Source organism: Ictidomys tridecemlineatus, chromosome 7 (genome assembly GCF_052094955.1).
Source record: "Ictidomys tridecemlineatus isolate mIctTri1 chromosome 7, mIctTri1.hap1, whole genome shotgun sequence".
Taxonomy (NCBI): domain Eukaryota; kingdom Metazoa; phylum Chordata; class Mammalia; order Rodentia; family Sciuridae; genus Ictidomys; species Ictidomys tridecemlineatus.
This window is the reverse complement of record NC_135483.1, coordinates 99,839,499-99,983,677: the sequence shown is the minus strand read 5'-3', so window position 1 is coordinate 99,983,677 and position 144,179 is coordinate 99,839,499.

The following is a 144,179-nucleotide window of genomic DNA, read 5'->3' as shown; positions in this document are numbered from 1 at the left end:
ATACATTTGCTGTGTGTTCAAAGCAGACACACCCTGGATGACTGAGTGCTGTTCTGGGCCAGGCACTGGGTTGGAGGGAGTCCAGAAATTCTCCTGGATCTCACAAATCCATAAAGAGAAAGAAAAAGAGCTAATCAGAGAGGTGTGCCAGGAAGTCAAAGAAGAAGCCCTTTGCAGGTTCTGCAGACTCTTGAACAGCATCATAAGTCCCCCATATGAGCAAGTGCCACCCAGACCCAGGTAGGACAGGTATTGCAGGTAGCAGGGAGAACATGGGCAAATGGCCCCCGGAAACAGCATACTGGATGCAAGCCAATACAATCTACCTCGCTTGGCCATTTACCCGAAGGATGATCTTCCCTTAGCCACATTTGAAACCAAACACCATTAGAACAAAATCACTGCAGGAAAGGGATGCAGATATTGCCCTGGGCTGACCCCTGGTCACTCGTCCTTGGTCCTTCACCCACTTCTTAACAGAGAAATGCAAAACAGCAGAAAGTTTGGTCTTAGTGTTTCCAATTCTCCACACTGAGTTCTAATTTGCAACTTGTTTCAAGGTCTCTGCTTCCACTTAAATTAAATTTTTACCAAAAAAAATAAATAATTATCTGGTAATTTTCCAGTGAAGGAACAAAACAACAAACCACATTCACCCTGTGCCTTTGCTGACCCTTAGAGTCCAAGACTGGGACTGTGCCTGTCCAGGTGGTCTTGGTCAAGGACAGGGCAGAGCTGACTTGGAAAGCAGCCTGAATGGAAATATTCCTCCTGGGTGTCAGGAGTCCAGCAAGAGAGTAAGGAGGAGGAGAGGGTTCCAGATAGAACAGATGAGGGGTAGGAGCAGGGGTCACCAAAAACTCAAGCAGGACCATTGGGAGACCATTATCCATCCTTCAGTCACAACTAATGCTGGGCTCATTTCCTGAATTACACCAGGATCATTTATTTCCATCAAGAACTATAGGTCTAGCTTCTGCATACACATCCAGCTTTAGTGGACCAAGTGGACAACCCCTAGTATGGCTTCCCCTCTGACCACTGACCTGCCTTGATATTTAATTGCACATGAATACAGAGGCCTCCAGGTGGGGTAAGGCACCTGTGAGCAGGTTTTGCTGATTCAAGATGGAAAGGAGGAGGAGCTGGCTCTAGGGAAGAATCATGCTGGAAAATGGCTTGACTTCTCTACGCCTCAGTCTCCTTTCTATCAATGAGGGAGAGTAGCAATGTTTTCCTTTGCTGATTAAAAAAAAAAAAAGAACCAACAGACAAACATGGCAGTATTACTTCCCCCACACTCTGTTTCACAAATGTGATGACAGCAGCCCTTCTGTGTCCATAAGGAAAAAAAAAAAAGAACAAGACAACACATCTTCATCTGTTCTGACCTTTTGTTGTTGTTGTTGATTTTGTTTTTTAAATACATGGCAGCGGAATGCATTACAATTCTTATTACACATATAGAGCACAGTTTTTCATATCTCTGCTTGTATATAAAGTATGATCACATCAATTCATGTCTTCACACATGTACTTGGATAGGGATGTCTATCACATTCCACCATCATTGCTAACCCCCACCCCCTCCCATCCCCTCCTCTGTCCTGACATTTTTGGAGTCACTAAATCAAAGCCAGCGAACAACTGTTTCCAGATTTCTTGTTTTATGAGAAAAATATATCCTATTGACTTAAACCACAGTCAAATTCAAGGCTAATTGAGGGAAGGCTGTTAAAATTATCTAATACAACACTGTAGAGACATTGTCAGCACAATACTTAGGAAATAGCAGGAGCTAAGCATTGTCAGAACTTCCTACCCAGGCACAGTGGCACACACCTATAATTCCAGTGTCTCAAGAGGCTGAGGCAGGAGGATCACAAGTTCAAAGCCAGCCTCAGCAACAGTGAGGTGCTAAGCAACTCAGTGAGACCCCCGTCTCTAATAATAATACAAAATAGGGCTGGGGATGTGGCTTAGTGATTGAGTGTCCCTGAGTTCAATCCCTGATACAAAAAAAAGAAAAGAATTTCCTCTCATTGGTCTCCTCTTTGAAAATTAGCTCCCCTGCCTTTAAAGCACCATCACAGGAGTGAAGGTCAAGGTGATATTTACAAGGTAGAATCTCAAGGTTCCTAAGGACCACACATATCACACCCTTGTCTTACAGATGAGGGGATTGGAGTCCAGAGAAGAAAAGTGGCCTGCCAAGGTCATCCACAGAGTGAGAGGCAGAGACAATGGGCCGTTCCCTAGTCCCAACAGGCATCTGCAGACCTGGGGTAGGGAGGGTTCATACTTTGGAGAGGTGAAGCTGGATTCTGCAACATGACTGTCCTAGAGAGCAGCCCTCCCCAGGCCCTGCGCTCCTTTCCTGCCATTCCTCATCCTGTGGGCCCAGCTCCCCTCTTGAGCAGTCACTTCACCTCACCTCCACCACATTCACCCTCCTCTACCCTGCAAGTGGACCACACAGTACATTCCATCCGTCACTGCTGCCCTCTGCGGAGACGAAATAACAACTCGGAGGAGGAATGATTTACTTGGGCTCATGGTTTCCGAGGATGCAGTCCATGCTCAGCTGACTCCTTTGCAGAAACATCATGGTGGAGGAGAGGGAAGGGAAGGGTCTGGGAGAAGATAAACCCTTCCAGGGCATGCCCCCCAACTTGGTCCCACCTCCCAGAAGTCCATCCAGCCATCAAGTCTCCATGATCCAGTCATTGCCTAAAAGCCTCACCTCTGAACTTTGCTGCAATGGGACCATGCTTTCATCACACGAGGTGTGGGGGGAACATACCACCTCCAAACCATACCAGCTGCGTCTGAGCAGTACTGGGATCTGAGCAGTACTGGGATCTGACGCCAGCAAGGTCACTCCACATCCCCTACAGGCTCCATCTGTATCCACCAGATAGCCCTTCACCACCTTCCCTATCTGAGCCACGTATCTTCCACTGTTTTTGTGTGTGTATGTGTGATGCTGAGGATGCAACCCGGGCATCATGCATGCTAGACAAGCCCTCTGCCATGGAAATGCATTCCCAGCCTCATCCCTTTCTTAAACACCAATTTCTCCTCCAAACTGCAGCAGAACTTACTTTCTGCACCAGCCACGCTGGCCTTTGGCATCCATGACTCTGGGCTTTTGTTGAACCCTTTGGTCCATAAATGGTCCAATCCTGTTACTCAGGTTGCAAGCTCTTTGGGAGCAAATACTATCTTGTCTGTATGCAGCATGGGAAAGAGCCCAGAGCAGAGTCGGGACCCAGTGGCCATAGCCAAAGCATCCTACTTCCGGTAGAGACAGAGTCCTGGTCACCACCAAAGCAGACTGAGAACTTGCAGCTGGCCAGTGTGTCAGCAAGGAGGCCAGCAGGAAACAAGGGTATCTTGAAGAAAACTAAGAGCCTATCGACAGGTTACACGGGCTTATATGCAGAGGTAAGGAGACCAGAAAGGAGTGACAAGTATCTGCTGACCTTGTGGTAGGGAGAGTCCATACAAGGGATAGGAGAAGCTTGTGGGATTTGGCAGCACAACAGGACTACAAGGAAAAGGACAGGATCGTGCTGCCTGGGGGACCTTGAGCTATGAGGAAGGACCCAGACACAGAACCTGTAGGTGCAGCTGTGGCTGAAAGGGACCCTATCAGCACAGCTGGCCCCAAAGTATGTTCCTATCTTATTTCCCATCTCTCATCTCCTGCTAGTGCTATCCCAAACTCAACAGCAAACCAGAGGGCAAAGAAATTTAAATATTGGAGTCCTTAGAGTTATCTCTGCTCTCACTACCACCCCACAGGACCCAAAGTAAGGTAAAGAACAATGCATGATGTGGGAGGGGACAGGACAGGTGCAGAGATGGACAAATGGAGAATCACCAGGACAGGCAGGCACTGGGTAAGCAGTTTACCAGCATCGTCTCACTTAAGCCTTGGCAATAATCCCATGAGAAAGTGATTTTCAAATGAGGAAACTGAGGCACAGGGAGATTCATTAACTTGCCCAAAGCTACAGAGTTAAAAAGGTGGCTGAGCCAGGATCCGTACACACACAGTCTGATGCAGGAGCCTGAGTGCTTAAACAATATCCAAAATGCCTTTTGGAATAAACAAAGGAATAAACAAAGGTGCAATTCGTGAACACAGGGGCTCTTTATCTCTTCTGCACCAATCCTCATGCAGAATCTTCATAATTTTCACTTTGGGTGAATTTCTCTCCCAATCCCACCCCTCAGCAGAAAGCACAACCATCATCTAGAACCATTCTCAAGTCCCTTGACCTTGTGGCCCCTTGACTCTCCAAACGTCTTGAGAGCGCGTTTGTTTATGTGCGTTCCCTCTGTCAATCCTTGTCAAATTAGAAAATCACACAGAAGTTTTTTAAAACACAAAAGTGCATGACGCCATCACATATCATCGAGCTTCGGGAAACTCAGGAGGGAAAGAGAATAGAAGGAGCAGCCAACAGCTTAGCAGGGTAATGAAAATGCTTTTGACTTCTGAGGATGTCCTTGGAGAGGTCATGCAGACCAGCCAGCGGTCTTCCAACCACAGCTTGAGAGTCATCCACCTAGAAGATGTCTTTATTTCGTTAAAGACATTTATTTCATTATTTTCATATAAGCCGCAGCTGTACCCGTTATCCACTTGCACGGGGGTAGTGACTTAAGCCTCCCTTCTTTTCCTGCCTCCCTTCTTTTTCTGCCTCCCTGTTTAATCCCATTTACTCCAGAGTGCAAGAGGCCCCTAGGAAGCCCTCTCACAGCACCAGAGCCTGTGGAAGGGATTGGGGGGGGGGGCGTGCTGTTGTGAGCCAGGTTTTCCAGGTGCCATATCAGGGAGCAGGAGGCAAAGTACAAAGCAGGAAGCAGAGCAGATTTCTGCACAGAGAAACCCATCACCTGGCGGCAAGCTGAGGGTCAGTGTGGGCAAACACAGCAAGGGGCCCCCCAAACCTAGCAAAGGGAAAAAAGGAAGTGCCCAGGGGTGGGCTGGCTCTGGAGGAGGCTGAGGAGTGCATGCCCCAGACACTCTATGCATTTTTCAAAGCTTGAGTTGCACCCTGGGGCATCACAGCAAGACAGGAGGAGGGAGGGAGGTCCCTTCCTCCTGTCTGCCTTTGAAGCTGGCCTTCTGGCTCACTGATAACCCAGGTTCCAATAAATTCTGAAAGGCAGTCAGAAAAATGGTGGATGAGATGCTGTGTGGATTCACTCAATATAAAATGGTGTCCTTTTTTTAATCTGGCTTTGTACTTTATCTCTCTTTTATGCCACCTTTAAGCTATTTGATTTCGTCCACCTACTTTCTAGCCTTCCGTGAGTATATTTATACTCGGCAATGAAAGGAAAGATTTCGTATCCTAGCCTCTAACAGGAAGCTCTTCCATGGGAAATGTATGTGACCCCAGCTCATCTCCCTTCTCCTCAGGAAGAAATGAATTCCTCTTTGGAAGTCCTCTCTATCAGCACAGTTTGGGCAGCATTCATCCCCACCCGAGAATCAATACCCTGGGAGACAGACGCAGCCTCATCATCCTCAAAATTGTTTCCATTTTTCAGTCATCCACGTGCTGATCACTGAGACACAGGCCATACATGGGTTTTTTTTCTAATTTTTATAACAGTTTCACTAAAAGAGTGCCATCGCCTCTGTGTTATAAATGAAGAAACTGAGGCTCAAGGAAAAATTGTGCCTTATCCAGTTGGTGAGGAACAGGTCAACACCTGTTAACCCAATTTCCATGTTGCTTCTCAGCTATGATTTTTGTTCTAATGCAGTATTATACCCTCATGCATCACAAACTCTGTCCACTGTCGCATCAGCTGCCCAGGGCCCCTGGTGTGACGATACCTTGACTAAGATTTCATTAAGTCTTGTTTTTGCAGTACTGGAGATGGAACTCAGGGGTGCTCTACCACCTGTTATTTTGCCTCACTAAGTTGCTGAGTTGGACCTCAAACTTGCCATCTTCCTGCCTCAGTCTCCTGGAATGCTTCTGTTTCGGGTGTGCACCACTGCACCAAGCTCTAAGAAGTTTCTGATAACCACACAGAAGGCACCTTTACTAACTCTCAGACCTTCAGCTGACAATTGGCTGCTGGTCCTGGAAGTGAAACCATTGCATTCTTTCCCTTTCCCAGAGGTGACCTGTTCATGCTTTGCTTACTACCTCCAGGCGCAGTTCTAATCCCTTGTTTAAAAACAAACGAGTTCAAGCTCCTTCTTGCTCACTCAGTGCATTTTCTTTCTTTATCCTGGGAGGGATGGATTCTCAGTGGGCTTTTGAAAAAAGTGCATAGTAGTTGAAAATGTCCAGTTTAATACAACTGGAGAAAAGGGTTCCAACCAAATGCTTTACTGTCCCCAAATATCAGCATTTCAAAAGCTCCTGCATCCATTCATTTTACTGAGTCCTAACAGGATAATGTAGCAGGACAAATACTTCAGTTTTCTAACTCAGAAGAGTGTCCTAACACTGGCTCTGGGCTTGAGCACTCCCGTGTGTGTGCTTGCATGCGTGTGTGTCGAGATATGATCTGTGGACATGAATGAAGAGTGTATGATGACATGTGGATACTCTAAATCTACTCCCAGTGCACACAAACTCATGAGGTCCTCAGAAAATGTAGGGAATGAAAGACTAGAGTTCAAGCTGTGGATTTGCTGCTGACCCCAGCATAACGAAAAGTGAGCTAGCAGCAGCTCAAAGATGTGAGCTTTTACAAAAGTATTTGGGCTAGACACGGTGGTGCACGCCTGTAAACCCAGCAGCTCAGGAGGCTGAGGCAGGAGGATCACTAGTTTAAAGCCAATCTCAGCAATTTAGCAAAGCCCTAAGCAATTTAGGGAGACATTGTTTCAAAATAAAAAATATAAAAAGGGCTGGGGATATGGCTTAGTGAGAAAGTGCCCCTTAACCGGTACCTGCCCCCAAACCCTGCACTCAAAGTCACCTACATTGTTTAATAAACAGAGCCCCTTAGCAGTGCCGGCAGACTCTTAATTGGGAGGTGTCCTTCCTGGGTACATCCATAGAAACCTGCAAGTCAGAACCTGCAAGTCAGGAATTAGGACTCATCCCTTTCTAATTTCCTGTGACCAGAGTTAGAGTTCCTATCCCAGACAAAGAGCAAAGTCCCCAGCTCTGAACATCGCCACTGTACCAGCCACATCTTAATCACACAAGAGGAAGAAAGATGGTTTCAAATGGGCAGTGTTGGAATTGGAGCGGAAACGTGCTATAGGGGGAAAAAAAATTCAAAAGTTTGGAGGTCAAGTGCAATTGGGAGGGAGTTCCACAGAGAGTGGTTCCCTCCGGTGGTTCACAGAGTGTGTTAGCCTACAAAAGCATTTTGCAGAGTCCTTTAATAGAGAAATCTGCTTAACTGGGTTCAACCCAAATTTATTTGGCCACAGAGCCATCTTTTCTGTGTAATAACTTCACTTAGACTTCCGTGGAACTAATGTTCCCCTGAGCAGTTTGGAGGAAATGCTATTCTAAGATGCAGGAGGTACAGGCTGCCTCTGTCAAAAAATTTTTTTCAAAAAGCAGCCATTTAAAGAACAGGAGAGAGGGGGAGTCAGAGAGGGTGGGAGGAAGTATCTCAGGCGGGTGGTTTGGTACTCCTCCTAGGGGACAATCTCATTTTTCTTTGGAGATCTCTCTCTCTCTCTCTCTCTCTCTCTCTCTCTCTCTTATTTTAACTTTCTAAAATATTCTTTTAGATGTTGATGGATCTTTATTCTATTCATTTATTTATATGTGGCGCTGAGAATTGAACCCAGTGCCTCACACATGCTAGGCAAGTGCTCTACCACTGAGCCACTTTTTTAAAACCTTCAACAAAATTCTGTTCTAATTTTTGGTGGGCTAACATCTGTGAGATGCGTGAGGCAGTTCCCAGAAATTAAGGGTTCCCCTCAAAGAAGGAAAACAAGGATTTAAATTCTCCCCAAAAGACCACAGCCCCTGCGGCACCTCGCCAGGGTTGAAAATGATGCCAACTGAGCTTTCAAACCGTGCATTCAAAATTAGAATTAAAGTGCAATATCTTGGGAGCATTTTTCCCTCTTACAGCTAACTAGCTTAGGAGCAGATGAAAGCCAAGCATCTAGGAAGAGGAGTCTTGCTTCACGCTCCACAGAGATTCCAAGGCTAGCCTTATTCTTTTGGGGGACTCGTGCTGTGGAATTGTGATGATGGGATTTGATGCTGGATCCCTCTGAACCTCGCCTTTGTCACTCCTGAGAGAAAAAACTCTCCCTGGCAAAGACAGCCAGGAAACCAGCTCAACAGGTCTGCTTTGAATCAGAAAAGATCCATGGCTGTGTCCCTGTGGTAAATGTTCTGAATTGCATAGCATCAGCATCGAAAAGGTAGAAATATGTGAACAGGAAAGGAACTCTGGTGTCAGAGCATCTACAAGAGACAGGCACTCCGCCATGCACCACACACATCTAGATGTCACATTCCCATCAGGGAAGAGTTGGAATCCCAATGGACATAGGGAGCAAGACTTAAGGCACTCAATGTTTTATGCAGCTTCACTCTGTGGGTGAGCAGATCCAACATCCATGGGATTTCTCAGTCTATATTCCTCACTGAACCAGGGAATTCCTTCATATGTTGACCTTGAGATTCTAACATCCATGGACTTTGACCTTGAGCCACAGCAACAAATCAAGGTGCTCAGCTCCAGAGATGAACTTATATGCCAGTTACTAGGGTATTCTTCCTGCTGCACTCTGAATATTGTGTCCCCCCCAAAAAAAAAAAAAATTTTATGTTAAAACCTAACCACTAAGGTGATGGTACATTAAGAGGCAGAACCTTGGGAGACAATTGGGTCATGAGGGAGAATCCTTGTGAATGGGATTTTCACCCTTATAAAAGAAGCCCCAGAGAGCTCCCTTCTTCCTTTCACCATGCAGACAGTTACCATCTATGAACCAGGAACCTTCAGCAGATACCAGATCTGCCAGATCCTTGGCTAGTACATCTCAGCTTCCAAAACTGTGAGAAATGCATTGCTGATGTTTATAATATACCAGTTTTATTTCAGTCTTGTGATAACATCCCAACAGACTGTATCTCTCAAAATCCACCTTCTATTCTCTGCTTGGGGATTCTAGAATAGGAACTCTGCAAACTGCATTTCTCCTCTGTCAGATGGCACCTACCCGTAGAGGCCACTAGAGGGAGACTGTAAGATAGGACTCTGAGGAGCAAAGAGGTCTTTTTGCTTTGTTCTGCCTCTTTTGCACCTAGTTTCAGCAGCCAAAATGGATTCTAGTCCCCACTTATTTTGACCAACTTTGTTTTGACCCCTCCAGGTACCTATAGCTGCCAGGTAATGTTCTGCCTTGAGACATCTGATCTTCCCTGAGCCTCTTCTCTGAGCTTCCAAGGTTCCAAAGCATTGGTTGTACCTGGGGAGCACCTGGCCCTGCAGAGACCCCATCTCTGCTCCTGGGTTAACAGCTCCAGCCGGGGAGCCCTGACTCTGTGGGGCGTCTTCTCTGGGCTACTCCATTCTCTCCCTCGTTCCCATAGTCTGTAGTGAGCACGCACCTTCCTGTTCCCTGGTGTTATTTTTTTTTTTCACTTCTTTTCAGCCTTCTAATTCCTGTGCTTCCAAATGCCCCTAGGAAATTCCCTTTGTAAACATAGTCCCTAGTATTGTCTCAACATGAGACAATAGTATTTGCGACCTCATAAAAGAATTGACTCCTGCCATCCTCTATGCAAAACTGACCCCAAAAGTGCAATCAAAGCTGCAAACTCCTGAGAGGAGAGCCTGCCGTGTTTGCTCCTGCCCAGCATGCTATTTCCAGGTGATGCTGAAGCTTTCATTCCACCTGTCAGTGACTCCTTCAAGGCCCTGGAAGCTCAGGCCACCCGATGCTCCTGCCCAATCCTTCTCTCAGCTCCATTAAGCTGCCAGCCTCAGGCCTCGCCTAGAGCTCCCTGGGAACAATTTCTCCAATTTCTAACTCCTCTTGGCAGCTCAAGAGCCTCCCTTCGCCTGACCTTGACCCACTGGTGAAAAGGACTGAGATATTCTGAGCCTGAGCAGCAGGCAGGGTTGTAGGTAAGTCAGCCACGAGCAGCCCTTAGAGGAATATGTGTAGAGCATCATCAGGCCTGGTGAGGACAGATGACAAGAAATGCTCTTGCCCTTCCCCAAGCTTTAGAATACTCTTCCCACATGATATCACAGTGTCTCCCCTCCCACTCCTTCGTACCCCTCATTCAGCCACATTTCTTCTTCCATCCATAGGGCCTAAGAGGTGCTTTATCATCGTCTCTCATCATACAAATTAAGAAATTAATGAGGATATTCTGTCAAAGAGCTTCCAAACCAATAAGTTTGAGAGAAAGAGTGAGGTCAAACTTCCACGTAGAGACTATTATGGGCTAAAATGTATCCCTCCAAAACTCACAAATCCCTATTGGTTCAGGACATAAATGTAACTGGAAAGAAGCCTTTAAAGATATGATCAAGGTAAAATGAGAATATAGAGGTAGGCCTTCATCCAATATGACCGGTGTCTTTATAAGAGAAAGACATTAGGACACAGGCACACACAGAAAAGAGATTGTGTGAAGACACAGGAAAAAAGATGGCCAAGGAGGGAGGCCCAGGAAAAACCAACACTGCTGACACCTTGTTCTCAAACTTCTAGCCTCCAGAGCTGGGAGAACATCAGTTTCCACTGTTTAAGCCAACCTGTCTGTGGCACTTTGTTATGGCACCCTGGGCACACTAACTCAGAGGCCATACAGTTAAATTAACTTCACAACCCAAGTGGATTCATGTCCAATTAAGAACAGAAGTACTGGGTAGGCTTGAAGAAAGGTCATCCGTGGAAATCCTTTAGAAACCTCATGAACCGAGTTGTTTTCAGAGAGATAAAAGGGGTGCCTAAATTTTGTCCACCATCATCATCTCTGAGACTGAATGGAAAACAACTGAACTCTCCCCAGTAGGAAGAGATGATCAGAAGCATGACCTGTGACAGAGTCCCCAAAGCTTAGGATTCCTCTGCTCCCTCATGGTCTCTTTTACCCACCCCCAAATCTCAAAAGTCTGCAAACTCTTCCTCCGTCTCTCAGCTTTAACTTCTTTAAGCTTCCAATCATTCTTCTGCACTTGATCTTAGCCAAAAGGCCAAGAAACGATGCCAATCATTCTTCTGTAAAATCAGGATAAAAATCTGCCTCACGAGGTGATTGTTTCAATTATATTTGAAAACATGATGGAGCACAATGCCCAAGAAAAAAAGCCAGTATTTACATGATTACCTTTCCCTTTCCTTGCAAGAATGTAGCAAATTCCTGTTGCTTATCCCTTTTCACATGTCACATGGACAGTCATCCTCAAAAAGAATTGTCATACTTTGGGATTCCCCAGAAGCACAGCCTGAGAGGAGTATTTGAGTGCAAAGTGTTTTGTGGGAAGTGACCCCAGAACAATTCAGCCCCTGCTGAGTAAGAAAACAGACAAGTCATAGGACATGCCCAATAAAAGGTGTATTGAGAGGGAATCATTGAGAGTGACTGGAACTTGACCCTGCAGAGCAAGCAGCACGCACACAGCATGGATCACCCCCTGTGCAGAGGCTATTCACGGGCCAACCCTCTTCACCCATTGGTTGAGAGCTGCTAACACCAGTGAAGAGAGTCCTAATTCTGATATTTATAACAGGCAAAGCTGACTCTGGTCACCCAAGAGAGACCTCAGGCAATAGTGTTAGCAGAATGAAATCAACCTGGATGCACTGTCATAATAAGGCCCCCGGGGCTGTGAACAACCATCCACCTTAGGAATCATGCTTAGCAACTAGTTGCTCAAATTGAATTTGATGTGATTTCTGAAACATGAGGAAATGTTCCATTCCTTGCAAATGTTCCATTCATTCCAGTTCTTACATCACACAGGTTAGGCATGCTTCTGCTTTGAACTTCCCTAGATGGGCCTGTTATTCCTACACTTCTTGAGTTTAATTTCCTTGAATCCTGTTATGATTTTGGTATGGAATATCCCCCCTCAAAAAAATAAAAATTCCTGCATTGAAAGTTTGGTCCCCAATGCAGCAATGTGCAGAGTAGGACTTAAAAGTGATTGGGGCATGAGGGATCTAGTTCCGTGTTAATGGCTTTATAACTTAATGCACAAATGGGAGGTGGGAATTGTGGGAGGTGGGATCCAATTAAAGGAAGTTTGTCACTGGAGATATGTCATTGAAGGGCATATTTTGTCACTGGCCCCTTTCTTTCTCACTCTTCTGTCCAGCCCTCTCTTTCTCCCTCTCTGACTTTTCTAATTATTCTGCCATGTCCATCAGCCATGATGTACTGCTGCACTACAGGCCCAGAAACAATGCAGCCAGCCAACCATGGACTGAAACCTCTGAAACTGTGAAATAAAATCAATCTTTCTCCTTTCAGTTGGTTTTTTTTTCAGGCATTTTGTCATAGCATCAGAATACTGGCTAATACAAATCTTATTGGAAAACTGAGCTCTTTCTCTTATGGGTCACTGTCTTCACTGAACTATGGAATGTTGTTTAAAGACTCATTCCTGTGGGTCATACAACCACAGGCAAATGCCATACATATGTAGCAAACCCTACCAATGCAATTTTTGTCACAGTTATCAGGATGGGACAGGATTTGCTGTAGTAACAAATAACCATCAAGTCTCCTTATTTAACACAACAGAAGTCTTCCTCTTGCTCAGTCACATGTGGGTCTGGGTGACTTTCAGAGACTGTGGTGATCCAGCATGCTTTGTTCATATAGATTCACATTTTCTGTCAATGAGCTTCCAACCCAATTAGGCTGGTAGAAAAAGCTTGTGCACACTAAATCAGAGTCCATATATTACAAATTAAATCCAGGACCCAAGTGTAAGAGGATGGGTATAAAAATAAGGGCAAAAATACTCACTGCAAGAGGGGAGGAGAGAGAGTAAGAGAGTCCCATGTGGATTTGTCCCTGCCTCGGCCCATATTGACACATGCCCAGAAATAGGCACAATCTAAGGGAAAGTTTGCTATGCACATGTGCACAAAGGAAGGGGAAACAGACACTGGTGCACAGCAGTAATGTGCACCAGTCACTCCCAAGGAGGTCTTGGAGAGCCCAATAACACTGAGATGGCTCTGTGAGGGCACGGGACCCTCGCCCAGAACCTCGAAGGTACAGTCAGAGAAAGTGGAGTTAGATTTGATCTGGGACTAATGAAGTTACAGACATTCGCTCTACAAAACTGGGTCATTCAGTAGAGTCCCTTGACACCAAGTCCCTTTGTCTGCGATCTGTTTGGCTTTTCACTAAGCGGATGTATAAGCTGTCATTCAGATTATTTATGTGAGATGGCATTGGGGTACTCAGTGCCAGGATGTCAGCGTGAATACCCCAAGCTGCCATGAGCTCACTAGTAGAAGATGGGAGGGGAATTCCCAGGATAAACATGTGACAAGGGACAATCACAGGCAGGCAGACTCCAACTGGCAGACTTCCCCGCTTTGTGCTGATGACAGAGCAGACCTGACCATGAGAGAGGACCATGCTTGGGAGATGTCCATGATCCCACTTAGCAGCCAGACTAGAGAATCAATGGCCAAGACCAGGGAAGCTCAGGCGGACACCAATATATCAATGAAATCCCCTGAGAATTATAAAGATAATGGGTTCTTCGTTTTCTATTAAGTTATCATAAGACACCCCCCTCCCCCATAAGGAGGTCCTGGCATTGTGCAAAATTATTTGTAGCTGCACTTTAAGAACTAAAGATCAATGTCATGGTTCTTATAACAAATGCTGAGAAAATGAATGAAGGTGTTGAACCACTGCTTTGGTTTCTAATGATTTAATCCCGATTCTTTTCCTGCCTGGGAAATATTTACTTTTATAAATATACAGGCTTAGAAATGTCTAAGTCTTTCACCTTCAACGTTAAAGATATGATCTTTGTCAAAATAAGCATATCTGTTACTTCCAGATGCTTCCAATGCAGCTGACCATGAACACCTCAGCCCACCTGCCCCTGCAGCCTGTTCCCAGCCCAGGAAACCACATGCATCAAATGCAGGAAGGAGTCCAGGAGTCTATGAGGACGGTCAACGGTCTTGCCCCAAAGCGGAGAGTGGAGACAGCCACACAGCCCAGAAAGGTGCTTTGCGGAGAGTAGAGACAGCTGCCCAGAAAGAGGCGGCTGTTTCAGGTAGGCAAAGATGGTCATAGGCCCAGCCCCATTAATCCATCCTTATACTCGGCAGCCACAGCTTTCCTCGGGAGAGAACCTGTCAGTCAAATATCAGGATGCAACCCATCTAATTCCCTGAAAAGGCAATTTCAACCTATTGGTGATCAAGATGCCTCTGGATGCCAGGAGGGCAGCTTTGAGGTTGATATGCAGCCATTTAAAAGAAAATGTCTTGCATTTATAGAAGGCACTTAGAAACATCAATTTATATCCAGTAATAAAATTTTAATTAACACTCTACCATATAAACCCTGCACGTTGTGTGAAATAGAACATAAACCCAAAGTGATCATTCTTTCAGGATGAGAGAATTACCCGCTTGGTTAAAACAATGAACTGACCCATCTAATGGCTTTATTCAGCCGGAGTGCATGCCTTCTGGGTTCTGGAGGGAATGGGTTTTCTTGGTGTGTGATTGCATGATTCACTCTCCCCTGCATCTCCTGAGTGGCTGTGTTGAGTCTGGCAGAATCCGCAGGAGAACCCTGTGTGTCCTGTTGTTCTTGGTAGGGCAGGGCACCAGGGAGGCCATGTCTGAATGCAGGCATTCTGGTCCCCTTGTTCCCATGTGCTGAGGAGGCACCGAAGTGATAATGGAAATGCACAGGGAAGTTGGGACAGAGCCAGCTTTGAACCCAGACTCCTGTTGCTCACGCCTGTCCTTCCTCCCTCACATCCTGCTGAGCTGAGCATCTTAAAGGCAGTGAGCATTTCCTGCTGCTGCTTCCTTTTCCACCATTCTCCTGTTGCATTCTATTTGGGCGTGACCAACAGCACCACTGAAAATAGGGGAAGAAAGAAAAACAATCAGAGCATCAATAATCGTGTCAAGAGCTGACTTATTTCAAACCCGTGGCATAGGTCTGAGAATGAACTAATCAATACGGGCAGCTTCCCTCCCGGAGGTAGAGCAACAATCTCACACCATTCCTGAGTTATAGGGAACTCCAGTCATCTTCTAGTCATTCAGGGAGCTCTACGTTTTGCTTTTACTGATATACACCTCAACGCTCACATAGAAAACCACTCGAGCAGCCCATTCTTTAAACATGAGAGTGATATATGATTCTTGGTATGGTCAGGACACAATTGTGAAAATTCTCCAATTTATTGAGAAGTTGCCCCTAAAAACTACGTGGATATCCCAAGGCAAATTCACAATGACTTGAGGTCTGTCCTCCACTCCTGCCAGCCCTCCAATTTACTGAGAGGTTGCCCCTAAAAACACTACAAACAGATTCATTACCCTCAATAAATCTACTCCCATTGACACATGAGAGGCTTAGAAAACGGATTCAAAAGGTAGAATTTTCTTATGAATTCTATTGGGATGGATAGAAGCATGGTGTATTTTTTTCCTAGAATCAAAGTAAGACTGAGGTATCCTTTCAATTTTCAGACATCAAGCAAACAAACATCTCCTGTGTATATTCCTACGCTATACGCTGTACTACCTTAGCATCCACAGGAGATTGTATCCCAGGATCACCAATGGATACAAAAATCTGCAGATACTCAAGTCGCTTATATAAAATAGTGCTGTGTCGCCCAGTACAGTGGTGCACACCTATAATACCAGCTACCCAGGAGGATGAGGCAAGAGAAGTTAAAGTCCAAAGCCAACTATACCTGGGCAATGTAGTGACATCCTGCCTCAAAATTTTGAAAAATAAAAAAGGGCTGGAGGTGTACCTGAGTGGTAGAACACCCCTGAGTTCAATCATCAATGTCACACACACACACACACACACAATAGTACTGTCTACATATAACATCCAATCCTTCTGTATATTTTAAATCATCTCTAGATTGCTTACAGAGCTCTAGATTGTTAACTAATACAATGTAAGTTCTACATAAATCATTATTATACCATCTACTACAGTCCCTGGGGAATAATGGCAAGAAGAAAAATCTGCACGTGCTGAGTACAGACACGATTTTTCCCCCATATTTTTTTTTCCATCTGAAATTGATGGAACTCATGGATATACAACTTGAGAAGGTGGAGGACAGACTGTAATTAGAAAAGCCCCAGGAATTCCTGACACCTCTCAAATATACTTCCCTGAAAGATGTCTAAAATCCAGCCCTTAGCAAGGCTTCCTTCCAGTTAAGCTTTGTCATTTGCTTCCCCCTTCTAAAAGGAAGTCATCCTGAGAGCCATCAAACGGTTCCCTAACACCGATGCTTATTTTAGGACTCATACTAGGTGCCTGTTCTGTCCAAGTGCTGGAGGGAAAAGATGAGTTAACCACGGGGCCACCCCTTGAGATGATGAGAGTGGAGAGACAGCTTCTGCATGGGTTGTCACCCACCCTGTAACACAGGCAGCGATTCGTTGTACAAAGCCAGCGGCCACATCCTCTTCGGGCGGGGAGGGGGAGAGCTTCAAAGTAGAAATGAAAAGCAACCAGGATATTTTTATAAGTTCAGCAGCTGGACAAGGTGAGAAAACACTTCAGAGAGGTTGAACAGCAGGCGTCATGATCAGACATGCAAATCCACAGAGAGCACTGAGAAACCACATTCTGTTCGACTACGGGGCTTCAAGGATGGGTTTGGCAGAACCCGTTCTTCCCAGCCTGGATGGGATGTAGCAGCACTGGTGCAGGAGCTGGGTAGGAGGAAACTCCTGGGAGAGGGAGAAGAGCCCAGCACCAGGGGCGAGACGCAAAGACAAACGCCGTGCTAGCTCCCCAACAGCACCAACTGTTGAGTGTGCGCTGCATTACACAGTGCAAGCAGGCAGGCGAGGGATCACGGAAGCTGATCAAGTCAGGGACCAGAAGGGGGTGTAGTGCAGATCTTTCCCCAGCGGCACCACATGCCTGTCTCTGAGGCACTGAGCCCACCAGGGCCACGTAGTTATGACAGCCAAGCCAGAAGCTGAGCCATGCTTCTGAATTACCTGCCAAGAGCCCAGCTCACTGTGTACTCAGCCACCCCCCTGGGCCTTTTCTCAGAGTACAAAGCTGGAAGTCAGTGGAAGCAAGGGCTGTCATACAATGCCTGTCCTCCAGGTTGAAACAGCAGAGAATGTCCCAGAAACTGCCCGTAAGGAGGACTCCTAGAAAGAGGACCTATATTAAGATGAAGAGATTGATATATTTCACTTTTACTTCTCCCCAGTATCTGCAGCAGCTCTGACACTTAGAGTTGATCAGGAACCACCTCACCCAGAGAAGGGAGCCCAGGGCCACCTGGACAGCACTGAGCACCGCTTGAACTCCCCAGATCTCCAGCCAGTATGGATATCTGATGTCTCTGGTTCTTTCTGATTATGGACACTCAAGGTCACTCCCCACTGGACCAAACCTCTGATCCCAGGGATCTCTGCCAGGCTAGCCCCAGGTCCCTGGAAGGCACAGGACACAGGTCAATTGCAGCCTTAACATTGGACTTTATCTCTTAGATTGTGCTGTCCAATACAGTAGCCACTGGCCACGTGTGACTACTGAACGCTTGAAACATGGCTGATCCAAACAAGTGAAAATACATAAAAGCTTCAAGACAGAACCAAAAAAAAATTACAAAATATATTTTTGTAATTTTATATCAATTACATGTTTAAAAAAATAACATTTTGCTATAGTGGATGAAATAAAATATACTATTACCATTAATTTTACCAGTTCCTTTTTTACTTTTTTTTACATGTAGCTGCTGGAAGCTTTCAGAGACACAGGCAGCCCATACTGATTTCCTTTGATGATGCTTCCCTGAGGCATCCAATCCTGACTTCCCCAGCTGGTGCTCAGCTCCCCAAAATCTGTCTGAGCCCTGACCCAGGACATGGCCTGATGCTCAGCTGTGCTGGAAACCTGGAGCTAAAGTGCACAAATAAGCAGATGGCTGTGCATGTGAGCTGCACACGCTTCACAGGCAGCAGAATCCCTGCCACTCCCCTGGGAATTCTGACATACTCACTGCATAGGGTGGTCAGCAGAGTCCTTCTTGGACCCAGCCAGGCCCTGGGGCCCTTCTCCTGCCTTTCTGGAAAGGGGCTCAGCCTGCATTTCTTTGCCCCTTGAAGCTGCTACTGCCCTTAGAGTCTTCTACATCCAAGACCAGCTAAAGACTAGACCTCCCTTCTTGCTGTCCTTCAAACATCTAAGTCTGAAGGAGGCGGAAGTATATGGGCAAAGAACAAAATGCTGGCTTCAGAGGCCAAAGACACAGGCTCCAGTCCTGGCTGCCTCCATTTTTGCTGGGCAGCCTTGTCAAAGTTCACCATCTCTGAGCTTCTGTTTGCTCAGCTGTCCAGGTGAACTGGGTGGAGCTGGGAAGGCATCGCCCTCACCCGGGGGGCCAGGATCTGTACAACCTGCTATGGAGCTGAACTCTCAGGAGCCCCTTCCCTAGGGCCTTCCCTCCAGATCTCTCCCAAGAAGATGCTTCGGATCTGTTCTCCAACAACCAGAAGAACATGAAAGTCTGGCACAGAAGGACCCCTGTGAAGCCTCTGAGTGAGGCTGAGAGTGAGTCTTTGCCATCACTCGTTTGCCCAAACCAACCCGGGTGTGCACCAAGGGTGGAAACCAAACCCCCCACTGCCCCGGGAGTCAAGCAAGTCAAGAGGGGAGGAGGGGAGAGAGCATGAATCAGAAAGGCCAGGACAGGCAAGGTGGGAAGGAATCAAAGAGAGTACTTTTTGCCTAAGGCTGGCCCTTGACGTCACAACTCTAAAAGCAAACCTGCTAATGGAAGCCCAGAAGGACAGCAGCTCGATTCCATCTATAAAACCAACTCACTGATCACGCGGGACTCACAGGAAATCATCAGAAACCAAGTGCTATTTTGGCCTCCTACTGTTTTCAAATGCATTCACGGAGGGCAGTCCTTCTCCTGCCCTGGATGACGGCTGAGACTCTCTAATGAAGAATCTGGTCTCTCTTTTAGGTAATGAGATGGTGTAGGACGGTGAAGGCTCCAACACAGTCACACGCATCAGTCAGAAGGCCCATGTACTACCCAAATCAGGAACATGGGTGAATGTCAGCTCTTCCCCTGCCCCAGAGAGGTGGGTCCACCCTGCTTTTCCCTTACAGCCCAGGCACAGAGCCCTCTCCCTCCTTTCAAGGTGGAGAGGACAGACAGGTAAGCAGAAAAGGAGGGACATCCATGTTGTCACTTTGCCCCTCTGGTCCAGCAGTGCTGAAAGCTGATTCCTCATCTGTGGGAGCTGTATGACTTCTCCATAGACCTCCCTGGAAATGGGTCCTGGCATCCTGACAGTGCCCTGCCCTTCACCTGGCCAAGCCCATCCTGGTATCTAGATGCCCATGGACCCCCTACATTGATTCTCTCTAGTGGGACCCATTACTCTCCCAGGTGGTTCTTGTGGATAGAATACAAAGTGACTCTGGGCAGCCTTATCTCCAGAGGTTCATTTCCTTTGACTCCATGAGAAATATCCTCTGTGCTGGATGATTGGGAAAGCAGGGTGAGCTGGCTGCAGAATCCCTCTTTTGGCCCCAGATAGAGGCTGACAGCTGCTCAGGCCTATCTCTGCAGTGGAAGAGTAGGGCTTCACAGCACCCCCAGCTGCTGGAACACAGACCAAACTCACTCTGGCTCCAAGGAGGTCCTTCTTCTTCTTCTTCTTCTTCTTCTTCTTCTTCTTCTTCTTCTTCTTCTTCCTTCTTCCTTCTTCCTTCTTCTTTCTTCTTCTTCTTCCTCTTCCTCTTCCTCTTCCTCTTCCTCTTCCTCTTCTTCTTCTTCTTCTTCTTCTTCCGGGACGAGTGCTGGGGATTAAACCCAGGAATATTTTATCACTGAGCTACAACCTCAGCCCTTTTTAACTTTTTACTTTGAGACTGGGTCTTGCTAAGTTGCTGAGTCTGACCCCAAACTTTCCACCTTCCAGTCTCAGCCTCCCCAGGAGTCTCTGGGATTACAAACCTGTGGCACCATGCCTCACACCCATTTTCTCTTGGCTTAAAGTGAAGTGGGAAGTACAGTTCCCTGTCACTATGGCAAAAGAAAGCAGAACAGAAAGACTCTTCTTCTGCAACCTTTCACTGTTTACTTTCTAGTCACTTTTTACTTTCAAGTCGCCAATTCTTTGCCACATACTTTGAAATTTTTGCATGATATTTTTGAAATGTATCATTTATTGCCCTCATGGCTCAAAAGGAAATTGATATTGAAAGGGATTCATCTTATATCCTTAAGTTTGTACTTATATATTCCCCAAAAAACTTCCATGAGGGATTATGTGGCAACTTACTATATGTTCAAATTCAGTAAAACAGCATAGGAATATATTTTTTTAAAAAAAATCAAGAAAAGAATTAATAGAATAGTACCAACAATAACAAGAGAAAAATAGCTTGTTGCCATTGGAACCATTAAATTCAGTCTTCAAATTTTGGCACTGAGTTTTCCAGTAGTCAAAGCAAGAAGGTTTCATGTAATGTCCATAGGAGAAATTTTTATCCGATGTTTGAATCAAAAATAAAGCAAAGAATGTTTTTTCAGATTCTAGGGTCAGAAGGAGTACCTCCCCCCAGCTCTTTTTCACCCTGGCCACTTAGTGGGAAATTGGAAATATCTGGGACAACTTCTCTACAATTAATACAAACTTCATTCATCTTAGTGTAAGCAAATCTTAGGAGGACACATAAATGCGCTCAATCCTGAGGATCTTATCTTAATAATTTCAGACACACAGGTTCTCTTAGCCCATCTGGGCTCCTAGACCACCCTTCTATAAGGTAGGTGGCTTATGGCAATGGAAATTGAGTTCTCACAGTTCTGGAGACTGCACTGTCCAAGATGAGGCTGGGGAGAGTTTGGTGTCTGGTGAGGGTCTCCGTCTTGGTTCCTAGGGCTGTTTTTTCACTGTGTTCTCCCATGGAGGAAAGAGCAAGGTCTCTTACGAGGGCACTAATCCCACTCACAAGGTCTCTGATCACTTTCCAGCACCCTCACCTCTTAATGCCATCGCCTTGGGGATTAGGTTTCAACGTATGAGTTTTGAGAAGGACCCAAGCATTCAGTCCTTCATATGTGCCAAACAGACAGAGGTCCTGCAATTGAGGAACACACTGGCTCTGGCTGAAGCAGAGCCCACCTCAAGCTCTGATCATGATAGTGTGCACCTCAGAACGTGCATCTGAGAAGGAGGCTGGCAGCAGTTTGGGGAGGAGGGTTAGTGAATGAACATGGCTTGCTGGATAATGCAGTGACAGGGCCAGGCTTCCTCATCCATGAAGGGAACAGCAAGTGACTTGCTAGTATTTGTTCCTGGCAGCCCCCTCAAGAGGAGATGATTGTGTCTAACCTCCTCTCAAAAAAGCAGAAAGGAAAAAGTCAAATCCAACCACAAAACATCACCAGGAGCCAGAAGTAGCAGCTGCCTCAGTGGGCGCTGAGGTGGCGAGGGGCCAGTGGACTTTCCTGCTTGACCTACCATGTGGACAGGGCTCAGCCCTAGAGGCTGGGCTGATACTCAGTGACAGGTGTCTGGACCTACTCCTCAGACCTCTGCTTCCTTCCCTGGCACATGCCCCATGGTGCCCACCTGCTGGGGTGGCACATTTCCTGTGATGGGCAGAGAAATTGCATCCACTTGGTCCTGACAATTAAATCTGGACTTAATAGAAAGAGGCAGAAAGTACAGCCCCTGCCATGTAAATGGATGGCTCAGCAGCCAGAACCCAGCTGAGACTCGCAGCAAAGAAGCAGCCGCATATCCTGCAGGATATCCTCTCAGGCGTCCTCCCCAACTTTTACCAAAGGACATTCTAACTTCAGCGCTTTCTGGAGAAGGCATTCATTCCATCCATGGTAGTGGCACCCAAGAGTAGTACAGCCAGGTTCAAAGGCCGAACCAAACCTGGCCTGAAAGCAAGTTGGGGGAGCAGGACCTTGCATTTAATAGATGCTAAAGGTTTTGGCTGATTGACTCTATCCACCTGTCAGGGCTATTGTGAACAAGATTAAATCAAAGGAGTCATGGGAAGCCCTGGGCATGATTCCGACTAAGGTAGGGGCTGAATATAGGCCCCTATGACCAGTGTGCTAAACAAGCAGAATTACAGGATGTTTTCATGCAGTTCAGTTGCATATAACCCAAAACTTGTTATATGCTCAGACATACTACTGGCAATGACAGAGACATAAAGGGAGTATAAGGAGGTGAGTGGATCTCCCTCAGTCCCTTTTGTGAACTCCATTCACTTGGTAGTAAGGTTCCTGACCTATTCAGTGTTGGAGCTCAGGAAAAAGAAGGATGCGTGGGGAGGAGAGGAAAGTTCTCGTTCAACTCATCCTCTCCCGACAGCTCAGCCTCAGAGCTCTCTGACTTTGACAGGGCTTTGAGCCTATTCTATGGGATCCTGCATGAATTCCTCAGAGTTCCCAGTCCCTGGGGAAATTTGCATATCTGAAGTTCTCTTGACTCAGAAAAAAAGAGAAGAAAAAGAAAAAAAAAACTTCTCAGCACCAAGAACCTTTTCTGAAGGGCCCTTCCCCAATGGCACCATCTTGAATGACATCATGGGGGTAGGGCAGCACTTTAAGCCATGTCCCTACACCCTCCAAGTGCAGGACGCCCCAACCCCAGTGCAACAATTCCATGAAACTCCACATTAGCATTTTTTTCCTACTTATATGTCTTTTTATAACATTAAGGTGAGAGTTCTCAGATGGACTGAATAACTGCAGTGAATTAAGTCCTTTCACATAGCATCAACTGAATAGTTGGCACCATGTAAGTTCTACTTAAGCACTGCATTCATTTCTCAACACAACCAGCGGGAATGTGAAAAACCCAGTCAAGCCCCTTGGAAAACTGCCATAACAGGTAAAAGCAAATAATTCGTTTTATGGAATTAAATTGGTACCCATTTATGGCTGTTTGGTTGCCTCTGTGGCTGAATTTACTCAAATCCTTTTGCATGTAGACAGGACTATTTTGAAGGACACCAGTCCAAAGAGGTCAACCACGTACCCCCAGTGAAGGAATGCACTCCCTGGGGAGACAGAGCGTCCCCTGGTGGAACTGAGATGTCTCCAGGCAGAACTCACTGCACAGTTTGCAAAATGAAAACAGAAGGTCCCTCACTCCCTAAACTTCAAGACCACCACCACAAAGCATTACCCAGCATAGGGCTCGGAGCCACTGGGCAGATTGCAGGCCACAGTGCTGGCTGGCTGAGGAGAGGGAAGGAAATGGCAGTTCATGAACACCTGGGCTTGAAGTGCCCTTCAGGCGCTCGTCCAGGGTAGCCCCCAATGATGTCAAGGAGGGAGCGGCCACTGTCCTGAGGAGGAAAGGGAAGCTGGGAGAAGCTGCTGCTTGTTCAGGGCATCTGGCTGGATACCAGATCCAGGGATCCATTCCTGCCTTCATGGACTCTGCAGCCTCCCTTCTCCTCGGCCTTTCCTCTCCTCTTGCTGCCCACCCTGAACCCCACTGGGAGGAGAGCCAAGACCTGACCCACTGGGGGGGGGGGTCTTTGGTATGGCTGCTCAAGGTCCCTGGAGAATTTGCTTTCAAATTATATTTCCTGATGGAATGAAATGCTTATTCCCTCTGAAAGCAATTTCCCCCATAGTGGAGGTAAAGGAGCTAAACTTTAGGGACTGGGCCAACATCTGAGGATTTACTAGGCCAGTAATCACAAGTACTAGGAGTCTGATCCTGACTGCTGTCGGTCACCAATGCAAAGTAGCCATGTTTTCCTGTTCCTACCGGAAGCTCCAAGAACTCAGGGAAATACAAAAAAAAAAAAAAAAAAAAATCCAAAATTCTTGTAAAAGAATAATTACAGCTTTAAGTTGAGTAGAAAACATTAACTTGCCTTTTTATAATTCTTCCTCAAATATAAACCTTCTAATTGGAAAACAATATACTGCTCAATATGGGATTGAGTGCTTCACTTGAGCTCATCTTCCTAACCTAATCTTAGATTATATTAATCACTAATTAATACTTATTTTTGCTTTTTATTCATGCAGAAAGAATCAATTCTTTAATTACAGACTGCTTAATAATATTCCTTTATCTGTCCTTTAATGGCGCCGCCACTTTATTTAGATGCAAACATCTAAAGGTTTTTATATCCCTGGGAGCAATTTCTCTTTTAAATGCTCTCAGTGATACAGTTGCTTTAAAGTAATAAGCAAGCCAAGGAGATGTAGCATGAAATTACATTCCATCTCCCGAGCTTTTGTAATTAAATAAAAATGTGTCACTTACAAGCTTATAATTCTCAACCAGTGGTTTTTCTGGAGATTGGTGACTTTATTAATTAATGGCATCGATATGATGTTCTTTAGGAATCACCAGGTTGGAGAGAGACTGGGAATTCTTCTTCACCTAAATCACTCTGGTCATTCCACTTTAAGGGGGGAGGCAGCGTTGGGGCAAAGACTCATGGTCGTTAGAGCCAGAGAAACCTGGGGTTGACTGTCAGCTGGCATCTCCCACCTGGCTGACCTTGAGCCCTTTACTCAATCTCCCTGAGTCTCAGTGATCTCTTTTGTAAAATAAGGATAATGACAGCCCATAAGCTTTTATAGGGATTAAATGGGTTTGCACAAAGCCTAGCATGTTCGCGTTTCTGTGATTATGATCAGTGACACCAGAGAAAGATAGGACACTTGAATTTCTCTTAAAGACAGTTCCTAACATGTTTATCCTGAGGGAAATTATAGAGATTACTATGGCCCTGGACCTCAGGAGTTCCACTGAATAACTAAACACAGGTTTTTGCAACATCAAATCTTGCAATTTTCCAGGATATGGTGAATATACTTTTTTTTATCTTCTTTTCAGTGTAAACCATTTTTCGTGACAGAGAGAAAAGCATCCAGGAGAAAAACCATTTAAAAATGCGTCCTTTTTGCCTAAAGGAGAGGAAGGATGAGAAACAGAGGCAACAGAGCCCGTGGCTAAGGCTCTCTGCTTCCAGATCCCCTGACTCGAGAGATGCAGGGCCCTTTGCCAAGAGCGAGAGAAATGTTTCGTGTTTTTATTTTTTGTTTTCTTTCTGTGATTTTATGAGACGTTCTTTTACTCATGGGGGAGAGGCTCATTTTTAAAAAATATTAAACAATTGAATGTGATTCCCCGAACCATGCTTCTTGGTGACAATGGCAAATTCAATAGGACCGTCACAATCAGACAGTATGGTTCTCTGACTGGTTTGGTGCTGTCCTAAGTCAGGCACTGCTTGACACTTTGTAAGGATGAGAGCTTCTCCCTATCAAAGAAATAGGATAGGGAAATGAGCAGGTAAGTGTTAACTCAAGCCTCCCTCTTGGGTCTATGCTAGCTATAGACAAGTCTCCTATAAAAGTATGTGTGGTTATCCCTCTGGATTCTGCTGGTCAAGCAGGATGAGTCTGGATGGCCTTGGGGTGCCAGGAAGGACACAGGGGTCAGATGGAGGTAAGAGACCAGGTCACCTAAGAACCTAGACCAGGACCTAAATGTGAACTCCTTGTGTTACAGCTCTGCCCATTATTAACTACTACATATGATGGTTAAGCTAAACTCTCCTGGCTCCACCCCAGCCAGCTAGTTAGGCTAGGTTCCTGACTTTCCGTTTCCAAGCCTACCTTTCCAATTGGATGTCTTCATTGCCTCCCTCATCCATCACTACACCTCACCTGCACCTACCTCCACCTGGGCACGGAGGTTTCCACAGATGGGGACACTCTCACCCTCTTCCCAGGACACTCAAGTTCCCATTGTCCTTTGAAATCCATTAAGCCCATCTATTCCAGGAACCACAAAGCTTGCTGCGATTGACAGAACTCCTTCCCTCTGCCAACACTCAGAGCTCCCACCTGGGTGCTCCACGTCCTGTTCAGCAAGTCCGTCTCTTATAGTGGCTTCCCTGTCTCTATGCATGGGGTGGAATCTGGAATCATATCCTAGAACTTTTTGGGACCTGACAGATTTCACATGTTTTTGTCAGATTCAGTGTTTAAATAAATGCATCTGCTATTTCAGGAACTAGGCTGAAGGGTCTAGCTTGGGTCCAAGAAAGAGGGCAGTCCCCTCCAGTTGCCCCTGCCCTGCTGAGAGGCAGGACAATGTAGCTCATGGGCTTCATGCAGGGATCTAGAGTCTAACTGCCTGGTCTAGCAGCCAATGTCAGCCCCACCACTCATTAGCTCTGTGACTTAGGCAAGTGCTGTTATGTGTATCTGGAACGTTCTCCAAACATTTGTGTGGTAAAGATTTGGTCCCCAGTTTGGAGCTATTAGGAGGTAGTGAAATTTGTAGGAGGTGGGCCTAACGTCCTTGAAGGGGACCGTGGGACCGCAGCCCTTGCTTTTTGTATGTTTTGCTTCCCATCTGGGAGGAGGTGGTTTGTCATATACTTTGATCATGACGTGCTGCTTCCTCACACTCCCAAAGCAATGGGGTCAACTGACCATGGACCAGAACCTCCAAAACTGTGAGCTAAAATAAGGCTTTTTTCCCTGTATATGTTGATTATCTCAGGTGATTTTTACAGTGACACAAAGCTAACCCAGTAGGTTTCAATTGAGTTTCAAGACTATGAACTGACATAATTGGACATTAGATGAAAGAAACTCTGCACACCATAAGAAGAAGACAACTCAGAGTTAGGCTCACTGATTCTGAGTGAGCAGGAACAAACAGCACAGGAAACATTAGACATTGGTTTTGTTGAACTCAGTGACTTGCGACACTATCATGTTCTTATCATACAGAATGGGACAAAGGCCATTCCCATAAAATGGGTCTCTACTTCAAAGAAAATTGATGTCGTCATCTAGAATCCTTTTGGGGAAGTAAGAGCTTGCCATTTGAAAATCGAAGGGAGATAAAAACCTGTCAATTTTCCCTTTAGAATTTACTTCCTAAATTTAAAAAGATAAATATTACTCAGAGGCCTCCAAAGCATCCCTCCAACCTGTCTTTACTTCCCATTTCACAAACCTGCCATTTCCACTAAAATTCTCTCTCATAAAAAAAACAGTTTTAAAAGCAGATCAACAAGAGCCACACTGGTGATAGATGGTGACGTTTTCTGCAGCCGAAGCCATTTCTGTTGATGCTGCTATCAGCAACCACAAGTGAAACCATAAAATCAGCCATGTCCCCTGTGTTCCATTCATGCCAGACACCTGGGGACTTTCCTAATCCCCTCCGTGCCCATCTGCTGACAAGGGCTGGCCCTGTGTATAATTCAATCACCAGCACACAGACCTGGAAGTCTGTGTGGAGCCTGGGGTGTGCCCAGATCTGTGCTGAGAAGAGGGGGATGCCGAAGGCCTCTTCATCCATCCCAAGTATCCACAGAGGACCACAGTCTCTGACACCAACCACTGCAGACACTAGGGGGCAATAAATGTAAATGTAACCAGCAGGTTACAATCTAGTGGGGAGCCAGGTGACAAACGAATAAGCAATCAATCATGAGATCATTTTAGATGGTGGGTAAGTGCCATGGAAAAAATACAGCAAGACATTCACACGGCAACTGGGGGTGAGGGTGGGTTGCTTAATGGAGAAGGTAGGATAAGAGCCCATCCTTGCCCGCAGGGAGTTCATGAGGAAATTTGACTTCACAATAGGGGAGTCCAAAGCAGCATTGCAGCCTAGTGTGGCTGAGACCATCAGGGCTGTATGGCTTCAGAGGAGGGGAGAGGAGACAAGAGGAGGTGGCATCACTGAGGACACATCACAGAGTGGGAGCAGTTGGAGCCAGGCTTGAAATATTCATAACTCAGGGAGTTTTGCACTCAGCACCTCCTTTGAGCCAGGACTAACTATACCAACTTACAGACAAGGAAACCGAGACTCACATGCCCATGATTTTAGCCACATACAAATCTGGTGTCATTGAGCCCCAGATGAACACTCAGCAGCTAAGCATTTGAGAATGTTAAGTGTTGTCTTTCTGTGTTTCAGAGGCAGGTGACCAAGAGGAGTGCTCTTGGAAAAGCAGAGTCTTTTCCTAACATCTCCAACTCCAGCCCTCGCGGTCTGCTTGCCTCCCCCTGGTCTCCCCCTTGTCTCTTGATTCCAAAGATAGAGCTATGGCTATCAGTCTAAAACAGCAGCAGAAAGAGCTTTAGGCAATCAATCGATCAATCAATCAATCAGATTTCATCAAGAACTCCCAACGCCACTGCCATCCCTAAACACACACATCACTTTCCATCTGCCTCATAGCCCAGCTCCCAATTATCAAGAAAGGTCATGGCCAGAGAAAATATCAGCCAATGGAGGTGAAGAGGTCACCTGAGCAAGGCAGGGTGTGAGACTTCAGGTGTTCAGGGTTTGGAGTATGATTTTTCTACTCTGGCTTTTAAAATCAACTTGATCGACTTACCACTCACATACAATAAAGTGCATCTATTTTAAACCTGCAGTTCAATGAGTTTTGACAAATATACACACCCGTGTATTCAGAGACGTGAGTGGTTCTATCCGGCCCATTTATAAATGGCCAGGCAAACTAACAGGGATTTCTCTGCTTGCATGGGATCCCTGTCTTAGATGGTCTTTGGGAGCCCAGCACTTCAATACTGTCAAACCTGACAGTATATGAACTGGATCATAAGGACCCCCATAGAACTATGCAGCCCAAGGTCTCCATTCTTTCACCAATGGATAGCGAAGACCCTCTGGAGCCCTGGCTGTTTAAGATGCAGCACCATGAAGTGGAGAAATGTGCTGCATCTGAACTGGACAGACTCCAGCTCATCCCTTGCCAGTGCCACAGTCTCCCTTCCCTGTAAGGAAAGTCTTAACAGCACCTATCTCAGAGGCATGTCGTGAGATCCCAAGGAGGGTGTGAGGGGCTATTAGTGTGTTATAAGGCAAGTCAGTGTTATATAAGTACTGGGTCATGTGTGGCCCCAGGAAAGGAGAGGGGTGTCAAATGGTTACCCAGACCTAAAGAAAGAAGGAAAAAACATTAGAGCAGGAGAGAATGGTTGCCTTAATATGCCTTTCAAGTTACTCTTCTTCAGAAGAGAAAACCTGAGTTATTCACTTGGATTTTGGTGTCCGGTATGAAGGCCGGTCAGGTGGGGGATGAGGCAGCTACCAGAGATGGGGCCTTACCTGTTGGTGGCGACACTTGAATTGGATTTCTATGAACCCCAATTAAAAGGTTAGTGTCTTTTGGTAATTTTTTTGTCTTGGAATCCAGACAACAAGGCTGAGTTTTATTTCTCTGACAATCACACAGAAGAGAAAACCCTGAGCCCACATCTAGCAAGCAAGTTTGAGGAGGAAAGCACAGGCTATTCTAGACTGTATGGATGCCCCCATAGCTTAACCCATTAAGTCCCAAGTTTTCCATTCTGTGAATATTTCAACAAAATTGACACAGGTGCATTAAAATAGATTGGAAACCATAACCTATTGGAAAACATATCTTTTATTACCCTTAAGAACAAAAACATAGGTTGTCTTATAAATAAGTCACTGGACAATATATTGTCTTTTGCATAAATAAGCCATTCTTTAAATATTACGCTGAGCAAATGTGGACATCTGAGACCATTGGACAAAATGGGTTAAATGTAAACATGACACAGGAACACCATTACCCTGGACAGCTACACAGAGAAGGAATGAAGAGTGAGCTCTAGGGTCTAGGGGAGGAAGCCCTAAACAGGGAACCCTCCATGTGACCAACAGTTGCCTCTCCAAGCAAGGTGAGCTTTCAGCCCACAGATACTGAAATTCTATGCTTCGTGGACCAATCATCATTGCTGACACCTCCATGTGCTTGTCTATCCTGACCATGAGTTCAGGGTAGGGGGAAACATGTCCTTCTGCATCTCTCACATCCAGAGCAATACCTGACACATAGCAGGCACAGAAAATGTTTGTGGAAAAAAAATGAAATGAGAGAAGGGCTAAATTAGGATGTTCCTAACCATTCTGTTATGTCAGAAAAGTCAATGATGCAGGCTACTACACCACCAAAACATGTCTATGTTGCAGACACGATTAACTGCCTCAAATCAATCCAGATTAGCAAGTGTTTCTCTCCCTACAAAGGGTCCAGTTCTTAAATTTTGCTGTGGTTGGAGACGATGGCTGGGAATTTGATTGAAAGCAAAGTGTTGTTAAAAGTTGAACATGTATAGCTCGGCTTTCCATCATCCCTTTTGCTGCCAAAGTAGGCTAAACTCACCAGTCCTACAGCAGTAACAGAGAAGGACTATACGCACCAGCCCTCTTGGTAAAGTGTGTACCATATCTTAGAGACATTAGAAAGCATTTTAACATACTGTCTGCTCTTTGCCTTGGCTATAGGAAGCTCGGCATCAATATGCACTCTACAGAATTTGAAATTCTCTATTTCCCTCTGCATGTGTGTCTGTGTGCTAACCTTCTGAATATTTATTTACTTTGTTCCCCTAGTTTTATCACTTTTCTGACTTCCTCACCTTGTTACTTTTTGTATTTTTCTTCCTCAAATCTTTTTTGAAGATAGCTAATAAGTAGATGAAGAGAAAAACAAACCTTATATATGTACGTGTATCTATTTTTAATGTTGGCATAGATATCATAATCCTCTGAAAACTAATTAAACTTGGCCTGAAGCCCTCATGGTATGGCTTATAAAACTCCAAAGCTCTCCCCATAATTTCACCAATTCCTGAGAAAAGTTCCTCTGGTCCCTTTTGCTGATTTCCACAGGAAACCCAACTCCCTCCAGCTTTGGTGAGTGTAGTCAGCTTGTAGTCAGCTCCCAGTGAAGTTCCACCCCAAGCTGGGGATGCCCCAGGCTCACAGGTGCCATAGTTTCTCCATCTTCTTCCTCTGCCAGGAGCTCTTCTCTGCCTCTTCTTTCTTACTTCTGCCTGTTGGTTCAGCTACAACATTTTGGGAGTCAGTCATGAATTCTCACTATATGTCTCAAAAGAATTTCTGAGTACCTCCAAAGGAATACAGCTCTCCCTGACTGTGTGTACACCTGCCTGTGCCTGCCAACATCTCCTCAGATACATCCTCTTACTTCCTGTTGGACAAAAGTCTGTCCTAGGAAGGCCCAGGGAGCACTCAGTGGAGCCCTAACCTGTGCCACAGGTCTGAGGACACCCACAAGAGAAGATGAGGGGTGGGGGCCAGACACACAGGCTGTCTCCCAGGATCAAGTGATGTGACCAGGTGAGAGCCCATCAGCAACATGCAAAGCTTGCTTAAAAATCTGCTGGTTTTTTTCCCCAGAATCTACTTGTGGATCTAACAGCACTGTGGATACAGGCATTTCTAGGGTGTGCAGTGATAGGAATAGGCAGAAAATGTGGATTAGCCAAACAATAGGCCATGCTGGGCATGCTGGAAATTGTTCTCAGGAAATTGCTCTCATCTTTCCACAGATAAGTAAAGAAACAGATATCATCAGCTTTATCCAACCTATTGCAAGTAATACTGGGAGAAACAATCGAGTCTAACTATAGCTGGCCATGGCTAACATCACACATGGTGACATTGATACCTGGAAAACGTGACCAAGAAAGTTGAACATTGTGGAATTACTGACTACAGAAGGAAACCCACAAAGGCAGAAACCTCAATCAGTCCAATTTCATAGTAATAAGAAAAGTGGCCAACAAACTAAAGCTCCAGAGCAAGAATTATATGAAAAGAATTGATTGCGACAAAAAATAATCTCAAGAAAGTCAAAGTGAAACAATTGCCATTTAACTGCAGTCCATAGAAAATTGAGTAAAAAATTAAATTTGGATAATAGAATTTCCACTAAAAAATACATATTCAATGAACATTACAGTGAATATCATATATTCATATTATATATATTCATATTATATATTATGTTATATATTAATATTTCAATGAATATTATATTTATTCAAAACACAGTGAGAGGACTGAGTAAAGAGGAAGGAGAATCAAATCTTGGGGCCAAGGGCAAAGTCGATGTTTTGTATTGGTGAACGGGCCCAAAACAACTCTCTCCATTCAGTTAAGAGTTATAGAACGATTTCTTTATTGATCTAAGAAAGCAGGTATCTCTGCCTCTCTGGTTTGTTTTGTCGATAGACTTTCTTCCAGAGCATCCTTCCGGGTACACATTCATCTCTCAATCTCTTTTTTTTTTCTTCCTGGTCCAGGCAGAACACAGCAGAGACCACCAACATCAAGACACCTGGACCCCAGAGTCTTCCCCACACATAAGAATGCCCCGTTCAGAACAGAAGGCTAACATCTGTCCACCAGGATTTCTCTTGAACATAAATATAAATGACTAGAATTTGGAAGAGGAGTGAGGGGGCAACTAATGTGAAGCACCCCCAAATCACTTAATTCTTATGATAGGAATAGGTGGACAATATGTATTAGCCAAACAATAGACCATGATGAGCACACTTGGACTTGTGCACAGGGAATTGCTATTGTCTTCTCATAGATGGGTAAAGAGATGAATATAAAAAGTTTTTTCTCCAATCTATAGTGAGTAATGCTGATGGGAACAACCATCTCAAACAAACTGGCAATGGCTAGCATTCCAAATGCTTTGCAGGTTTGCAATTGTATAAATTTATTTTTTTAACAAAAAAGAGGAAATCAGTGCTTTTGTGTTATTTATACAGACAACAGAATCTCAAAAATAATCCGATATTATTTGTTTATATGTCTGTGTCCTCTCTCAAGGACAAGGAGTCCCTCAAAGCATTGGAAGGGTGTCCAGCCTAGAGCCATGTCTAGAATATAATAAAACATTCATCCCCTCTTCATGCGATTAATGACCTCCAACAAATTGAAAAAAAGTAAACAGACTCAAATTTCCCTTAGAAATTTATTTATTTTCATCCAAAATAGAAAATCTATCCACATAAAAAACAAGCAGAAAATGTGGAGCTGAATCACACATTGACAGCATTGCACATTGTGTCACCCAGCCATAACCCCTTGGCCACTTGAAAGCTGACAGTATCAACAGCCACCTTCGCTGCTGCTTGTCCATATGGGTGAATCTGTGCTAAGTCCAGAACACGTTTGGTCTGACCAAAAGGCTGGAGCTCGCTCTGCAGCTACCCATTTCACAGAAAACCAACTGATCCTCAAAAAAGTAAGACACAGCAGGGCACAGTGGCTCATGCTTGTCATCCCAAAAGCTCAGGAAGCTGAGACAGGAAGATCGCAAGTTCAAAACCAGCCTTAGCAAGCACAAGGCACTAAGCAACTCAGTGAGACCCTGTCTCCAAATAAAATACAAAATAGGGCTGGGGATGTGGCTCAGTGGTCGAGTGCCACTGAGTTCAATCCCTAGTACCCCCGCCCCGAAAAAAAGGCTAGACACAAAAATAAATCTAACTCCTGATCATCAGTCATAATCATACTTAATACAGGTACTCAGGCCCCATCCCAATGAAGGCAGTAATCCAGTAAGGCCAGGGACATCAGGGCTGTGCACTGATCAGTAAGCTGCCTAGTGAATCCACTGCTCATAGGGTGGCATGTTAGTGTCACCTGGGGAGATGTTTTAAATGCCAATACCTAGGCTCTGCCCTGACCAATCCAACAGAACCTTCAGAGGGGAACAGAACCTGGACATTTTTAACAGCCAGATCGTGACCCCTGGAAACCATGGCCTGCACTTTTATCCCTCTTTCTATCCTTCCATATCTCTAATATAAGAAGCAATGTCATTTGCTCACCAGGAAGAGTCATTTGTGGTGAGTGAACCACAGTGATTTAGTAAATCCAGCCTTTAGCAGCATCTGCTGCTGCCTGTGGATGCTGTTGAAGGGGAATCTGGAGATTCTAACCCACCCGAGGGCAGGAACCACGTCTTAGGTGTTTCTGTGGCCCTGGCACCTAGACTGGAGCTGAGGAAGTTCAGTATTCTCAACTCCATCACCCACAGCAGACAATTGTTTAGTTAGCTTTTTCATGGCTGTGAAAAAGATCTCACAAGAACAATGTTAGAGGAGGAAAAGTTTATTCAGGGGCTCATGGATTCCGAGGTCTCAGTCCATTAAAGGCTGGCTCCATTCCTCAGGGCTGGAGGTGAGGCAGAACATCATACAAAGGAGTGTATCAAGGGAAGTGGCTCACATGACAATCAGAAAACAGAGACTCCACTCACCAGATGCAAAATATACCCCAAAGTCAAACCCCAGTGCCCACCTTCCCCAGCCGCACCCCACTTGTCCTCAGTTACCACTCAGTTAATCCTATCAGGGGATTAATTCACTGATTGGGATAAGGCTTTCACAACCCAATCGTTTCATCTATAAATCTTCTGGCACTGTCTCACACGTGAGGTTTTGGGGGACACCTCACATCCAAACCATAACACATTTCATCCAAATGCTACAGGGAGCATGGCTGGAAAGCCAGGTCAGTCCTAAGGATGGCTGCAGGAACACCAGGCCCTGCAGATCCTAAGGACAGACCACCTCCAGTATCCTCATGCAGCTGTTGGAGGTCCTGGATCAAATCTCCATGTGAAACATGGACCAACTGTGGAGCAGTGCCCGGAGGTTGAGCTGACCCCTCTGAGGGCCAGCATCTGCGGAGCACACCACATAGAGAAGCTCAGTGCTGGGTGTTCTGCCAGCCCCTGCCCAGAGGCAATAAGAAAATTCTGGATCCACCCAAATGCACAGTGGAGGCCTAACACAGAACAGATGGCTAATGGCCCAGCTGGGCCCTGGAGCCCCAAGCTAGCATCGTGCTCAGGTTTCCCAAACTCTTTCCTAAGTCAGGTTCTCTGCCTTCCTGGCCTCCTTTAGAGCAGGATAGAAAGTTTGTGAATGTCAACAGAGATGTAATGAACCAGGCATGCTTTCTGAGGGCTATCCCCCTTGTCCTGACTGATGATGAGTAACTAGACATTTGCAGCATCGGAAGAACTTGGGGTTGGTCATTGCCAGGTACAAACAAAGTTAGGAGAAACAATCCCCGGCCCATGCCTCTGTTGGGAATGTAGTGCAGTGAGTGGTATGCACGCTGGTCATGACGCTGGCACACCCCCAGTTCTGCATCCCTGTTTCTTCCTTTTAGAAATGAAATCCCAACACCACCTCCCAGCCTTACGGTAACAATTGATGGAAATAGGTAAGAGCACACAGTAGGTGTTCAGTAAGCAATAATTGTCATCATTACCCATGGTAACAATTGATGGAAATAGGTAAGAGCACACAGTAGGTGCTCAGTAAGCAATAATTGTCATCATTACCCTGAGATGCTCTGTGCTCAGTCCCTCCTTACTAAATAATCATGAAACACTTGTAAGCAAATTAAGAAAAAGGAACTTTATAAGGAGGCCATTTCTAGGTCAGAGCAAAGACTCTTAACCCAGTTTCTAAACAGAAGTCAAAATCTATGACTTCAAAATCACTACCACCATCACTTTCTCAGCAATGATGATCTGTGAGGCTCGGAGAGCTGTAGCATCCTCCCCAATGGTTCAATAGTCTGCATGGTAGACATTATTTATCAGGCCATCAGATGAAGAAACTGAAGCTCAGAGATGTTCCTATCATCTTTCATCCCCTTCCCTAATTTTATATGCTCCATCAAGCACAGGCTTACAGAGCTTGGTGGGGATATCAGTGCCCCCATCATCCCTGTTAATATTCTAAAAGCCTGGCTTACCTACTACAGGTATGTTATCATAATAATATATATGCATAATATATATTGTTATAATATAGACATATTCTTCAACACAGTCTGGATTACTGAATGATGGCATATTATTCACCTAGCACATCATCGACACTCAACCACCAGCAAACAGCAATTAGTTGGGTCACAGATAAAGGGTTCATTTACTCACAGTCATTAATACATCTTGGATTTATATAGCATGACAGGCAGTATTTTTTACACCGAAAACATACCAGTTAACAAAGCAGACCAACTGCTTGATGTCGTGGAGTTACATTTGAACAGGAGACAGGTCATAAGCAAGTAAATAAGTCTAAAATGTACGAGAGTACTGATGTTTGCCATTTTAAAAGATGGCACGTTGGGGAGACGGAATGACGAAGCAGCAGAGCTTGGGCCCATGCCTGGTTAACCAGGGCCTCACTAGTAAAGTAGGATTGGAACTGATATCAGCACAAGGACTTGGGGGTGGGGAGGGAGAGATGCTTGGATTGTCCTTTAGGGAGCAGGGGCCATTGGGGTCCGGAGGAAAGAGCAAGAGGCTGGAATGGACGAATCTAAATGGAAGATTTGGGTGGGCCCCTCTGCCTGCTCTTTTGCCAACAGACTATTTTGGCCAATCAACAAGCTATCACCTGGAACCATGATCAGAATTTGAAAGTATTCGTTTCCACAGTCCTCACAATAGCACCATGAGGGGGCTACTATTATTAACCTCATTTACAAGTGAGGACGGCTAGGTATGGAGAGTGTCAGCTTTTTGTCACCGTGACCGTGACACTCAACAAGAACAACCTAGAGGAGGAAAGATCTATTTGGGCTCATGGTTTCAGAAGATCCAAGGCAGGAGCATCACGGCAGAAGAGTGTGGCAGAGGGAAGCTCTTCGCTACTCAGCTTGTGGCAGCTGGGAAGTGAGGGGGGCAGGGACAGGGCATGCCCCCAGAAACCTACCTCTTCCAGCTAGGTCCCGCCTCCTGGGAGTCCATGCAGCTTTTAATGGGTTAATCCATGAAATTAACCCAATGATGAGAGTAGATCCCTCATGATCCACTCTTTGCCTAAAAGCCCCACCTCTGAACTTCCTTGCACTGGGGACCATGCTTTGAATGCAGGAGGTCTTGGAGGCTTCTTCCAGATCCAAACCATAACGGAGAGCTTAGGTACCTTGCTCACAATCAGAGAGCCATAAACAGTGGAGCCAGGAGTTAAAGCAGGTAGCCTGTCTGTGGAGTCCGTGAAACTAAGCCTCGCGCTTTATGAACCCATCCATCGTAACCTGCCAGGCAGCAGGAGGTAGAGAGCTGTCTCCCTTACATGGGGGAAATGACAACCCACTAGTTTGCCAAAAGAAGTCTATTTATGTTTTTATTTATTTACTTAAAAATACTTTGCTAAGGTTCAACTAAAAAGCAAGTTCATTCACATCAATTAAACTTATAATATCTTACTTATTCTCATACCATCCCTAACGTGCAGATATTATTATCCCCATTTTATAGATGAAGAAACTGAGGCTTAACAAGGTTAAGCAACATGCCCCGAATCCCCCAGTAGGGATCAGATTCCCTTCTTACTCTAAAGACCATGAGCTCTTCCCTGCAGTATCCATCTTCCCAAAAGTATTTGAAAGACAACACATACCAGGAATGGGGGGGAATGGGTCACCCATGCTAGACAACCAACTGGAGGCTGGGGCTGAAAAAATAAAGGAGATGCTTTGGGGAGTCTATTCTGTGGACAAGGGTTTTTGCCAGCATCTCCAGAACTTGGGAAAACCCAACGATACCAAGTTGACAGCTGCCACCAAGCTCTTCCAGGTGGTAGCATCCAAAGGGTGTCAAACAGTGGACAGCCTCAATGCTAAGTGAGAACACAGGAGCGGTCCAGGTGGGCCTCAATGTGCCAGGGAAGCTATACTTGGAAAACAATTACTCACACAGTTCTGAAGGGATGAGCGCTGAGCTATCCATCACCACTCAAACTGGGAATGGGCAAGTCTCTGTAGGCTGTCCCCAGAAAATGTTAGAACAATGTGCTGCAGCTGCCAAATATGCCATCACACTGCTGGCCCTGGGAGGAAGGACTGCCTGGAAACCAGAGGGCACATCATGCCTCCCCCGACAAAACCATAGCTCACTTTCCCCTGGACTAGCATATGGAACTCTGGTCCCTGACTCACTCTGTACCAAACTACAGAAGGGAAACTGCCAGAACAGACACATCCAAACCTGCTTCCATTATAGTCAGCACATATTTGAACTCCTAAATAGACCAGGGACAATCTAAGAGTTTTCCTACCCTTTGATCATGCATTGACTAGATTAAGTGCATTTTATCTCCATCTTATATATGCTGTTCCTGAGGCTAAGAGAAGTTATCCCGACCCTGAGGCCAGAAGGCTGGTGAGTGGCCAATCAGGGATCAGAAGTCCAGCTTCTTAGATTCCAAAGACTCTCTCCATTCAGTTTGCCCAAGGGCAGGTTGGCCGTGCAGATGGGCCCCTGGTTGCTCTGTGGGCACCATTACCTGCCCTGTGGTATTTCTCACCACTTCCCATAGAAGACGCTCCAGAGGAGGCTGAGACTGTCTCTTTCCCAAAGCCAACTGGCCCCCTTCCACATTGCAAACCTTGCTTCCCCCATTGTTGATCACAACACTAGCAGTCAATCCACGGCACACTCAGGACCACAATCTAGAAAGATCTACAGCTAAACCTGGAATGCCAACTGACTTCAACAACCAATAGGACCATGAATAATTCAGGGTTTTTTTTTAATTTGTTTTGTTTTTGTTTGTTGGTTGGTTTTGTACTATTCTCCAATGACACACTTCCCAGTTGGGTTATCACTTCTCTGAACATTGGCATCATGCCTTATAGCCTAACAGTGAAGGGTAGGGCAGGGGCGGGGGTGGAAGGAGCACTGTGCATGAATACACAGGAGGACCTCTGAGGTCGAGGAGCTGAAATACAATATGCATGTGTGCACCATGGCACGGGGATGCAGCTCAGCAGTGGAGTTACTGCCTACCATGGGTGAGACCCTGGGTTCTATCCCCAGAACCAAAAAAAGTAAGTAGACAACATTAGTGGTTTTCAGTCAACAGTGAGGAATGGATTACCTATAATGTAGCAAGGGAGTGGCATTTACTTGTGTCCACTATGACCTCAAAGAAAGAGAGATGGTAGGCAGAATTAATAATGTCAAATGCCCCGTGCTACCAAAAGCGCTATACAGATTTAATGAATTTCCCATTAAAATTCCAATGACTTTATTCGTAGAAACAGGAAAAAGCAGTCATGAAATTCATTTGGAAAAATAAGAGATCCAGAAAAGTCAAAGGAATTCTCAGTGAAAAAAGTGAAGAGACATCACAATACCAGACGTTAAGTTATACTAAAGAGCTAGAGTAACAAAAACAGCATGATATTGGCACCAAAACAGACATGAAGACCAATGGAACAGAATAGAAGACACAGAGACAAACCCACAAAAATACAGTTATCTCATACTAGACAAAGGTGCAAAAAAAAAAACCATACATGGGAGGAAAGATAGCCTCTTCAACAAATGGTGCTGGGGAAAATGGAAAACCATATGTAACAAAATGAAATTAAACCCCTACCTCTCACCCTGCACAAAACTCAAAGTGGATCAAGGAATTAGTCATTAGACAGAGACTCTATAGACCCTAACAGAAAAAAAAATTAGGTCTAAATCTCTACCATGTTGGCTTAGGAGCTGAATTCCTTAAAAAGACTCTAAAGCACAAGAAGTAAAATCAAGAATCAACAAATGGGATGGTATCAAACCAGAAAGCTTCTTAAGAGTAAAGGAAAACAATCAATAATGTAAAGAGATAGCCTACAGAATGGGAGAAAATCTTTACCACATGCACCTCAGATAGAACATTAATCTCCAGGATATATAAAGAACTCAAAAAAACTTAACACCAAAAAAAAAAACCCCCACATAACCCAATCAATAAATGGACAAAGAAACTGAACAGACACTTCACAGTAGAAGAAATGTGATTGGTGAACAAATATATAAAAAGTGTTCAAACTTTCTAGCAATTAGAGAAATGCAAATGAAAACTACACTGAGATTTCATCTCACTTCAGTCAGAATGGCAATCAAGAATACAAGTGACAATAAATGTTGACAAGGATATGGGAGAAAATGTACACTCACACATTGCGGGTAGGTCTGCAAATTGGTGCAAACACTCTGGAAAGCAGTATGGAGATTCCTCAGAAAACTTAAAATAGAACCACCATTTCACCCAGTTATCCCACACCTCAGTATCGTTCCAAAGGACGGGAGCATATTGTAATGATGTGGCCACATCAATGTTTATAGCAGCACAATTCACAATAGCTAAACTATGGAACCAACCTAAGTGCCCTTCATCAGATGAATGAATAAAGAAACAGTGAGATATATATATATATATGTACACACACACACACACACACACACACACACACACACACACAATAGAGTATTACTCAGCCATAAAGAAGAATGAAATTATGGCATTTGCCAGTAAATGGATGGACCTGGAGACTATCATTCTAAATGAAGTAAGCCAGTCCCAAAAAACTGAAGGCCAAATGTTCTCTCGATATGCAGATGCTTAACAAACAATAAAGTACGGAAGGGAAGACTAGAAACTCATTGGATTAGACAAAGAGGAATGAATGGTTAGGAAGGAGGTATGGGAATAAGAAAGACAGTAGAATGAATTGGACATAACTTTCCTATGTTCACATATGAACCCATGACCAGTGTAACTCCATATCATGTACAGCCACAAGAATGGGAAGTTATACTCCAATTATGTATAATATGTCAAAATACATTCTCTTGTCATGTATAATTAAAAAGAATAAATAAAGAAAAGAGAGGTGGCCTTATGGGCCCAGCCTTATCCACCCATCAGAAAAAGTCAGACACAAAGATGAATGGATATGCCTCTAAATGTCTCATAGATCAGTTGCTGCAAAGACTCCATACAAGATAAAACTACAAGGAGAGGTAATCCTCTGACTAATGGAATTACAGTGCGAGTCTAAAAGAAACTAATATGTAGGCATAGTGCACAAAAGCCCAAGCTGCTTGCCTTAGACTCCCAGCTCAGGCACACAGTAACTTCAAATAAGCAGCCTCTTGGGCCACACTCTCTCCTCCTAGAGAATGGGTTTAATAAGATATAATGTGAGTTGACTCTTGTGAAGCTTTGAGAACCCTTCCACTCACATCATTAGAGAAAAATTAATGCTAGGTATTGCCATTTCTTGTCCCAGTTTTTCTGTGCCTGGAAAGTAAATAAGATAGTTGTAACTTTTTTCCTCATCAAAGTTGAAGAAAATGATAGGAAGCAAGCTTGATGTGTTTTATTACATTTTGTAATTGTGTAGTCACATTTAAACATTAACTTGTGCAAATGTATCTTGAATCAATTCCAAAATGCATTGTACAAGTAGACACCAACTCACCGTGTTGTTCCTGCTCACATGTGGGGAGCAGATGAGGTTATTTACTCACAATTCCCACCACTAAGGCTGAGCAAAGGCTGCCGGCTCCCACACACGGTCATTGTACCAAATTCCACATGCAAGTCTTTGACAACGTAATGGAGAAGAAAAGAATGTTGGTTCCCATTACTCAGTTCCATAAAAACACAAGAATATTCTTAAAATGTTCAGCAGAGCATCACATTAGCATTGGCCCCCTGATTTGTTGCTGATGCCAAAGTTGTCACTCAAAGACAGAACATTTCATTATTTCTGGGAACATTTGACAATAGGGATCCTCAAACAAGGTGCCAAAATGCTGTATCAGTGAGAATTGTCAACCAAAACATTCGTTTTTTAAAAATTATGACAACAAGAGAAAACTAGGTCTCAGAGAAAACAAGACTCAGAAAGATTAAATAAAGGTACACAGTGAATTTCTATTTCCAGAGCTGGAACTAAATAAGACCTATCTTCCCATTAAAGAGCATTTTAAAAGCTGGACAAAAGAAAAAGAAAGAAAGAAAATCTTTCAAGCACCGTTCTACTGAGACAGTGAGGATTATTTAACTGAGATCCCGCAAAGGGCTGGAAACTTAAGATTTGAGCCCACCACTTGGGGTTCCTTCTGCTCAGGGATGTTTGTAAGATGAGGCTGTCAAAACAGATCTGTACCTTTGAAGCTTCCTGGAAATAGGGAGCTAAATTATTACCTGGTACCTTCCACACTTCTCAGAAGAAGAAATAGAATCAATCAAAGTGAAATCTACTCTTCACTTTATAAAGTAAAGCACTCTTCACTTTGGGCTGGGAAGTGTGGCAAAAGGCTTCACCCTGGGATTGAGGGTGCTTTGGCCCTGAACCAAAGCAGATCATGATTAGCAGCCTGGCTTCATGTCACCTGATGACCCAGTGAACAACCTAGATTAAAATCCCAACATCATTCCTTATAGAAATAGAAAAAGCAATCATGAAATTCATCTGGAAAAATTAAAGACCCAGAATAGCTAAAGCAATTGTTAGCAAGAAGAGTGAAACAGGTGGCATCACTATTCCAGGCCTTAAATTATACCACAGAGCTATAGTAACAAAAACAGCATGGTACTGGCACCAAAACAGACTGGTAGACCAATGGTACAGAATAGAAGACACAGAGACTAACCCACAAAACTACAATTATCTTGTATTAGACAAAGGTGCCAAAAACATGCATTGGAGAAAAGATAGCCTCTTCAACCAATGGTGCTGGGAAAACTGGAAATCCATACGCAAGAAAATGAAATTAAACCCCTATCTCTCACCATGCACAAAACTCAACTCAAAGTGAATCAGGGACCTAGTAATTAGACCAGAGACTCTGCATCAATAGAAGAAAAAGTAGACCCTAATCTTCATCATGTGGGATTAGGCCCCAACTTCCTTAATAATACTACTATAGCACAAGAATTAAAACCAAGAGTCAATAAATGGGATGAATTCAAACTAAAAAGTTTCTTCTCAGCAAAAGAAACAATCTGTGAGGTGAATAAAGAGCCTACATCCTGGGAACAAATCTTTACCCCTCACACATCAGATAGAGCAGTAATCTCTAGGGTGTATAAAGAACTCAAAAAGCTAAGCACCAAATAAAACAAATAACCAATCAATAAATGGGCCAAGGACCTAAACAGATGCTTCTCAGAAGAAATACAATCAATCAACAAATATATGAAAACGTGTTCAACATCTCTAGCAAAGAGAGGATTGCAAATCAAAACTACTGTAAGATTTCATCTCACTCCAGTCAGAATGGCAATCACCAAGAATACAGGCAACAATAAATGTTGGTGAAGATGTTGGGGAAAAAGGCACACTTATACATAGCTGGTGGGACTGAAAATCGGTACAACCACTATGGAAAGCAGTATGGAAATTCCTCAAAACTTGGAATGGAACCACTATTTGACTTAGCTATCCCACTCCTTGATTTGTAGTCAAGGACTTAAAATCATACTACAGTAATGCTACTGTAATACTACAGCATACTACAGTAATGCAGCCATGTCAATGTTTATAGGAGCTCAATTCACAATAGCTAACCTATGGAACCAACCTAGATGTCCGTCAATAGATGAATGGATACAGAAAATGTGGTGTATATATATTCAATGGAATACTACTCGGCTTTAAAGAAGAATGAAATTATGTCATTTGCCAGTAAATGGATAGAGTTGAAGAATATCATACTAAGCAAAATAAGCCATCCCAAAAAACCGAAGATCATGCTAGGTCTCAAGTTATTTCAACAAATTCCTTCTCATTTTAGTCAAAGATAATCAGGGAGACCTGAAGACAAAATTCCATGAGCTAGCACAAAAATCAGACAATGGAAACAGATCCACGCAGACTCCAGCTATTGCCATGAAGAGATGTGCACTATGAAACATCTACTTCCAATTCAATGACATGGAAGCCAAACTTGAAAGTTTCACTAAGAGTCAGAAAATCTAAAACGCAGCCTTACCAGTCTTTAAAAGAATCAAGTCAAAAGTCTAGATCTGAAATGTGTAAGAATTAAATCAAGAAGTCAAGGGATGAATCTACGACACATTAGACACAAGTCAGAAAGAAACAATGAATGCTGAACGCACAATGTTACCAGAAAAGATGAGAAAAACAATAGGAGCAGGGGAAAGAAATTGAATGGTTTTCATTTAAATACAAAGATTTTGAGGAAAAATAAGACAAAGAAAAATAGAAGTGAACAGGCAAATAATCTGCACATAGGAAGGTGGAGCTGAAGGTAAATATAGTTTTACTCAAAATCAGTGAAACAAATTCTCCAGTTAAGAAACAAGGATTGTCACACTGGGTTTTAAAAATGCAGAGCATATATTATTGAAAAAAAGCTTCAGTCAATATGTCAAACCCAGAAGATTAAAAGTCATATGTTTTCTCTCATCTGCAAAAGCCAGAGAAGAAAAAGAAAAACCAAGGTGAGGGTGGATCTCTTAAAAATCAAAGGGAGGTCAGGAGAGGAAAGGGATCAAGCAGTGGGAGGTGGGAGGTGCTGGGGAGTGATAGTGGCCAAATTATACTATTACATCGTGTGCATGTTCAATATGTAACCACAAATCCCATCAATATGTACAACTATAATGCACCAATGGAAAAATAATAATAATAATAATAACTCCTGTTCACCCAGTTATAACAATTGTATATTTGGATGCACCTAATAACACAGCCTCAAAATATAACAAGCAAATAGTTACAGATCTAAAAGGATAAATAGAAATATTTCTATTTATCATGGAAAATTTTAATATACTTACCTTAATAGATAAGGTAAGCAGATTACTTTAAGTGAAAATCATAGAGAAATAGAACAACACAAAGAACTTGACCTTTTGGAAACAAATATACGGAGTGTAGCACTTAGCAACTGAGGAATACTTAACACTCTTTAAAATTGTTGAGCAAGTCTTTAATACATTTCAGAAGACTGAAATAATATAGAACTTAAATGTATAATCTTTTGGTCTCTAGACATATGTACTATTTCGAATTAAATTTAATTAATTAGAATTAAATAAAATTAGAAATTTAATTCTGAATCACACTGTGTTTCAAGTGCTTAGTAACCATACATAGCTAATGCTGCTATATTTTTGATATTCCATCCATTACTAGTTCTCTCTATAACTTTTTTTTTGGGGGGGTACCGAGGATTGAACTCAGGGGCACTCAACCCCTGAGCCACATCTCCAGCCCCATTTTATTTGGAGACAGGGTCTTGCTGAGTTGCTTAGCGCCTCGCTAAGTTGCCAAGGCTGGCTTTGAACTCTCAATCCTCTTGCCTCAGCCTCCCAAGCCAGTGGGATTACAGTCATGAGCCACCACGCCTGGCTCTCCATAACAGTTTCATATCATATGAAAATCCCTGCTTATTTGTTTCTTTCCAAACCAATTAACTCCTTACTCACATGATTTTGGTGCATCTTCCTGCCAGAAACATATTCTGTGAGGTCAAGAGACTCAGAGAGGTCATTTTTACCCTGGTACCCAACTTTGTAAAAGTTTAATTAGTTAATTAATAGTCCTCTTTTTATTATATTTTCTTATAGTATAAATGAAAGTAGGCAGATTGAATGGCAATGGAAATTTCCAATGGAAATTTCAAGCAAGAATTTCTTACAGAAAAATGTAAAGAAAGGTATTGATGAAATATCCTAGAAATGGTGCATGTTAATGTGAGATACTTCAATTCAGAATTCAGGAAGCTGTGAGAATGTCTGAATTTAGGAGTGCTTCTCTGGCCTAAAATCCATGTTTTGGTCTAAAAGTTGTTCATAATAGCCTCATACTATTTTTTTACCCCAGAGTAAGGTGTGGACTCCAACTACCAAGATGTTTAGGCAAAGTCACCAGTGAGTTCCAGCTTTCTCTCAGTCTCAAATCTGAGAGTGTCTCATTGTTCATGAAGTGATTAGAAATGAGGCAGAAACAAAATCAGAAATGCTGTGCGTACCACACTAAGCAGTTTAAACTTGATCTAGAGACAAGAGGGGACCCCAAGAATGTTCTAAATATAGAAGTGAGAAACGGAGAAATACAGTAGATGAAGAAACTGGAGTACAGAGAGGTTAATTGTCCTGCCCACGTCACACAGGGAGCAAAAAGCAAAAGAGTTGGACCCAGGTCGTCTGGTTCCAAAGCCTGTGCATATAAACTGTGCATATAAACTTTAAACTGCTCACAAAATGAGAAAACACCCCCTAAGACACCTCTGGAATAGCTAACCAAATGAACCACATGAATTTACTCCCATTTCTTTTTTTAAAAGCAATCGAGCTCATTTCAGGTCTGTATAAACCCAGGAATACCACCTGGTGAAAACTGTTGTCTTTTTCCTTCTTTACAGGGAGATTAGGATCATTACACTCCAGAGACAATGATGGCTTAATTAAAAGGCAATTGTGGTAGGGGAATGTTTCATTTGGGAGAGCTAAGTACTGCTCATTAGGACGCCCCAAGAGGGACCAACCAGGTGACCACTGATGGATATTGGAAGGATGTCGCTGTCGGAGGCTGTAATTCTTGGACTTGGAAACACGTGCTGGACCTCCACGCTCCATTAGCTGAACCACCTGGGATCTCTCGAAAGTGGCAGCGGACAGCAATAAAGAGTCGCTGTTTTAAAGGGAGCTGATGACATATTTCTCTAATGGAAACGGAAAAGGAGCAACGTGTAGCACTCTGAGGTCAGGAACATCCTCAGATAGGAACTGCTAGGTAGGGCTGAGGGTACTAGGCATTTTGGGGGGGGGGGGTGCCGAGCATGGTGGAAGAGGTGGGGGAGACCTAGTATTTGTGCAGCTGTTGGCAAACATCACAGAGTCTGACAGCACAGAGAAAGGACCCAAGCCATGCGCGGGAGGAGAAGGTGTCAGGTCCAGCCCTGGAAATCAGCACTACCCGGCCTTCATCAGACAGAAGGCACGAAGAGACTCAACCCAGTGACAAAACCTTTTTGGCAAAGCTGTCTTGTTCCATCAGTGGACTTTGTTACCATTGCTCATTTCGCTCCTCTTGATTTTGCAGAATCAAATGGTTCAGAGCTCCGGAGAACTGAAATCAGGACCCACTCCGTCAGTCCACGAGTAAAAAAAAATCAAGGTGTAGAGGGATGATTTTCTACTCCAGGAGCAGAAATAAGTAGAGCCAGCGCTCTGGATGCTGGGCCCTGCTATGTCCTGACATTCCAGTGAAATGACTCAGGGGTCAAATTATACGTGCAATGTGTTGTCTGTGTGTGTCCATGCGTGCTTTATACCAACATGATTTCAGGAAATTGGACACGCGGAAGGGAGATGTTGAAAAATTGCTAGAGACATCAAAGCAAAGTATCAATGCAGCAAGGAACTTGGCCCCTGGGACCATGGTGAGAACAGCTGTGCAATATATAGACCTGTGAACCAACACAGGACCCTGGGAAGAGGAGCAGCGTTGGGACTCAAGAACATAATGGTTTCATTTCCACCCCACTATGCCACCCAGGACAAGTTCTTAATCGCCAAGCCTCATTGATGTGTTCATTTCTTTATCAAATATTTATTAAGCTGCTATGAATAAAAATAACCCATAGAGTACTAGGTCTATGGAATCTGCCTTGATTCTACCACTAATAAAAGCAAGGATGAGCGAGGCGTGGTGGCTCACACCTGTAATCCCAGCAGCTCTGGAGGCTGAGGCAAGAGGATCTAGAGTTCCAAGCAGCCTCAGCCAAAGGGAGGTGCTAAGCAACTCAGTGAGACCCTGTCTCTAAATAAAATATAAAATAGGGCTGCAGATGTGGCTCAGTGGTTGAGTGCCTCTGAGTTCCAACCCCAGTACCCCCCAAAAAAGGGGGGGGGGAGAAACAAGGATGGTAATACTTACCTTGCAGGGTTTTGTGAGAATTTAAGTAAAATGCTCAGTCTCACACATGCTTGACGAACAGTGCCAGTTCCTACAATAAAACCGGAAGTTGGGGTCCAATACAAGAATTCATAGGCAAGAGTAGGATGGATTCCTCCAACTCAGAAATTGTTCAATAACAGAGAAAAACAAGGTGAGTCCCTCCCCGTGAGCCCACCTTCTTCCCCCATCACTTACACAGGTCACCACCCTCTAGCAAGGGCTCTTCAGATGACCCTGTGACCTCATCCACACCGTGGGAGCTGGGCGAGCAGCGGTCAGAAACCCGCAGCTGCTGCTCCAAGCCAGTTCTCATCCTAAACCATCCTCTACATCCGTGAGAGCAATGTCACTGAGAGGGTCATAGAGCCATGAGCCTTTTCTAGATAAGCAGCCTTTCATTAGCTTTAAAAACAAATGAGTCAAGAGTATTTGGGTTTTTACTTTTTTAAAGAAGAAGGAGAACAAGAAGAATTGTCAGCAGGAAACAATTGTCTGTGAACCTCCTCAGTGAGCATCAGCATCTCGGGGCTGCAGTCCAGATTTAAAAGGAGGCCTGCCTTTTTGTCTCAAAAATGGGAAGCAATGAACGTCCTGAGTGGAGATGAAAAGGTCACCCTGGGAGCACTTCAGAGTACCCAGGAGTATAAAACAGGCTCATCTGAAATGTAAGAATCCGCCCGTTGGAATGTCAAAAATTTGGCTCAAACATGAATGGGGAAAAAGAAAGAAGTCCCCAGAAGGGAAGAAGTCGTCAATAGAACTGCAGACTTTCAGAGCTGGAAGGGAAATTGCCTCTCATCATCGAGACCAGAGAAGTGAAGCAACCTTACCAGAGAGATCCAGCTGGAGAGGGCAGAGTCTTGAATTGGACTTTTCTAGAGAGCAGAGCCTGAGACAAAAATTTGGGTGCAGAGTATTTATGCAGAGAATGATCCCAATAAGCAGGGCCTAAGGAGAGGGAGGCAGGGGAGGAAAGGTCAATGTAAGGGGGCATTCCAGAGGCCACTGCTATGGGCCACCAGAGCTCATATTCCAGTCAGCCCCTGAGCAGCACCCAGAGTGCCCCACAGGTTACCAGCCAGAAGGTCAGGAGGAGGGAGCATCTCTCCATCGGGTCATGTCCCCAGTGGTAAAGGACTATCCCAGGAGGTATGGACTCCTCTGCACTCCTGCATACATATTGGCTGGACAAGATCCTGCTGGGTCCTCAGAAAGGAACTCTAAAGCCTGCAGGGAACTGTACACAGGGCCATGGTGGGACTCAGAAGTGACATCAGAAGGTGGTAAGCCAGACATTGGAGGTGTCCAGTGTATCAGACTTTGAGCTGGATCCCCTAAAGCTGCAGCAGCATATTTTCTGTGGTCAACAGAAAGAGAACAATGACCCAGTTTCTGAAAGATTTAGGAGGCCATGCTTTTCTCACCATCGTCTAACCAAAGGCTCAAGGTTCTCACCTAGTTACTTATTTCCTTGAAGACCAAAAAGGCAAACTCCCAACCCCCTTGGGGTCACAAGGGAATCTTAAATGCTAATATGAACAGGAAACTGAACTCCTCAATAACACAGACACCAGCCTGTCCTGACAGTGCATCATAAATGCAGAGCTTTCCTATCTGGCTTCAGCCAGTTTTGATGTGAATATGTAATAAAGTTCTGAAATAAAATGAGTCAAATGTTAAAGTCACACGGAAACCAAAGTTCCTAAAAGCCCAGAATCAATACTTTCCTCTTCTTGCCAGGCTGTTCCTGACATTCTTAAAGAAGACTCCGTTGACAAATTAACTGTAGGACCAGTGAAGTGTCTGAGAATGTCAAAAAAAGTGACAGGCAATGCCCAAAATGTGTCATATCCTTTTGCAATGGAGCATACTAACCACCAAATAAACCCTGCGTTCAATCTCGTAGTTCTAGGAGGCTGCCTGGTGCAAGGCCGTGCTTCTCAGACGGAGATGGGCAAGCTCCTCAGGCATGCAGCTGGGTGCCAGAGGTACTGAAAAGTGGTCCTCTCAATATGCATCTACCCCAGGAGCATCTATTCTGCTCAAAGACATGGGAGGGGTCATATATGAAAATATATATTATGGAGTAGAAAGCCAAACTGATATTAATTTTTAAGATAAAAGTTATAACTTTGAAGGATTTTCATACTGTGATAGGTACTTTGGGCAGTAGCCCTAGGGGTATGAATACACTCACTCTCCTCTGCCCATAGGGTAATTTTGATAGAAAGGTTTAAAAGGCATTGGCGAGCCAAAAATACTCTTTGCAGTCAGACAGACCTGGATTCAAAAACTTCTCCCTAGCAGAGTCACTTTGGATGAGTTATTTAATATTCTAAGCCTCAGTTTCCTTATCTGTTTGTAGCTAATCATGCTTGCTTCCTAGGTTTGTTATGAGAAAAAAAATGGAAAAATATAATAAAATGTGTATTATAGAGTTGATACGGAACACATACTTCCCTCTCCATTTTTTTAAATGGAAGCTCAGAGAAATTTAAACAGATTCTAGAAGGGTTTTGCTGAAACAACAGTGAGGAGCTATGAACTGTTATAGGCATGGTCTCTCTTCATGCACCAGTGACCCTCGTTCTTCACCTGCCCACTGTCCATCCACATGACCATCTGCTGCTGTTCAACTTCGGCTTGCTCCTCCTCTGATTCTGGGTTTGCTGTATAACTGTCTTTGGCCAACGGGACTCAGATGAGCATGATGTCAGCAGAGGCTTTTGAAATTGTCTACACCCTGGACTTGGTCTGCTCTGGCCTTATGCCATCCCCTGGAGAAGAACATGGTCAGGATAACCTTCTGGAAGAAAGCACACAGGGGATCAGTCCAGCCAGGGCAACGCCAGGTGGGTCGACAGCCAGTCAACCCCTAGCAATGAGGGTGACTCACAGGAACAAGCCCACCCAGTGAGTGGAACACTGTTTGTTACTGAATGCCACTGGGGTGTTTGGGCTGTTGGTTACCCATGACCATTTGTTCCCAGGATGTTATGGGCTGAACTTGTCCCTGCAGCACCTCAGAACACGACAGTATTTGGAGATAGGACACTTAGAGGGGTCATTAAGTTAAAATGAGGCCATTTGGGTGGGCCCTAATCCCATCTGACTGATGTCCTCACAGAAAGTGGAAATTGAGCCCACAAAAGACATCAGGGTATATGTGTCCCGAGAAAAGACCCTGTGAGAACCCAGCCAGAAGGTGGCCATGAGGAAAAACCAAGCCTTCATCTTGGGCCTCCAGTTACTGAACTGTGAGAACAGAACTTTTGCCATGTTGGCCCCCAGTGTGTGGGATTTTGTTATGGCAGCCCTAGCAAGGTGACATATCTAGGGTTTCAGCAGAGGTGATATGGACACTTTTACATATGTAACTCAGTGAAGCCTCATAACTGTATGTCATTGGTCTGTAGTCACCAGTATGTCATAATTTGGATATGAGGTGTCCCTTGTATTAGTGCAGGAATATTCAGAGGTGAAATGATTGGACTATGAGAGCTATGACCTAATCAGTCCATCCCAGGTTGAATGGACTGACTGGGTGGTAACTGTAGGTGAGGCACGGCTGGAGGAGGTGGGGCATTGGAGGCCAAGCCCTGAAAGGGTCCATCTTCCCCCAGCCCCTTCCCCTTTCTCTGCTTCCTGACCATCTTAAATGGAGAGAGGCTCTTCCACCATAACCTTCTGACCTGGTATTTTGCTTCTCCACGGGCCCAGAGCAATGGACTTGGCCGAGTGTGTACTAGACCTCTAAAACAGTGAGCGGAAATAAATGTTTCCTCCACAAATTTGTTCTCGTCCAGGTATTTTGGTCACAGCAACAAAAAGCTAACACAGCTAACTATCAGAGTTACCAGTGGAATGCTGTGTGTAGCAGAATCTGGGTTCTCACGGGGGGTCCCCATCGCTGATGTTCATTCCAATGTGTGCCAGGTGGATAGACAATACTAGTATCATGTTCACCCTTGTCCCTTTCAAAATGACACTCTCATAGCTTTTAAAAGAAACATAATTTTAATGTTAGTAATGAGCAAAACATGAGCAAGGTCTTCTTAACTGATGAATGAAGGATCCAGTAGAAAAGTAAATCTGCTGGGTTGGGGATGTGGCTCAAGCGGTAGCGCGCTCACCTGGCATGCTTGTGGGCCAGGTTCGATCCTCAGCACCACATACAAACAAAGATGTTGTGTCTGCCGAGAACTAAAAAAAATAAATATTAAAAAAATTCTCTCTCTCTCTTAAGAAAAAAAAAAGGAAATCTGCTTCCAGAAAGAGCAAGTGAAGGTGCATTTTCATAACTCAGTGAAAAAAAAATGTAAAGGGATGTTGAGATAAGATTATGAGGTTAGACCAAAAAAACAAAACAACAACAACAACAACAAAAAAAAAACTGGTTTAATCCTTGCAGGATATTAAAACCACGACTTTCAAGATTATCCTTTCAAACTGGCAGAAAAATAATCATCACGCATTTTCGGTTTTACAGAAGGGGAAGATGTCTGAGCCCCTAATCGTGTATAAACTGAGCTCTGTCCCTAGGGGGTAAGAGAAGCTGACTGGTTAGAAATTCTCCTGCAGGTGGAGTACTTCAGATTGGTCTTGGGATCCTTTAACCTTTAAAATAACTTCTAAGTCTATCAACAGCCTCAAAGAGCTTTGTTGATGTGAGACTTATCAAATATTTGCTGTAATAAAATTAAAACTCAGAAATATTTTAGATTTCAATTTATTTTAAAACAGTAATAAAACCATTATATATTATTACAAATAGCATGCTTTTATAAAAACTATTTTCCGACAAAATAAAATTTAATGAGAAAACAGGAATGCTATCCATCTTTGAACATCTCTTGAATGTCTAGCTTAATACAGCAAGGCCCTCAAATTTACTCTATTCAACCTGTGACGGTGTGTTTTTCTGGTTGAAGTCCATGTAGGAAGCCCAGCCTCACACAACAAATCATTAAAACAGAGAGGAGGGGTATTTTCATAATTTTTGCCAATAATTATAGATTGTTTTCATTCATACTTCTCTAAAAGGACAAGTGGTCATTTCTATAGGTGAGTTGTAATGGGCAACTTGAAACCACATAGATGAACTTTTCTTTTTGAATTCTGTAGCCATAAAATCCATTGACGTATCTTCCACTTATAAGTCAACCTTTCACCCAGGCACAATCTCTCACAAATTGGGGCTTAGAAAATGTAAGTTCACTGAATTGTGCAGAGTATGGATACATTCCATTATGTATATCAGAGAGACAGTAATTGCAATAACATCCCTGGTTTTGTTCGTAAAGCAGGCTGTTTTTGTTTTTTTTTGTTTTTCCTACTGTGAGTCTGGGGCTGGGACCTGTGTAGCCACTCACTAGTTTGGTGTGTTTCTTTTATTTGTACTAGATACAAGCAGTTTTGTCGCCTGTTAGTTTTGCATCAGCGTGAAAATGTCAACACCGTGAAAAATGCAAGTGACATCTTCCTGGTATTATAAAAATAGCTTTAACCTCACAGACCCCTGAAAGGATTCTGGGATTCCCTAGAGTCCCTAGCAGTTGCTTTGAGAAGCACTGGGCTAAGCATGACACTGAAAATACACACAGTCATCTTTTTGCTTTGTTTGCAGGTTTTAGATAATCTTTCTTAAAATGTCTGACTTTTGCACAAATACACAGAGATCCTTCAGCCCAAATTGGGAGCAGGGGAGGGAAGTGGGAAGGGAGGGAGAGCTGGCCAGGGGGAGAGTTTCATGGCTGTCACTCCCTGATGTATGGGATGCGCCAGGCAGACTACTCCAAGGAAGGGGCATCGTCTCCAAATCTGCCTCTGCAGATGGAGTATGCAGTCGAAGCTGGCACTAAGTCAGGAAGTCTTCCTGAAAGCAGACCTGACCACCCAAGCAAATGCAACCGTGGGGAGGCTACATGTTTCACATCCCAATCAAATACCTCTTTACCATGAATCAAGCAAGTTATTTAGCAAATGATCACTGTCCATTAGAATATGTGCTACTCCAAAACTCTCAGCAGATGAATTAGTTTCCAACAACAAAAAACCCACTCTTTAGAATTAGTGTGAACAGAGGCTTTGGTCTTAGACTTGTAAGACTGATCATTTCTCCTTCCAGATGTGTAGACTCCCTCGGTCCTAGGCTCCTTATTTGCCAGATGGAGTATGTGGAGAGGGATTGGAGCAATGACAGGTGAGACAGATCAATCTCTCATTTATTCAACCAAGACCTCCTGTGCTAGAAGATAGGGGGAGAATGCTAGGGTCCCCCTACAGTCCTGAATGCATGATGGCAAACACATCGAGTGCCCCAAGGGAAAGGAGTATGGTACCATTGGAACATACTAGAACAATGAAACTCTTGGGCTGGGACCTGAAATGCTTCAGGGAAGCAACGTCCTCAGCCCATGACCTGAAGACTGGGTAGCAGCTCATGACCACAGATCAGTGAGCATACAAGTCTGAGGGAAGGTTGAAGCCAGACCAGGACTTGCAGATCAGTCGAAGGTTGTAGGTCATCATAGCAAGGGCAATGGGTAGCCAGTGAGAGGTTGCACTGGGTTATGATTGTATTTGCATTGAAAATGGTATTGACAGGGCTGGGGATGTGGCTCAAGCAGTAGCGCGCTCGCCTGGCATGTGTGCGGCTCGGGTTTGATCCTCAGCACCACATACAAACAAAGATGTTGTGTCCGCCGAAAACAACAACAACAAAAAAAAATTTAAAAAAATTCTCTCACTCTCTCTCTCACTCTCTCTTTAAAAAGAAAAAGAAAAAAAGAAAAGAAAATAGTATTGACAGTGCTGTGAGGAGAACCCAGAAGAGGCACCATGGAAGAAGTAGGAGAATGATGTAAGAGGTTGCTGCAATGTCCTTGAGAAGGGCTTGAATGAGGATGGAAAGGGAGGGAGAAGCCTTCTGGGAATATTTAATTGAAAAAAAATTGACCAGGACTGGTGGTGGAAAGGATTTGAAGGATGTAGGAGAGGGAGGTATAAAGATATCTTTTGGGGGGAGGGTTGCATAATGTGATGGATATTAGAAAACCTGGAGGAGGCCAGGTTATGGAGGAAGCTCAAGATTTCAGCCCTGGTTCTGTGTAGTGGGAGGTTGATGTATCATCAGAGGTGAGCTATGGAGAAAGCGGTCCAATCAATGTATGGTTTTAGAGCTCAGGAGCAAGATCTGGACTGAATGCATACTTAGGTCATTTAAGCTACAGATGAAGACAATTTCCAGGGGAAAGAAGAAAGAAGAGGAGAAGGACAGAGAGAGAGAGGAGGAGGAGGAGGAGGAGGAGGAGGAGGAGGAGGAGAAGGAGGAGGAGGAGGAGGAGGAGGAGGGATAAGGAAAGTACATCAGGGGAAGAAGGGAAGAGGAGAGAAGAGGGTGAATTCCTACATTTCATAGTACATACAGAGGATGGTGCTGCAAAGGAAATAAAGAGTAAGTGGGTGGAGAGAGAGGAAAGTGAACCCACAGAGTGTAATACCGCAGAAGCTAGGGAAGAGAAGGGATGGAGAAGGGAGCACTAAATTGTCTCAAATGCTACAAGAAAATGCCCATTGACTTTAGGGCTATGGAAACTGTGTGGAATGTCCCCCATTTGCCCTCCAGGGTGGATTCTCCAACCTCCTTCCCTGCCTTGATCTCTGCCCAAGGTGACTGTCTTCTCCACCAAACCACATTCCTCGCAATTCCTAAAATCTCTACCTCTGAATATTGCTGCACTAGAGACCAATCCTCAATTCTCTGGGGGACACTTAGCATCCAAACCATAATAGAGTTCATACAAGAAGGAGAGATCACATGATAAGACAGAAAGCCACACTACGTAGGGTCCCATGAGAGCCACAACTTCTAAGAGAGATGCCCCCAGTGATTTCTCAACATCAGCACACAGGAGATGAAGCTTCCCACATGAACCTCTGGGCAACATACTCAACCCACATCCAAACCATAGCAGGGGCAATGAGTCAAATGAACCTTGGAAGATCTTGAAATGTTCTTCAAACCTAAGGCATTGGGTTCTATGTTATCGGAGTGGGAGAGGGGATGAGGAGAACCTGTGTCTTAGTAGCTCATGAGATCTCATGCTTTAAAGGTATAACGTCAGCAATCCTGAATGGCACATTCCTGGATGATATTAAATCACTGAGTTCAACTACTCATCACATGACCTTCTCTCCCCTCAGGGAGCTTTCTATCAAGACTCTCAGGTATCAAAGAGGAAGGAAATCAGTAAGCAATGCAAAAACCAAGTCTGAAAGAACAAGGGAAATCCTCAAAGTGAAAAGTTGTCCTGAGCAGGGTATTTAGAGGTGTCATGGAGGACAGAAGCCAGGCTTTGACAGATGAGTGTGATTCACTTCAGTGAGCAAAAGACAAAAACCTCCAATAGGAAAGCAATGGAAATGCCAAGATATCTCCCAAAGAAGAGTTACAAATGTACAAAGACATATGAAATAGAGTCAAGTTGCGAGTTCCCAAAGAAAGACAAAGTCAAGCCATGAGATTGGAGTGTTTCAACTCAAAAATTTAAGAGATATTTAATTTAAAATAGCAATATCTTGTGTTGCCAAGGGTTTGGGGAAATAGGTGCATATGTGTGTTTCCAAGAGAGGACCCATCAGTGCAACCTCTAGGGGGCAGATTGACACTGAGCATTGAAAGAGTTAAATGGGGACAACACAGTCCTCCCTCAGTAGCCACGGGGCCGGGTGGGGGTGGGGGGTCTCAGAGCCAAAACCCTCGGATACTCAAGTTCCTTACACAAATTGGCATAGGATCCACATATAACCTACACACAACCTCCCTGGATCACCTCAGATTACTTAGAAGCCCTCCGTAGATCATCTCTAGATTAATTAGAACACTGAACAATAAAAATGCTTTGTAAATAGTTGTGGGGAAAAGTCTGTACACATTTAGTAAAGACACAATTTTTTCCTACCTATTTTCCACTGTTTGAATCCATGGATGTAGAACACCCAGATACAGAGGACCAACTCTAATTCTTCTTCTAGAAATTTGTCCTAAGGAGATAATTAGGGATGAATATGAAAATTTAGCCACAAAAATGCTTGTTCCTGTGCTATTCTTTTTTATGATAAAAAAGTGAAAATGACCTAAATCTCCAAAAAGAGGGTTGTTAGTTAATAAACTATATACACAACAGACATTCATGCATATGCTAAAAACACGATCTCATAGAAATGCTTTCATTAATATAGGAAGATGGTCATGGTATATTAAGTACAAAAAAACAGATTATAAAACAATATGTATATTATGGTCTGGTTTTATAAGTGTGTCTGTGTGCATCTGGAAAGCTATGCATCATTATGTTAACAGAAGTTATCTTTAGGTGGATATGATTATGCATATTTCAAAGTTCTTTGTACTTCTCTGTATTTTCTGACTTTTCTGCAATAAGCCTTTGAAATGAGTTTTTTTCTTTCCAGTGAACAAGGTAGAGTATTCCAGGTGGAAAACAGTTGAGCAAAGTCATAGAAGGTGACTTAGAAGATGAAGGTTATGCAATGAGGACAAAGGGAGAACCAGTCAGATGGAAGAACAGGGACCCCCTGAGCTGGTCGTGTTTGGAACAGACACTAAAGGCTAAGTAAATGCAAAAGGGGCAAAGGGTTCAGGCATTGAACAGAACTGCTCATTTAGTCTTCTTTACAACTTGTTCTTGAGCAGATGTTAAGTCCTTTATAATACACATGCAATTTGGCAACCACTGAACACCAGGCACAGGCACCCTGTCCCAGGTGCTCAGCTCTGAGAGCATAAACTCAACTGTATGATCAGACAGCATGCAGTCAAGGAGACCAGATGGCTCTACAGCAGGTAGATTGCAGTCCTCTGTGGAGAGAGCCCAGCTCCTGCAGCAAGGGAATCCCACAATGGATGTCTGATGGCTCAGCCCAGTCAGAAGTGTATTGTTGGGCCAGCTCAGTTGCTTTTTCCTTTTTATTTTATTATTTGAATGCCTTTTTTAAAATTGTTTTTGTTCTAATTAGTTATACATGATAGCAGAATGCATTCCAACTCATTGTACACAAATGGAGCACAACTTTCATTTCTCTGGTTGCACACGACGTAGAGTTGCACCACATGCCATCATATGTGTACCTAGGGTAATGATGTTCATCTCATTTTACCCTCTTTCCTACCCCCATACCCCCTCCCCTTCTCTCCCTCCCCTTTGCCCAATCAAAGTTCCTCCATTCCCCCCATTCCCCCCTCCAATTATGATTTAGCCTCCACTTATCAGAGGTGTTGGTGGTGAGGATGTGGGGGAAAAGGTACACTCATTCATTGCTGGTGGCACTGCAAATTGGTGCAACCACTCTGGAAAGCAGTGTGGAGATTCTTAGAAAACTTGGAATGGAACCACCATTTGACTCTGCTAACCCACTTCTCTCTCTACACCCAAAGGATTTAAAATAAGCACACTACAGTATTGCAGCCACTTCAATGTTTATAGCAGCACAATTCACAATAGCTAAACTGTGGAGCCAACCTAGATGCTCTTCAATAGATGAATGGATAAAGAAACTGTGGTACATATACACAATGGAATATTACTTAGCACTAAAAGAGAATAAAATTAAGGCATTTGCAGGTAAATGGATGGAGTTAGATTGTATTTGAATGTATTTTGTCAGCATTTGCACTCTCCAGTCTTTCTTTCTTTCCTCTTTTTTTCTTTCTTCCTTTACTCTTTTTCCTTTTTCAACACAGTGGCCTTACACTATCTTTCTGGCCCTTGAGTGCACTGGGATTGACTACCCCCAATGCAAAGAGAAGTACATGAGATTTGGAACCTCACACGCAAATCACAGGAAGTTAGCAACCCCACCATAAACGGAGCAACTGATAACCCATTCCTTACTTTTCTCAGTCCCCTCCTGCTTAAAAGGGGACTTTGGACACTGTGAATCTGACCCAGACCCCTCAAGTGAGGTCAGGGAAGGGTCTTCTTTCTGGCCTTCCTCTGGCCAGGGCAGATTGTCAAGGCTAAATCAAGCTAAGCAGGAAAAGAAAGTGCCTCTCACTGGCTTCAGGAGAAGGGGGCTAGAAATCCTGTAGATTTAAAGGAACTTACCTGTTGTGGGTAAGAGGATCTAAACTGGGTGCCCAGTGCCACTAGAACCAGGCACTGAGTGGAACAGAGACGCCTGGAGAAGGTGTGCCCAGGCAGGGCTGCAAGAGTCTGGCAAGCCCAAGCATAATTCCCAAGTGGCTGGAATTGCAGCTCTGTGTAAGGTCTGGCTTTGGTTGGGCAAACCAACAAGGGGCCCAAATGGGATGTCACTCCATACTCACTCCCTCCCGTACTGAGTTACCGTTCTGATGGAACGAAGGTCACTTAATGTCCTTCATGTCCTTCATGTGTTGTTGTCATCTTTTTAGTTCCCCCAGCTTCCCTGTGCCATTTCCAGATTTGGTCCACAATCACTCTCGGCCCCCGATCCCTTCCCGCCCAGCCAATCCAGGGTCCAGTTTCTCTACAGAAACACACAAGACCTTCACGTGGGCTCCTGATGCCTCACATGCTCCCTGACACTCCTCATTCCCCAGTTTGCAGACTAACTTAACTCTTGAATAATAGGGTTGCCTCCCCACCTAGACTGTGAGTCTCATGAAGGAAGGAACATGTGCCGCTCAGGGGTAAATGATCCCTACTTAGAAAACCCATTAGCATGACCTTGGTAACCATAAACATACACATAACCTATGACCCAGCAATTGCTAGAGAAACTTTCACTGATGTGTACCACAAAATTGCAGGAGAATTCATAGGAACACTTTTCCCAACAGCAAAAGCATTAAGAACAACCAAGTTGTCCCTCTCCAGCAAGGTGGATAAAGTGTTGGCATATTCATTCAATAGAATACCTTATAGCAATGAAAATCAGCACAGGTACACATGCAAACCTGGGTAAATTGAAACATAATGTTAAATAAGTCATTCGAAATTGGAATAGGCAATCAATAGAAAGCCAAACACTTTAGTAAAACTAATTCGTTATTGATGAGAGACATACCATTGTCCTTCAGTATCTGCACAAGATTGATTTCAGGACTCCTGTGGATGCCAAAATCCATAAATACTCAAGCATCTTAACATAAAAATGGCAGAGTGTTTTCACATAACCTAAGCACATCAATTATCTGTTAAATAATTTCTAGATGCCTTTTAATACCAAATACAATATGAATGCTATGTAAAAAGTTGTTAGACTACTTTGTTTAGGGAATAATATCAAGAAAAATGTCTTTAAATGTTCAGTACACACACAAATTTTTTTTAGATTTTTTTCAATCTTTGGTTAGCTAGGTCCTCATATGTAAAACTCAAGAAATATACACAAATTTAATAAAACTGTAAAGAAAAACAAGGGAATGATTAACATAAAATTTAGTGCAGTGCTTCTTCTGAGGACCAAGAAACAAGCTGGAGAGACCAGTGTAAAGAATTGACACTGCTCTATTTCTTACATGGATATTTACTTTATTATTATTCCTTCAACAGCAAATACCCATTACATATGCCATTTTTTGTAACTCATGTGGTTCACAATTAAAAAAAAAAAAGAAAGTAACTTCATAGCACTCAGTACAGTATGGCCATAGAGTGAGAATGCTTTGTTCTGTTTCTAATAAAAAGACAATCCTCGAAAATCAGGCACAAAAATGGTGAACAAAATGTACAAAAGATAAATCTATATGTGACAGGCAAGAAAACTACACGATGAGCTAAACTGGGGGCAGGGGAAATCTGCTACCCCTATTATTTTCTGTATCTCAGCTTATCGTGCTCTCAAAGTCCTATTGAAGGCTGGATGCCTGTTCATGCTCAACGGGATCAATTGAAGGTGTTTGGATGATCAGTCTTCCTGAATGTCTTCTCTCCTACAGAATACCCCCCTCTCCTTCCTCCTTCCCCTAATGGCATATGAGTTCTGGGAAAGCTTGCAAACCCAGTATTCTGCAAGATGACGGGCACCACAACTGGACCCACTACAATGGAATTATCTGTGACTGGTGGGCTGCTGGCCCCAACTGCTCAGTCCTTTGGCTGGGGCTACTGTCTTGGGAATCCCAAGGCTGCCCCCATTCCCATTGAATCCCTAGCTTCATGGGACAATTTGCCCAAAATCCTGGCAGCAGGGACTCACCTCTTATCCCACATTCAAGTCATTGTTGCTAGTGTTTTTTGTCTTGTTTTGTCTTTTGGGTGCCCTGTGACAGTGGAAACCCTGCCTCCCAGTTTTTGATGAGAGATCTTTCCAGGCTGCTCCTGAAGAAGCAAAGACAAACTTTCTGCTCTGAGGCTCACTCACCTTTCTGGAAGTTTCTGTTCATCTATGTCCTCCCTTAAAGGATGGGGGCAAATTAGGCAAATCATTTCTGCTTGAATATACACTCTTACCCTCTTAGTCTTCCTCACCCAGTCCTTGGATGGAATCTTCTTCCCTGTTCCTCTGTTGTGTTTTGGATCAACCTTTCACCCTCAGATTCTTCAGAAGGTGTGCAAACCTACTCGTGATTAGGTTTGGCTGCAAGCAATAAAAAACTCAAATAAGATTTTTTTTTCTACTCACATAGAGGTTAGTATATCAGTTTTCTATTGTGCATAACAAATTGCCACAAATGCAGCAGCTTTGAACGACAGGGAGTCGTTATCTGAGAGTCTGTGAATCAGAAGCCAGGCACAGTGTGACTCGGTGGCATTCCTTGCTCAGGGCCTCTCGAAGCTGAGATCCAGGGGTTGGCTGGGCTGCTCTCTCATCTGGAACCCAGGGGCAGAATTCACTTCCAGTTTCATCCTGGCTGTTGGTGGCTTTCAGTTCACCACAGTTATGGGACTGAGGTCCCTGAATGCTTGACCTGGGGGCCCCTTCATCTTCAGGCCAATCATACAACATTGAATCTTCTTCACTTCAAATCTGACTGTCCCTTTTGCTACCAGATAGAAAGATATTTTCTTTCAAGGGTTGATATAATTTAGATTCAGTCCATCTGGTTAACCCAGAATAATCTTCCTATCTGAAAGCCAGATGATGAGTAGCCTTAGTTACATTTTGCCTCATAAAGTAACATTCAGAGGATAACAACTGGAAAGAGCCACAGGGAGAAGGCAACTCGGCTCTATTAAGTCCTCAGGGCCAGGCTTCCTTCTGCACACCTCTGCCTCACCCCTGGGAAGGAAGCCCTGTCCCCTGGTCAGAAGTCAGCATCCATATGCCAAGGCAAAGGGCACAGGGTGCATTCTAACTAGGCTGCAAGTAAGGTCCTCGATGGCTCTATTGCAACATTTCTGCCTTCCCCCAGTTGGTTCAAATTTGTGATTGCGTGTCATCCTCCGCTAGCTGTAAGGTGGATTTATTCTGGGTGACAGTGTACCCAGATAAACGTTCTGCCCATATGAAAGAAAGAGGGAATGGCTAATCATGGAAATATATAAAAACACAATTTAGGAATAAACCTTTTTTAAGGTGTTTTGTTGAGAGCCACAGCCAAGTCGGGATGGCACCCGGCATTTTGCCAGAAGGAGTGGTTGGGAGGTGACGTCAGCGAGCCATTAAGATGATGATAATTAAGTTAAGCTGTGTATAATTATTAAGATAATGACCGACTGCTGTAACTGGATGATGCTAATTGAAACAAGTTGTGTACTCAGTTGTGTATGTGGACCTCTGCTGTCCGGCAGTGGGGCCGCTCCTGCTGCCTCGGGTGCCCGCTACTTTTGAATTCTCGCGGAGCTCCCGTTGAGTTCCCCGTTGGTTCTCGCGGAGTTTCCGTAGAGTTCTGGAGAGTTCCCATTGGATTCGGGCAATAAAATAGTTCCTGTTTGAACCTACAAGTGGCTCGTGACCTCCCGGTTATTTTGTGCCCAGCCAGACTGCAGCAGTGTTTAGTTAGAAATTAAAGATAAACAGTGGCTTCTATTTTTTCAGGTAACAATCACTTCTGCCTTCTGGGAAATCAATCTCAACCTCTGTCTGGACATACTGTCAGGAAAGCTGAAGGAGAAGCGGTGAATCTAGGGAGAAGAATAAAATTGCACCAAGTCTGAATTCAGAAGATACAAGAAGACGGTGGTCTCCCAGTGTGAACCTTCCACTGTTATCCAGAAGAGTGTGACTCACAGCTCTCCTTATTCTTGTACAAAAAAAAAAGGAGGAATATTGCAAGATAATCTTTCACTCTAGTACATCACAATTCCAGACTTAGGCTTCTTTGACTTTACAATCGTGTGATGTGCTCATAACAACCACTCGGTTTCTCACCTTCAGGTGAGTATTCAACAAATTCCACAAAATATTCAACACTTTATTATAAAGTAGGCTTTGTATTAGATGATTTTGCCCAACAGTAGGCAAATGAAAGCATTCTGAGCATGTTTAAGATGGGCCAGGCTACTATGAGGTTTGGTAGGTTAGGTTATTAAATGCAATTCAACTTACCATATTTATAGCTCACAATGAGTTTGTGGGTATGCACCCCATCGTAAGTCAGGGAGTATCTATATTTGGTCTCAAGCTCTGCAAATGTAATTTCAGTTGCAAAGCCTAAAGCAAGCATTTTTGCTTTTTCTCTTATAAGAAAAGGAAAATGACAACCAGTAGTGTCACACAATGGCATGACACACCTTCAGCATGCAGGAAAGACACAGAAATGAAACCTACAATCTGCATGAGCGATTTTCCAGTTTCAGCTACACTTAAGAAATACAGCAGATGGAGCTCATCAAAAGTGGCCAGTGCCCTCCGCAGAGGCTCTGCAGAACGTTAAGAGTCATAGAGATAGTTTGTTAGCAGGCAGGACAGGGATGAGATTCCTGGGCTGGGGCTTTTGTAGCTAATGGAACTCTGATTATTGGCTTGAAGATGAAATTTTACCTGTAACACTCCTGGGGAAATGGAGATTTCATAACACAGAGATACTTAAAGTAGTTTTTTTTTTCCCTCCTGATTCCTGCTTTAGAAAAGTAGTTGTTTCTGAACCTGGAGTAGCCTACAATTTAAAATATATATATACAGAAATTTTTGATTCTGGTGAATCTGAAATGTGCAAATTGGCTCGGCCACTTTCCAACTGGGAAAGCATCTTATCAAAACAATTTAAATTATGAATTTCAGCATCTTTGCTTCTTCAATTAGGATATTAACATATGCCTTCCATTCCCAGAGTCTGAATGTAGGGCCCTGAGCTAATAATCTATGTAAAGTAGGAACATTAGCAGGTGCTGGATGCTATAGGTGGCTATCCATGTGGTCGTGTTGAGTCAGGATTTGCACCATCATTCAATGTTGGCACAACATTCAAATTGCAAAGTAAGTTCAATGAGGCAACCCAATTCCTCCTTCTATTTAAGCCTTACCAAATATTGACAAGAGGACAGAGTCAGGGATATTAAGGAAAGGCTGTCCTGACATTCAGAGTGCAGGGAACACCTCCAAATGAATACATAAAAAGCACGTTAGCCTAATTACTTTATACTCTGGAAGTGCTGAAATGTAAGAACTTCACTTGCTCTGCCTTTGATGAAAATGGGCAAATAGCAGATGCTGTTTGATACCTAAGTGTCATTTCTCACCACACTAACGCTCACGGCAAGAGATACCTGCATCTCCACCCACCACCTGCCTTGGTGTGGCCAGGGTGACTCAGGACATGACTTTTTGCTAAATATTAGAGGAACACAGTGAAATTCTTACCACAACCACAAACCATGGTATTTTTTGAACCCTCTTCCTGGACAAGACTGGCCTTCATCAGTATCACAAGTTCCCTGTGATACTGACGCTGCAAATCCAGGGACCACAGCTGAGAACTGCTGTCCTGGGGTAGTGGTCAATCACAATCTGCCAGTGGACCACCTGTGTCTGGAAATCCCTGGAACTGAGTGATGTTTACATTTTTGAATGATTGGGAAGAAGAGTCAGGAGCTGGGAAAGCACTTTGTGACACTTGGAAACCATAGAAAATTCACATCTTGGTGTCCATAAACAAAGGTTTATGTTCATTCATTGAAGTTCCGTCTGTGGTTTCTTTTGTAATAGAGTCACAGAGCTAAGTAGCTGTACCAGAGACTACACAGCCTGAAAATATTGACTACGAGGCCCTTTACAGAAAAGGTTTCTGCAACACAACCAAATGGCTTCACAGAACACCTGAGGCGGAAGGGGATCCCAGAGGCTGGTTTTCTGCCCTTTGTCCTGTGCTCCAGGTCCATCTTAAGATGGGTACTTTCCAAAGACAAACTTTATTTAATGCTTAGGTATTAATAAAAGGAAAAGATTTTTTTTTTAAATTGGCTCTAATCTCTCCCTTTCTGCTTGTATTCAAATGAAAGCAATTACAGGCCAAAGGCCCCGGAAGAAGTAGGACAATTTATACAAAATTAATGTAACAGGAGCTCAAAGCAAATGTATTTATTAAAGTAACCCACCGAATCAGATAGTAGCAAATCAGAAGCAGGGAGAAAACCTACCAACCTGTGATTCCTAGTTCGGTATTTCATTTTAGTTTGCATTTAAAAGATAACACATCTTGTATGAATTATTTGAGGCCTTTTCTACCAGGAAAAGGGGAAAGAAAACATGCCTTCGTTGGAGGAAATCTCTGTGAGAGGAAAAAAAAGTGGTAAATTTCCCCAAGCCTATTTACAAATGCAGTCAATGAAACAGAATTTTAATGAATTGTGCCACATAATCTGGTGGTTAATGAGCTGCAAAAGCCTTTTTTGTCAATTGCAGTGACTGGGAACTAACTCTTTCAGCTTTGAGATCAATAGGAGAATTCACGGCCCTCGACCCAAAAGGGAACTCTGGGGAGAAAAGAAATTGTCAGAGGTGTGTCATCTCTACAGATCACAACAGGAAAGCTGCCATCTGCTTTGTGTACCCCCCTTATATTTAAATCTTGACTTCAGGCCAGAGGGAGCCAAAGACAGTTTGGAGATCAGATACGAAATGCCTGTGCAAAATGACATCAAAAATGCTGGAATGACTCTAAAACTATGCCCAAGATTGTAGAGGCTGCATTGAGTTCACCTTGTATGCACTCCTACCATGACACCATCCACCAGCCTTTGAGAGTGGACCAAGTCCTGGACAGTGCACGTGCTTGATTGGCAAAGGTAACAGCAGTGGGATATCTGAAGACGAAGCAGTGACCTAAGACATCCTACTAATTCTGCCTTCTGTAATAATTCTTTGATCTGCCATTTTTCTTGCTCAGTCACATTCTTTCTCAGAGGCCTGGGGTTGGCAATTATTGTATTATTCATTTCCATTACTCAAAGTCATTGCCAGGAAGATGCTTGTTACTCTGGCCCTAAACCACAAGACATAAGAAATCCCAGGTGAAAGCACTCATCCTTCAACAGCAGGTTGACGATATTTATTGAGCACCTAATAGATGGAGACAATAAGGAATCTGGGGAAAGTAGAGATGAATGAAACACGAAACATGCCCTTAATGTGCTCCAAGACTACTGGAGGGGACAGACACTTAGGTTCATTGAATAAGTTCATAGACAATTGGCTCATAAATTTCTTGTTTGGCAATGGCCCTAAAAAGATTTTATTTCATGTTAAGGAGCCAATGAATATATATCCAATTAAATAGCAAGAAACCTGCCTGCCATTTTGTCGCCCATACCAAAGTAAGTGAAGTGAACCCCGCCTCCACCGTCCTCCTACACCTCATCCTGGAGTTACTTAGAGGCAATTCCCACGGCACCCATATTTTCATCCATTAAGTTCCTCTCTCTGGCATCAAGGTGTGGGACTATTAGGAAAAGCTGCAAGAGAGGAATTTCAGGAAGGGAACGGCTCATAAAACGTGAAAAGCTAAAGTGGTCCTGGATGTTGTGTTGAAGAAATTGCCACAGGCAATCCCAGTCCGTCCACAGAATGTTCCACTTGGCTGCAGCCATGACACGGGTGAAATGTTTTGACATATGGCTCTGCAGAAAGTAGGGAGAACGAGGTGCTCTGAGGGAACCGGGCAGTCCTGGGTCACCCAGTGTTCTTCTCCTAACTTGTAAGCTTTTCTTGGACTCAAAAGATACGGTTCCTGTCCTTAAAGAATTTGCAGTCTGGCTACAGTTAGCCTTTTGTACAGATATTCACAACAAAAGAGGGTGAATCAATTTCTGTAAGCAGGTGCTATGGTTTATATGCAGTTCGTCCCCAAGGACCCATGTATTGGAGGCTTGGTCCCCAGTGTGGTGTGTGGAGACAGCAGAACCTTTAAGACACAGGCCTAGCGGGAGGTGATTAGGTCACTTTGGGCATCACCCTCTGAAGGGAGCAATGGTGGTCTCAGAGTGAGTTGACTTTCACTGTAGTGAGTTTCCATTAAAGAGTGAGCTTGGCCCCTTCTCAGTCTGTCCTCCTACCTCTCCATGTCATTGCTTCCTCTTGCATGCACTCCCACCATGACACCATCCACCATGATGTGACACAACCCTGGGGTCCCTCATCAGAGGCCAAACGCATGGGGTTGGCTAATTTTGATACTTTCAGCCTTTAGGATTGGAAGTTAAACGAACCTCTTTTCTTTATAAATTACCCAGTCTCAAGTATTCTGCTATAGCAATAAAAAAGGATAAATACAGTTGTGAAAGGCTGAAGCCCAGAAAAGGAGAGAGAACTGCTTATGTTTCAAGAAGATCTGAAATAATCCAGAGACTACTGTGAAAGGAGACTCATCCCACAGTCTTTGGACCCACAGCCCAGATTTGTTCTCCAATGGTTACCCACTCCTTGGACTTGGGGACAAGAGACAGAATGATTTTGCTAATCAGACCCCAGAGTAATGTGCAATCTTTCCCTCAACTACCATTGCACAATTGAGGCAAGGCTAGAATATTCAAACAAGACTCAAATATATTATACACATAAATGAATATGACACAATGAAATCCATTATTCTGCATCACTAACATATGCTAATAAAAAATAACTCAGAAAAGGGATAGCCTAGATTACCAAATGTGATGAACTAATGTTTCCCTTTCCACTCAAGGGACCTGCCTTATGTCTTTGTGATGGGCACCATGTTGGATCCACCACAGAGGATTCTGTGCAGGAAATTATTCTCCTTCAAATCTGGATTCAAGAGGGGATGTTTTTTATTTGGGGGGGGAGGCAAAGATCTACCTATTCTTTAGGGAAACACCTTTGAGGACCCCAGAATGATCACCCCCTGGTAAGATCTACCAGCTCACAGAATCAAAAGTTGCAGCCACACAAAATATCCATACCTGCCCACAATGCAGAATCCAACTTGATAAGGGGAGACACCAACATTCAGACCTGGAGGTGAGCAAATGCAGTCAATTTTTTTTTCAATACCTGTGCTAAAACCAGGAGGTTTTCTTTCATTAATTCTAATTCAAACTCCAGAGGAAGTTGTGCCACTATTTCATCTTCTGCAAATGTGGAAAAGAAAGACCTCTTAGCCTCTCTCCTTCAGGTCTGATTTAGAGTTCTCTATGGCTTTCTACGCCTCCAGTGATTTCCCTTCCTTCTCCACATCTACTCCATACCCAGCCATTCCCCCGAAACTCTTCCATCTTTGGCCAGGATGATCTCAGAAACAATTATTCATCACCATCTGTAGTGGGTCAAGCGTGGTCCTCAACACTGAGGAAATAAAGTCTAGGGAGACCAGACCATGGCCTTCAGAGAGCTTACCTCCAGGGAGGGGGCTGTGCAGGCAGGCCAGGGATCACAGCACACACGGGGAACACAGAAGTGCAGGCTCAGAGTCCCTGTGTGCTGGGCAGCAGGCGCTGGATTGTCAAAAAGGAGAGTGTCATCCAAAGGGAGTAGACCGTGCCATCACATCAAGACAGCAGGATGCACTCAAGGACCCACAGCCACTCAGAGTGGCAGAAGCAGCAATCCCAAAGTCAATCTAGAAAAAGATGAAGTGACAGTGTCAAACAAGAGCCAGCCCATGTAGGATCTGGTGAGCCAAGCTGAGGAAGTTTATCTTCATTCCAAGAAACCTCAGAATGAAGGCAAATTAACCCCAGGATGGCTTAAGCAGAGGGAGAGTTGCACCTCAGGAGACCTGGGCAGCTGTGGGGAGAGGAACGAGGAGGCATCCTGGAGGACAGATCCAGGACGATCACAATGATCATGGTAAAGATGCTGAGGCCAGTAGGAGGGCAGCAAGCCCAGCATCAGGACGGGGTGGTAACACCTGAGCAGCACCCAAGACGTACGTATGCAGCATGTGGTAGCTGACAAAGTTCAGATGCAGGGGAGACAGACGTATGGCGCTCGTTCCTACCTCTGCTCCTTTTGTTCCCAGCCAGGAGGGAACTCGCCTCTCTCCTCAATCACTCCACCCTAGAACCACTCTCACCTGCCCCACGAAGCCATCCCTAACACCCTCCACCCAAATTTCTCTTTCCTTTCTGGACCACACAATGTCATGACCACTCAGTTGGAACCCAAACAAGGTTGCAATGCACCTTTCCCTATTTTTGCACAGGAGTCCTGTGGGGCTCTAGAGGTAGACTGTTAGGCTGGTCTCCCATCCCACGTTGCCTCTAAAGCAACTTTCAGCTCCCTCGGTGTTGTCTCAACCCCATTTGCATATGCTGGTGCCACTCAACCCTTTCAACAGATGCGATCATAACGACTTTCAATCATCATCCATTTTTGAGAACCAGTTATGTATCAGGGATCACACTAGGATGGAGACGGATCAATCATTTATCTCTCTCTGACCTATACATATGTCTGCTATACATACATACTCTTGTCCTTCTAGTTTTAACAACAATCCTTCAGAGTAGGGAGAATTATCTGCTTTTCAAATACCCAAATACAAATGTTAAAAGAATTAAATCAAAAGGCCTGAGATTTTACGCTCCTTGTAAGCTAGCAGGTTTGCTACCATCGTATAACACACGGAGTGACAGAAGACACAAGATGCCTGGGTCAGAGACACAGACTAGTCATGACCCTCTATAAAAGCAGAAACCAAGGCAATATTATGCATTGGATTCCTAAGCAAAATCTCTCCAGGGAGAGAAGTGGGGCCTGCCTATCCTAAGCTTCATCATCATTGGCTTCTGAGACTGTTTACTATTCACAGATGGTTTGAGAAATATAGGAACACCTCAAAGAATTGTCCCCAGATGTGTCCATGATGATCTCCTGGTTTACAGCTCCTTGTTCTGGGATCCATCTCACACTCCCCAGGGGCTGGTCCTGCAGAACCAGAACCAGTCAGTAATAACCACCACTTACCTAATTCTTCTGTGCTATGAACCACACCGGATGGTTTCCGGACATCGTCTGCCATCCCTGCCTCAATTCAGTAAGGTAGGTATTACAGTTTCCATATTAGAAATGAGGAAATTATGACTTGAGGTATCTTTCTCTAAGGGGTAGAAAATAGAATTCCTTACCAAGTCAACCTGACTACAAAACCTTCTGCTCTCCTCTGCTCTCTGCTCTGAGCGACTGCTTGAGTCCATAAAAAGAGGTCGGGCTTCTCTCTGCCTCAGTGGAGGGAGTCAAGTAACTGCCTTGCTTACTATTAATTAAGAGAAAAGCTATTACTTACCCAGAGTCTTCCTAGCAAGATGGCCTTTTAAGAATTGCAATTAAAAGCCTAGATTTTATAAGCAGATCCAATTTAACTTGAAGCAGGACAAGATAGAGGGAACAAGCTCATTAGCTTAAAATGCCATGCTACCTTTGCTACAAAAAGGAGTTTTTTAAAAAATATCCGAGTGCCTTAAGAAAATTAAAACAACATTCAGCCAGCTTCCTACATGCATACTAAACGCAACCAAAATGCTATGACTGTATGCCTAAGCTTTGCATAATAATGTCATTACCTTTCCAGGCACCAGCCAGATGGAGATGGGTCAAAAGGCAGTAGTAGGAGAGCAGAAGTCTCCAGAAATGTTGCTGCAACCTGTTCTACTTGTCCCACTTCTGTCCCTCCCAACCTGACAAACCACCCACAAGAACTCTGAGCCATGGTCCAAAAGGGTGCAAAGAAAAGCCTCAAAATATTTGCTCTGTGATTGTTTTTCTTAAATTCCTACCATTTCTACCATCCAATGAGCACTTATTTTTCTTGGGGTTAAGCCATTAGTGGCACTTGCTGGGCAATTCCATCATGGTTTTATCTGAAGACATTAGACTTGGAAGGTTGGAAGAAAGAACGGCTGCATTGGAAAAAAAAAAAAAAAAGACCTGCCATGGAGGTTAAGCTCATTCCAGGTGACTGTCACTGCAATTCACAAGAGCCATCAATTTAAGGCTGCTGCTCTGATTCAAAGTTGAACCATGAGGATGCCACCTGTATGGTTCTATTATGAACCAGATCTCCTTGTGCACCTATTCGCCATGAGCCTTAATTGAATGAAGATGGATGGGAACTCTAGAGTCATGGGATGACTTGCTAATAGAGTTGCCAGTTTGCACACCCTGTAGTCAGCATGGAGCACGCAGCACTGACACTCACATGACAAGTCCTGGCCTTGTCATGTGAAGGAGCTACTTTCTCTTTCCATAATGGAGGGGTTTTTGTTTATTATTGATTTTTAAAAAAATAAATGACAGTGGAATGCATTACAATTCTTATTACACATATAGAGCATAATTTTTCATATCTCTGGTTGTATATAAAGTATGTTGACACTAATTCGAGTCTTCATACATGTACTTTGGATAATGATGTCTATCACCTTCCACCATCCTTGCTAACCCCCTGCCTCCGCCCTTCCCCTCCCACCCCTCTGCCCTATCTAGAGTTCGTCTATTCCTCCCATGCTCCCCCTCCCTACCCCACTATGAATCAGCCTCCTTATATCAGAGAAAACATCCGACATTTGGTTTTTGGGATTGGGTAACTTTACTTAGCAATATCTTCTCCAACACCATCCATTTACCTGCAAATTTTATTGCTGAGTAAAATTCCATTGTGTATATATGCCACATTGTTTTTATCCATTCATCCACTGAAGGGCATCTAGGTTGGCTCCACAGTTTAGCTATTGTGAATTGTGCTGCTATAAACATTGATGTGGCTGTGTCCCTGTAGTATGCTGTTTTTAAGTCCTTTGGGTATAGATGGAGGAGAAGGAGAGCTGGGTCAAACAGTGGTTCCATTCCCAATTTTCCAAGAAATCTCCATACTGCTTTCCATATTGGCTGCACCAATTTGCAGTCCCACCAGCAATGTATGAGTGTACCTTTTTCCCCACATCCTCTCCAACACTTATTGTTATTTGTATGCATAATAGCTGCCATTCTGACTGGAGTGAGATGAAATCTTAGGGTACTTTTGATTTGCATTTCTTTAATTGCTAGAGATGATGAATCATTTTTCATATATCTGTTGATTGATTGTATATCCTCTTCGGAGAAGCAGAGAAGTGTCTATTCAGGTCCTTGGCCAACTTATTGATTGGGTTATTTGGTTTTTTGGTGCTTAGCTTTTTGAGTTCTTTTATACCCTAGAGATTACTGCTCTATCTGATGTGTGAGGGTTAAAAATTTGCTCCCAGGATGTAGGCTCTCTATTCACCTCACAGATTGTTTCCATTGCTGAGAAGAAACTTTCTAGTTTGAATCCATCCCATTTATTGGTTCTTGGTTTTAATTCTTGTGCCACAGGAGTCCTATTAAGGAAATTGGGGCCTATCTTAGATGATGGAGATTAGGGCCTACTTTTTCTTCTATTAGACACAGAGTTTCTGGTTTAATTCCTAGGTTCTTGATCCACTTTGAGTTGAGTTTTGTGCATGGTGAGAGATAGGGGATTAATTTCATTTTGTTGCATATGGATTTCCAGTTTTCCCAGCACCGTTTTTAAAGATGCTATCTTTTCTCCAATGCATATTTTTGGCTCCTTTGTCTAATATAAGATAATTGTAATTTTGTGGGTTAGTCTCTGTGTCCTCTATTCTGTACTATTGGTCTACCAGTCTGTTCTGGGACCAATATCATACTGTTTTTGTTACTATTGCTCTCTATTAGAGTTTAAAGTCTGATATAGTGATGCCACCTGCTTCACTCTTCCTGCTAAGGATCGAGTTAACTATTCTGGGTCTCTTATTTTTCCAGATGAATTTCATGACTTTTTTTATTTCTATGTGGAATGCAATTGGAATTTTGATCAGAATTGCATTAAATCTGTATAAGACCAATATAACCCTGATTCCAAAAACACGCAAAGACACATCAAAGAAAGAAAACTTTAGACCAAAATTTCTAATGAACATAGATGCAAAAATTCTCAATAAAATTCTGGAAAATTGAATACAAAAACATATCAAAAATATTGTGCACCATGATCAAGTGGGGTTCATCCCAGGGAAGCAATTTTGGTTCAATATATGGAAATCAATAAATGTAATTCATCACATCAACAGACTCAAAGATAAGAATCATATGATCATCTCAATAGATGCAGAAAAAGCATTTGACAAAATACAGCACTCTTTCATGTTCAAAAGACTAGAAAAACTAGGGATAACAGGAACATATCTCAACATCATAAAGGCTATCTACACTAAGCCTCAGGCCAACATCATTCTAAATGGAGAAAAATTGAAGGCATTCCCTCTAAAAACTGGAACAAGACAGGGATGCCCTCTTTCACCACTTCTATTTAACATAGCTCTTGAAACACTGGCCAGAGTGATAAGACAGATGAAAGAAATTAAAGGGATATGTATGGGAAAAGAAGAACTTAAATTAGCACTATTTGTTGATGATACGATTCTATACTAGAAGACCCAAAAAGCTCCACCATAAAACTCCTAGAACTAGTAGATGAATTCAGCAAAGTAGCAGGATATAAAATCAACACCCATAAATCAAAGGCATTTCTGTATATCAGTGACAAATCCTCTGAGAAGGAAATGAGGAAAACTACCCCATTTACAATATCCTCAAAAAATAAAATAAAATACTTGGGAATCAACTTAATAAAAGAGCTGAAAGATCGATACAATGAAAACTACAGAACCCTAAAGAAAGAAATCAAAGAAGACATTAGAAAATGGAAAACTCTACCTTGCTCTTGGATAGGCAGAATTAATATTATCAAAATGACCACAATGGAGGATTAAAAAGACAAACTCACTGTTATCATTTAAATAAGGTCTGTGTGTTAAAGGCTTGATCACTGCCCATGGTACCATGGGAAGGTGGTGGGGCCTTTAAGAGGCGGGGCCTAGTGGGAAGAGGTTAAGTCTCCCGGGCATGCCCTTGAAGGGGATTTTAGGAACCCAGCCCTTTGCTCTCTGCCTTTGCTTCCTCATCACCATGAGATGAACAGACCTTCTCTACCATGTGCTCCCAACTTGATGTGCTGTGCCACCAAAAGCCTAAAGTGACCATGGACTACAAAGTCTGAGATCATGAGCCAAAATAACCTTGCCTCTCTTTAAGTTAATTATCTCACTTTCTTATCATAATAACAAGAAAATGTCTAAAAGACTTACTTATCCTGTTTGTTTCACTCTAGCTTGTCCTTTACTCTGGATGGAAAGCAATACAGTGAGCTGAGAATACTCACAAGAAATCAATAATCTGGCCAAGTTCTTAGGCTTCTCCTACCTTCGCTGTGGAAATTATACCTCTCCCTGACTTAATTACCTTATTCATTCCTGCAGCCAATCCCTGATGCTAAGCAGAAAGCTTTCAAGAGTAAAAATATTTTCAAGGGAAATTTCTTTCAATTTTTACACATAGAAAAATCCTATCCATGGAACCCTGGAAATAAATTTAAGTGATAAATAACTCAAAAGTAAATAAATGTAGTTTGACCAGGAAAAGAGGGCAGTGATAACTGTCTGGGGTCACCCTTTAGAAGGCAGCAGAGAGTCAAAGGGAGACATTTTATATCAGATCAGACACGCTTGAGGATAACTTTCTTTTCCTTAAGATTCAGACCCTGGAAGCAGTTCCTAACACAGAAAGCATATCTCAAGAATACATAGGCTAAAAGCAGGCAGAGGGAGGCTTCCAAACATGAGAAAACAGCACATAGATTCCGCAAAGAGATGCAGAGAATCTTACCTCTTTATCCCTCCCGCGGGACACACACAATTTACACAAATGTAAGCTGTTCCACAAGATACTGTTTGTGTCTAAGTCAATTGCTGCATGTACTGCTGCCCACAACTCTAATGCCAAATATCACTTTCTATTTATATAGCGTGTTTGGGGTTGAAAAATCATTACACTAGAGGAAGAGCCATGGTATGAAAAGCAGCATAATTTCCCGAAAGCCACATGGCCAAAGCCATTAATGCTGGAGTTACGATATCAGGGAAACTGTCCTGTGCAGAGCAGCTGCCTGGCCCCAGCCCAGCGAACCAGCTGTCAGCTGTCACTCAGTCTAGACTGGATTTGCCTCTTTCTACCTTCATCTCCTGCATCTCCTTTTATTACAGTGTGCCCAGAACCATGGGTGTCCCTAACAGGCACTCAATAATTGCAAGTTTTCATTTACTGAATAGTATTATTGTTCATATCATTGAAGAATTCATGCACATTCTAAAAATTCCCACAGCAGTGGTCCCTGGATCAGCAGCAGCAAGCCCTGGCAACTTGCTAAAAATGCAGATTTTCAGGGCTCCTCCTATAGAGCCAGAAATTCTGGGAGAAAGCCCAGAAGTTCATATTATAACAGGGACTATTGGTCCTGCTGATACAGAGCAAAGTCTGAGAATCACTGCCTTAAGGAACAAGAAGGCATTTAATCCAAAATCCCTTAGAGACCTTAAAAGCACAAGGTCACCTATAGGAGTTCAAACCAAGTGACCCTATATCACAGGTCCAATGTCTGTGACTTGCTAGCTAGATTGTATAGTAATCTATCAACAGTATTGATTGTCCAAATACTCGATATACACTTAAAGTTTAACACCAGGGGCTAAATAACAATTCCTCCCAATATTTTATATGGAAAGATACATGAAAGACTTGGAAGAATTCTTGTTTCAAGCTACACGAACCCACATTACCACATGACATCACATGAGCTCACTGGGGACATAAAAGCATATTGATTTTATCTCTGAATCCTAATAGCACACCACAAAACATGGCCAAGGTTTAATGCTTGTTGGGGGGTAGGAATGTGTGGATAAATGAAAAAAAATATCAGGCTTGACCAGCTGGAATTATGGGTTTGAAGTGGTGTGTGTCAGTGAATCATCTTTGAACTTGCCCCAGTACATACCACTGGCCATGGATTCCGGCCCATTTCTAGAATGAAATTTCAATGGCACTAAAAGAAAACATATGGTTCCCTTGTAATAATGTGGCATTGTGTAGACATAACCTAAATTTGAAAGCCTCTTAAAATAGAAACCTTGATTCCATCTGTCTCTTTAAAAAAAGAAAAACTCGTAATTGCTTATAATCATGTTCATCTACCATTTTCTCAGATGTTTAACAGCTGGTGGAAGGCGGAGGCCAGAAGGGCGGGAGGAGACACGGGTAATTAATAAAAGTCGTTATCCTGACTTGATTTCAAATGTTATCAGTGCTTAAAATGTCAAAACTCTGTCCCCCCACTCCTCTAATGACTCACCCAGAACATGTCATGACTGAATCCAGGCCCACATACTCACCCCTGGAGAATGCTAAAGAATGAGCAAGCCAAACCTGACAGCTTTTTCCGAACACATTTCGGAAGCCTTGACAGAGGGAGAACCATTTGCAGGGAGAATTCAATTGATGGAGTACGATGTATGGCAAATATTTATGTCTCAACAGTCAAATTTGACTTCTTTTCAAGCCTGGGAATCAAACTAATAGGAAATTGGACCTGGGAACACATCTGCTTCTTCTGAGATATGTATTCAGTTGCACCTCGAGACACTTGTAGGCTTATAAAGCCGGTAGATCTTTCTGGAAGGTTTCCAATAGGCATATCTGCAGGTACAGTGTCTGGTAGCAGCCAGAGGACAGTTCCCATATGGAGGTGGGATTCTCCTCCTTCCTCCATAATCTCAGAGATGAGTGTGAGAACCACAAGGTCGGATCACCTCGATGCTCATGAGCCAGCCACACTCCCTCCTGACCCCACAACCAACAGCAGGAAGGTACCCCCAAGTGGTGTGGGGACTGACATCAGCAAGCCCTCAGTTGGTTCTGATGCAAGGACAGGGCTGGCACCCACGCAATTAGGGCTGCTGTTTCCCTGGGCACTCACTCCAGGCATGTGCACCTTGTCTGCAGCAACTTAGAAGTAGTGTTTAGTCCACAGAATTTCACCATAATCATGATGACTGTAAATGACCATCTCTGGGGGCCTCACATAGCCTTTATATTCTTCTCCTTCAGAAAATGATGAAGACCTTGAGCCTGAGCTACTAAACCATGGACTCTGTCCTCATCCAGATGGACAGCTTCTGATAATCCTCAGGTGCTGCTGGAGTTCTCTGCACCTGATCTCCCCGCCATGTCCATCTCCTCTGTCAGAGCCCTATGAAAACTCCTCAGCCCCTTCATGCATAATTCTCAGACTTCACTTCGGCAGATGGCATTGGAGAAACCAAAATAACAGTTGACTTTTATTGAAAGTCAAGCCCTGAGAAAGGGCTCTGTATACACATCTCACCTCTGCACAAGCTCCCTGTGAGGGACTAGAACTACACCTATTTTATAATAAATGAGTGGATACACAGAGAGGTTAAGAGACATACCCAAGAACCCACAGCCAATCAATGCTAACGTAGGCCCCATGCTGTGCACTATTCCTAGGGAGGTCCTTTCCCGCTGCTCTCTGCAACATGTCTAAAAATAACCTACACCTGAGGAGCTGTGTCCTTTCCCACTAGTGCTCAGACCCCTGCACCATCCTCCAACCCGCAGGCTCTGAGCTCCCTGGTCAGTAACTATGGACAGCAATCCTCTGACCAAACTTCAGTCAGGTTCCTGAACCTTCTCCAAGGCCTGTCTCTGTCCTTACTTAGAAAGTACAGTTTAGGTAGAGACCCCCTGCCCCCCGGGTCCAGTTCCCCTCCGTGTCTGACCAGGTTCCCCGTCCTCCACAGTCCCTCGGGCAGTGTCCAGTCACCTGGCCTGTCTTGAGCGAGAACCTGGTAGGTCCGCTTAGCCAGAGGAGCTCTTGCCCCAGATGTTTCCCTTTGGTTGTTTTCCACCCACTGACCCTGACCTTGCTCTTTGGCATGACTCCTCATTTGTCCACTCTGAACTCAGAGCTGAGCCCAATCTGTCCCCCACTACAGAACACCATCACAAAGGTCCCCTCGTCTGGTGCAACGGTCCTGAATAAAGGCACCTGATTGTGCTTTCACACATGTCAATGCATAATTGTTTCTTTAACACCATCTTCTATTTTTTCTTTTAAGCTATATTTTGCCCACCCAGGGACAATGAGAAGGAAATACGCCCAGGTTGCTTGGTGGCATGAGCACCTTCATGGTGCAGAAATGCAGCTATTGCAGCCCTTCCTCCCTGAGACCTTTGAACCTCCTGCCAAGCCCCAAGCTGCGTTCATGAGCATGTCCTCGGGCCCCCTCAGACTGCACTTTGCTGAAACCAAACTACTGAACATCTGGACTACTTGTGGATGGAATCTGGGACAGGTGAGCAGCAGGGGGCTGTGGGGAAGAGAGGGCCAGATCCTATTTCACCTGGGTAGGATGACCACTCTCCTGCTACGCTGATCACTTCTTCCAGCCCAGGAAGACTTTGTGTCTCCTGGAAGGGAGGAAGGTCGAAAAGCCAAGCTTCCCTCCTCTGAATCCTATGAAGCATCTACCTCTTTGGTACCTGAATATCTCAAAATTCCCTTAACTTCCCAATTGCTTTTTACCTTCCCTTCTCTGAGCAATTGAGTTTGAGGCCCATATTTTTGAAGGAAGATAGGCTGGACTTGATGAGGATTTCCAAAATCCAGGACATGAGAGTAATATTTCTTCTCAGTCAGGCGAATCAATACTTTCATGTCTAGTTGGCCAGTGTGTAATAGGCACAGCATTTTTGAGGAGGATTCTCTCTATCCAAACCTAACATAGGTATATACTTCTATTCATCAGCTCTCCTTCCAAGCATCTATCTCAGGAACACCCTGGCACGTGGACAGCAGAAAAAGTCACATATACAATCAAACATTGCAGCATGTAGAATAGAAAGTAGTTGGAAAGCACACCAAAATATATCTATAGCATAATTGAATCATTCTCCCACACCATGCTTAAGTTCAAAAAAAAAAAAAGTTGATGTGTATGTACTGACAGGAAGATCTTAAAGCAAATCAAGTTAAAACAGGAGTCAGCAAACGTTTTCTATAAAGACAAAGATAAAGCCAAGTATGGTGGTGCACACCTGTAGTCCCAGGTATTCATCAGGAGAATTGCCTGATGAATGGCCCAGGAGTTCAGAGACAGCTTGGCAAACAGAGTAAGCCACACCTCTTGACAAAAAAAAAGTTCAATTGTAAGTATTTTCATCTTTGAAAGTCATACAGTCTCTGTTAGCAGTTATGCAACACTGCCACTAAAATAAAAAGCAGTCGTAGATAGTATGTCAACGAAGAAGTGTCGATGTGTTTCAATAAAGCTTTACTTACAAAAACAAGCTTTGTTTGCCAGTACCTGAGTTGTTTCTTGCTTTTTAAAAAACACAAAATTTCAAATCCATATGTACAAGTTGAAGAAGAAAATTATCCCCCTTACATAAAAGCAAAATAGCACGCAAAAAATTGGACAGGTTCATAATGTAGATAAACCTGCACTTAAAAAGTCTTAAAAATTTACAAAAAATAATTTAAAAAAATAATAAAACCCATCAGGCCACCTTCAAATAGCTTGAGGAATTTTGACAACTCTCTTTTTTCATGCATGGCCTCTTTTCCCCTTCAACCATCAGTTAGCAACTCTAATGTGTTATTCTTCTAAGACAGGAACTAAGTAAGAATGTTCCGCCCCCTCACCAAAGAACTATTGGCAGGCAACCAAATCTCCAAGCCCCTCCATCAGCATCAGAATGGTAGAGCCAGCCAGAATGGGGGGTAATGGCACCCCATGGCCTGCCAAAACAGGGGCTTTGATAATTGGTCTTTACTCTCGAAGATTCCAAAAGCTAAAAAAAAAAAAAAAAAAAAAAAAATTGGAAGAAGTAATTTATTTGAAGTATTAATTAACATGCAAATTACTCCAAGATGGCTTGGCTTGAAAACATTTGTAGTTTCCGTGAATATAAAGCATATGACAGGTTTCTGTTTCGAGTGATCTGCAATATGTGCTCATGCTCACAGCTGAACAATTGCTTGACTTGAAAATAACCAGGGTGGGCAGTGAGTGGCGTGTCAGGCAGCTAACCCTTCAGCAAAGGCTGCAGCCCTCCCAGGGGACAGGGAAAGAGGGCTGAGGACAACCACAACCTCCAGTAGGGTCCTTTGAAGGGTCAGAGCTACCACCCTGGAGGAGGAGCCAAGCCACCAGGGCACATCCCCAGCCTTACAGAGCCCTGGCTGGGCCCCTGGCCCCTTTCTTCTTGAGTTAGGGAAAGAGGACAGGTAAACCCAAGGCCTGAGCGCTACACCGCCCACCGCACATGCTGGGTGTTCTCTAAGACCCAGGGAAACACTTCCCTAAGGACAGTTTACCTCTGTTTGTTTAGCTGTTTGGTTTGACTGAGTTCAGTTCAGTTTAGATTCAGTTTTGCTTTGTTTTGCTTCATTTTGTTTTGGGGGTGGGGACTAAGCGAGTGGTCCCAAAGCATACAGAAAAGTCACCATGCTGCGGAGGTAGGTCTTTGGGATGTGCAAGGTGATCCTGAAAAGACAGGGAACAGCATTTTCTGAGCTCAGCTGTGTTCCCATTCCAAACCTCAGTAGCACTGGGATAAGCAAGCGCACCCCCAAACACCCCCAGTGTGGGTGAGGCTACAATCCTAATGTTTACAAAGGAATTAGGAGATCAATGTACTCCTTAAAAACACTTTTGAGCATGTACTGTGTGTAAGGCATTGTGTGGGGGTACTGTGCAAAATCCCCCCATCTCTAAGGGTGGCAATGAGGTGAGGGAAAGAAGACCAACATACTAGTCCAGTGTACAACAGAGGAGTTCAGACAATTAAATTCTGTAAGAGAGGAAAAGAGCCCACAGTGGCTTTGCCAGAGAGAGCAAACAAAAAATAAAAGACACCTCCTTACAGTTGAATTTCAGATGAGCAATTGATCATTTAAAAATGTGTCCAAAATATCCCATGAGACGTATTACAACCTATTAGATGTACATACACTAAAACATTGTTCACTGTTTATCTGAAATTGCAATATAACTGCATCCTTCATTATCTGGCAACCTTAGCAAGCTCAGTGAGTAGGCTGGCGAGATGAATCCAGGCTTCTCAGAGGAAGTGGATGCCAATCCATCAGCGTGCTAGATGGATTGTGTTAGCTTTACAGGGATTCTGGGCAAGGTTAATGTGACAAGAGTTTGGGGTGGGCTGACAGGTGAGCTCAGCCCGAGTACCAGAAAGCTGGCCAGGCAGAATAAAGCAGATGACAGAGAGCATGAAATGCTTACGGATTTTTGTGAGTTCACCTCCCACAAGGATCTCTATTTATCAAACTCACACCTTTACTGTATGTATCCCATCAACAGCAGCACACTACAGAAGCATCTGCAAGGCAGGCCACCCACTTCCCAATGTATGAGTGTCAGCTATCCTTTATGCTTCAGGGTCACTTCTTAGAGAGGGACCCATCCATTCTACAGTTAGGAACAGCAAACTTCATGCTCAGAAATTTCTTCAAAGGGACTTTTCAGTCCCTCTTGAATTGAGTGTGATCAAAATGAGAGATATGTGGGGAGGCAGTTTGGGAAACTATGACAGTCCATGCCAATGTGAATTCTGAAGATGACATTCTTTCCCTCCAGCTCAACCTCCCCCGGGGGTCTTGGAAAGGTCCTGTTGCCTCTCTGACCCTCCGCCTGCCTTGCTGTGAGGGTAAGGACTGCATACAGACAGCGCCTGCGAAGCCCTTGGCATAACTCAGGACGCCGTGGCCACTCCATAAATGGTAATGTTGGCAGGAACTGAATTTGCAGCACCATTCTGACACAAACATGTGGATTTCTGGGCTACAAAACAGTCGTCTGAGCAGCCTTCAATCTCTCTTAAATAAAAGTTTATGAGCTGAGTCCTCCTCCTTCTCGCCAGTTACTGTTTAACGAAAACCTCCTGTGGCACAGCTGCACAGCCTGGTTAGCTGCAAGAGAGCTAGGGGCCAGGGCCAAGCCGCTCCATGCCCGTGTGCACCTGCCAGCTCTCCAGGACCTGGGAAGCAGCACACGGTGGACCCTGGCAGCCAGCCAAGCTATGGCATTTATCCTTCACAGGACAAACTTAGCACATCCCCAATCCTCTGTGCAACCGTCTGCTTTTAATTAAAACATCCACTGGCAAAAAATGATGGTCTCATTTTTCTCAGTTGTTCTGAGCCTGCATTTACCTGACTAATGTCCAGATCTACCATGACCCCATACTCTTTGCTATAGCCCCTTAGTGTTCCCCACTGCCAACAGCAGGTGGCCCAGCTGCCTGCACCTGAAGACCCAGAGTTTCCTGCACACCTTTCCAGCTAAGTTTCCTGCACACCTTTCCAGCGGGTATACCAGGTAACTGCCTGACCTCAAGACATTCTATAATCTCAAATGCAGTTTCCTCATGTAAAATGGTGGGAAATATATCCTTAGGGTCATCGTGAGGCTTAAATAATTCTACACACATGTATCTCAGCATTGTGCCTTGCACACAGTCAGCACTTGCAAGGGTCACAATGAGGAGAGATAATGTACCCCGAGCGTTTACCAGGTGCAGCAATTGTGCTGAGTGCTTTGCAAATATCAACCCTTTGAATTCCTGCAACCATCTTACAAGAAAAGTGCAGTTTCTAATGAGGAAAGGGAGGATCCACAAGATCCTAGTTCTTGCCAAGTTCCTATAGCTCCTGGGGGTCAGCTGGTCTGAAAACCTGGCAACCTGCCTCCAGATTCCAGGTTATGGTTGCAACCCAATAACTTCTTCTTTATAGTTATTACTTAAAGAAGGTCATCATGCCACCACAAGACAGTCACAGGCTGGGATCCTTGGAGTGAAACAAAGATGGTACTCAAATCTCAGGCAGTGCTGATGGGCTGAGTACTGTGTCCCAGCCACAGGGCTGCTGTGACTGGCCCACAGGGGACACCTCATCCTGTTTCATCAGCACTACCTGGAGATCCCAATGATGTCCCTCAGGTCTCAAAGCCCACCTCTGTCCTGCCCAGAATTCCTAGACATCCCACGACATGGGCAGCCCATCTGGCCTCTCACCTTCTGTTTTGAAAGGTTCACAGGCTCCTCCAGTCTCAGGGAGTCCTGCCTGGTGTCTCCTAGTGGTCCCCACTTACCCCCAACCCCTCCTCAGGTGGGGAGAAAGGCCAGCTTGCCCACCCCTCACTCAGCATCCACTTGGCTTCCCAGCCTCATTCCGCCTCTTCCTGCAAGGTGGTACCCAACGGCCATCCTTCTATCCCTCCTCTCACCATTGCTGTATTATGATCTTGTTCCTCCATATAATGGTCCTGGCCCCCATCCCGGCCTCAGGAGTTTCCAGAGAACAGGTCTTGTTAAGCATGCGTGGTCCTAAGACATCCCCCCTTATACACCACCCACCCTGTCAGGTGGCTCATTATGCAGCTGGAGGAGCAGGTCACAGAATCTGCTCTTCTTCACCATCATCCCCACCGCTCTACAGAGGGCCTGTCTCTGCTGCCTGGAGCAGTTTCTCAGCAAACCCATTCTGAGCTCTCGCTGAGACCAAAAGCTTAAGGACAGAGTCTACAATCTTTCCTGTGACCCTAGAGGCTGTGAAATGCCCAAAAAGGTTCTGAAACACCTGCCTTTCCTCTTTACAGCTCACCATTATGAAATCTCCACGAAATTGACTTTAGAGTCCTATTTCTTTGGCATTCATCTGATTTGAATTTCCACTCAGAAGATAAAATGTAGACAAAATATAAACTTTGACTTGTAGGAAAAAAAAAGTAGAAGAAGACGACGAGTCCCTCCTCCCTCACCCCAAAAAAAAGATTCTTAAACAATGTCTTGGCTGTGTGCATGGGTGTTCTGGGTGCCACGTTCTCTCTTCTCTGAGAACCCCTGACATTGACCAGAGCTTCCCCCGTTGTAGGTGTATTTTCTGGATAAACCATTTGCTAGTCATTTGAAACATCAGTGTGAGGGGGTTTATCTATCCTCTGAGGAATACTACAGAGAGTGGAAAAGGCATCATGGATGGAAGAAGGACACATCGATTTTTAAAAATGGTACCAGTTAAGACCCAGTGGCTCCAACCAAGCCTCCTGGAATCCCCTGTCCCCTCCATATCCTCCACAGAAGCACCTGATATATCAGCCAGTCAAATTGGGGTCCCCTCAGACTCCCATGCCCCACCCTAGTCACTTCCTGCCAAGAATCGCCCTTGTTACCATCCTAATCTGGCTTCCGATTTTGCCCCCTGAAGCCTATGTTCTAATATCAGGAGGAAAAAAATCCTCCCTAAATATAAATCTGATAGATTCACCTTCCTGCCATGAGCACTCTGAAACTTGCCATTGTCCCTGCCATAAAATCAAAGTCCTACTGCATTTTCAAATAAAAGATCCAGTCCCCTGCTTCAGAGCCCCCGGGGGTTCTGGCAAAGGAGATATCCTGTGTCTCTGCTTTAATCTGGGCTTCTACATAAAGTCTGTCTAAATGAAGAGTTCAAGGCTCACAGAAAAAGAATGAAATTGTGTCATTGGCTGGAGAATGGATGGAACTGGAGAACATTATTCTAAGTAAGATGAGCCCGATTTAAATAACATTTCGTGTGTTTTCTCTCAAATGTGGAAGATAGAGAGCAAAGAGGAAAAAAGAAATCTCATGAAAACAGAAGGGCACCAGTACAGTAGAGGAAGGCGATGATGGGGGCTAGAGGGAAGGGGAAGAGGAGGTACTGGGGAATGAACCAAATTCCGCCATGTGCATGTATGAATATTATCACAATGAATCCCACTGTTACGTAGGATTATAATGCATCAATAAAAAATTTTAAAGAGTTCCAGTTTCAAAAAAAAAGGGAGGAAGAAGAGGGGGTGAGGAAATGGAGAAGGAAGAGGAAGAGGAGGAAACCAAAACCAGAGACCGGGCCCCTGCCTTCCTCTCTACTCTCTTCTTCTGTTTCTTCCCTTGTTCACTACTTTCTTCCTTCCTGAGGCAGAAAAGCTCCATCCTGCCTCAGGGCCTTTGCACTTGCCTCACCTTTGTCAAAAATGCCCATGTTGGGGCTGGGGATGTGGCTCAAGCGGTAGCGCGCTCGCCTGGCATGCGTGCGGCCCGGGTTCGGTCCTCAGCACCACATACAAACAAAGATGTTATGTCCTCCAAATACTAAAAAATAAATATTAAAATTCTCTCTCTCTCTCTCTCTCCCTCTCTCTCACTCTCTCTTAAAAAAAAATGCCCATGTCTGACTCTTGTTCCCTTAGGTCACAGATCAAATGTCACTTCTTATAGATGGCTTTCCAAACACCTTCCCTATCCTGTGCCTGGACATTCTCACACCAACCTCTTGATTTTCTGCCGAGTCCTGATGAGGCAGTGAACTGCTTTGCTTATGTGTGGCTGTGTGCATTGTCTGTCTTCGCCACCAGAACATGGCCCAGGGTGGTAGAGGCTGTGTTTGTCCAGGCCCCCACTTTGTCTCAGTGTCCAGAGCAGTTCCCAACCCATAGTTGGTGCTCAGGTATTTGCTGAAATGAAGTAAGCAAGTGTGGGAGGTGTCTAAGGGGACAGATTTGGCTGAGGCTGGACTGATGGGCTCATCCACGCATCAGTTCATCCCTGTATTCTTGGGTCCTGTCTTAGGCTGTTTCCAGTGGCTAATGGCACCATACCTCAGGCTGGGCAGGTTATAAAGAGAAGAGGTTTATTTTATGTAAAGAGGCTTATTTCCCTGCTGTAGAGTGAGGTCGCAGGGCCACATCTGAGGATGGCCTTCTTGCTGGGAAAGCCCCTTGGTGCCCAGTGCATTGCATGGCCAGAGATGTCCAGTGCCCAGAAGACTCACCCAAACTGACTTTTATGGACATATGGAGACACAACTCTGGGGTTCATTTTAATTCATTCACAACATTCCTCAGGAGAGAGCCCTAATCACATCTGAAAGGTGCCACCTAGCCCCACCTCCATATCTCATAATGGGAATTAAATTTTAACATGGTTTCATAGAGGACAACCCATATTTAATCCACAGCAGGCCCTGGGTGAGGGGAGAACATGGCACCCAGTAGGGACATCCTTTAGTAGGGACTTTTTGTCCAGCTGCTGGGGTACCATTAGCCAGTGAACAGCTCTCAGCCCCTCCAGGGTCCACCTCACTCCCAAGGGCCCTCAGCGAAGGCTGCACCCCTCTCAGGGTGCCCACATCCAGTGACTGATCACAACACCAAGGTCTGACTGTCTCATCCACACCCAGACACTTCCGAGGGGCCACTCCAGGTCCAGCACAGCCCTCCAGCCGTGCTAAGGGTATCCAGGCCTGAATCACAGAGGCTCACCTCTCCTGCCTGCAGGTGTGGGTCCCAAGGGCTCCCCTACCAAACCTCCCGCCCACCAGACCCCATCTCAGAGCCTGTTTCCAGGGAAGCCTGACCTGCCACAAGCTCCTTCCCCTGTAGGCATCTGTCTGGGAGCTGCAATACAGGAGTGCAAAGACCAGGTGCTCACACCTAGTGAGGAAGGTGCCTGGACCAGCCTGCGACAGGCACAGGGCCATGTGATGATAAAACTCTGATGACAAAGGCCACCTGGGGCACAGAGGGGAGTCTCTCTGTAGCCCAGCCTTGAGATACCCAGATGAGTCAAAGCACCAGAGAAACTTCATGAAGGAAATGATACTTAAATCCAGCTCTAGGGAACAAGTCACCTAACCTGGATGATGGTGGCGGGGGTGGGAACAATAAGAATGTGCAGTGCAGAGAGATGAAGCCAAGGGAAGGGAGACACAAAAGCCGAATGCCCTGTGCTCACAAGCTCAGGTTTTATCCACAAGCACAGGAGCTGTTAGAGTATTATGCAAGGGAACAGCTGGGAGAAACCACTACATGGCTGAATATTAAAATTCAGGGTCTCCCTGATTCCCGTACCCCCACATCATTGCACAGTCAGAGAACTCTGGGCCACACAGGACCCTGCCTGTTCTATCCTCTCCTCTCTGAAGCTCTTGAGTCTCTGGAAGCCTCTGCATCCCCGATCACCTGGAGTGAGCAAGAGGAGGATCTGCCCCCACTGGTCTCCCCAGAAAGTCTTAGAATGAGCATCCATCCTCCATGTCTGCTCCTGGCTTCCCCAGGACCCCACCCCTCTCTGCTCCTCTGAACCTCTGCTCTTTCTGAGTTCATCCATCACGAATCCGAGTCGCTTGGTATTTATCACCTAATGAAGGTTCACAGCCTTTCAAATCCAAGAGCAGCCATCTGACTGAAGCCAGCTCTCCAAACTTCCCTACTCCTGTCAAAAATACATTATCTACTCTTGACCAGGATGCCCCATGACCCTCTCTGTTAATGAAATACCATGGTGATTAAAAACCTCCTTTAGGCTTGATATTTGCAAGGATTCGTGCCTTTTTAGAGAATACACTTGAAAACCGGCCTGGAAGACTCCATCACTGGAGAGAATGTGTTGGTGATGCAAGTCTGATATTTTTTCTTTTCTTTCATTCCTTTTTTTAGTTCTTTCTTTTTTGAGAAGGAGAGGGTGACAGGGGTGGGTAGGCTTTGGGCTTCAGGTTTTACTTTGATCGTTCACTATTTCCTGATGTGTCCTAAAAGCTTTCAGTGTAACTGATATTTTTTATTCTAAAAGCATTTCCATCTACTCCAGACCACTGGTTCGGTTTTAGCTAATTAAACTTGTGAAACGAGGAAGTGGATAAAAGTTCATTCCTGAAATACAGGCGGATGTGATTCTGCATGCTAATTGAGCCTTTTGCCCCCACAGAAGGCTACAGGGCAGGCTGACTGTGGCCCTATCGCAGCAGCACCTCCCGGGCACAGCCCTGGGCAACAGGTGTAGGCTGCTGTGTGGTGAAACCTGCAGGGTAAAAAAAAAAAATCTGCTATTTGGAACATGATTCCTCACTGCTTGCCTTCCTATTTTAGAACATCTCCCCCATCTTTCTGCTGAATGCTGTCAACAAAAGACACAGCAAACAACATAGAGGGACCCCGAAAACTTCAATCCTGTTGTCTCTGCATTTAAATCAACATTCAGAGGTTACAGAAGGGGCTGAATATTAGAAGAACTCTAGGGCTTTTTTTTTTATGAAACATACGTATGATGTGCTTAAGAACAAAGGTTACTGTTCAGCAGCCACATCGCGCGCGGCCAGGGGCTACCTGGATCTTACTTCTCAGAACAGTCTTTGAAGCAAGCACCATGATCTCCACTGTCTGAAGAAGGACCTACAGCTCTGAGAGGTTAAGAGGTCCAAGGTCAGAGAGCAACTAGGTAACAGATTTGAACCTGGGTGTTTCCGACTCTCAAGTGCATGCTCTTGCTGTTGAGGGAGACTTAAGCAGGGGGACTTTGCACCCGTCTGAGCTAACCCAGCACCCCTCTAAGAGGCTGGGGAGAGAGATGCTGTGGCATTTACATCTTCTCCGTCTTCTCCGTTCCACAGCTGAACTCAATTAGTGCCAATAACATACACTGTTTCTGTCTTAAGGGAAGAGGGAGCAAAATGTTGCCTGCACCCTGCACTTCCCCAGAGGGAATGTGGGATTTTTGTTGTGTTCTCTCTGCCCAAGCCTGCAGCTAAAATCACCCCCAGAACTTGTGGCAGGGTGTTCCTACAAGGAATTGTCCCCAAATGTCCCAAGATAGGGTTAGATCTACTCCTGTCTCTCTCCCAAAGCAAACACAATCATAATCCAATTTGTGCTTTGAAAAGATAATTGTGTTTGCTTTGGGAGAGAGACAGGAGTAGATCTCACCCCATGGTAGGTCCTCTGCAAAGGTCTCCTTCTCTCTTGGGAAAAGAAGGGAAACCCCTGATGGGTCCCTTGTGACCTGGCCTCACCATCCTCTTTCCTCCCTTCTGCCCACCGGGGTTATCTTTCAGAGCTTTTGCACATGTTATGTTCCCTCTCCCTGTACTGTTCCTTCTCTCTTCCCTTCCCTCCCTCTTTCCCCAAATGAGCTTCTTTCTGCTCAGTCTTCAGATTACAGCTCAGCTGTTTCTTTCTGGGGGAAGATTGTTCATCATGACCCCCACCCATCTCCTGCCAGCCCATCCTCCTAATGAGATCAGCTCTGTCTTTGATATAGTTTCCTAAGTATCATCTATTTACCACGTTGGAAAAGTTGTGACTTACATTTGTTTATGTGATTATTTCATTAAAGTTGGTCTTTCCATCTGGGCCACAGGAGTTTTCCCAATGGGACATTTAGTTTTCCATCTCCATTGTTATCCTAGAACATACCACACTGTGTTTGGCATATCCTAGATGCTCAATGAATGACTGAGTGATTGAATCAATGAAAGAATGATGTCCTCCTGGGATGATGGCAAATGTCATAAAGGTGCAGAAAGAATCAGGCATTTTCGTTTCCAACTAGCAAAAGAGAATTGTTGGAGGCCAACTTCACTTACCCAAATATTATTTATCTATTAGCTATCCTTGTAGGTGTGCACAGATGTGTGTGAATGAAGAGCTGTTGCTTGCAGCATTGTTTGTAACAGCAAAAGCCAAGAAACAGCACACATATTCTTCATCAGGGAATAAGGTAGAAGAATTATGATACATCAAGCAATGAAATAGTGTGGATATTTCAGACAGTGCAGCTGATCTTATGCAGATATGGGAAGATCAGTGAGATAGAAAATAAAGTGAAAAGCCAATTGCAGAATGATGCATGCAATGTCATCCTATTAGTGACATTTCATGTGGGGTGCTGGGTCAGATCCACAGCCTCACTTATGCACTTGCTATTCCCCAGAGCTACACCCCCAGCCTTTATTCGTGGTTTTGTAAATAATGTAACATCTATACTTTCATTTGCATAAAAAAATTTCTGGACAGATAAACAATAAATGAGTAATCATGGTAACTTCAGAGGGAGAGGGTTGTGGGGGGAGCTTTATAATTTTCACCTTATACCCTTCTGGAAAATTCAAATTTAGTCATAACATTTTTAGTAGCAAAAACTAGTTATTTTCAAAAATTAATTGTTTCATAAGGGATCCCAAAATAAGTTCATTAGCACCAGGTACAGAGCCCCATTATTTCCAATTACCTTCCTTCCTCATCTATCCTAAAGTTTAGCTGTTCTTTTTTGGAACCTGAAAGTCTGGACCCTTGTTTTTTCTGCTCTTTACCCATTCTCAGCATCCACCAGTAAATTTTCAACACTGACAGAACCTCCGCTTAAAGGGATGTTTCCATAAAACAAAACTCCGCTAAAATGCAAGCAAACGCTCAGCTGTACCATTGTGATAAATGCCCATTGGTCTGGGCTGCCATAGACGGAGGCTCACCTAAGCCAGAGGGAGTGAAGGAAGCGCCTCCCAGATCTGGCATCCCCAGAGACGGAGCCTGCGCAAGAGCGCATTTATCCTATGAATTGAGCTCCTTCTTTCCCATACCTCTCTCTACTGCCTACAAATTCATTTTCAGGTTCAGCTGCCAAAAGCCAGTTACTCCAGAATTTCAATATATACCCGCAGTAACCCAGATCTACCTGTGACAACCATATGGAGCAGACCAAGGCTGCATCCGGGAGGAGAGGGAACTGCGTAACGACACACTGCAGTGTGGTCGAGCTCGTTTCCACGACTCTATAAATAATAAAGCCACCCCAGACGCGGTCTTCAGTGAGCTGGAGAGGATCGTCGCATCAGCCCGGTGGCCGTCCGCCATCTGGTGCGCTGACACTGCCACTGAGCGGAGCACTGGCACAGCCGCCAGCCACCTCCTTCCTGTGTCCTTCCCTGTGTGCTCTGCAAATTGGGTACACTGTCCCGGTGGTGGCTTGGCTATTTTTAGGAGAATAACTCTGGGAGCAGTGTTTCCATTGCTTCTTCCCGTCTCCATTCAGCACTTCTGTGTGTTAACGTCCCCAGGTCGAGCAGAGCCTGACCTCGGGGCTCAGTGATCGTACCTTGGTACCAAAGAGAAGACAAGGACTGAGCAATGGATAGACATGGGGTGGAGCGGCCCTGGACCCAGGTAGGGAGGATCCCCGGAAGCAGGAGAACAAAGGACAGTTCATCCAGAGGCTCCTCCCTCCAGGTGCCTGTGTCTTCACACCACCTCTGGCATGACCTAGATGGACAGGACCCGTCTGTCCTGCAGAGTCCCTGCAGAGTATGCACCTGCCACCCCACTCAGACCCCCAGTCCCTCTTTTCTTTAAAAGCTAGTCTGCCTTTGTTATTTCATTATAGTAACAAAAAGAGACCAATATAAAAACTGCTTTGTAGGACCATTATGAAGATCAAGCCATTTCCTCCTTTTTTTTTTTTTTTTTTTTTTTTTGGTTTGTGCTGGGGATTGAACCCAGGGCCTTCTGCATGTAAGGCAATACTCTACCAACTGAGCTATATCCCTAGCCCCAAGATCATACCATTTCCTGTGTTTCTGGTACATAGCACAACACCACACCTGGTGGCCCATTCCTTTGTGCAGACAGAAGTACAACTATCTTGCCTCCTTCTTCACCCCAAAAGCAGCCCTCAAGGACCCTCCTCCTCCAGGCACACATACCCACCCCCACCTACTGCTGCCAACAAGTTAATCCCAATCAATCCAATCTAATCCAATCAAATCACACGGATTTGATTAAACCCCTCGTAACCCAATCATTTCACCTCTCAACTTCCCCACACTGTTTCACACATATGCATTTGGGGGACATCTCATATCTAAACCATAACACCCAGTGATATTTTCTTTTGCTTACCTTTAAAGGATTCCAAGTGATTTTTTTCAGGTGACATACCTTCTGCAGATTAGGATAACAGCAATGGCTTTAAACCTAGAATTCTTTAGGACCTGAAAGAATATTAGTCATTATTAATCTCAAAATACTTTTTTCTGGGTTAAATTCATAGAGGTAACTTGCAGCACAATGAGCAGGTGGACTCTATTTATATACTGCTTGCTCTACAAAGGCTCAGAGGCAATTTAAAAGAGGGATGTGTACACTGAGATCTTTGAAACCATGAGTCCCAGGATAAACCTTTCCTCCTCTAACTGTTCTTGTCAGATCTTTTGGTCCCAGTAGTGAAAGAGCTGACTAAAACACTGAGTCTGATGGCATATACCTGTAATACCAGCAACTTGGGAGGCTGAGGCAGGAGGATCACAAGTTCAAGGCCAGCCTCAGCAATTTAGCAAAGATCTAAGAATTAATCAAGACCCTGTCTCAAAATGAAAAATAAAAAGGGCCAGGGATGTGGCTCAGTGGTTAAGCGCCCCTGGGTCCAATCCCCAATGCCAAAAGAAATCAAAGAAGAAAAGAAAATATCCAAGGCAGTGTCACTACCATGCCCATAGCTGTGACTAAAGACTCTTCCCAAGTGTGCTGTACTCTCTGAGGAGTGGGCATCCTCCATACCATAGAGGAATTCACTCTTGACTTATCCCTTCCCTGGCTCAGTGGAGCTAAGCCCATAGAGGCCACCCAGGTCAGTGAAGTGCACCCAAAAGACAAGAGCCTGGAGATATCTCCTGCCAGGACATCAACAATCCTTGAGGGGACATTCCATCAGGGGGCCTGAAGACAGGGAGCCACAGGACCTGGAGGCCTAGGGAGATTTCCCACTTTATCTGAAGGGCAGACAGGCCTCATGAGCAGAGAACACCAACTGCTTTGGCGTCCCATCATGAAAACCAAACCATGGAAGATCAAATGTGCTGACTATCTGCTGGGCAGCGGGAGTGCCCCTTGGCAATGGTTTGGGGCCTGGGAGCCCGTATTCCAATTACCAAACCAGGGGAGACAAACACATCTTGTGCAAGAACAGCCATAGTGCACAGAGCAGGGCCAAGGCACAAGGCACATTGAAGGAGTCCCAATTTCTAGAACACCTATGATAGACCCTAATGAGGCATCTCTTATCTTTCCCATTTAATTCCTGTGTGAGACCTCTGGGGTGCACTAGATGACAGCCCCAGTGCACCTTTCCTGAGCCGCCCTCTTGGTCAGGCAAACTCAGCAAAGTCAACACTTTTGTTCCCTACTCAGTTCAAAGCATGGGGCCAAAAATTCCACCCAAGTTTCACTACTTTGCTCCAAGAACATTAATCTAGATCTAGCTGTAGCTCTGCTGTGAGTTTCTCCTCTCTGTTGTGCCTAAAATTGCAAGATTCCTTCTTATGATGAAAGTATTTGGAACTGGGCATGTGGCGTGGAGTTACGCATAGCGGCAGGTGGCACCACGTTACCTAGTCTTCCTCAGCTTTCTCATCCCCATGGGCTTGAGTTTATGGTCACCACCTCTTCAAAGACCTCCTAGCACCCATCTTGCCCGTTCAGCTCATATCCTGCTCCCTCCTTCCAGGGTCACTCCCATCCTCTGCTTTGGTTGGTTCACTCCCTGCCAAGAAGCCCAGATTCTCAGCTGCGTCACAGAGTTCAAAATCTGTGAACTCATTTTAATCCTCCACCCAAGAACAGTTGTGTCATGGTAGAGAGGAAAAGGAGCACCATCTCCCATCAGGTGACCCTGGACAAGCCTAGTCATGATCTGCTAACTGAATGCAAGCCTGTCCTTACCAACCTGTAGTTGGCAGATATTCCCTGCAAGCCTCCTCCTAGGCACAGAATCCTCTGCCTCCTTCTGCATTCTTAGCCTTGTGATTCAATGAGGCTAAGCCCTCCCCCAGCTCCAAGGGGTCAGTCAGAATCCCACCCCCATCCTGGCCAGTAGTGGTTGTTCCAGGATGGACACACAAGCTACTCAGAGCCAGGGAGATGCAGGGAGATTTTTCTGGTACTTGTGGGGATGGAAAAGATTCTCATCCTGTTCTTTAAAACCTGCTAGGAAAGCCCCTGTCTTCCAATGGATGACACAATAAGAAGTGTAAGGTTGACAAGTCCAGCAACTATTTTGAAACTGCATGGTCTCCTGAGCCTCCAGGAGTCCTCAATACTGTTGGTTCCAAGACCCCCAGTGGATACTAAAAGTCAGGGATGTTCAAGTTCCTTATATAAAATGGTGCAGCATTTACATATAATCTACAAACATCTTCCTATGTACTTTAGATCATCTCTAGATGACTCGACTCGTAATACCTCATACACATGCATGGTGTGTGCTATAATTGAGATCTTGACTCTCTCCAAAGTTGCATTGTTAAAGGCTGGTTTGCCAGACTCTGATGCTACTGGGAGGGAAGTGCTGGAGCCCTTAGAAGTTGGGGCCTCATGGGAGGAAATTAGGCTCTTGGAGTGTGTTCTTGAGGGGGATCTAGAGACCCTTGCCCTTTCCTCTTTCTCTCAGCTTCCTGTATGCCACGAGGTGAACATGTTTCCTGTCCCATGCACTCCTGCCATGTTGTACTGCACTGCCACAGGCCCAAAAGCAACAGGGCCAAGTGACCATGGATGGAAATCTCTGAAACCGTGAACCAAAATAAACCTTTCCTCCTTTAAGTCCATTTATCTCAGGGGTTTGGTTACAGTGAGGCAGAGCTGGTCAACTATGTAAATGCTGAATTGTTTAGGGAATAATGACAAGAAAAAAAATCTGCACGTGTTCAGCCCAAACGTGTTTTGTTAAATATTTTCAATTTGTAGTCGGTTGAACCCACAGATGTGGAATGTGTGGATATGGGGGGCCGACTGTATAAACCTTGAGGATAAAGCCTGTGCCCCAAGGTAGAACAAAGACAAGAAGAGCACCTGGCCCCAGGGATATCTTTTGAGCCCTAGATCAATCTTTACCTGAATACAGACTACCTCTGAGCATATCAGTGGCATGAACAAGCCAGTAAATCCCCTTTATAGATCAAGTCAGCTGAAGTATTTTATGTCACTTGGAAGCAGACCAATTCTAAGTGGTGTACTCCCTCTTGCAAGCATGGTGAGAATTAAGTACTCTGAAGTCGATGAAAGCTCTCCATACCCCAGGTAGTGATATGCCACAGGAAAAGCTCCGCAGTTGTCCAATAAACACTTTTCATATCTTAAGGCCTGATCACTCCTGTGCAGAAATTATCTACAAGTCTGAGGTGTCTCTTTGAACCAGAAGTTTCTTAACAGCCTTGATCCATCCACAACAGCTGCTATTGAAAACTACAAGAGACCAGTAATCAGGAAATTCATAGCCACAGGCATCCCTTGATTCACATGCTGTGAGGACTCCCAAGCCCCGGACTGAGAGGAGGTGCTTATCTGCATTGCCAGAAACTGAGCTTCAATCTCAAGACATTAGTTCTAGAAGCTGAAAATAATCCCACGTAAATGATCAGAGCCAGGGAGAAATTGTCAGAGGAGGATGTCAATTAGAGGGAAAATAAGACACATTAGCCTTGGCGGTCAGAATTTCATGCACACACACACTCAGTAAGGCTATAGGCTTTTAAGTTAAGTCCCTCCACGCATGATTGCCAGAAGTCCTGGGATAAGTCTCTCCGGCTGAAAGATGAGCCCATCAGCATTGTTATTTCTTGTGCTTGAGGTACAACTTCATACAAACATTTTTGACACATTGACCTTGGTGCTAAAAAAAAACAGCTGGGTATCTGATCACACCTCCCTAGGTGTCTGGTACCCGCTGTCCTGTCCAGGGAGAGTAAGAAGCAGGACAACACCAATGGACAGGCTCTGGCCATGCATCTTCAAGGTACCTGGGAAGCTCTGGAAGTGCTTCAAGCCATGCAGCGTGGAGAGGACCAGGGTTTCCATGGGAACCAAGGACAGTTACCCCTGGTCCCAGCAAGTGTGTTTCCTAAGGCAGACTGTGGACAAGAAGTCCTCTTCTGAGTCTGCTCAGATTTCCAGACTTGCCTGGACAGAGAAGTAGTCTCTAAGTTCTGTTGGGCTACGCAAGACCACCAGGCACAGTGTAAGAACCCACTTGCCTTCCTGTGGAATCTTAGCTGTCTAGAGACCACCAGCCTTGTCCCACCCCAACCTATAAGCACATGGCATCTACACACCAAGGCACAGCCCACAGCACCACCAACCTCGGTTTTGTTACAGCTATGTCTGCCTGTTGTGAAAATCTACGGACCTCAGTAATAGGAAATGCCATGCTTCTGCTGAGTAATTGGATTTTGCTTTCCTAATGACACTGTGAGTTTTGCAGATAGTGTGTCTCTCCTTTGGATGCTCGGGAGTTCAGAGCCAGATTTATAACCTCTGATACTTGCCTAGAACATGTGCACACCAACTTTGCTCACTCTGCATTTATCTTGTTTGTAAGACCATGATCTCAATTTCTTCATCTTTCTTTTCATCAAGTTGAGTGTGTGTGTATATATATGTGTATATATATATATAGATAGATAGATAGATATGTGTGTGTATATGTGTATGTATATATATATATGTGTGTGTGTGTGTGTGTATAAAAATATATATACACACACACACATACACATGTATGTATACCAGTTTGAAAGACAAAAAAAAATCAAAATGATCAAAACTTTTAAAGCATATGCTCTTATACACATATAAAATGGGAACTATCATAAAGAAGGACCTCAAACTTTCAGATAATTTCACCAGGCTCTCTGTTCAGAAGCCCCCGAAATAACATTATATGGATTCAAACAGCCAAAGAGTCACTTTTGGAGATTATTTATAAACATGAGTGATTCCTGATGAAAATGAAACCATACATTTCAGAAAGCCAGGAAAAAAAGTTTAGGGATTAATACAGAAAATACTTGGAAGCAAGCAGACAACCAAGGACTGGAAATCCATGAATATGGAAAGGACATGCCCACTGACTACGTAGTAATTAGCCCACCTTCTGACCAGGGGCTGTAGCACCGAGAAAAATACTGTGCAGAATAATTTAATGACACCTGAACCAAGGCCATCCTTCAATGCACCGTTCATGGGATTTAGACCAGTTCATAAATGACAGTTAATGGCCCATTCCAAGGAGACTCTCTGCATGCCTAATGTCTGTGGGTGACATTTTAGAATATAAGTCTATTCAAAGTTACACATACATAGGGAATCTGCCATCAGGCACCTGCCATACAGCCCAAAATATAGGGAATGTTTGGTCTTTGTGCCAAGCACCTTGTGTACACAGATCTCTGTGTCCCTGTCTCCCTTTCATCAGATCACTGGACACCTGCATCCAGAGCTCTGTTGAACATCAAAGGTGTTCTAGTGTAAGAAAAGGTACCTGGATGGTAATTTTGCTGTGACTTACAGTGACAAGCATTCTGCATGGTCCAGGCCTCCTAAATCTCCAGAAGGGGCAGTAAGATGAAATACACAAGTGAACCAGACCCACGCCTGGGAAAGTGTATCCTAATAATCTGGGAGTTGATAATCTACATAGAGAGATGAAGTTATTAATTCTCCTCGTCTACCTCCTCCTTCTTCTTCATATTGATTTGGGGACTGGGGATTGAACCCAGGGACCTTTTACCACTGGCCTCAAACTTGCATTCCTCCTGCCTCAGCCTCCGGAGTTGCTGGGATTACACGCATATGCCACCACGCCCAGCTTCATACTGTATTTGAGGTAACTGGGGCATAAGGTCTCATGATGCTCCAAAGTCACACAGCCTGTTAGCAGCACAGTCAGGTCTATTAACCAGGACTGTGGTTTTTTAGGTTGTGACAAGCAGTCAGTGCCACACTCACTTCATTCAAACAGCTCCCCATGGCCAGCATCCACATCCCTATGCCTCAGGGCTCTTGGGGAACCCTGGAAGGCTGTTCTGCCTACCTGTCTAGTAGATCAGAGTGCTGGGGAATTAACATGCCCTGGAAACAGCCCTCATCCAGTTATAGACAGGAAATGGTCATAAACACCTTGCCTTCCACTCAGGGGAAGGGCCACGCCACAGTTTCTCTCCTGTATCTATTCCCCACCAATCTTCCTGCCCTCCTGAATGAACTACTTGCACTTGAATCCTTATCTCTAAGAACACCAAACACACAGGCAACAAGAGTAAAAGGAGACAAATCAGACCATGTCAAACTTTAAAGCAATCAACAGAGTAAAATATGGAATAGGATGTGGAATAGGAAAACACATTTGCAAACCATATATCTGATAAGGGACTAACAACCAAATGTGCTAAGCGCTCCTACAACTTAACAGGAAAAAAAAGATTAAAAAATGGAAAGGATCTACATAGGCATTTCTACAAAGAGTAGCACACAAACAGCCAGCGAGTGTGTAAAGAAGATCTCCTCATGACTAATCCTCAGGGAAATAGAAATCAAAACAAAATGAGAGGCCACCTCACAACCTTCAAGAAGGTCACTATCTAAAAAGAAACCAGAAAATGACAATTGTTGGTGAGGATGGAGAGAAAGTAGAGCCCTGTCCACTAATGATAGAGACATAAACTGGTATAGCCACTGTGAAAAACAGTATGGAGCTTCTGAAAAAAAAATTAAAATGGAAACACCATGTGATCCAGCAATTCTACATCTATGTGTATATCTCAAAGAATTGAAATCAGGATCTCAAAAAGATATACCAAATGAAATAAGCCAATCACGAAAACAAATAGTGCTTGATCTCACTTATATAAAGTAACAAAAATAATCAAACTCTTAGAAAGCAGTTAGAGGGTAGAGGAAGGAAGGAGTTGGTCACTGAATGTAGAATTTCAGTTTTGTAAAATGAAAAAGTCCTAGAGATCTATTTCTGTGCTATAAACTTAAAAATAGTTAAGATGGCAAATTTTATGCTAGCAAATATTGATAATAGGCAAGCAATAACAAATAACGTGGACTTTGCAGTCAGTAGGCCAGATCTTGGCTCTGTTGATTGGGAAATTCCTTTCCCAGTGTCCCACAGCATTCAGTGTACTTCAGGGTTTCCAGAGGGGACATTCAGACAAGAGATAACAATTCTAGTACCTACTGTGCTATAGGGTGACTACAATCAACAATAATGTACCATGTGTTTCAAATAATCAGAAGATTTTGAATGTCCTCACTACAGAGAAATGACAAATGTTGGAAGTGATGGATATGTCATTTGCTCTGGTTTAGTCATGACACAATGTGCTGATGTGTCTAAACATTACATTATACCCCATAGATATGTACAATTATTAGGTGTGCACCAAAGAAAATTTTAAAGGGCCCCTGACCCAAGCCTAGTGAGTGAAACCATGAGATTTGGGAGGTGGCATAAAGGGAAATAGAATCAGCTGTAGTTGGTGGTGCAAAAAGAACAATCAAGCTCAGAAGACACTTGAGCTCACTGCCATACAAAGGAGAGCATGAATATGGATACAGGGATGCAAACGTGGAGCGTGGGAAAAGCCCTGCATGTTTGGGAACTGCAAATGGTGCTACACAGCTAGAAAGCAGGTCCCATGAGAGATGCAAACTTCAAGAAAGTTTGGAACTAATGACCCCTCTAATTTGCCATGCAGTACTGAGAGGTGACCAGTAACCTTGGGGAGGATCAAAAGCCTCTGAGCTCCAGCACCTCAAACCCCAAACCAGAGGGTAAATCAAACCATTAGATAAATCAAACCATTAGATAATAAACAAGAGGCTCCTTTTTAATTACCCATGATATTTGTTATAACCAATTGGACATTCCTCTCAGGGGTTTAGCATTCCAAGTTTCCAGGATGCTTCCTCTCCCCCAGAGAACAAGCTGAATCAAGGTCATTGGGGAATTGCCCAGGGCTGGGGTGAGTGTGTGATGGGATGATGGGTCACCATCGTCATGGTAGGGTAAACCCCAGGGTTCTCTACCTGGATGGGACGGGACATCAAGGCTATTGGATTCAGGTCCATTGCTATCATGAGCTCAGGGACCTTCACAAATAATGAGGGTCATGGATTGGACTCAAGGAAGGGGAATCCAGAACTTGACGATGGAAGGACAGTGGGAGGGCCTGTAAGGGACCACCAGCTGAATTCTGGAGGTCACGTTGGAAGGAACCCACGGCAAGTGAAGTGGATGGGCACACGTGGCCATATGGCAGGGCTGGGGGTCCAGCCAGTCTGCAGAGTAGCCTGGCTGGGAGGGTCTGCCCACTCTCTTCCTCTTCAGGCTCTGCCACTGAGCTCCTTGAGCTCCCTGTGGTCATTCATGGACTGTTTTCTAGCACAGGGCAGGTGCTTGGTCAGGATATGTTGATGGAGCCCATTAGCTTTAGGCTCTGAGGCTCAAAGACATATAGGCACAAAGATGGGCCACTGTTCCCATGTGGCTGAAGGGCGGCTCAGTCCTTGCCCACATGACCATAAATCTTTCCATTGAACTCACAGCCTTGAACGGGCCTGTTCAAGGTGGATGCAGATTCATTCAAGGTCTACATTAATTGGATCTAATAAACACAGCCTTGGGCTTCCCCTCACTGTTACCACTCCACTGACCTACTAATTACAATTTATGTGATAGCAAAAGTGCCCAGAATCTGAAGGATTTGTTTTGCTGAGTTTAAAACACCCACAGGCCATGTCACTATGAAAATGTTATTTCCCCTGGTGAGCCACACCAAAGGACTGGGGATGAGACTCCTCGTCAAAGAGAGCATCCCTCTCGGTGACTCAGGCTTTCTCAAGTACAGGCAGGAGTGGGAGACGGGGGACATTTCTGCTGGCTTCTGTGCTGGGTTTGCCTATCCATAGATCAGGCTGCACACAGATCAGGTGGCCAACTAGAGAGGGGAGATAAAAACTGCTATTTCAAGCCAAAACTGACTGGCTGCCTTTGCCTTTTGCAGGCAGTGTGATTCAGCTGTACCCCAGGAGCTAAGCATCCAGACAACAGATGTCCAATACTGAAGTGTGTGAGACAGGTCACAAATGGCAGGATTTCTAAAGATCAGATCAGGAACCTCATCTGCAACTCAAGAACTCTCTCTGCAAACAAGGATCCTGGTTGGAGCAGACTGGCCTTGAGTGCACAACAGATCAGAGGTAAGACTGCATTTCTCACACTCAGGAGGTGTCTCAGCCTGCTGTTCTGAATAAAGAAAACTCACACCTTCTAAAGGAATTATGGTCAAGGGACCCAACAGGAAATCTAGGAGGAATCTTCCAAATCCCAGCCAGAGAGAAGCAGTCAGCTCTATACACCTGCCAGACCCAGGCAAGGGGAAACCAGTTCCCAGCAGGCCGGTTGGAGTGAGGCAGGCTCTGTCTCCTCCAGCACTGCTCCCATTCTGCACAGGAGGGTCTAAAATGGACTTTAATCTGGAGAAGAAGCAAAAGGAGAGGTGGAGAAACAGGGAAAAACACTTACATGCTCTAACGCTGGGCCAAGCTGGGAGACAGAATATGTGTCACCAAGTTGAGTTAATATCTGGGACTGGACGTTCCAATTACTGAACTGTGGCTTTAACTTCCACATGACAGTCTATTACCCGAGAGGGAACAGAAAAACTGTGGGGCTGAGAGCATTTCATCCAGGAAAAGAGCAAAATTATCACCACTGAGTACCCTTTAAAAGGGCACAGGAGACAAAAATAGAGCTGCATTGGGTCACAGTCCATCAGCCATGCATTCCACACACTATCTCTGTTACTAGTCAGTTTTTAATCACTGTGACAAAATACCTGAGATAATTAACTTAAAAGGAAGAAAGATTTATTTTGGCTCCTTGTTTCAGAGGTTTCAATCTATGGTCACCTGGCCACATTGTCTTTGGGCCTGTGGCATCATAGTACATCATAGAAGGAACATGTAATAGAAGAGACAGCTTAGAAGTCAGTAAGCAAAGAAAGAGAAAGGAGTCAAGTTCAAATATCCCCTTCAAGAACATGCCCACAGTGATCTAACTTCCTCCAAATAGGGGATACCTCTTAAAGGCTCCAACACCTCCCAATAGCACCATGAGCTAGTGACAAAGCCTTTAAGACATGGGTCTTTGTGGGTCACTACAGACCCAAACTATAGCACTAGTTATACTATCAATGAGAACTAAATCTCTGTTTGGCTTGTAGAGTCCACAATCAGAAAGATGTATTCCAAAGTCTAGTCTTCCCTTCTGTGGATGTGAAACAATACCTAGGCCCAAGGCTACTGACCAGGATACATCACCAGGCTCTGTGTGGCTAGTGGAGGTTTGCAACTAGGTTTCTGTCTATGGGATGTGGGCAGCAATGCTGTGTGCAGTCTCCTGGTTAGGCAGACACCAGTGTGGACTCTTTCACACTCTTTCCTAAAGAACTTGGTGAAGGTGTTTGATCTCCCACAGGACATGAGCTAGAAGATGCAGCCAATCTTTTCTAGAGAATGAAGAGGAAAGTGCGTATCTGCAACATCTGATCTGTGCAACACAAATAGGACAGTGGTGACATTTTGCTTCCAAAGTTACCCATCTATCCACCTTACCAGTGCTATTACTCTCTTGGTGTGTCTTCTGGTGTCTTCTGGTGTCTAAACTCTTCGTCTAATATCTATCTCTTCCATAAAGCCCTTAGTGTATTCATTCAGTGAAATGTATTCATACTGATCCCAACATTTTTTACCTTGTTTAGTTAATGGTTTGCCCTAACAACTCTGCTAAAAATCATAATAACCCTTTAAGGAAAGAAGATTCTCAAGGCATCCTGGCAAATTAGTAAAACTCAAAGTCATTCCTCTTGAGTTTTAGTCCTGGGCTGCCAATAAGTAACCATTTATCCTGGAAAAGCACTTTCCACCCTTGGGTCTCAGTTTTCCCACCTATCTAAAGGGATTGGAGTCATGGCATCCAAAGTCCTCTCCACTAGGACCATTTTGAGGTATGGGTGAGAAGACAGAGTGGTGAAAGGCAGTATGCAAATTAATCTACATAACCACGCCCATCTGAGTCATTATTTTTTCCTTAGTGTGTGGTATTGGTAAATTTAAGAAGACCCTTTGGGTAACTAAGGCATTAGGACTTGAATATATACCCTGGTGACCACCAGGAAGGACTTTTTGAATCTAAATCGTAATTATTTGATAACTAAAGTATAGGGTCCGTTAATGTGCAAACGTCCCTTCAGGTACAGGTCTGCCCAAGGGAGACACTACAGAATGGCATAAATAGAATTTGTTTTTATTAAGTAATTATTTGCTTCTTATTGCTTACATCTTCCCAACATGTAAGTTCTTCAAGTTGTCTTTTATTACCAGGAATCCAAATAGGAAAATGATAGTTTTTTTTGAGAAATGGATTGATAGTACATGACCACACATTTGTCCTCTCTCCCAGGACTTGACCTGAAACAGGCCACGCCATAAGTTATTTAATTGGTATTTATTGTGCTCAACCCAAGTTCTCAGCCCTGATCCTCTGCCAATCTAGAAGAAATGTGTCTGACATAGAATAACTTACAACCCACCTAGGGAAAGAAGAAAAATAAATGCACAGGGCAGAGCAGTACACAAAGCAAGGATTGTATGACTCTTCCCTGGACACCTCTGATCTTCAGAACAGGGAGAAGTCAGAGGGGGCCTGATAACCAAGGCAGGATCTGTGGAAAAGTAAATAAATCAGGAACTTAAAAAATTATTTTTCAAATAGGAAATGCCTATTCTCCTGTAATATGTAGAACCAGGTGGAAAATGTCAATATAAAGGAAGTGGAAGTTTCCTCAAAACCCTCCATCCAAGATAGAAATACCTCTCATAGGTCAGAATTGGTGCCAATAGACAAGGAAGGCACCTTTGGTTGTCACCCTCTCCATTGACCTCTCTCTTCCTTCTTTGTTTTTTATTGAAATAAAACAAAATTTTAAGTGTCCATCATAGTATTGTTAGCTGCATGCATTTATCTGAGCACACAGCCTTCATTAATCATCTAAAGTAGCAGCATGCAAAACTTCCCTAATCTCTCTCCTCTCCCTCAAGACTGGTGCAAATCAACCAGATAACCAAGTATTGGTTTTCCTCAATCACTTCCTCATATACATGAAGGGTACTTAAACCACGTTAAGTTAAGATGGCCCTTCTGGGGGCTCATTCACCATCTCTGTGTCTTGCCAACTTACCCAATAAATCATTTTCCTTTCCCCAACAATTCATACATGATTCACTGGGTCCTTCTCAAGCAATGAGTAAACTGACTTGGGTTCAGTAACCAAAGTGCAATGTCACCAAGCAGATCTCCAGAACTTATTCATCTCGCACAACTGAAACTTTAAGCTCATGGTACGGCAGACCCTCTAACACCTCCTCCCAAACCCTGGCTCTCAGCATGCTGCTATCTGCTGTGATGACTTCAATTTCTCTAGATACCTCATGACACATTTGTCCTTCTATAACTTACCTATTTCATTTAGCTATCAAGTTTCCTTCATGTGTCTTATAACAAGGTTTCTTCTTTATGGATGAATAATATTTTATTGAATAAACCTGCCAAATTTTTTGTCCATCTATCCATCCATCCATCAATAAATGTTTAAGTTGTTTCCATGTCTTGGTTATTAAAAACAATGATGTAATGAACATGAGGAGTGCCGATCTCTGTTTGAGATCTGGTTTCCATTCATTTGGATACATACCCAGAAGTGGAACTGCTGGATCATAAAGGAGCTCTATCCTCAATTTTTTCACAGACCCTCCATACTGTTTTCCATAGCAACTGAACCATTTTATATTTCAACCAATAGTACCCAAGAATTCTAATTTCTCTACATCTTTATCAACTCTTGTTAGTTTCGGTTATTTTTTTTTTATAGTCACCATCCTACAGGCAGTGAAATGGCATCTCGTTGTGGCATTGATTTGCATTGCCATGCTGATTAGCACTGTAGAGCATCTTATCATATGCATGTGGCCATTTGTATATCTTTTTCAGAAAAATGTCTATTCCTATCATTTGCTCATTTATAAATCAGATTTTTTTTCCTACTGAGTTGCAGGAGTTCCTTTTCCATTTTGCATGGTAGCCCTTATCAGTCCCACGGTTTGCAAATAGTCTCTCCTATTGCTCAGATTGTCTTTCCTTTGTTCCCTGTGCTGTGCAGCTGCTTTTGGTTGGATGGAGTCCCACCTACCTATTTTTGTTTTGCTGCTTTTGTAGTCGTATCTAACAAACCATTGCCAAGATCATTGCCAAGAAGTTTGTATCATATGTTTTCTTCTAGGAGTTTTACAGTTGCAGGTTTTTAATTTAAGTCTTTAATGCATTTGGGGTTGGTTTTGGCATACAGACATCCAGTGTTCTCAGAACCATTTGTTGAAGAGACCGTCCTTTCCCAGCCACATATTTCTGGCACCCTGGTCAAAGATCAGTTGTTTCTTTGTGGCTCTTTATCCGGTTACATTGGCTTATGGGTCTTTGGCTTATAACAGTACCATGTTGTTTTGACTACTGTATTTTTATAATTGTAGCCCCCAGCTTTATTCTTCTTTCTCCAGATTGTTTTGGATGTTCAGTGTCCTTTCTTGTTCCATATGCATTTTAGGATTGACTCTTTTACAGTTACATGAAAAACAATGACAATGGAATAGTAATAGGGATTGCACTGAATCTGCAGGTTGCCTTAGGTAATATGGTCATTTTAACAATATTACCTTCTAATCCATGAGCATGGCTTATCTTTCCATTTATTTGTGTTTTCCTTAATTTTTCTTCCCTTCTTTCTTGAGAAGATAAATTTGGTTTTGCTGAGGCATTGGGGTCCCAACTCATTTCAAACTCTCCTACCCAGCCCCAGAGGATAAGTAGGAAATGCCATGATTTACCCTGGTAATTCCATTGTTGGTACCGGAGACTAGTTAGATTTGGGAATGTCATTTAACCCTGGTTAATTCGCACAGGGGATGTATGATATATGCTTTAAGAAAACATTTCCCTTCTCAATAAAAGGAAAGCACGAAGAGACTGTTCTTCCCAACTTTGGACATTGTCATCTGAGGAAAGACATCCTTCAGCCTTCAGAAAAAGTCAAAAGAATTTCTGAACAAGAAACTAAGAACTCTGATTTTCTTGAACTGGAAAATTAACCAGTCCTAAAACCAACCATGCTCTGATTTCCTCTTATGCAGTATAATAAATTTTTCTTAATGTTCAAGGCACTTTTGGTTAGATATCCCATTACTTGTAACAGCAAGCATAATAAAACATCCAAATTCTCTCTATATAAATATACACAATTATACAAAAATGAGATCATGCTGTATAAGGCACCCATGACACATTTTGCTTCATTTATCAATGTTATAGAAATCTTTCTATGTCATAATAGAACACTTTCCTCATAAAAACCCATGGCCCCCATTACAGTTCAGAAAAAGATGGAGTAAACACACTCTGCAACATGTCTCTCAGTGAATTAAGTTACAAAATCTGGAAAAAGGCATGAAGCCATAATCTGAGGACTGTAAAAAGTTTATAGCAACAGATGAATTAATGAAGAGCAGAAATCAAACTATCATTGAATTAATGATAATTTTTCTACTTGTTCTCCAAACTCCCGTGCCCTGTAACTCAAGGCAGCCCCAAAGCCAGTATCAGGATAGTGAGACTATTGACTTAAAGATTGGGTTCCCCAATCCTCGGACAGAGTGAAGAGACATCCCTCATTTTTCACATTTCTTTTTCTTTCTCTTTTCATTCTCCCACTACCCACACTTCATTCCTCATTCTATGTTCCAGCTACAGGGGAAACCAAGGGCAGCAGAGGCATAAAAGTGGCAACAGGGTCCCACAATCACCTGAAACATTCAAGTAGAGAGATTTTTTTCTCTAATCAGAGGAGCTGGGGACCCCAGAGAATGAATCAAATCCCTCTTGGTTTTTTAGCCTCCGTATTTTCCCACTTTTAGTCCTAGAAACAGGACAGTCACAGCAGAGCATGGTAACTAAAACCACAGCTCTCTGACCAGAGGACCATCAAGGAGAACCCTGAGGAACCAGAATGCACCAGAAAGATCACAGAGAAGGAAACACTCAGGAAAGCCCCAGATGGACCCACTCTACAGCTGCACATGCCTGGGTCTGATCTTAAAAAGCAAACCAAAGACTTGAGAAATGCACTGAGGGACAGACTACCAACACTGATAGTTGGGTGGCACAGTTGTTGGATAGATATGAATAGCACCAAAACGGCCTCAAAGGACCCACTAAACCCAAGCAAGTTGTTGCCCTACTAAAATAATACTCCTCATAACAAGATCCAGGGCTGGGGTTGTGGCTCAGTGGTAGGGCACTTGCCTAGAATGTATGAGGCACTGGGTTTGAGTCTCAGCACCACCTATAAATAAATTAAGGTATTGTGTCCATTTACAACTAAAAAAGAAAAATTTTAAATAAAAAGATTTCAACAAGATCCAAAGTTCATAAGATAAAATCCTAAAACCTTTAGGACAATGTTCAGCATATAGAGTTTCAGGAAAATTCTCGAATTGTAAGGGAAAATATCAAACATTAGACATGAGGAACAGTGGCATAGATGTTAGAATTATCTAATTTTAGAACAGCTTAGAAAAATGCTCCAAGAAGTAATGGTCAATACTCTTGAAATGAAAAGATAGAAAGTCTCAGAAAAGACTTTTGAAATATAAAAAAAAAAGAATCTAATGGAAATTTCACATCAGAAAATAAAATAACCAAAACTAAAAGTTTACTAGATATGCTTAAATGCAAAATAGAAGTAGGGAAAAAAATAGTGAACTTCAAGATTAGTAAATAGAATTATCTAGTCTGACCAAAAAAAAAGTATAAAAGGGACTTGCAAGGAAACATGAACAGAATCTAAGAGACCTGTTGGGTGATACCAAAAGATCAAACATCCATGTCATCAAGGAAAGAGAAAGAGAGAGAATGGCAAATAAATGCATAAATACAAATTATTCTTCTCTCTTTCATTCTTAAAATATGTTTGAAGGTTGAAAAGACATATAGTTTGCCTTCTGGGGTTTCAGTGTAAGTAGATAGGATTCAAAACACAATTATAACACAAGGGGAGTTGAAAGGAATTATATGATGGTAGAATTAGTACATTGCACTTGAAGTGGTAAAACACTAATTCTAGGTAAACTCAAAAAAAGGGGGGAGATTCCAACATCGCGGCGGGCGTGGAGAGATCAAGTCTCTGACCTCTTCAGCTGTGCGGGCACAGGGAGTCGTAAACAACCTAAATTCTGTTTGCTCAGGATCACTAGGCAATGCTGAGCTGACGTGGATCTGGGGCGAACAGTCTGGGCCTCTCAGAACACACACTGAGCCCGGATCGGCTGAATTCAAGCTCCCATTCGCCTGCTTCCCGCAGACAAACAGCTGTGACTCAGCACTAATCCATCCGGCTGAAACAACTGGTCAGCCCCTCTGATCCCACGGAGGTAAATGCCTACTGAGCCTTCATAGGTAGTGGCCACAGGTTTGAAACGGGGCTTGGGAGAGACAGTAAGGACTCACCCATTGCATTGGTCACCCAGCAAAGGGAAACGAACTGTCGCCATTTGCAAGATATACCACCATGGCAGAGAACTGACGTCATCAGACTGCGGCGGAGGAGATAACTTCATTGAAACCTGCAGCTACAGGTGTGTAATTCCCTAGTCTTCCCTCTCCACACATCGGGGAAACCTTAAGGGCCCCTCCCAGCTCTCCCGTAAGGGCCCCTCCCAGCTCCCCCAGACGGAGGGAATCAGACGTGGCGCAGGACCCACGGCACGGAACTACCACTCCCACCAGAGCTGACAGCTGAGGTCTCTTGCACCAGCTACCGGGGGCGTGGCTACCGGAGGGCAAGTAAAATTCGCTGAGGATTCTTAGTCCCAAGCTCTACAAACTTAGAGTCTGAGGGAAAGGCAAACTGGGAGAGTGTGCCCAGTCGTCCATGAAAACAGGGCTCCTGGGAGCATCAGACCTGGCGTGTAGCCAGTATTGTGGTGAGAGGGGCCTGGCTAGAGGAAAAGTGGGGGAGTGACTAGACACAAGAGGAGGCCCTAGGCACTCAGGATTGGAGACTCGCCCAGTCTGGGAGGAGGAGCTGCTGCACAGTGATTGGTTCCCGCCTATTGACAGGAGAAACTTGGCCTGGTGGGCACAGCGCCACCTACTGGAAGAGAAGTTAATCAAACTCTAAGACTGCATTTATTAGTTTTTTGGTTTCTTTTTTCTTTTCTCTTTTTTTTTGATTTGGGTTTTTTCTTTCATTTTCATTTTTATTTCTTGTTGTTTTCTTAATTTTTTTACAATTTTTTTCTTCTAATTTTAATTTTAATTTTTTATTATTATTATTATTTTTAATTTTTTTCTTTTTTTATTTCCTATTTTTTTTCTTCTTTTGTCTTTTCATTTCTTTTCAATTTTCTTATCCCCCCTTCCTTGAATTCTACCTGCTTACTCTCATTCTCTTTAGTGACTTCTTCCCTTCCCTTCTAATACCTTTCCTCCCAAGCATCAAATAAATTTATAGGAGTAAACAGTAACTCAGCAGTCAAACAGAACAAGAAGTAACATGAGCAGCTTCAAAAAGCAAGGAAGAAAAGGACTACAAACAATGCAGGACAGCCTAAATATTCAGGAGGACCTAGAATCATCAGAAAAATGGTCATATAAAGAACTCAAGGAACACCTTAGACAGATGGAATGGAACCTTAAAGAGGATACAAGACAGCAAATTCAAGCAGCGAAAGAACACATTAAGAATGAATTACATAAACAGATAAAATAAGAAGTTAAGCATCTTTATCAGGAGATAGAGATTATAAAAAATAATCAAACAATAATTCTAGAAATGAAGGAAACGATAAACCAAATTAAAAACTCAATTGAGAGTATCACTAACAGAGTGGAGCAAGTAGAAGCCAGAACGTCAGATAATGAAGACAAAATATATCATCTTGAAAAGAGTCTAGACAACTCAGAAAGGCTGGTAAAAAATCACGAGAAAAACATCCAAGAGTTATGGGATAACATAAAAAAACCAAACTTACGAGTCATCGGGATAGAAGAAGGTACAGAGATTCAAACCAAGGGAATGAGTAACCTGCTGAATGAAATAATTACAGAAAACTTTCCAGAAATAAAAAAGGAAACAGATATACAAATTGAAGATGCATACAGGACACCAAGCACACAAAATCACAGTAGACCAACGCCAAGACACATTGTTATGAAGATATCCAATATACAGAACAAAGAGAAAATATTAAAAGCTACAAGAGAAAGGAGACAGATTACTTTCAGGGGTAAACCAATAAGGTTAACAACGGATTTTTTATCACAGACGCTGAAAGCAAGAAGGTCATGGAACGATGTATTTCAAACACTGAAAGACAATGGATGCCAACCAAGAATTCTGTATCCAGCAAAATTAAGCTTCAGGTATGACAACGAAATAAAAATCTTTCATGATAAACAAAAGTTAAAAGAATTTGCAGCCAGAAAACCAGCATTGCAAAGCATTTTGAGCAAAACACTACACGAGGAAGAAATGAAAAACAATAACCAAAACCATCAGTGGGAAGTGCCTCGGTAAAGACAGAGGGCAAGGGGAAAGATAATCATGGAGAAACAAACTAAATTTCTTAGAAAAAAAGGATAAATAATCAAGCATGGCTGGAAGTACAAACCATATATCAATAGTAACTCTGAATGTTAATGGCTTAAACTCTCCAATAAAGCGACATAGGCTGATATCATGGATTAAAAAAACAAATCCAACAATATGCTGCCTCCAGGAGACACATCTGGTTGGAAAGAACATACACAGGCTGAAGGTGAAAGGATGGGAAAAAATATACCACGCACACGGTCCTCGTAAGCAAGCAGGGGTGGCCATCCTCATATCGAATAAAATCGACTTCAAGACTAAGTTAATCAAAAGGGATAAAGAAGGACATTATATACTGTTAAAAGGAACCATTCACCAACAAGACATAACAATTATCAATATTTATGCACCAAATAATGGTGCTGCGACATTCATAAAACAAATTCTCCTCAAGTTCAAGAATCAAATAGACCACAACACAATAATTATGGGTGACTTCAACACACCTCTCTCACCATTGGACAGATCCTCCAAACAAAAGTTGAATAAAGAAACTATAGAACTCAATACCACAATCAATAACCTAGACTTAACTGACATATATAGAATATATCAACCATCATCAAATGGATATACTTTTTTCTCAGCAGCACATGAATCCTTCTCAAAAATAGACCATATATTATGCCATAGGGCAACCCTCAGTAAATATAAAGGGGTGGAGATAATACCATGCATTTTATCTGATCATAATGGAATGAAACTGGAAATCAATGATAAAAGAAGGAAGGAAAAATCAAAAAAGGGGGCATGTATATTGAAATTCCTTCTGAAAGAACTAAATTTTTTGTTTATTTATTTGTATATGTATATATATATATATATAGACACATAATCAAAGAGAATAAATAAAATGAAATATTAATAAATTTTCAAATAACTCAAAAGAATGCAGAAAAGGGCACAAAGGAACAAAAAAAATAGAGGAAAAAATAAAAACAATAAAATGGTAGACCTAAATCCAAACATATCAATAATTACAGGAAATATAAATGATCTCAGTCAGAAGTTAGATGCCATTAAACTAAAAAGTTTCTGCACAGCTAAGGAAATGATTAAGAGCAGAAAGGGAGAAAATCTTGGCCCTTACTCCTCCCATAAGTGATTAATATCCAGAGTACAAAGAACTCAAAACCTTAGCACGAATAAATAAATAAATAAACAAATAACTCAATTAATAGATAAGCAAGAGAACAAAACAGAAACTTCTCAATAGAAGAAACACAAAAGGCCAATAAATACATGAAAAAATATTCAACATCTCTAGCAACCAGGGAAATGCAAATCAAAACTATACTAAAATTCCATCTTACTCCAATCAGAATGGCAAGGACCAAGAATACAAACAACAACAAGCGCTGGTGAGGTTGTGGGGAGAAAAGAACACTTGTACATTGTTGGTAAGTCTGCAGACTAGTTAAACTGCTCTGAAAAGCAATCTGAAGATTCCTCAAAAAACAGGCATAGAACCACCACATGACCCAGCTATTCAACTTCTTGGGTATTTTCCCCAAAGATCTAAAACTGGCATATTACAATGAGACACCACATTGATGTTTAGCAGCAAAATTCACAATAGCTAAATGATGGAATCAACCCAAATGCCTGTCAATAGATGAATGGATTAAGAAATTGTGATATACCACACACACACATACACACACACACAATGGAGTCCTACTCAGCCATTAAAAAGAAAGACATTATGACATTTGCTGGTAAATGAGTGGAAATAGAGAATGTGATGCTTAGTGGAATTAGTCTAACCTAGACACTCAAAGATCAAATGTTTTATCTCATGTGAGGAAACTAGAGTAAAATAAAGGAAAGTGGGGGAAAGATAAAATTACACAAAGAACCAATCAAATATAAATTAATTGATAAGTGAAAGGAAGTCTAGTATAGCAGAGGAAGGAGAAGGGGAGTGGGGAGGGCAGGAAGGAAAAGAGGGAGGAGGAAGGGGGATCATGAACTGAAATTGAATTCCATGCTTGTATGAATTTCGCAGGACTAACCCAATTACTAAGTATAACCATAAAGCTCTCGTAAAAAGATAAAAGGCAATTAAAAAAGGGCTAATATCTTTTACTTTTCAGACTATGTGATCTCTGTTCCATTCACTCTACTTTGCAGTGGCAGTATGAAAGCAGACAAGAATAATACATAAACACATAGGCATGACCCAATTTCACCCACAGACCCCAATTTGTCGATTCTTAGTCTGAACACATCAAATAAAAGAGATTATTAGAATGGATAATCAAAAATGACCAAACTATATGTTGCAACTATAAAAAAAATTGACTTCAAATATAATGATATAAGTAAATTACAAGTAAAAAATATTTTTAAAATATCTCATGCAACTACAGATAAGAAAGCCAGAATGGTCATAATACTATTAACACATACTTCAGAGCAAAGGAAATTACCATAAAGAGATGTGCTACATAATGCCAAAAAGGTCAATTCACCAAGAAGAAATAAGAATTCTAAACTAATAAGCACCCAACAATGACTCTTCAAAATACATGAAGCAGCAAAAGAAGATGGCAGATTGGATCCAGGCAGCAACCTTTGACCCCTCCACAGTGCAAATAGGAGAGAGAATGAAAGAAGATCTAATCAGAGAGGTGAGTGATTGAGTAAATGCTCTGAAGCTCAATATTGGACCGTTTGAGACTTGGAGGAACTTGGAGTTTGGTTACAAGAGCAGAAAATAAGGATAGAATTCCCTGACCCCCAAATCACAACTTGAGTGGGATCAAGGGGAAGAGGTAACAAAGGGAGGAGGAGGGAGAGGAAGATCTCATAAGTTTGCTTCCTTAACAAAATTTGGAAAGAAAATTGGACCACGTTAAAAGGAGACAGGCGTAGCAAAGACCACGTGAAGGAGATGAAGCAGGTTAAGCCAAATTGTGGACATAAAGCAATACTGGAAAGTATCATCTTTTTGTAGAGTCCACAGTGAGCCACCTCTCTAGAAAAAAATAAATCAACACATTTTCTCCCCACCTTCAGAGAGTAACAAATGAAATCAGAGGAAACACTTCTGAAAAGGATTATATCAGTAATCTGTCTAGGAGGAATTTGCAGGGGGATCACTACTAGCTGCAAGTCATAAAAACCCTCCCTTCCCCATCACCATGAACAAGGTTAGTGGGTAGGGTTGATCCAAGAATTAACCATAAGTGGGGAGTGCTAACCCCAACCCAGCACTCTACACAGCCTCCATAAGAACTCAGGGAAAGACAAAAATAGAGGGAAAAAAGAAAACAGTAAAAAGATAGACCTAAACCCAAATTTACGTCCTACCCCACCATGATGATGGGTAAAGCCCATCTCCAACATCAGGGCAGAAGCTTCTGTGATACAGACAGCCCATAGAAATCCTATATCCAGGGCTGGGACTATGGCTCAGTGGCAGAGAACTTGCTTAGCATGTGAGAGACACTGAGTTCAATCCTCAGTACCACATACAAATACATAAATAAAGTCTTCTTGTCCACCTAGAACTAAAAAAAGAAAAGAAAAGAAAGCCTGCATCCACAGGTCCCACCACTACAGACAAATGCCAAGTGCTTAGACAAAACCACCTCAAAGAATTCTCAGGAGAGGGAAAGGGGCACCCACAATTCACAACCAGAGGCACAGGAACTCAGATGCAGGTAGGCCAACGGACTCTCCATCCCAGTTACAGAGACTGTTCCCCAGTGACTTACATCAGCCTAGGTGGAGGTTTCTGTGCCACAGATGGCCCATATAGAGCCCATACCCACAGGCCACATAGCTGCAGATATCTGCAAAATGCTTAGATAGTGCCACTCTGAAGATGTCCCAGCAGAAGGGAGCAGAGGCCTGTGATTCATAGCCAGGGCAATAGGAGCTCAGATGCAAGTGTGCCAATTAACTCTCTATCCCAGTCATAGGGACAGTACCCTGGTGATCTACATCAGTCAGAAAGGAGGATTCTGCACTAAGAACTACCCACAGAGAGCCCACAATCACAGGTTCCACACTTTCAGACACCATCAGGTTTTATGCCACTTTAAAGAAGGTCCTATAGCGTCAATATTGGACAGTTTGAGACTTGGAGGAACTTGGAGTTTGGTTACTAGCATCCCACAGGAGTCTAAAACAGCCCTGAGACCTGCATTTGTGCTTCTGCACCCAACAGAAACATCCAGCAGATGCAGTTGAGCACCCTCCACGCATTCAGGCCTAGACCCCTGGAATGACAAACAAAACTGGCTGCAGAGAAAGACATAGCCACCAAGGAAGTAGCTCTTGTGTCCCAGCACCTCCAGCAAGTGAGTCTCAAAGTTGCCGGTCAACTCAATTCTCATTCAGAGGCATGGAGCAACAGAAGGCAATTCCTGAGGATAACCCCAAGCAGCCATTGGAGAACCTCACACATATGCAATGACACTACACCTTGCAGAGGGGCTTACAGGGGAACATCACATAGACACCAGCCACCTACCACCCAGTGTACCCAGATACAAGTCCACTGACCTGCAGCCTGTGCTGGAGAGTGGTGGGAATCTCCTAAGGTTCCCAAAACCTGATAAAATCCAAACCAGGAAGGCTTAATAAGAAATTTCTCCACCTTCACATGGTTATTAAAAATAACTTTAACATCAATATGGCGCCAAAGCAATCCTGAGCCAGAGAAGCAAAGCTGAAGGCATCCCACACCAGACCTACAAAGCTACAGTAACAAAAACAGCATGGCACTGGCATCAAAACAGACTTGAAGACCCCTTTTTTAACAAATGGTGCTAGGAAAACTGGACATACATATATGTAGAAGAATGAAACTTGATCCCAATCTTTCACCTTAAACAAAAGTCAATGAAAAGTGGATCAAGGCCCTAGGAATTATACCAGAAACTTTGCAACTTCCAGAAGAAAACAGACTTGATGCTCTAACTTATGTGACAGGCACCAACTTTCTTAACAAGATCCCTTTAAACTCAATAAATAAAACCAAAAAATCAGTAAGATGGATGTCATCAGATTTAAAAGGTCCTACACAGCAAATAAAACAAGAGCATGAAGACATTACAGAAGATCTTTGCCACCTGCTCCTCAAATAGGGAATGATACCCAAAATATATAAAGAACTCAAAAATATTAATACCAAAAAGAAAAAAGCAAATGACCTAAATAATAAATGGGCAAAAGAAATAAAGAGACACTTCTCAAAAAGAAGAAATACAAATGGCCAACAAATATACAAAAAAAAATGTTCAATATCCCTTAGCAATCAGGAAATGCAAATCAAAACTACATTGACATTTCATCTCACTCCAGTCAGAATGGCAGTTATAAAGAATAAAAATAATAAATACTGATGAGGATGTGGGGGAGAAGGTACACTTACACATTGTTGATGGGACTGCAAATTAGTACAACCATTCTAGAAAGCAGAATGGAGATTCTGCTAGAAATGGAACCACCATATGTCCCAGCTATTTCACTCCTTTGTATTTATCAAAAACAAAACTAAACTAAACTAAACTCAGCATACCATAGTGATACAGATACTTCAATGTTTACAGCAGTACAATTCACAATGTCCAAGTATTAGCACCCACCAAGGTGTCCTCAAAAGATGAATGGATAAAGAAAATGTGGTACATATATACAAAGGAGTTTTACTTGGTCATAAAAAGTGGAATTATGGCATTTGCTTGAAAATGGAGAACATCATGCTATATAAAATAAGACAGACTCAGAGAGTCAAGGGTGGAATTTTTTTCCCAAACACAGAAGCTAGACCAAGATGGGGACCAGGAGGAGATGGGGGAAGGCATCTCAAGAAAATAGAAGATAGATCAATGGAGCAGAGGAAGTGGATTGAGAGGAAAGGATGAGGGACAGGAAGAGAAAGGAACAGTGGAATAAAATTAATCAAATCATGCTACATACGTGTATGAATATGCCACAGTGAATTTCACCTTTATGTATATCCATAAAGCACTAATTTTTAAAAACTAATTTTTAAAAAGGAAGACCAAGGGAAGGAAGATGGGAGGGAAAGGGGAAGTACCGAGGACTAAATTAGAACAAATTATATTCCATGCTTGTATGATTATATTAAAATGAACCCCAATATTATGTATAACTATAATGCACTAATAGAAACATTTAAAATACATAAAGCATAAACCAATTGAGTTTTTTTAAAAAAAAAAAAAAGGAAATAGACAAGCCCACAATTAAAGCCGAAGTGTATATTGGTTATCTATTGCTGTGTAACAAATTATCACAAACTTAGCAGTTGAATGCAATGCACATTAATCATTCACGGCTTCTATGGATTGGATCTGGCCTTAGCTGGGTCCTCTACAAAGGGTCTTATGAGGCTGCAGTCCAAGTGTTGGTCAGGGCCAGGGTCTCATTTGGAAGTTCAAGTAGGGAAGCAGTTACTAAGCTTCCCTATGTTGCTGACAGAATTCACGTTCGATGGCGACAGGTCTGGGGAACCTGGATTACCTAGCTGGTAGTCAGATAGGAGTCATCCCCAACTACCAGAAGCTACCCTCAGTCCCTGACCACAGGGGCCTCCAAACATGGCCATTTACTCCTTAAAGGCCAGCAAAAGAGTCTCTATGGTACATTTGTAGAGTCTCACACAGCGTAAGATAATTTGGACATAACATCTATCACCTTTCCTGTAGTCTGTCAATTAAAAGCAAATTGTAGGGACAAGACATGTAGCTCAGTGGCACAGCACGTATGCATGAGGGCTTGGGTTAAACCTACAACATTCATAAAAAAAAAAAAAGCAAATTGTAGGTCCCACTCATATGCAAGAAGAAGGAATTATACAAGAGTTTGACCACCAAAAGAGGCAAGGATTATTGACCCTTAAGTTCAAATGCATTATGTTAGGTGAATGAAATCAGACTCAAAAAGTTACGTACTATTCAATTCCATTTATGTGACCTTTTTTTTGCAAAGACAGATCCATAGGGACATCAAATGAATCATTGTTTGGGAGGACCTGGGAATTGAGTGAATTTGGGGGAGCTTTCAAAAGAATTCTATATCCTGATTATGGTTACATAATTATACACTTTTCAAAATTCTAAGAATTGTACCCTTAAAAGCAGTGAAGTTTACTCAAGTCTTAAAATTATAAAACACACATATCACTTGGGGGGGGAAGGAGGAGAGTAGATATCTGCAGTGCGTAGCAATCCCTTTTCTGTGTCTTTTCTGAGCTGGTGTTAAACCCTTACTATGCATGTGCATTATGGAGCTCAGTAATTAGCACCCAAGATGGCGCCTCCTGATAGACCAGAGGCGACTGGGGCTCCCAGAGCAGCACAACTTTTGCAGCTGCCTTGTCCTCCTGGCCTGAAACAACAGGCTTTTCTTTCTCTGCTTCCAAGAATGTGTTTGCTTACAACCCACCAGGAGACCTAAATGAGAGCTTTTCAGTGCAATTTTATCCTTCCGTTTTAGGAACAATTTTGCAATCCCTTTAAAAAGCCAGCATGAGACTAAGAATGCATACAATCTCAGTAATGGGAAAGCAGAGTGGCTGAGGCCCCAGGGCCCTGATACTTCTCTCCCAGGATTACTTTGGGTCAGGCCCTCCCCGGTCCTCTTGCCTTCCTGGCTCAAACAAAAACTCAATAAGCATATCAGATCTGTGCTGAAAAGCAGGTCTGTTTTTTCTCCAGTGTAGAAGCAATTTCTACCCAGGGATCTTCTGCCACAATTTGTCAAGCAAATTAGTTTTCAAGCAAATTAAAAGTAGCTGTTAAAAATGTGACCCTGAGCTGTTGTGTTTTTGGTCCTCTTGGTAACCAGTCTTGCATCCTGCATCTTCTCCATGTTCCCCCAGTGCCTGGGATGGCTCCTAGCACACAGTAGGCTGCTCATAAATATATATTGAACCAATCCATCAATATTGTCATTCATTGTTTTGTTTTTTTCCCTACATTTATTGGGTTTTTGTTATTTGTTCTTGTTGTTGTTGTTGTTGTTGTTTTAGTTACACATGACAGTAGGCTCTATTTTGACATAATTATAAAAGCATGGAATATAATGTGTTCTAACTCAGTCCCCAGTACCTCCCCTTCTCTCCCCCCACCGCTCCCTGCTCCCTTTCCTCTGCTGATCTTTCTGCCATTTACTCATAGTTATTTTTTTTTAATTAATTTTTTGTGGATGCACACAATGGTGAGATTCACTGTGGTATATTCATACATGGAAACAGGAATGTTACGTCCGATTCATTCCACTGTCTTTCCTTATTCCAATCCTCCTCCCTTCCCTTCATTCCCGGAAAAGAATTTTTTTATTTGTTCTAATGAGTTATACATGACAAAGAATACATTTTGACACATCATACATAAATGGAGTTTAACTTCTCATTCTTTTGGTTATACAGGATTGTCATTCATTTCTTTTAAAATATTTCTATTCAGCTCAGGAGGCTGAGGCAGGAGGATCATGAGTTCAAAGTCAGCCTCAGCAAAAAAAAAGTGAGGTGCTAAGTAACTCAGTGAGACCCTGTCTCTAAATAAAATACAAAATAGCGCTAGAGGTGGGGCTCAGTGGTTGAGTGTCCTTGAGTTCAATTCCTGGCACCCAAAGAAAAAGATTTTGCAGAGTTCCATTGGAATGGCCCATGTAGTTTCCGGACTTCCTTCCACTTACGCCTTCTCTATTCCATGCCCCATCAGCCTATCCAGAGGTCTCTCTCAGGTGCACACACACTCCGCGCAGCGCCCACCAGGAAAACTCATACAAAACACTGGCTCACTGAAGACTGGGGAAGGGGTGTTCGGGGGTCAGATCCAGCCACACGTTGCCCTTTAAACTCAATAGTGCTTCAGGCATTCTGTTCCCTCTGGGTGGTCCCGTCCCCAGAGTCGCCTCCCCTGACAGATCCCACATTCCCTGGAAACTCGGGGTTTCCCCATCTTGCCCACCAATCCTTCCCCCTCCTGCTCCCTCTCCTCCCCTCTCCCCTTTGAGAGGACAAATCCTTCTTACAGTCACATTGAAAACAACTCAAAATCCCTTTGGGGGACTTGGGACCCCTCTATATCATACACACTCTTAGGGTCTCAGGTTCTTCATCAGTGCTCTTTAAGATCTTTTCCCAAAGATAGCTCCTCCCCAGGATGGATGTTGAAATAACAGCTGGCCTACACTAGCACCAGGCCCAGCAAGACGCAGAGGACCCCTCTACCCTGGTTCCATCACCACCCCCTCCACTTTGTCAGTGCCCCTGCAGAACAGAGCACAGGTCCAAGGCCACACATTCCCAACATCTCCTTTCATCACAAGTCCAAGTAGCTGAACCTAATCCTTTAGTATCATGGTTTCCTCCTGATACGGGACTCATTGACCCCAAGCCCTACGCCTGTTATGAATGCATCCGACTACCCCCTGCCTTTCTTTCATATAGGATTGTAAAGCCCTCCCTTTCCCCCAGTGTGTCAGGACCCCAGATTTCAAGTGCTACCCACTTGATGTATGTGGTACCCGTCTCTGACTTCTGGAGACCTCTCAGTTCTCTCCTCTGAGGACTTCTGGTAATACAGTGAAAGTTAGACTACTGTACAACTGCAAGGAACTTCTGCTGGGGCCTAGCTGAGAAGCTGTCCATTCCTAGGTACAAGGTACATAAGTGCAAACCCTGCCTGTGAGTCCCAGATGGTGGGTCCTCCTCCAACAGGGGACCCTTTGAGCATCCCTATGTGCCTTACAGGCACTTTATTTCTGTTTGTCTGAAGAATCGTCCAAATAGATAGACTTTGTTAGATCAAGATGCTGTACTGCCATCTGCTGGAGATTCCATAAAATAAATGTACCAACCTTCAGAGTGAACACCTTCTCAGGTGCTGAGCTTGTGCACTGCTTGTCCTGCACACAGGAATGACAACCTGCCTTTGGCCAAAGAAAAAGTTCTGTTCCCATTCATCATGGGCATGGGAGATGAGGAAGAGGACACACAGTGCAGCATCTATATATCAAGTATCGGCTCAGTAAAGCCAATGTTCACTTGCTGTGGGTCCAGCCCTTGGCTGAGTCCAGGAATGACTGAGTGAGGAAGGGGTCTCTTCATCTGCTCAGACTTTGCAACAAAATGGCCAGGAAAAATAAGTTTTTAAACAGAATAAGGCAGGAAAAAAGGAGAGAAGACAGATCCACATCTCCTATTTTCTCTATTCTGACATCTGGGGTCTCGCTGACATTGGAGGGACAGCTCCTCCCAGGGAGAGCAGATTTCTAGAGACAGTAAACAACTTTCCTATGAGCATCCTTTTCAAATGCACACCAACCAATCCAGAGCTCATACCCCAACTGCCTCTTGTATCAGGACACACTCTGAGTATCCCTCTGCCCTGCTCACCTCGGAGCAGACACCAATGACTAGGGGCAGCCCTACACCCAGAGCCTGCTGAGATTACTCAAGCTAGCATCCTCATAAGTCTACTGACCTGCCTGGACTCTTCCTTATTCTTCCCAGTATAAGCCATAGCAAGAGTTCTTGCCCTTTGTTCCTCTCTGCCTCCTGAACCTTCCCCAGGTGGCCTTCTATAACAAGACAGGCCTCCTTCTCTTGGGAACTATGAGTAACAAGCTATCTTTTCAACTTCAGTCATCTTCCAGTCTGCTGGCCTTACTATACCTCAGAGTTTCTATTGGTAAACTATATTTTTTAGTAGTTCAAATTCAACATACTGAATGAAGGCCTGTTTTCCAAAGGAACATATGTGGAATCCAACTCTCCTGGCTTTGGCTTCTCTCCAAATCTCAGTAGGCCCCTGTACCCTGCTCCACCTGTGCCTACCTCATCCCCCTGGAGCACCAGGGCTGGTGTGTCACTGGCTTGGCCCAACCTTATCCATCCTGGGCATTGGCTACACTATCTGCCTAGTTCACTCTGGATAAACATTTAAAATTTCTTATATAAAAAAAAGATGACTTCTCACACTCTAGCAGACTCCTTCTTCACAGGAAGTAAGGAAGTGTACCTGGCATTCCAGGGTTCCCAGCTGGGAATGAGACTGACCTGGGTTTCATCCGAGCTCAGCTACTCAGTTCCCTGTGACAAGCTAGGGAGGGAGCATGGCAGGTGGGCGGTGTAAGAACAAGATCTTTGGAGCCCACTTGTCTGCACTGAAATCCCAAATCTTCTCCCTGCCCACTAGGTAAAGCTCAGCAAGTTTCTTAGCCTCCCTGCATCTTAGTTTCCTCATCTGTAAAGTTAAGGTGCTCATCATAAAACCCACTTCATAGGATTAAATAAGTAGTTTTCAGACACTACTACGCACAGTCCCTGGTAAGTACTAGCTATGAGTACTAGACCTTTTAAAGACTTGTGTGCCCCGATTGTAAAGTTGAAAGAGAAATAGAACCATTAATTTGGTTATTGTGAGGATGAAACGCCATATCTCAGATCCAGATCAATCCTAGTGATTGTTGTGATCATTTGCTGTGCATCCGTGTCCAGCTCCACTGTAAGTTCTTCAAGAGACATACCAAGTCCTATACCTTTTCCTGAGTCTGTGACAGCAAGATCAGCTCTGTTCTGAATCCTGTGGACGATCGTGGCTACCCACTGAACTAAACTGGAAGGACTGATCCATAATCTCAGGTCCATTCCCAAGGAAGAAATATTGAGTCATTTCAAATAGGATTGGAGTTACAAGGGGGAAAAAATCAAGATGCCCCTGCAAGTAGCCCTTAGTATTTGCCCAAAGATGCAATGGGCATTGCAAACAGTGGCTATAAGAAAAAAAAAACCCACAGCATGTTTGCTTGATTTGGCCACCACTGGGTTATCTTAGACCACGGATGTGAATGCTCATTCAGACTTTTTCTAGCTTGCCACAGTCCACACTGCTCCCTAATACTGAAATCCACTCATCTATCTTACCTAGCAGGCTACTACCGCCTTAGAGTTTATGGCCCCTATAAGTTATTTGGAGTCCAGGTAAACGATGGCTTTCTATTGCAACCAGCTGGCTGTTTATCCTAACTTCTTAGGTGTACTTTACCAGCATTGCCATCCATTTTCCCTGGAGAAAAAGTGTTTGTGGTATAGTGGTGAGCATAGCTGCCTTCCATTTTCCCTGGAGGCTCCAGCAATGAGATTGAGGAAGATCACAGGAAAACTTGAGACACTTTTCCTCTTCTTCATCCCCCTTCCCAGGAAGGCTTGGTGGCCGGCCAGTACTCCCCTCCTTGGAAGCAATAGTAAACGGGATCCCAGTCACGGGGTCCTTGCAGCTCTGACAATTTCTCCTGGATGTCCCTGGTGAGACTCAGTCTTGGTGGGAGTGCTCAGCCTTTACAGAGACCAAAGCCTTGGGGGCTGAGAGCTGGGGTAGCCTAGTTTCAGGCCCCAATCCCACAGGGGATGCCCCACCCAGGAGGAGAAAGCCATTAGCCATTCATTAAATGGAACCACCACAGATTTTATCCATAGGGACTAGATGGAAAGAAGAAGCAGAGGGATAAAGTAGATATATTTCTTTTTTGTTGTTGTTTTGTTTTATTGATTTTATTTTTTTAAACACATGACAGTGAAATTCATTACAATTCTTATTTACACAATTTTTTATATCTTTGTATATAAAAATTAAAATCCACGCCAATTCGTGCCTTTATACATGTACTTTGGGTTTTTTGCATTAAAATTCTTATTACACATATATACCACAATTTTTCATATCTCTGCTTGTATATAAGTATGTTGGCACCCAATTTGTATCTTCATACATGTATTTTGGATAAGCACCAAAAAAACAAATAACCCAATCAATAAATGGGCCAAGGACCTGAGAAGATACTTCTCAGAAGAGTATATACAGTCAATCAACAAATATATGAAAAAAATGCTCATCATCTCTAGAAATTAGAGAAATACAAATCAAAACTACTCTAAGATATCATCTCACTCCAGTCAGAATGGCAGCTATTGAGAATACAAATAACAACAAGGGTTGGCGAGGATGTGAGGGAAAAAGCATACTCATACATTGCTGATGGGAGTGTAAATTGGTGCAGCCAATATGGAAAGCAATATGGAGATTCCTTGGAAATCTGGGAATGGAACCACCATTTGACCCAGCTCTCCCTCTCCTCCATCTATACCCAAAGGACTTTAAAACAGCATACTACAGGGACACAGCCACATCAATGTTTATAGCAGCACAATTCACAATAGCTAAACTGTGGAGCCAACCTAGATGCCCTTCAGTGGATGAATGGATTTTAAAAATGTGGCATATCTAAAGTAGATATATTTCTGATTAGAATTTCTCAGCCCTGAGCAATTCTGTGTAATGAAAGTCATTACTTCGAGAAGGGGAAGAGGAGGAAGGGAGGGGGGAGGGACAGGGACAACAGGCCTAGGAGAGTTTGGTCCCAGCCTTAATCTCTAAATGAGAGGAGCACAAGGGTCCCTCTCTAATTCATTTTCCTTTGGTCTCCTGTAACCTTCTATCTCCCCGCGGACAGCTATAATGAGATGCCACAGGCATCCCCAGACCCTCACCTCATGCCACAGTGTGAGAAGAGCCCCCTGGACCATTTCTCATATACTTCCAAGGTGATTTAGATGCACAGCCAGACTTCAGAAGCCCTGCACCAAGGAAGGGCAAGCAATAAAAACTACTTCTTTCAGGTCTGACTATGATGTTGTAAAAAGAGTTTCACACATTTTTGGTACAAATACCATTAAGGAGGCTTTGACTACAGGACCTATCTCTCCATAATAGGTTCCCTATTCTATACCTTGCCCTATACTCTTCTCTGGTGACACAACAACAAATAAAATACAGTCGCTGACCAAGGGTAGCTCAGGACAAATGCATTCAGGACAAATGACAAAAAAAAAAAAAAAACAGAAGATTTCAGAGCAGAGGTTTTGTGTTCAGGTGAGAAGTGCCATCCGCAGAAGTGGCAAAGGCAGACAACTACCTGAGGTGCAGGTGGCCAGGATTTTCTCCCATCCTGTAGGCTCTCTCTTCCCATTCTTGATTGTTTCCTTGGCTGTGAAGAAGCTTTTTAGTTTGATTCTATCCTATTTGTGGATGCTTGATGTTTATTTCTTGTGCTTTAGGAGTTTGGTTAAGGAAGTCAGTTCCTAAGCCGACATGATGGCGATTTGGGCCCACTTTTTCTCTGTTAGGTGCAGGGTCTCTGGTCTAATGCCCAATTCCTTGATTCACTTTGAGTTTTGTGCAGGGTGAGAAGTTGGGTCTTAATTTCATTTTGCTAAATATGGATTTCCAGTTTTCCCAGCACCATTTGTTGAAGAGGCTATGTTTCCTCCAGTGCATGTTTTTGGCACCTTTGTCTAGTATAAAATAACTGTATTTATGTGGGTTTGCCTCTGAAGTTTCTACTCTGTACCATTGGTCTACACATCTCTTTTGGTGCCAATACTCTGCTGTTTTTATTACTATAGCTCTGTAGTATAGTTTAAGGTCTGGTATTGTGATGGCTCCTGCTTCACTCTTCTTGCTAAGGAATGCTTTGGCTACTCTGGGTCTCTTATTTTTCCAAATGAATTTCATGACTGCTTTTTCTATTTCTATGAAGAATATCATTAGGATTTTAATAGGAATTGCATTAAATCTGTATAACACTTTTGGCAGTATAGCCATTTTGACAATGTTCGTTCTGCCTCTCCAAGAGCATGGGGGATCTTTCTACCTCCTAAAATCTTCTTCAGTTTCTTTCTTTAGTGTTCTGTAGTTTTCATTGTAGAGGTCTTTTGTTAGATTGATTCCTAAATATTCTATTTTTGAGGCTATTATGAATGGAGTAGTTTTCCTAATTTCTCTTTCAGTTGATTCATCACTGATGTACAGGAACACAATTTATTTATGGGTGTTGATTTTATATCCTGCTACTTTGCCAAATTCATTTATGAGCTCTAGAAGTTTTCTGGTGGAGTCTTTGGGGTCTTTTTTTGGGGGGGTCTTCTAAATATAGAATCATATCTTCAGCAAATAGGGATAGTTTGAGTTCTTTCCATAACATGTGCAACCAGAAGAATGGGAAGTTATACTCCATATATGTGTAATCTGTCAAAATACATCCTACTGTCATGTATAATTAATGAGAACAAATTTTTTAAAAGGTAAAAAGCAGACAACAAATGTTATTGAGATGAGAAGGGAAGAAACTTCCCACAGGGACATCACCAAAGCATGGGACAGCCCTCTGCAATGGCCACCAAGTCCATTCAGGCTATCTTCAATTATAGCATTGTTGCAAACATCCATCTGTGCAGGGCACCCTCTTCCCAGCTTCCAGGTCCAAGTTCGGGCTGTAGGATGTGAACAGGACAGATGTGTGAGTGACATTCAGGTCATCCCTAACCTAAAAGACAGATCAATTCCAGGAAGGTTTTTAACCAATGAAGTAACGTGATTGACCTGTTTGGTGTTCTTGAAAGTCCCCTCTGGCAGCAAGCGTGCAGAGTGAACAGTTGGGAGGAGAGGCAGGGAGATTTGCAAGAAGACACCCATGTTTACCACAGCACTCATCATGGCTCCAATTCCACATGTCCAGGATGGAGTTATGAAATCAGCCTGGGTGCCCATCAACAGATAAATAGACAAAGAAAATGTGGTGTATATACATCCACAATGGAGTATCATTCAGCCATAAAGAAGAACAAAACCAAGGCAAATGGGTGGAACTGGAGATCATCATGTTAAGCAAAAGAAGCCAGACTAAGAAAGAAAAGGATCACATGTTTTCTTTTATATGTGGAATCTAAGGAATTTTAAAAAATGTCATGGACTACTAAGGGGGATTGGGGGTGGGAGTAGGGTAGGTAAGAAGATGACAGGAAAATTGGGTACCATCAAAGTATATCCCAAGCATTTATGAGACTGCTAAAATGAAACCCATTATTTTGGACAATTGATGTGTGCTAATAATTATAATTTTATAAATAAAATGATTCATTCCATTCGCCAGCCAAAAAAAAGTGACAGTCACCCTGAATGCCACCACTGGAGGAGGAGAAGGGAGCAGCAGGGGTAACACTGATGGAGCCTGAGTACAGGGAGTGCAGGGGGGAAGAAGAATGAGTGCCGGTCACACAACCTCAGATCCCCAAATAAATCCACATCCTAGCTTGTGTTCCCTCCCCCATTCCATCCTCAGGGCACAGGTGCAGGCCCAGGTAGGACAGCTCCCTCCCCCGGTTAGCAGAAATGCCAGTGAGCAGGAGACCTGTTGGGGGACCGTCAAGAGCACCCCCAGAGGAAGGCCCCATAGCTGAAAGCAGCCCAGAGACTGTCCTGAGTGTGTCAAAGGAAGCTCACTAGGCACATCCAACCCTCTGAGGTCACAGGTTGACCTTCAAGAGCAGCACCTCCCTGCTCCTGCAGATGGCGGGAGGAGGAAAGAAACATCTCCAGCCATTGAAAACCATCTCTAAGGCGAGGTACTTGTAAGAGAAAATGCTGGGTTTCTCCCTAAAACAGTGAGTTAGAGAAGGCATGTTTGCCCAGCAAGGACAGCGAAAAGATGCCTGCACACACGTCACATATTCATCTTCATCCCTCCCCGGACGCCGCCGATGGGAGGATTTTTCTCAACCAAAAAATAAATAACTCAGCAATCGAGGATATAATCGGAGCTTTTGATCCAGAGTGTGACCTTCCACTTTCCTCTATTTATTTTTAAGATTAATCAGAGTCTTTACTGGGCTCGTGTCAATAAACAACGGGCTTTTCCAATATATACCACCTGCACATCCAATATATCCAAGAAAATAAAAATATATCCATAGGGATTAGTAGTCATGAATCACCAGGATCCAAAGCAAAGAGCTGTAGATTTTAATAGCCCCAACTATCTGTCTCTTTTAAATGGAAAAGAAGTCGGCCCAGCTAGCCCCTGCTCGTGAAAGGAAATGTGCAATATACCCAGCCATATTTTTAACAAAATATTCGCTTGGAAAACAGCTGTCTTATGATGGCTGCATCGTGCATAAAAGTCTCAATGTGAAACATCAACCTGACTAGGATAAACAGGAAAAGAAAGGGAAGGAAAGAGGGAGAAGAGAGAACGAGAAAGAAAAAATGCCAGCAAAAGAGCATCTGCTCTTGTCCATGGGGTGGCTGGGAAAGCCCCCACGACCTGGGGCAATAGGTGACCTGGTGGCCTCCTCTAGGTTTCTTGGGGGCAGCCTGGGAACATGGGACAGAGGTGGCTCTGCAAATCATAAGAAAATGACCATTTATTCAATGGTATTAGGATGTCTGCTAATTTAAATGGAAATTGTCAAATCAGATTCCTGTTTCCAACTGTCCACAGAAAAGAATCCCAGAATTAAGACCTAAGTGAGAAAAGCAAAATTTTCAACTCTTAGGGGGAAAAAAATAGGCTACGTATCAATTTTTAGGGAGAGAAATCACTGTATCAGAGAACATTGGTAAACTTTTTAAACTTCTCTGACAAAAAGACATCATAAACAGTATTGAAAACTAAGACACAGATTGAATGAAAAAATCATTTTAAGAAGGCAATAAAAATAATTTTGACATAAAGACAAAATCAAGACAAGTCACAGAAGAGAAAACTAAATAGCCAGCAGACATGTAAACAGAGATCATCCTCACAAGGAATCAGGAAACGTCAAATTCAGACTCTCCAGACACCATTCCACAATAGAAGTAAGCACTCTACCCACAGAGCTATATCCCCAGCCCAGCCATTCTACAATCAGGAATGGAGAGACTGATCATACCAAGTTCTGATGAAAATGTAAAGAAACAGAAACTCACCCAGCAAGTAGTTGTACCCTGAGAATCTAATACCACTAACTCCCTTTCAGAAAATATTCACTATAGAAACTCCCACTGGGTGCACAAGGAGAGACATAGACAAGAACCCTCCCAATGGCTTGGTTTAGGACAACAGATCACTGAACACACTCTAGAGACCCATCAGTAAGAAAAATGGAGAGTGGTATATTCATACGATGGAACATCACGAGTTGAAGAAAGCAAACAAGATTCCACAGCCTTTATGCAACATTTTTAACTGCAAAGCAATGTTAAGTGTGGTCTGTGATGCACAGATACGGAGTATGGAAGGCATGGGCATGGTACAGGGTGTGGTTTACATTGGTGAGGATACAGAAAGGGACTGAATCAGGGAGGATTGCATGGAGGAACTGTTAACTATTTAACCATTAACTGTGTCTGTTGTATTTCTTAAAGGAACTGAATCAATGGAGCTTAATATTACAATTGATCAAAGCTGGGAGATGAGTACATAATTATTCATTATCTCATCTCTACTTCTTTCTGACTCCCTTAAAATATTTACGGCAATATTTTTTGTAAGGGGGATAGGCTTTTTGTATCCCAGTTCTATGGAAAAAGAATTAATAAAGTGGTATGTATTTAGGCAGGGAGTGTAGCTCAATGGTAAAGCACTTTTCCTAGTATGTGTGAGACCCTGAGTTCAAACCCCAGCATTGAAAAAAAAAAGTATGTATTCAAGGTGCACAATGTGATTGTTATGGTTTGGATGTGAGGTGTCCCCCAAAAGAGCTCATGTGTGAGACAATGCAAGAAGGTTTAGAGGAGAATTATTGTTATGAGGTCTCCTGACAGGATTAGCTGAGTGGTAACTGTAGGCAGGTAGGGTGTGACAGGAGGAGGTGGGTAATTGGGGGCATGACTTTGGGGTATATATTTGTATCTGGTGGGTTCTCTCTCTCTCTCTCTCTCTCTCTCTCTCTCTCTCTCTCTCTCTCTCTCTCTCTCTCTCTCTCTCTCTCCTTCCTGATCATCATGTGAGCTGCTTCCCTCCACCACACTCTTCTGCCATAATGTTCCTCTTCACCCTGAGTCCTAAGGAATGGAGTTGGCTATCTATGTTTGGAGACCTATGAAACTGTGAGCCCCTAAATAACTTTTCCTCCTCTAAAATTGTTCTTGTCAAGTCTTATAGTCACACCAATGAAAAAGCTGCCTAAAACAATGATGATTTGATAAATGCATACTTTGTATAATGTTAAATCAATCAAATTAATACATCCTTCAACACACATAGTTACCATGTTCAGTGTGTGTGTGTGTGTGTGTGTGTGTGTGTGTGTGTGTCTGTATATGTGTGTGCGTGCGTATGCATGATGCTTATGCTCCGCTCTCTTGGAGTAATCTCAAGTAAATAAAACAGTACTGTTAAATACAATTGCCATGAAGAGTTTTGTCTTAATTTTCTCTGAAGCTTTCGGATGTATGTATTGTTTTTTATTTTATTTTGCTTATTCCCTATTTATATAAATAAGTTGCCATAGGTATACATTATTCATAGAATTAATAAAAATGAACCTTTAAAGTTTTTCCCTAAAGTACTGCCAATAAAAAAATAATTATTACTATGAGTATTTCATCAAAAGAGTTCTATTATCAAATATATTTACTTTCAAAATCTCCCTTCTAAAGGAGTCACACATACAAAAATAGAGTATAGTTTTTGAAAGGCCCTACAGTAAAGAAACTTCGTAACTTTGTGGGTCTCAGAATTTCCCCAAAATATCTAATCACCAAATTTCTTCTCAGCCTCTCAGCTTACAGACCCTGGGTCCTCAGAAACACTAGGGGAGATGCTGGGCATAAAGAGCTCTAGCATTTGATGTTTCTGTGAGGCGTGTTGGGAATTCTGCATTAGAAGTGACTACTGCATCCTAAGAATCTGATCCATGCAAGCCAGGCAGATGGAGAGGAAGACTGGGAGAATGAGGGGCCAATGTCCACTCACAGGACCTAGCTGTCACAGCAGGGTGTGTTTTAAAGAATGATGATAACTCACCATCAGTCATGTTTATGACAATTTCAACATCACAGATTTTCCCTTTAGGTCTTCATTGTCCCTTTTCACCTACTCCCCAGACGGCTTCTCTTCTTCCATGACCCATTTCAGTGTGTGACACTTCCTGTCCAAGTCAACAAAGTCGCTGGAGACTCCTCCTGTATGTACCCCTTGTCTGGACAGGCTGTTATAGTTATATCCTTGTGTTATAGTTTGGATGTGAGATGTCCCCCAAAAGCTCACACATGAGACAATTCAAGAAGGTTCAGAGGAGAAGCGATCAGAGTCTTAACCCCATCAGTGAATTAACCCCTGATAGGAATTAATGGAGTGGTAATTGAAGTGGTAGGAGTGTGGCTGGAATAGGTGGGAATTGGGGAGCAACTTTGGGGTATATATTTGTATCTGGCCAGTGGAGTTGCTCTCTGCTTTCTGATCGTCATGTGAGCTGCTTCCATCCACCACTCTCTCCCATCATCATGCTTTCCCTGATCCCTGAGGAATGGAGCCAGCCTTCTACGGACTAAGACCCTGCCTTTAGTCTCCTCCTCAATCCCCAGTCTGCCAGGTGCCAGTCACCCCCACCTGCAATCTGTATGAGAGAACCAGTCTCCTAACTGTCCTCCTGATCTCCTTCCTGACTCTTGAGTCTGTCCCTCCAGCTTCCTTTCACTCTGCCTCGGGTTCTCCGAACAAAGTGGTCCCAACACTTCCCTGAGTCCCTATCACCCTCAACATAAAACCCCTTTGAACTTTCCAGTCCCCACTTCTCCTTTCGTCCTCTCAACTCCTTCTATCCCCCTCCTCACTATCAAACCTGGAGGTTCCAAATCTCTAAATCACTTCTATTCCCTAGAAAGCCCCAGGGCTTCTCACCTCCATGCCCAGATCCTGTCACTGTCCTCCCTTCCCCAGAACGTGACAATCGCCTGCCCAGACACCTCTGACTATCTTTCCAACATAATCTCCCAGCTCCTTGGTGGTAAATTTGACATGTTGGCACACCCCGTGTAGAACTGATCAGGATAAAGTGAACAGCTATCTCTCCAACTGGGCACAGGACAGGCAAGAAAACAGAATGAGAGGAGGCAAGCGCGGTCTGGGGGAAAACTGCAAGATTTTGTTCATGGCGCATTAATGGATCAAGTGTTCTAAACATTTTTGACACATAAGACAAGACAAATCCAGTTTTCAAGACAAGCTATTCCACTTATTCTTGGCCTTACAGATACAATAAAGCACTACAAAATTTTAAAGTCCATAATATGTAAAATTTGTCTATTTTTTCCCCAAAATATTATATTCCCTTCTTTCCCCTCCACAAAACTAACCCATCATGTAAAATGACTAAGAGCCTCAATCCTCAATCTGAGGGTCTCCAGAGATCAAGGTAAATTAGTGAGAGTCAAGGGGAGGGAGCACAATCATATTAACAGAATTCTAAAATGATGATGATAATAATATTAATAATAGCAACAGTACTCTATTCCATCACACAGTTTTATACTTTTGCAAAGCATTTTCCCATTTTATAGTTTGGCATTCACACCAATCATGAGCTTGATGGAGCAGCTATTATTTACACTTCACAGAGAAGAAAATTGGAACTAGAGAGGTTAAATGTTTGGTTAAATAATGATTGATTAAATTTGGAACCCAGAAGTCATTACTTCTCACAGTCAAGGTGATTGCCTACTATGTGACCATCATGTTCTAAGCTCTCTAAGCATGATATTGACACTCCCAACCATGCCAGGAAGCTGGTAAAATTGTTATCTCAACTCTAGGATGAGAACACTGAGTTTCTTATGGTTGAACCTCAGCCTCTTTATGAGGAAGGACACTCTGCCAGTCATGGTCCTTGGTTATAAGTAACAAAACTGAACACTGCTACTTTAGGCACAGAGCAAATTTTTTTAAATATATTGAATTTGTATGCAAATGGCTTCTTGCTGTCAGAAGAAAAACTTATTGACTTCATAGTTCATCTTTATAACATATGTGATATATATTCACTATTGTTTTATCTGAATTTTCTCTTTTCTTTAATAAATAATTTTAAATTAAATGAAAGGTAATATACTTCATGTATGTCCCAATTAGGAGTTTGTAATTTCTTATTTGTTTTACTGGATGTTCTAAAACACCAAACTTGAAGCAATTTTGTCAACTTTCTGAACAAATTTTGCCTCTCATTTGGGAATGTAAAGTACATAGGTTGATTGACAAGCACTCACGAGGGGATAGAAAGCTACTCTGAGGCTGTACATACAGAGCAAGTCCAAGTTCTGGCGGCAGACCTGGGCTGGGGCTGCTCCCCAGCTGCTGCCCAGTTCACATTCTCCATGCTGAAGGTCATCTTTCTAGAACACAAGGGACCATACTGCCCACAACCACTTGGTCTCCACCATGGCCAGAGATAGCCCATGCTCCACATTTATATCTTAGGACACCTTATAGCTAGCCAAGTCTAAGTCTTATCCCTTACCCTCATATCAAGAAGAGGTGGGAAGCATGCGACTCAGCATTCTCAGCTTCATTTATGAGAAGTGGGCTCAGATCCTTAGGTTGAGGAATTTCCCACAGATGAGCAGAAGCTAATTCAGATGTTGAGCAGCTCAAAGCAATAGCCAAAGTCCACAGACGGACCTAGGGAAAGCCACTCAGAAACAGTATGGAGCTGGTCCTGCCTTTCCATGTTGTCTTTTCAGGCAGACCCTGCCGATTTGCTATCGGGGAAGTGGGGAGGGGGCAGAGCAGTATCTGTGTTTCTCCAGAAAGTGTGGCACCCAATATCAGTCTAGGGAGACAACAAATGATCTACAGTTTCCAACAACTCCCATGTGTCCAGGTATTCCCAAGGCAGCATTGTGCTGGCCTGGACACTGATGACCTGCAGGCCCCAGCTGTCCCAAAAAGTATCAGAGGTACCATAGCTTTCATGCCATCTCCTTGTCATTAATGAGACAACATGTGCAAGCCCTGTGCCCTTGGGGAAGAGAAGAAGGATGAGAAAGGAGAAAGATAAGAATGGAGATAGGAAAACGCAGCCCCTCACTAGGGGTCCGCGGTGGGCGGGGTCCGCGGTGGGCGGGGTCCGCGGTGGGCGGGGTCCGCGGTGGGCGGGGTCCGCGGTGGGCGGGGTCCGCGGTGGGCGGGGTCCGCGGTGGGCGGGGTCTGCAATCCTGGAGCCAGTTGCTCATTCAGAAAGGCCAAGGCCCCCTCCTCCACTTTTGCCCAGTCTTTTATGGAGGGGCCCAGGCTGCCACCAGGTGGATTTTCCTCAATTAGACCTTACAATCTTCTTGACACCCAGGGCAGCAAGTGGAAATAAAATATGGAGTAGAAGCTGTTTATTTTATCACACCTGTACTGCCTTCCCTCTTCCTCCTGAATGAAGCTTTCCCTGACCCCTGACCCTCTGACCCAAGATTTTGGCCCTATTCTCATCCCTCCCTTGTGCATCCCAAGTATAGGCTGGCCTATGGCATGCATCACACTCCATTTTAGGTACTTAATGCACTTAGGCTTTGAAGTTCCATGACAACAGAGATTCCATTTTATTTCCATGTTTTACTCCAAGGAATAACACTGGCAGGAACTTGTGCCATCTCTGTATGTTAAATTTATTTCAAGGATTTATGAATCACAATGCTGCTTGCACTGACTTCATTTCTCAGAACTTATCAAACAGCGAGAACTTGAATTATTTCTGCCCCATATTTATCATTAGCTCAGCTATAGAAAATAATATTTATGGAAATCTGTCAGTTCCTCTGTTTTTGTAGATCAGAACTCATGAACTGGCAGCCCGAGACTGAACGTGGTCCTCAGGGGTAAGGAAAGTTTGGTTGTTACTAGGTTTGCTTTTGTTTAGTTATTTTTGGTTGGTTGGTTGGTTGGGTTTTTGTTTGTTTGTTTGTTTGTTTTTGTTTTCTTTGCAGTACTGGGGACTGGATCCAGGGGCACTCTACCATTTGGGCTACCTCTCTAGCCCTTAATTTTTTATATTCAGATAGGGTCTCATTTAGTTGGCAAGACCATCGTCAAACTTGCAATCCTCCTGCCTCAGCCTTACAAGTCACTGGAGGTACAGGTGTGTACCACTGACCCTGCCTCTTTACTGTATTTTTAAGTGTGACCTGGATCCCTTTAACAGATCTGGGACTTGCCACCAGCTCCTCCAGGACTCCTCTCCTCACTGTTATACAGGAAGCACAGACAAAGTGGCTGCCTGCCACTTTGAGGTTCAGACCCCTCACCTGCTGCTTCAGATGTACTAATGCTACCTTCAGAGCTTAGATGACATGCCTGCAGCTAATATGAAGGATGCAAGACAAATAGACCTGTACAAAACTCCCATCCTTGTGTTCTTGTGAGGATGGTATGATGATGTGGTTTTGGGAATGAGGACCCTTTAGAAGAATCCACTGGAGACATTTTTACCACAGGTATCTATGCTTCCTCTGGACCACACATGGATTATGATTCTTATGAAATTCTATAAGTCTGTAAATTCACAGTGTGAATGTATTTCACTCTTTGATTGATGCTTAGAAAAACCCAGAACTACAGTTTGGTGTCTCATCTAAGCCTCATGAATGTCTTTGGATGATGACCATTTCTCTGCTTTTATTCCTTCCCATTTTTTACTTCCATTTTTCAAAACTAGGTTTGAATTATGATGTATCTTCATAACTGACTTTTTAAAAAGAATGGAAAATGGAAAGCTGGGTGCAGGGGCATAAACTGTAATTCCAGCTGTTGGAGAGGCCCCAAGTTCAAGGCCACTCTGAGCAACACAGCAAGACTCTGTCTCAAAAAAAAAAAAGTCTTTATAAATAAGAAAAATAAAAACAATTATATTAAAAGACAAGTTAACTAATCAATGTCCTGAGAACAATGAAAGCACACGGTAGATGAAGAGGAGATGGGAAAAGAAGAACAAAATCTACTCAACACCCAGGGGAGAACCTGGAACTTTCCAGAGGGCCCACTACCATGGTAATATTCAATGTACGTCTTTCAACATTTTAACAGCATTAATTAAATGAAGGAGAGAAACTCAGGACTAGACATGGTAAGAAATGACTTGGGTGTCCTTGTGTGCTCCAACTGACCTGGAACTGGTAGGAAATCCATCACTGTTGTTGAGGAAGTAAATGAGCAAATGGACAAGCAGAGGAGTAAAGAGGAAGAAAAAGTATCATCCTCATGCAGCTCAGGAAGGGCAGCAATACCCAGCACGGAGCCCCTCGGACACAAGGAATGACAATGACAGCGACAGAACCAGGAAGCAAAAGCCTCCACTGAGGCTGTAATCCCCATGTGCAACCTCAACACTGGATCACAAGTTCCCCTCACCCAGTTCAGTCTTCACAATGTGGAGCTGCTTTCCCAGGTTTGGCCGAAAGCTTCTCTGGAATGTGCTACAGAAACAATAAGGAAGCTTTTGTGGCCACACCATCACCCAGGATTTCCCCAGAGCTTCCAGTTCCAGCTGTGCTGACAATCACAAGGGTCTCCTGAGATGTTTGGTACCTGCAATAGTCTGGATCTTAAGTGTCCCCTAAGGCCCATGTGTTAGAGATTGGTCTCCAGGGTGGTGTTCTTAGGAGGTGGTGGAACCTTTAGGAGATGGAGCCTGGTGGGAGGTCTTTAGGTCACTGGGGTGTGCCCCCCAAAGGAGAACGTGGAACCCTGGCCTCTTCCTCCAGGTTTTTCTTTGCTCTTTGGCCAGGAAGTGAACAGTTTTGCTGCACCAAGCAATCCCTATTATTGCCATCCAGCACCCTTACCAGAAGCATAAAAGTACCAGAACCAACTGATTAAAAACTTCTCACTGTGAGCTAAAATAATCCTTTTCCCTTTATAAGTTGATTGCCTCAGGTGTTTGTTATAATAATGAAAAGCTGAACAAAAGAATACCTAAATAACTAAGCAACCATAGTATACAATGTTGTCATTAAATGCAGACAATACAGTAGTGCTCCTTTATTCACTTTTTTTTTGTAGTCCACAGTTATGGTTATCTGGAAATAAGTCATAAGTTGTAAGTTGTTTGTTCCTTTGAGTAGCATGATAAAATCTTTGCCATCCCAACCCACCCTACCCCACCAGGAGCATGAATCATCCTTTTCAAGTGTATCCACATACTATATGCTACTCCCTTGTTATTCACTTAGTAGCCATCTCAGTTATCAGATCAACTGTTATAATATCATAGTGCTTGTATTCAAGTAGTGCTTATTTTACTAAATAATGGCCCCAAAGTATGGCTAGCACATTTATTACCTTGTGTTGTTGTAATTGTTCATTTTGTTTTTAATTATCGTGGTTAATGTCTTATTTACCTAATTTTTAAATTAAAATTTATCACAGGTTTGTATATTTAGGAAATAAACACAGTATTCATGGAGTTTGGTACAATCTGTGGTCTCAGGTATCCCCCAAGAATAAGGAAGGACCACTACATAGCTAAAACTTTGAGGTAGCTTCTCAAATCCTTACTGAAGATTACTGTTGTGGGAGTTTTCTGTCACTGTGAACACAATCCCTGACAAGAACAACTTAGAGGAGGAAAAGATTTTTAGACTTACAGATTCAGAAGTTCAATCCATGGTCAGCTAGCTCCATTGCTCTGGGTCCAAGATGAACCTCATAGCAGAACAGCACAGCAAAGGAAAGCTGTTCAGCTCACAGTGGTTGGGAAGCAAAGAGAGAAAGGAAACAAAGAGATTTGATCCCCAAGGGCATACCCCCAGTGATCTGCTTCTTCCAGTCATGCCCCACCTGCCTATAGCTACCACCCAGTACAGAAGTCCTTTCAAATTATTAATCCATAAAGTGGATTATTCCACTGATTAGGTTATAGCTCTCATGATCTGACCATTTCACCTCGGAGCATTCCTGCATTAACAAGGAGCTGGGGGGGCGGCACCTAGTAGCCAAACCATAACAATTGTGTACTCCAATATAAGCCCAAAATACCAAGACTGAGGAGAGCTGAGGCTATTACAGCTTTTCTAGGTTCCTCCAGAATCTTCTCTGTGTCAGCCTCATCCCATCCAGTATGCAAATTTTACATCTGAAAATGACCATTCATCATGTAGTCATGTATTAAGGGTCTTTAGGATGCTCTGCAAATAAATAATTGAAAGCCAAAGGATTAAATTATGCAATTATAAGGGTCTAAATGTCACCCTTCCTTCAAAATTAATTTATGTTCTCTCTCTCTCTCTCTCTCTCTCTCTCTCTCTCTCTCTCTCTCTCTCTCTCTCTCTCTCTCTCTGTCTCTCTCTCTCTCCTCTCTTTCCTCCCCTCCCCTCCTCTCCCCCACTTCCAACCTCAGAAGAAAACCTATTAATGTTCAGACATTTAAATCCTGAGTAACAGCTTTAATAATACACCTAGGGAAAACACTAAAAACAGCATCAAAAGAAACCAGAACACCAGCCACAATTCTTTTGTTCCCCCCAAATTATCAAAATAAGTCAACTCTCACTCGGGTATCATTTGTGTACTCTTCATTAACTTTGAAGTTTACCTCATCTCATTTTCCTCTCTGCCCTCAAATACATCTTTATTACTCTGTCAGTAAAGTTCCGTGTGAAGGGAAAAATTCAGACTTCAAATATTGAATCTGAGCTTCACAAATAGAGTCGTAATGGAAAAGTCAGACGGAAAACCTTTGTAATAATAGATTCAGACAAAAATAAAGCCCTGAAATCAGCTGGAATAAGGAGGTCTGAATTGTTTATGGAATCAGTTATGCTGTTCAAGCTGTGTGGCTGCGTGGCTTTTGATTTGAATTCTTGTGCACGTGGGTGTGGATCGTCTGGTTTTTGAAAGCTGGAGTGAAAAAAACCATCTCCCAGACCCCTCCTACCCTGCCCGCCTCCTCTCATTAGCAGTCTGATGGCCCTTGTAATTTGTTCTGCCTCTGGGGCCATAGACCTCCACCTTGCACTAGACCTTTCTGCAAAGGGTCAGGTGAGATGGTGCTATCTCCAGTGTTCAGCAGAGACCTTGAGGTTCTGATGACTTGAGACCTACACAGGTCAGCTCAGAGACAGGAAAATACATATATTTTGGATGTCTTTTACTACTATTTCTGCATACAGTAAACCCTGACAAATCAACAAAGTCCATTCATTTATATGAAAGACTGACTGAGAACAGCATTTTGCAATAGAAACAGAATGCAAGCCACACATTTTTAAATTTTCTAGGGGCCGTATAATAAGTTCAGGTGTTCTATTGCACAGTAGGATGAATATATTTAAAACAATGCATTCTACATTTCAAAATAGCTTGAATGGAGATCTTTGAATGTATTTCCATAAAGAAATAATAGAAGTTTAAGGCCATGGATATCCTAATTACTCTCATTTGATCAATGCACAGAGTATACATGAGTCAAAACACCATGCTATACCCCATAAATATGTAAAATTATTATTTCAATCAATTTTTTTATTTTTTTAGTTTCAAGTGGATGCTGGACATGATGATACCTGCTGGTTTTTTCCCTTCTGTGCATTATGATCCCAGTGACTCAGGAGGCTGAGGCAGGAAGATGACAAGTTCAAAGCAGCCTCAATAATTTAGCAAGGCCCTAAACAACTTAGTGAAGCTCTCTATCTCAAAATAAAAGAGCACCCCTGGATTTAATCCCCAGTACAAAAAAAAGTAAAATTAATTTTAAAATATTTTTATTTAACCCAATAGATCAATAAATTATCACTTCAATCCATTATCAATATGTCTTTGAAATAAGGGGTGTATTCTGTACTTACAGCACATCTGAATACAGGTACTAAATTTGCATCAGAAATACTTGATCTATATTTAGAGTTCATCGAATTAGCAGCTGAAACAGTAGATTACACACCCAATTGCTCCAAATATACAAAAAAGTTCTCCAATAACTAAATGGAGTGTTCGTTTTCCCTTTTAATTTCAAATTAAGCAAAAGTCAAAAACAGTAAACATTCAGTTCAGTCCTACCACTCAAATGTTGGCTGGCCTCGTGGGACTAGAGGCCACAATCTTAGTGCAGTTTAGAATGACAGCCACCTTTACAGGACGTCTTTGGAACTGGGTTTCCCAATCAGTCCAATCATCCTGGCTGGCACATTTACTAGACAAGTGGCAATGAACTTAACCCAGTCTCACTGTCTTCTGATAGAAATTGAAGCTAACAAAACCTACCTCAAAAAGCTGTGAGGTGAAATCCTAGCTGTCCAGGGTCCTGCTGTAGGACCTCCCAGTCACCCACTGAAACTCCTCACCTCCTGCTGTGGTTTTGAGTATGTCCCCAGAAGTTCTGGGGTTGGACCCTTCCCATTCCTCAGTGCAGCACTGTGGGAGGTGGAGCCTAGGCAGGGGTGGGTGATGGAGGTGGAACCCTCATGAAAGATTAACGTTGTCATCACAGGATTAGGCTAGCTAGGACAAGTTCTATCCCTCACTTTTTCCCCTTCTGCACATCCTCACTTATCCTTCTTCTTTCTACCATGAGATGAAGCCACATGGGTCCTAACAGACCTGGCCCTGGATCTTGGACTTCCAGGCCTCATAACCATAAGCTATAATAAACCTCCTTTCTTTTTTTTTAATTAGCTACACATGACAGTACAATGATCTTGACAATTCATACATTTGAATCAAATGGGGTATAATTTCTCATTTTTCTGATATGATGTTACCTTCAGTCTATGTGTATAGTTATATATGAAACAAATTAATTTTTTGCTTAGACTTGGGTCCCATCACCAAGATCTCATTATGTATCTGCAAACATTCCAAAATCCAAAATTTGAAACACTTTTGGTCCCAAGCATTTCAGAAAAGGGATGTTCAAATTATACTATGTTTCAAAACTTTTCACTTGATAGCTGTCCCTTCTCCAGGGCCTTGGTATGAATCAAGGAGCTCTGTATCCCCACGTCAGCTCAATGCCAGGTGCAGGGGGTATGGGACCAGTGTCTGAGGAACTGAACTGAACTGAATTGAACTCAAATCCTCTAAGCTTTATGTGTGGAATTTTAGGCAGCTAAATTCAGAAGCCTGACTTTTTTATAGGTGTCTCTAATTTTCATAGTATTTCATTTTTCCAGGAACCAGAATAGCAGCTCTAAATGGAAAAAAAAAAAAACCCCACAAGGAAAGGAGAGGAAGAGGTGTCAATTTTTTCCAGTGGCTAATTTTCTCTCCCAAAGTAAAACAGAAAGAAGATAATTCTCCGCTTAGCCATAGTGGTGTCATAGAGAAAGAAAGAAAATGGCCCGCCCATGTCTTCATTCACACTCACATAATTTGTTGAGAACTTTTTGTAGCTTCAGGGTCAAGAATGAGAGAAGCTTTTAGATATATGAAAAGCACATGAGTTTGCCAGGCACTGTGGCATGCATCTGTAATCACAGGGACAAGGGAGGCTGAGGGAGGAAGATTGAGAGTTCAAAGCCAGCCTCAGCAAAGGCAAGGCACTAAGCAACTCAGTGAGACCCTGTCTCTAAATAAAATACAAAATAGGGCTGGGGATGTGGCTCAGTGGTCAAGTATGCAGAGGGGATCATAAGAGTTGAGAGGGTACTAACAGAAGCAGAGATCAGGGCCGCTCAGCCCCCAGGGTACAGGCAGACAGAGGAGCCACCAGCACACTTCCCACTGCCTGTAACTGAAGGAGCCAAGAATTTTTACCTGAAAGACCCTGGGCTTCTCCTTCTTCCTGTTGGAAGTCGCCCTGGCTCCAAAGACTAACTTCCCCATCCCCCAAGAAGAGCCGACCAATGGTGAGCCCTGCTGGCTCACATGATCCTTACCCACCAATCAGACTAGCCCTGCTGGCTCACATGATCCTTACCCACCAATCAGACTAGCCCTGCTGGCTCACATGATCCTTACTCACCAATCAGACTAGCCCTGCTGGCTCACATGATCCTTACCCACCAATCAGACTAGCCTTGCTGACTCACATGATTCTTACCCACAAATCAAAAAGCACCCCATGCCAACTGTCAAACCATTAAACTGTTAAACTGTCATAACTGTCAAACCACTCCCTGCTCTACAAATAAGCAGAGCTCTTCCTCAATAAACGGGCATTTTCTCTGACCACAGGCCTTGTTTGTTCTTTCACTTCCTCTCTTACAAGGGGAATACTGAGACTAGAGATGGAAATGGTTGGCCAGGGTTTCCCAAGGTGTCAATGACGAGCTTAAGACTAGACTCTCCACTTGGCTGGGACATGGTGCCCATCTGTTTGCTCAAACATGAGCCTGAATGTTTCTGCCAAGGTCTTTTTATATGTAACTAGCATTTAAATCAGTAGACTTTCAGTAAAGCAGATTACCCTCCTTAATGTGGGTCAGCCTTGTCTAATCAGTTGACAAAGCAAAGACTGAGGTTTCCCAAAGAAGGGTTTTGGCCTCAAGACTGCAACACAGAAACCCTATGTGATCTTATTTCCAGCTTGATGGCCTGCCCTGCAGATTTCCAAAAAAAAAAAAAAAACTGCAACATCAACTCTTTTCTGAATTTCCAGACCATTCTACAAATTTCAAAACATGCCACCTGTACCTCCCACCCCACACCAACCATATTTATTTATTCAAATAAATAAAGAAAAAAATCATCCTATTCCTTTGTTTCTCTGGAGAACCCTCACTCATATGCAGACCCTGGGTTGTTCTCCTAAAAACAGAAATAAACTTCTTCACATCAATAAATAAAAATGTTCTATTGTGTGACTTCTGAACAATATCCTGCTTCACACAGTTCATCCACACAGTGATCCTGCACGAGGATCCACACTGTTCAGACGTCGGCTCCACTCCTGTTACCTTAGAGGTTTGGAGCAAGCCATGTACTTCTCTACTCTTGCATGTTCTCATCTTCTAAATAGGGATAGTGGCAGCTCCTGCATCAAGGGAGACTCCAGGTGCGCGGAGCACATGGGAGAGGACCTGACAGATTGTCAATACTCAGTAATCGTAAGTACCATTTGTGCCATCGTTGCTCATAGTAGTAATTGAAAGCACGTCCAAACGTTCGCTCTTTCGGTAGTTTGTATTGAGCACTGAATGGATCAAGATGCTTTCTGTTGCAGAAGGTGGTCCTGATAAAGGAAGGAGTGCAGCTCATGCAGTTTGGAAAAGCAGAGATGCATCTTGCTACAACACAGCTGTGTCCTGGGCCTGGGGAGACCACAGAACTCTGCCGCCTCTGGCCAGATAGACAGCTATCCAATGCTTCCCCTTCCTCCAGAGTGTCAGCTTTGCTCCACTCAGCTGAGCCCGAGGTGTCCACCAATTCCAGGCCCAGTCTCCTCTGTCCCAGTCATTCCATCTAAAGTCTCAGAATTGAGTCCCAGTTGGCCCTGATTGGTTCACACATGCAGCCAGAAGCAAATTCTGTGACTCAGGCGATGCCTGGGTCATGTGACCACTGCTGGAGCAGAGTGGGGATTCCAAGCAGGGATGAGGGTGTTGTAGGAGAAGAGGGAAGGATCCTGGGCAGGTGGATGCACTTTCCACACACCAGGACGGCTCTCAGCTTTATGTCCACAAAACAGTCTCCCCTGGTCATCTGAATGACCGTTCTACAGATAAGAATTAAAGTTAGGGAGCCTGCATCCATTCCCAAAGTACTAGATAAGCAGGACACTAATTTAAATCTTATTTCCAAAAATGGATGAAAGTTCCTCCAGGGCACTGGTGCCTCTGAGCCTTGCATGTTTGAACAGCGCCTGCATCTCCCGGTGCAAAGCAGCTGCGCATTGCGCCCCCTAGAGGAAACCAGACACACGCATGCGTTCACAAGAAGTCACCAAGGGCCTCTCTCCTTCCCCTGGTAGCAAGGGGCCACTGATGACCTCATCTGCACTACAACCCATTTTGTCCGTAGAGCAGGCGTCTATAGAGCAGGGCAGAGATCAAAGTGGGAAGGAAGGTGACATAAACTGAGCAGCACTGGCTTTTAGAACCCACTCTCCACCCTCTGACTCTTAAGAAGTGACAGACACTCCTTCCAGCCCCAGTCCTCTAGAGCCACACAGTTGGACAATTTCTACCTTCTGAGTGAGGACTGGTCTGGGATGGCCTCCTCCCTGAGCCAGACCAGCGACCTTCCCTCGAGAAAAACACTTTTAAGTGAAAACTATAGATGCTCTGGCTAGAAACACCACCTGGAGCCAAATAGCCATTGTTCAACTATAGTAAAGGCTCATAAAGAGCGAGTGATAGCTTGCTGCTGTTCATTTATTTAATATTTATTGAGTATCTATGATATACCACTCACTTTGCCAGAGACAGGAGGCAGTGGAAAGCAAGACAGATAAAATCTCAGTCTAGGGGGAAGGCAGAAAATAAGATATAGAGATGATAGATATAAGATAGATAAAATATTAGTTTTCTGGCCCTATAGTAAAACAACTGAGACAATTAACTTATAAAAGTATTAGTTTGGTTCCTGGCTTTGAAGGTTTCAGTCCATGTTCAAGTGGACCCCCAGATTTGGGCCTCTGGTGAGCAGCACATCATGGAAAGAACACATGGCAAAAGAAAACCACTCACCCCATCAGCCAGGAAGCAAAGAAAAAGAGGAAAAGACCAATGTCCCACGGTGCCCTTCAAGGGCACACCCTCAGTGACCTAAGAACCTCCTGCTAAGCCCCAACTCTTCAAGAGTCTACACCTCTGGATAGCACCACCCTGAGGA